The following is a 127,321-nucleotide window of genomic DNA, read 5'->3' as shown; positions in this document are numbered from 1 at the left end:
GCTAGGTATCCATTTACATCACCTGGGTTGATTGTGGCAATTGTAGATCAATGTCTTGCAAAGGACATTAGTGCCGCGGTGGGACTCAAACCGCGGACCTTGTGATCGACAGTCCGGTGCCATATCCACTCGATCACGACACCACGCTTTAGGTGTGAATAATACAAAAACCTTAATAATATGTATTGAAGACTGCTCAAGGATTATTGAAGGTCCTTATGCTAATAATACCGAGAATCAAGATTGTGTGGTTCTTTGCTCCCTCGGTGATGATTGGCGAGTACTAAAAGACGGAATGGAAATAGATTAAGGTATTTCATTCATGACACAGCAACCTAATTTCGGCCAATAATTTGTAACTGATTAAAACAACACACCAATCTTGAAATAATTGCATACTTTTCCTGACAACGCTGATGGTAGTTATGGACTTTTCCTGGCAGTTAAACTAAAAACTGATTAGCCCAGTAGAGTTAATGCAACTTTCTATCAGTAGTATATAAGTACCATTTCTTTAAGAAAATTATCATTCATGCATTAAATTATACATAAATGAGTTGTGTGAAATATTAAAAGCAGCTGAATAATTTTGTTTGTAAACAGCCCATATGATTAATGTCAAATGCAATGCCTATTCAATGCCTCTGGTCAGAAGTTAGTTTTGTTGCTATACAAAAAGTGAGATTATTCCAATGTTCACGATGCTAAGCAGTGTTGATGGTAATGATAATGAAGATATTGCCCAGTAGTGATGATGATAATAACAATGATGATGATGATGATGATGATGATAATGATGATGATAATTAAAAATTATTGATGATGATGATGGTAATGATGATGATAATGATAATGATAATTTAGATATTGATGAAGAGATGATGATAACAACAATGATGACGATGATGATAGTGGTAATGATGATGATGATGATGAGATGATGATAACAATGATATTAGTGATAATGATGGTGATATGATGATGATGATGATGATGATGGTGGTGGTGGTGGTGATGGGATGATGATGGTGACGATGATGGGATTGTGGTGATGATGAGGAGGAGGTGGATGGTAGTGATGTTGAGGGTGACGATAATGATTATGGCGATGTTGAGGGTGAGGAATGTAATGGTGGTAATGACAGTGACGATGAAACATCGCATCACATTGATTCCTTCAACGTCTGAGCTTTTATGTCGTTATCCAGTGGCAATCCGAGAGGGTGATTTAGATCAAGGGGGTGACACACACACACACACACGAGGAATGCGAGGAAAGGTCTTTTAGCAATTAAGTTGTATCTCTTGACTGTCTCTTCAACAATTCCTACAGTACTTCCCCATCCCCCCCCCCCCCTCTCTCTCTCTCTCTCTCTCTCTCTCTCTTTCTCTCTCTCGCTCTCCCCCTGTTTCTGTTTCTGTTTCTGTTTTACCACTGTATGCTTTGGGTGCAACGTTTGTGCTACACCACTGTCGTCATTATGAGGAAACCCCCAAAGTTTAAATACTGTATATCGGTGCATCAGACAGTCGGTCTGAGAACGATCTCACCAATGATTGTGTGCAACCTTGGTTATCTCAGCCAAAACAGTAACAATTACAATAAATATAGACTAAAGGGGGGTGGGGGTTTAGTCCGAAAAACGGTATGATTCACTTTGACAATGCATGCATGGGTGTTGATAAGGTCCGGATATGTGACACATCTCTGTAACTGAAGTCCATTATTATCAGAGGAACTGAGCCCGGGAAGATCGTCAGCTTCAATACCGGAACCAATCCAATGATTTCAGCTTATAGTTTCACCCGATACCAAAACATTTTTACACTCCGCATCACAAGCAGTTTATTCATAATAGCTAAATAAAGTTCAAAGACTGACTGACGGTAAAACGCGCGTTCATCAAACAATGTGGAAATATAGCTTAATGATAGGCCAGAAATAGCAGCGAACCGCTTGTCAATTATTGAATTGGAAGTGGATGTTGATGGTTGACTTGTGCTTATAGAGACGACTGCTTGAAGACTGCTTGGAAGATCACAATCACATAATACGTCGGCTTAGCATAAGAGGAAGTCAACTTTCGTACTTAACTTAATTTTACTGCTCTTAATGCGTCAATATTTCATACCGAGGAACAGAGTGTGAGAGACAACGAGAAAAATCTTTGAGCTTTACTCTCTTCCGAAATCACACACAGATTTAAAAGGAATACTAACGTTTACTCACGTGGACTGTGTTTTCCATAGAGCAAAGGATTTAAGAGGAATAGGCATTTGACAACTTCTTGTCGGTACCTGGTGGATTTTTTTCTATCAGACACAGTGGTAAGTAGATAATCATGAGAAATTATTTCGTATAATTATTTTTTAAGCATTGACATCTTAACTCACGCTTGTTGCATGGTTTTAAAGGCAAACGTAAATATGAAGTCGATTAGAAAGGAATTCAGTTACAGGTATTGGACGGGTGCGAATTTAATAAGGCAACATGATATCAATTGTTTCTCGTTATGATGATGTTGTCACCGTTTAACCGCTAAAATTTGATCTGTTTGGGCCAGTTTAGTATTTCCTCACGAAGAAATTGACACCATGGATACTATTGTTTCAACGTGTCTATTACTGTGAATCATGCATTCATTTCACAAAGCGACATGAATGACAAGAATTATTGTGAAAGGAAGTCTCTATTTAAGATTGTTATCATTTCGATGATGAGTCGAGTCTTGTTTTACGCAAAAAGTATTATTTATTTGTTTACACAAAAGTATTGTTTGAACCATTTCTCTGTAAAGCACTGAATTCTAATCATTATAATGACATATTAATGTGCGGTCCCCAATCGCTCAATTTTATATAGCGTGGCGAATAATTTCTTCCAAATGAAAATTAAATTTCCCCTACATGCTAGGGGGCACATTCGCTCAGTTGATACAAACCATAACATACAATTGAATAAAATAAACGTGTTCAATATTGATGCTTTTACATAAACATAATTAAACACAAACTTATTTGCAGTATAATATAACTTAGCAACAAAGTAAACGTATAAGTACCTAAACATAATATGTCAATTGTAAATATTATTCACTTATATATTACAACAACAAAAAACTTAAACAATTCTGGAGGTAATTTTACTAAAACAATCCTGCCCCCTCCCTGCCCCCTCCCTGCCCCCTCCATCACACAAACATACTCACCCTCTATCACACAAACAAACTCACCCACCCACATACATACTCACTCACCCACACCCATACTCACCTACCCACCCACCCCCCCCCCCCCACACACACACACACTACTCACTCAGTGGATGTCTGCCAACATTCCCAACTCAAGAAAAATATACTAAATAAGTTATCCAGGCCGCAAAATAGAGTTACGCTTTTAACAGGCTCACGGTGGAGAAGAAAACAAATCTTAATTAATCTTAAGCTGCTCCCACTTTAAGAAATGTGATCCCAGCTTTCCCATTTTAATTGCTATTTTCTTTTCCTCATCCCTATACTTAAACATGCTTTTTTTCATCTTTTCTAAAGTTAGTACTTGCCCCTCCGATCTAGACATAAATGTAACATACTTCACCATGAAAATGATAGTATTACACATTTTTATTCTATATGAACTACCTACCAACCCAACAAATATATCTCGCCATTCTAAATCTTGAATTTCATCTAACTCAAAAAGTTGTATTAAAGCCTGCCATATCCTTTGAACGCTCCCACAAGATAAAAATAAATGTTTGTATGTTTCTATTTCCTGCTTACAAAACGAACATAAATTATCACCAACAAAACCTGTATACATTATATACAAATATATTCATATCTAAAATAAAGTTTAGCCCTATACATAAGAAATTTAGTAATCGAGAATTCATCAAAAATGTTTAGTAATGTTCACGTTCTCATTAAAAACAACTGCAAATGGAAAGGGAAAAAAAGCAGTATCTAAGAAGGAAATTAATTATGTTGTCTGCTCGAGCCATCGTTACGCCCGCAAGTTATTAGTATGAAGGTCAATCATTTCAGACTAACTCAATGATATCCTGTCTGGTCAAGAGACCTTGTCTGTCATATTTTTGCATAAACTGCCTGTTTTAAATGGGGATAGTATCTTAATCAGGCAAAAACAGAAGCCTAATAGGGCAAAATATAATATAACTATGTGTATAACATATTATTATGCCTCTTATGAGAAGTATTTTTATATAAGTATTTTTAAATAAAGGTTGATAGAAATGAACGTTGGAGAAAACATTAAGCCACAGGTTATACGCATCCATTTTAAACTTAATTCATTTTGCATTGTTACTTAACTTAACTTTTGCAATCGTTTTACGTAACTTACATTCTACTGCTTGAGTTACTTCAATATCCTATATGGGTGAAACAAGAAAATAAACAAGAATTTGTCATTTTCGTTGTAAATGTAATAAGTTGAACAAAATATTTGAGGAAATTATGTAACAAACATTTCGCTTTAATGGTAGGCAAGGCAACCCCATAAATATCGGACATGATGTCCCAGTAACACTATCCCCGAGCTTGAGAGATTATGCGATTGTTAACTTCTTAGCCATCCCAAATCCCATTCTGATTCCTAATTTTGATTAGAGTTATCCATTGCCAAGGCAACAGATTGGGGATAAAGTCCAGTAGTAAACATTTGCATGTCATTACTGTAGTTATTTCCAGTCATTGTATAAAGCACATTCCTACGAGAGAGAGAGTGAAACATCACAACCACAGGGTACTTCTCCTACAAATTATTTTGTTTTTACAGAAATTATTCGATGATTTTGAACGCCTTCAAAGGAACAATTTTTGATATGTTTCGGTTTCGAGAAATCATAACTTCAATTGTGCTTTCTGCATGTTCGGGAATGGTATTGCTAATTCCCTACCCATTATGTTCACAGATAATTTGTAATCTACATTGTCTGATGTCGTGGATATTGTAGTTGCTTCGGTGCTAACTAGTCCTCAATCACCACGGAAAATATATGTTTTTATGAAATTATGATTGCTCTTCGATTACACTTAACGGTTGGTAACATTGCCCCCAAAGAGCACTTTGTTTCTAATTACTCAGGACTGTTGTTCATGTTGTTGTTTATCATAAATTGTTTTCATTCTCTTCACAGCCTCGACATTTGACACGATGCGACTGAAGAAATTATCCTGGCTTTTCATCGTTATACTTGCCTTCCTAACCATCGTGCGTGTGAGTGCCGATGAAGAGGAAGATGATGACGAAGAGGAAAGTCGGCATCACGTGGGGCACAGGATAACTCGACCACCTTCATCATCATCTGGAAGAGGAGATGGAGTCGGAGGAGCTACTGAAATCGGTCACCATGGTCACGGTGGGAGGAGACCTGGGAGAGGAAATAAAGATGATAGGGATGATGACGAAGAAGAGGAGAGCGAGGAAGATGATGACGATGAGTCTGGAGGTGGCAAAGGTCATCCAGGAAGAGGAGGAGGTGGTGGTGGAGCAGGGACAGGTGGAGGAACTGGAGGAGGAGGAGGAGGAGGCGCAGGTGGACAAGGAGGGGGAGGAAGGGGAAACGGAGGCGCTGGAGGAGGAAGTGGTGGTGGTGATGCAGGCGGAGGAGGAACTGGAGGTGGTGGTGGTGGTGGTGGTGGCGGCGGTGGTGGCGGTGGAGGTAGAGGTGAAGGGGGAGGTGGTGGTGGTGGGGTAGGTCCAGATGGAGGTACTGGAAATGGTGGAGGAGGTGGAGGCAATGGTGGATCTGGAGGAGGAGGAGCGGGGGCCGGAGGAGGTAGTGGCACAGAAAGTGGAGAAGCAGGGGGACATGGCGGAGGAACAGGAACGTGGGGAGGAGGGGCAGGAGGAGGAAATGGAGGCGGCGGTGGTGGAGGCGGAGGCACTGGGGATAGCGGCACTGGAGGAGGAGGAGGAGGAGGAGGAGCAGGAGGAGCAGGAGGAAATGGAGGCGGTGGTGGAGGCGGAGGCACTGGTGGAACTGGAGTTGGTGGAGGTGGTGCTGGTGGTAGTAGCGGAGGTGGCGGTGGTGGTGGTGGTGGTGATGGTGGTGGCGGTGCAGGTGGTGCAGGTGGTGCAAGTGGTGGTGGTGGTGGTGGTGGTGGTGGTGGTGGTACGGGTACTGGAACAGCAGGAGGATCTGGAGGCGGACAAGGAGGATCTGGTGGCACAGGCCCAGGACCATCAGGTAAATGTTGAATCTTTGTACTTCTATTTAAACCCTAATTTCAACCGGAGGTAAACAAGGTGCACAATCTCAATCAATATTTATGTGAGGACTATTTAGCAATACACATGCAAAAAATTGAGATGACAATCGACATTGAAATCGTATTTAGCCTATAAAATTTGTTGTGTTAAACCGCCTTCTTCAATATCATCGCTTTAAATATAGCTTTGCTAATTAATACCTTTAAACCAGTGTGCATTTTTGTTTCTTGTAAGGAATCATGTCAATATCACTCAATGTTTTAAATTCTCAACAGATCCAGGACCCACTGCTGGTCAAGCACCTGGAGGCCGGGTGACGACACCACCAATATCACACATCCCGAGATCGACTGCAGTCCCGACGATAGCGCCGTCGCCTACGACAACTTTCTGTCCGTCATCGTGCCCTGTCGTTCTCGACTTCATCTGCGGGTCCGATGGCCAGACCTACGCCAACGAGTGCGTGCTAAGCGTAGTCCGATGTACCACCGGCGACACCACCTTAGCAATCATGTACAAAGGCCAATGCCAGGTTCAACCTCTGACTTTCTCCGATCCTTTACACCCCTGGGGAAGCAGAGATACTGATTTACCAACGGATCATGAAATTCCTTTACCACTGTCGGCACCATCAACGTCATCGTCGTCCAAAATGAAACCCATCATGAATATCAAGGAAGCATTAAATTATTGGAGAGACACGAGGAGGTCAACTAGGTCGAGTTTTCAAGAAAATTCAACTCGTTGATGTTACTAGTAAATTGACTTCATGGCTGAAAGCAATTTCTGGTCATAACTGTGTAATGACATTGATTGATTGATTGAACCAAGTACTATTTCGTTTGATATTTTGAAATAATCTAAATATGGACATTTTTATAATAATACTGTTCCTAGTTTTAATCGACGAATCTCGTATATAACCCTTCGTTTCATCTGCCTGACCATCATACCCTCTCTTGTAAGCTGTATTGTACAAGCATTGCCGGTTTACTCACATTCAAAAATAAATTGCCTTCTTCAAGAGGAAAAATTATCTCGAAATCAACGCCCGCAACATAGTTACTATGAACTAAAAAACACAAATTTGCAAATAATATTGCCCGTAAAGGAATATAATAGTGCCCACACACGATTATGCACTTCCCCCTCTTGTCTTTGTATATCTATAAACGGGCGCTATTCTAATAAATTAAGTTAGCTTCTATGTTAACTGTCATGTAAAGTTCCAGAGTAAACATATTCTTAACATACCTCTAGTGAATCGGCATTCTGAAAACTATATTCAAGAGTATGTTATTTTCTTTTTTTAGGTTACGCCCATTTTTCATTGATTCTCTAATGAGATGCACTGTTAGAATGTACGCTCACTCTCAGGAAATCACGTTGTTTAATGTAATGTAATGTAATTATGCTACCCTTCGCCAAGATGTATTTTAATATTATGAAGTTTATTTATTGTCCATTCAGTGTAAGTAGATTAACTATAACAATTGGGAACATTCTATATCAGTTGTCATAGCAACATATTATTGTACATGTATATTATTTACCCTAATGTGTCTTTTGGAATATTTATTTGATTAGAGATTGAATACGCTAATGAACATGGCGTCTATGAGTTTCGATTTTGTAAAAATAATAGTCGATATGCACTTGAAATTTCGTTTACTTTGGAATACGGAGATAGTGGGAAGTTAAATTAATGTTTCACAATCCTTCATAGACGCAAGCTTTTTTTTAGAAGAGAATACTATATACTAATACTTCATTAAGTATTTTTAGGAAGGAGTCGTCATCTGCCACAAATAACACATAATAGTATAGCGAATGTTAAATCCCTTTCTGTAATATATGGTCTAAAACTGATATGTGCCTCACTCTAATAAGGGAAGACAACGTATATGGTAAAGTTTTTAGAAATATGTGACCATGCAAATAACTGTTAAAAGATACATTTAACGTGAATTCATGTGCTTTCACCATTGTGCTTTACCGATTTTCTGTTAGTGTGAGATACCATTGCATCTATGCAAAAATTGGTATATATATATATTATATAAATATTTGGCTAAAAGCTATGTTGATTATCATGAGTAGGCCTATGTGCCTACTACTACTCTTGGTTTTTCTCTCGATCACGTTTAATTTTATACGAAACGTCAAGTTAGAACTAAATGAACTGATTAAATTTAAAAGAAATTATTTTGAAAACAACTTTTATGTACAGGCGGCATAATCATATTATAAGCGTTTTTAGAATTACGATATCTTGTTAGCAATTAAAACTCCCACACAACGGCCCTGGTAAATATAGCAATGTATATGATTATCTAAATAATCTGGCAAGCGACTGAAAAAAGTACAGACCTATCGAAAAATGTTATTCCCAACCTGGAAATTAACTTTCTTTTGGTTATCAATTCAAGGCTGACATGTTGTTAAACACAGAAAATGTGATAGCAAAATACAGGAACATAGTATACACAGCCATGTATGATGCTAAGTGGAGGGGGTGGGAGAGAAAACTACCGTACTGTCAAAGCGTGATCGTAATGACAATTCTCTTCACTTACACCCACAATAAATCAAGGGCCTTTTAAAGTAATGTATTTGTTAGAGAAGAAAAAGTCGTGTATTATTGAAAAATATGTAAAATATATGTTAATTTAGAACACGCATAGCTTTCATTGGGTAGCTACCCAATGAACACAGGATTGAGTTATTAGCCATCATATGGCATTTTCCTCTTGCAAATACGTTGTATGTGGATGATCTTATTGTAATTCACATAATATTATGATTCTTTAATCAATGTTCTTTATAAAAAAATGAAAACGATAGATATTTATTGTGTCAAGAATTCATACGAAATTACAAGCAGTTTACTTGCGTACCTCATTATCACAATTTGGTTGTTGTCAGTTGATCAGAGAAAGACGGTTGGTTATGGGGAGGGGGGTATAAGGACGGTGCCAAAGAAAGGAAGTATAGAGAAGAGAGAAGGACTTAGATAAATGAAAGAAGTGAGACAGACGGAGAGGGGAAGGTAGCGGAGAAAGAGAGGGATAGAGAGAGAGAGAGAGAGAGAGAGAGGGGGAGAAGGGAAGAAGAAGAGAGAGGGTTAAGAGATGAAGAACGTGGAAAATAGGGAAGAAGAGAAGGAATGCGCGAAAACGAAATAAACGATGTATAGAGAGCATATAAAGAAAAAGAAATGTCATTTTACTAGACAAGATTCGCATTAGTGACAGAGTAACGAATACTCATCCCAGCTAGTGCACCCACCCCAAATCAATGATATCTCATGCTCCTGCTCGACAAATCTGCCTCTTTCTGATCCTACTGCTTAGTGATTGCATCCTAATCTTGTCATCACCTAATTCTCGGAGTGCTAGATTGGGATCACTGCATCCGGCAAAAACAAATTTCCACTGGAGAACTTCACGAGTAGTGACCTTGCATTTAAGTTTTTTCGTGCTAAAAATATTTATTTTGTTCTGAAATATGGGAAGCATGATTAGTTTAGGCATGTATAATTCATCTCTCGTGCTCATCTCCTCTCCTCGAATATTACATCCACGTGTCTTCAATTCCTAACGCAGAAAGGTAATATATTTCCATGTATCTTTGCAACAGCACAACATCATTATCTTCAATAACCTTTCATATACGTGGACATGTATTTTTCTCCATTTTTGTCAAGTTACATGAAAGAAAGCAGATCTCTTCATCGCATCCTCACTCCTATCTCCCTTTCTCCTCTCTTCTCTTCTATTTTTCCTGTGTAATGATTCTTAATTAATGTTCTCTCTTTGTCTTCTCCTCCCCCCCCCCTCTTTCTCTCTCTCTCTCTCTCTCTCTCTCTCTCTCTCTTCTTGTATCACCGCTCCGCCAAGTTTCTTTAGAGCCCTCTCTCCCTCTGTTCTCCACCTTTTTTATGTTTTCCTTCATTCTCTTGGTTTCTTTCGAGATTGTTGTTCCTTCTTTTCCAACCCTTCCTCAACAGTTATCTTGGCCTTGTGAAAGACTTCTTCACTACTTCTTGCATTAATGCTCAACTTGCATCTGCCATGATGAATCATACTCCAAAGATGTGAAATAGCGATTATTCAATTCAAAGTGTCTGAATTCACTTTCTTTAAAGCCCATCTGCACTAGTTTGGCCAGGGGGGATTAGACCTCCCTGCAAGGCCACTGACAGGTGGTCATATCTTATCAAATCAGCTCTCAATTATCATAAGAAAAAGGGGATCATGGGGGACCAACATACACCGATAAAGCATTGTTTGCTATATAGAGGGCGCAAGTAGCTAGAAGTAGTGCAATGGGGCTTTAAATGCACTGTTCATTTTGCACCATTGGAAACAAAGATTTTAGAACCAGTATTGTATTTGATGGGACGAATCACTGACTACATAATGATGAAGGAAGAGGCTCTTAAAGGGATCATTTAACAATGTGAAATCTGAGAAACATGCAAGGACCTACGTGCTATCAGTGTTTGTGATATGGTGTAAATTGAAGCCCTAAAAAAGTTGCGCTTCAAAATGTTTGGCAAACGGTTTGCAAAATTCGTAATTCCGATCATAAATATTTTGATAATCAGACAGGCGATCGGCTTGAAAAAGTCATGGGGTTCCTGACTGACCTAAAGGTTCATTATTATAATTGCAGCATGAGCTAAATCTAGAATTTTGTTTCAGAATCTGAGACAAAGTTACCGGATCCCTTTAAGAGAAAAAAAGAGCAAAATTCATAACCTGTAAAGATAAGAAGGTATCTGTAGTCAGTTCAGAAAACGGGAAGAGAGGGGAAATTCAATGAGCTGCATGCAACTGCAGATAGAGATTTGCGGGGTGGGTGGCCACCTTTCTACCAAAAATGAAGGAAAATAGGAACACAAAAACAACTAAATTAAATAGATTCCATTATCTAAAAAAAATTCTTCACTAGAATATCATTTGTTTTTCTTTTAATTTCTATCATTAGATATGGCATACACATCATGTTTAATCAGTGAAACAATCAGATTACTCAAAATGAAAACCACTTGGCAATAGACATCTGAAAACTCTTAAAATCTATAGTCAATAAGGAATAATTCTGACATTCATGTATATCACAATAATTGCATACATGCCTACATCCACAATCTAAAATTATTTGTTGTCTTTAGAATACAACAGTTTTCTTTTTCACTGATTTCATGAAAAATGTATTTCCATACCATGTACATATTTGAAGGATCAAGCTTTGTTGCAAAGGGTTGCATAATAGATTGTCTATATTTATTTTACTATCTATGTCAATAAGAGGTTGATATGGATTACAAACAATGCAGCAGTAACAGGCAAACATGTCATGTACAATGTAAAAGCCTCAGAATATGATTTCAGTATTGAATGAGCCTCAAACAAACTAGGTAAGGGTGAACCACATTGGCAAGATGGGAATAATCCGGATTGCACATGTTTATCAACGAGAAAGACAGGAACAATTTGGGATGAACATATTGCTTAAACCAGAAAAATAGGACATTTTGGATTGAATAAATTTATCAAATGAGAAAGTTAGGAGTAGTCTAAAGTGAATTATGTTGATCAAACCAAAAAAGCAAGAGTAATCTGGACTATGTTCTTCCTTGTAACTCGTTTGTATCTTCAAATTGTGTAAATTAAGGTAAGAGAGCATAAATGTTTCCTGAGAACATAAGCTGAATAGATTGAGGACATTTTACATGAGTGAAGTGAAAGGTACAATATAGTACTGATTAAAAAAATATATATATTTCAAATGATACAAACAAATATATTCCCAGCATCCCCCATTTGATGTGATTGGTACTCGAGAGATTATTTACTAGTCATAATCACCATTCCTTTCTTTGCTTCAAACTAGATATTCATTGTACATGTATATGAACTTAAATTCAATGACCACACTAGCATACAGGTGCATGTTCTTAATCTTGTACTCAACTCCAAATCAGAGAATAATATTAATATCTAGAAACTTGATTGACATCGAAAATCATGAACATACATTATAAAAGTAAGTAAGTATTCATTTAGAGGAGACAGTGCTATATACATATATTTTTGGGATACAAAGTATTTACATCATTTTGTCAACCTCATGATAGATTCCTTGGCACAAAATGGCTATCATTCATAATTAAGTACAGTGACAATGGTAGAAAGAACCTTAAAAAAGATTATACCTAGAAATGTAAGGCTTTGAGAAAGACTTGAATGCAATATCCATAGATTACTATACATGCATACATTCTATAAAGTAGAATTTTAACATCATAAAGAGGTAAGAGACAACAGGCACTGAAAACATGAATTTTGTGATAGAAATAACAGTATTTTTATCAATATACTTTAATTAAATTCAATCATTTTCAATATCATTGATACCATATAAAAAATATCCCTATTTCATTCAAAGACTAAAATGCAGAATTATGAAAATCATGGAAAGACAGGGAATGACTGCATGGCCATACTCTCAATACCACACTCATCGGTACCCCTTAGGATCCTGAAGTAACCCCCTTCACCCCATCCAGTACCCCAGCTGTTCTTCACAGTCCAGAAACTCATCCCCGATGCCTCATCCACCCCATACCCGACCACCAGCACGGCATGGTTGGTCAGCTCAAAGGGGTCAAACTTCAGCATGGAGTTCTTGACTCCAGTGTGGTGATACACGCCCCCTTTATAGCTCATGAAGTCCCCATAGACCTGAAAACCGACGGCGATTGGGCCGTTGTTGACCAGGGCGAGGCGCATGAGCTCTTCGTTGCAGGCCCCGTAGAAGCCCCCGATGTACTGGTAGTTGGTGGCATAGTATCTGCGGCATCCAGGCTGCTCCTTGCTGCAAGCCGAATCAACTCCTTGATAAGGGTAACACGATTCCTCCACCACACCAAAATCCTCTGCATACTTACCGGCTATTAGATAGGGAAACCCTCCTTCACATCCTATGGAGAAACCAAAGAAGTGATACCTCGATCAGTCACACTACCAAATCATCAATTCTAAAGATATACAAAGAGACCAATCCTTGGCCATTTTGCCCTGGATTCAGTCAGACTGGTATGATTGGGAAATAAATATGATTTTGGGAGCATATCACAACAGGACAAAGAATTTGAATTACCAAAAACATGAATCATCATGTAATTTTTAATTGGATTGATTGACTTGATTGAAAATTTCATGCAACAAACTTTAAATCCTATCATTCCAAGCTATATGAGACATGCACATCTCTCTAAGACTAGTTTGTGAAACCTGAGCCCTGTCTTACAAAGAGTTGAGATTGATCCAAATCAATCGTGAGTCCTCTAATCAATCTCAAGTTTGCAGTCTCCAATCTCTTATGTACATAGTTGCATTTGATATCAATCACAAATAAGTTGTGACTAATATTAACTCTTTGTAAGACAGGGTGAGGGTCCAGGCCTTACAAGTAGTGTGAAAAAATTTTAGCATGGCAAATTCACTTAAATTCATCTAATCACTCCTTTGTAACAAAGGCATATACCTAGAAAAACCTGGTAATGCCTATGAAATCTATATGTAGCTCATGGATGAAGCATAGGGGAATGAGAAAATTCAGCAGTCAGTATTTTAAGATTCCAACTTGGTACGGCCGGGAGCCGCACAAACAAACATACCCTGTGCATATTCACTGCAGTCCACCACATCCTGAGGTGCAAACACTTTCTGGACCGTGTTGTTGGTCGCTATGCGCAGTCTCGCTTCCAGCATCGCCAGGGCAGCAAAGGAGAAGCAACTTCCACACTGAGCCTGGTTTCTGACTGGTGATACAAAGTTCTGACCGTTGAGATCCCTCCAGTCAAAGGACTCCGGCAGTGAGAATGCTGCCTTTGATGCCTCTGCTGTGACAGGTGCAGGGTGAGGTCTATTGAAAAAGAAAGGAAAAAAGAGGAAAAATAATTAGAGACAAATTTTGTTGGTTGTAGATATATTTGATTACATAAAGCCATACCATTTAATACAGCACAAATCATTATACCTTGCTATATGGAAGTAGTGATTATGAATTCTATATGATCTGTTAAAGCCTATATTCTAATGTTTACATTCATATTCATTCAAAATATTAATTTTGAATTACATAATGTAGAGGCAGTGATTTTCTTAGCTTTCTACTCCTGCAGTATGTGCAATTTGTAGTGTGATAGATATTGACAGATGAAATTTAAAATGACACTAAAAAGTGACACTGTACCTCTATGGTTTAAGGATATAATGCCACGATAGCATCAGACAATCATCAAAGAAAGGGGTTTGCAGCTGGTTCACCATCCTTTCCGTCCACTGGTCAATCTATTCTCCTCCCTCCTCTCTCTTCATCTCTCTTTCACTATTTCCCTTTGTATTTCTGTTATACTGTAGCCTTTTCTCATTTAGCCCTGTATAGCATAAAACTCATCCAGGATTCATAAAGCCTGCTAGAAACGGATCAAAGAAGGAAGAATGTGACCCCAAAAGTGTGTATTAAAGTAAGTTGTTACAACTTATGTGGAAGACATTATTCTGCATTTATTTGTTTATTTCTTTTTGAAATGTATATACAGTACATGGGGAGTATTTCACAAAGACTAAGATCGACTTTAAGTTGGACTTAACTATGGCAGGCTGTTCATGCCACTAGTTGCTCTCACCATTGGTCTCTCAATTATGATCTTTAGATAATATTTTTTTCCTTCAATAATGAACTATCAAAAAAGGTAAATTCTGTAGATTTGTGACCATGATTTGTACGTCCCTTGAGAAATCAATGCTAGGAATGGTTAGAGGAACTAGTGGCATGAAAGGCCTGCCATATTAAGTTCAACTAAAAGTTGATCTTAGTCTTTGTGAAACGCTCCCCTGATCTTATTTGTCCAAGCATACAAAGCAATATACACACATTTTGGACACACAGTAAGTAATGTAATCAAGGTTGATTTATTATCATATAAAAATACACATACAAAAATGTTTATGCTTTGTCCAAATTGTATGAAAGAATCATCATGGTAATTCACCAACCAATACAAAACAAAGATAAGATGAGAAATGTCTGCAAACCATGCAAAATAGGCTGTACATGATACCACTCTTTATCCAGTATCTTTGTCATGTCATCTCTTTATTGGCATTTGTAATTAATCCTAAATTTTTTTTTCTTTAATACAATCATTTAACAAACCATTTTATCTTTATTTCAGTAAAGGACAGATTAAAAAACAAGACTATGGTACAATAGCATCTATCCAGCACTAAGCAGATAACAGCTGCTTCTTCTTCCGAAAGTGTTTCATTTTAAATCCATGGAAATAAATTTGAATCATAATCTGTTCTTTATATTCCAGCTATGTTCAGTTTGCTAGGCATTTCACAAATTAAGGCATCAATCATCCTGCATCTTATAAGGAAATCTATTTGAAGTATCATGTAGTGAACTTAGTTTCTTCTAAGAGACATTTACATCATGAAAAGGTTAAGCTGCAGAATTTAGACAACTGTATGTTATGAATAGACAGCCCCAGGTCAAATTGCAAACACAGATGACTAAAAAGTGCAACATCGGTACAAATGCTTGGCAGTCACTATAATGCAAAACATCAAAAATATATTCATTGGAAGTAATTGCGGCCAAATATACAATTAAAGTCCAACTCCAAGACTCCACAGATCAATCTTAATAATCACCTCTGTAATATCCAGTTGGTAAACAATTATGACTGTGAATCAAGAGTCAAGCCTTGTCAACTTGTCAGTCTCCTTGGCATAGTCATGTGCGCTAAGTCATCATATGGTAAGAACTTTCTTTTTTATGTACAAACATTCAACACTGCTTTAACGGAGGAGGAATCCTCAAAGACACCATACACCATGGGGTGATGTTTTGATTCACCTAAGATATCATACTTGATATATATGCATTGTTGCCCTCTGTTCACATTTTTAAATGAATGCTGCCACTATGTAAAGTAACTAGATGGATGGACAAAGTGAGAAGACATTTATCAACAGTGTACATGCATATGTAGTCTTCTATTCAGGTATCCCGGCCTCAGCTAATTCCCCAATCCCAAACCTGTATCATCATTTCATTATATCAATACATAAACACATACCAATACACAATGGGAGGTGTTAATCTATAATGCAACAAATGCAATCAAATAAAGTCATCATAGAAAAGCAAAAATCTAAATCACCTTGTTTTTTTTCAACACTGGCATGGTGGCACCAGTGGGATATCAACCACTGATAATCAAAATGACTGGAACATGGTTCAATATTGGCATGACATACAATATTTCATAACCTTAGACCCCCGGAATTGCTAAGACACGTTTAAGTTTATGATAACAGAAACATTGGTTATTATAGGAAGTGTTTAAATGGATCATAACCTTTGTAATTGAGGTCAATTTAGAATAATTCTTTCTACTACATTTTGAAGTACATGTGATAAAAGTCTAAGTAAGGGATTGAAAAATTACTCATAATCAAGATTGCACTTTGAATACATGTGAGAACCTCTTTTAGATATTTCAATCCGGCGATGTCTTTTTCTTATTTCATCAACATAATTAGGCATAATTACATTTACTAATACACATACAGTAACTTTTTTAAGATTTTCTATGGATAGATAGGAAAGGCCTCTACTGCAATACTCTCAATCGCACATTCATCTGTTCCCCTTCTAATCCTGAAATACCCCTCTTCACCCCAACCTTCACCCCAGCTGTTCTTCACAATCCAAAACTTCTCCCCTGATCCCGCCTCAACACCATAACCAACCACAAGCACAACATGATTTGTAATCTCAAATGGGTTGAATTTGAGGTTTTCATTCTTAACACCAGTATGGTGGTATATCCCACCACTATATGCCATAAAGTCATCATAAACCATGAAACTGACGGCCAAGGGGCCATTCTTGACAAGTTGTGTTCTCATCAGTTCCTCTTTGCATCCCCCGTAGAATCCACCGACGTAGTTGTAGTTGGTGGCGTAATATCTTCTGCATCCTGCTTTCTCTTTGGAGCACGAGATGTCCGTCCCCTCGTATGGATAGCAGGACTCCTCTACGACACCGAAGTCCTCGGCGTACTTGCCAGCAACAAGATATGGGAATCCCCCTTCACATCCTGCAAAATTTACAATAAATAGCAACTTTGATTTTATATTTTCATTATGATTGGATGCTCAGATTATTCATTCATTGATCGGCTGATAATTACTTTCATGAGCACATATCCAGTATTTCGTCTCTGTGTATTTCACAATTTGTTCTGCAATGACCATTATCTACTCATATGCTCAGACTACAACCGTGAACTGACTTATTGAAAGGTTATGTCACATGAACTAAAATTGCTAACAGATAACTATATATCAACAAAAATAGAAACTACAAAATATAATTATACTTTCTAACATGTATCTCATAGATAATCCATTTTAAACCACATCATTACAGTTGTCTCAGATGGTCAAATCAGAGAATCAGATTTTGTTTTACTAGAAATTAAGAAACATTTTCAAAACCAAGAATCCCAATACAAAGATCTTGTTCCATAACCAAGCTGTAGGTCTACACTGTCAAACTGCGTAAACCAGCTGTAAGGATCAAGTTATAGGGAACCAAATTTTATATTTTTATTTTAAGGATACCATAGATTGACGGGAGTCGTTGCACACATGTAGCTAGGCTTACCACATGGAAACCATAGATACCGGTATGATATATGTGGGCACGGATTCAAGGAAGGGAAACTTTGTTTTACCTACTTCTATTGCTTTGACCTTTTACTGTACCGTACAATCCGGTGTATGGAATTGATTGCAGTTCAGTTGAGTGTTAATAAACAAAGAACCATGAAATTACCACATTGTCTCAAGGATAGTACATGTATGTAGATATCTCTACACATACCTTGTGAGTACTCGCTGCATGATACCACATCTTGGGTCGAGAAGACTAGCTGGATGCTGTTATTGGTTGCAATGCGTAATCTAGACTCCAGCATGGCCAGAGAGCCAAATGCGTAGCAGCTGCCACAAGAGGCCTGATTGCGGACCGGAGACACAAAGTTCTGTCCGCCATTCACATTCCGCCAGTCAAACCCGGGTGGCAATGAGGATGCTGCCCTCTTTGCCTGATTGGTGACAATCGCCGGTGCTGGTCTGGTGCGAATACAGGAAGGTTATCTTGTCTTACTATGGATGTGCTTATTATGACGTTATTTTGGAAACTCTCTCATTTTTTGTTCCTATTATGTTATCTAAGTTTTACTGCAGGCATCCATTTTCTACACATTTTTAAACATAAGTAGTCTATATTTGATAATAACGGTTTAGCTCATGAAATATATAAGCAGATTTTAGCAGGGTCATTTGACAGCAACTCATTCACACACATTTTGCTTTGGATACCTAGGATGACCCTCAAATGTCCAAGAAATTCAAGTAATAAGTGACATATACATCAATCTTGAATTATGGGAGGAAGCAAAACTCGTTTACAAGAGTATAGCTAGATCATTTTGAAAGGGGAGGGATTGTTGGACCTAATTTGCTGATGGGTTTTCTAAAACTTCCCAAATGAATGAATGAAAGAAAGAAAAAGTTCTGTTAGCAAGTTGTGGACAAGACTACAAATCCCAAATTTACTGACAGAAGTTTTTGTAATGGATGTTGTCACCACTCCCACCAACAATTCTCTTTAGATATGCCCCTGCAGATTATGGGTCCAGGGGGTGTTTCACAAAGATTCTAATTTGAACTTATCTCTAAGTTGGACTGAACAATTATGGAAAGCCGTTAGCATTTATGAAAATATTTTGTATAACTTATTTTTAAAGGCATAAAATGTTGATTTAAATCATTCATATTTTTTTTATTATCAAGGAGATTTCTTGGTATTAATGTGGAATTTATAAAAAATTATAAATACTTGAATATTCACTATTGAAAATATTTTATTTTAAGGCTACAAATGACTCTCCATAATGTTTGAGTCCAACTTAAAATTAAGCTCGTCTTAGGATCTCTGTGAAACACCCCCCTGATGGACAGATAGATGTGGATTAATACCTGGAGGATCCTAAGCCATTCATGGCACCTGCTCTCCTCCGCATATCTTCCACAGTATACATCTCATGCTCGGGATAGATGGTTGCATTCCAGGATTTCTGAGCTCTGTTGATCTTCTCTACCATCTTCTTATCGTTTCTGTACATCATCTGGCTGAAATCTGGACGCCTGGAATTAGATGGAAATTTTAAACATTCAAATTGGCAAATCTTGCAGAAGTGTCAATTTCTTTTTGAGTGATTCTAATACCTCAAACCAGCACAAAGCAGGGTTGTTTTTTCTTCTCCATTTGCTGAAGACCTTTTTATGTATATTTAGTGTTTGGCATTCAAAATAAAAGGAAGAAACACAGAATAAAAGAGTGCAAATGTCATACCTAAAAGCTTGAGGGTGCATGTCTACAGATTTGTGTGGGAGGCTTTAGCTTGTGGCAACCACATGTTCACAAATAAATTTGGTAGTTAGTCCCTTAAACCTTTACTACATGTACGTTCCAAACTATATTACATTTCATGATTCTATGGAAAGTGTGGCCCTCCTTAATATCAAGAGAGCAGAATACTAATAACTTTAGGAGCTGCATACTCAAGGTAAAGTAGCATGTACAAGCACTCTTTGAACATGTTTCATGCAGATGGAAGATGGCAAATTGCGTCTGAACATCAAGACTTTTGTAGTCATATCTTTGATAAACTTTTATGTGTAGAATATTTGCCCACATAAACAAGGGTATTTGAATTACAACAATATGTTTACTATCTCGTCTTATCCATAAATACAAAGAAGTATATACCGGTATGCACATAATCAAAGGACAGTAAGTGATGATGAAACTCCATAGAAATTTAGCATCCTTGGCAATATTAAACAGATTGGACTTTGTACCAATATCAAATTTCAGAGGTGAGGTGGTACATGGGGAAACTATGTACAGTTGTACTTAAGTAAGGACTTTATCACCCAAACTTCATCATACAAACAGTTTACACATTAAATACCAAATACTTAAATTTAACCAAATGTCGGGGCGGAAGGGTATAGAGATAAAACATTTATAATGCCTACATAATTGTTGTTCAAATAGACTTATTTAAACAAATGAAGATGATCTGTCTTTCATTCCGCTGCCATTGTTTTGAGAGCATTAATATAGAACAAAATCTAGATATCTAAGCTACTTGATAATTTTATACTACATATAACCCATATAGTTAATCCGATGTACATGTATTTTAATGGCTCATTGAGCAAGGAAAAAAAAAATCTGATTGCAAATGATTTTTTACTTGTACATACATGTAGTTACTCTTCTTGAAGCTTTTTAGTCTTTTGACCTTAGCATTCTTTGAAAAACATAATTTGACAATACCGGTAATTGTTTTTTTTTTTTTTTTTTTTTTTTTAACATCTTGTAGTAATAATCATTTTGATTGAAATGTTACTCTATATTTCTTTAAGTACATGTACTTTAGCATAGTTTCATGCACAGTCCAAACCCTTTAATCTAACTTGTGATTACAATATATTTATATTTATGATGCTCTTTGTTATTGACAGTTCTCATTGGAAGCTTTTTTTAAAACCAAGTTTCCCCAAATCAAAATATTCCTCTTTGAAATAAAAACACCTTACCTTTCTTTCCTGACAGTGTGTACCTTTGATGGACCCACCTTGCTGCCTACATAGCAAGCCCAGTCAGACCCAATTACATTGTGTGACCAACCAGGGAGGGTCTGAGAGCAATTCATGGTAACCTGGGATCGAGAGAGAAAATAACAAAAAAATATGTCAAATAAAGCCTTGATGAAGAAATATCATTCACAATTTTACAGAAATACCCAGGCTGTTGCTGCAAAAAAACTGAACCACTTATCATTATGTTTAATATTATTGAACAGTTTTCTGCTCTCTAAAAGTCTATGATAAATGAAGAGAGGGAAGACAGAAATTGAGGTAAAAAGAACTCTGTGGTAAATGTAAGATTTAAAAATGGATCAAATAGATTAAAACAGAGATCTACTTTTTGCTGATTTGATCAAGTAAATTCCAGCGGCAGCTTTATTCAAATTTGTTCTCTATGTCTGCTGAGCACATATATCTAATCATAACAAATTACAGTCCACAGATTTACTACTTGCCACGGTTAAAATGAAAAAATTAAAGGAATGAAATGAATTCAAACATGTAGACAATAACCAAGAAAGATATATGATAAAGTTCTATCGATATCTGGTATAAAACAGACAGACCTAAGGGGCAAGATTTGGGGAGATTCCAGAGCCAACTTCAACTCACCTGGCTTCCTTGTTGAGTGTATTCTGAGAAAGCAAAGTACTTCCTATTGTTGAGCACAACCTCAAAACCCTGGTTGTAAATCAGAGTCCAGAATCCTTTGGTACCATACTGGACATCAACTGCCACATCTGGGAAAAGCAACTGCACATGCAACTTGTATGTCACAGGACCTGACAAATAAAATAAATAAATTTAAAAAAAAACATGCTTGTTTATTTAGTATTTTACGTTCTTGTAAAAAAGCCTTTGTCTAAACATAGTTGTAAATAAAGCCCTCAAAACGTTGCACTTCAAACTTCTATTAAATACTTCAGCCTTAAAATTAAAACTTTAAGTTGGAAAATCTCAAGCAGAACCCCTTCCCTTTTAAAAGAAATTTACAATAATCAAAGAGAAAAATTATATACTGTAGTCTCAATAATAATTACTTTACAAACTTTGCATAAGTATGAAGTAAGGAAAAACACAAATTAGTCAACTTTCTACACTGTAGATCTACACCCCTTTAAAACAACAGTTACATTTTTAAATGCAGCATGTGAATATACATTACTGAAATATTAAAGCTCATGTAGAGAATGTCAACTCCAACAATAAAAGTTAATTCTTTGTATAGCTATAATAGATGTTTTTAACAGAACTTTGAGCAAGTACATTAAGAAACAAAATTATAATTCTATGTGTGCTGTCATCTCTATGAAAAAACTATCTTCAACCTATTGCCAAATTGCTGACATGATTTAACTTTTTTTCAACATATCAATACAAGTGAAGTAGAATAATTTTTTCTCCTATAATCAAAAGTACAAAATGAATTACCGGTAATGCATTTATCAAAATGTTTAATTGATGGATCATGGTGCTATGACAAGCTGCTCACCAAATAATGATATCAAAATAAATCCTGTCAAATACAAAAGTAGAACTCTGCATGAATCTGAAGTTTTGTCTAACTGATTTGCTATCTTCATAAGATGACACATCATCACATATCAACATTTAATAGCTTTGAAGAGCTTGATTACTTAAATAGCCTAATAAGTGAATCAAACAATGTCAAAATTAACTTAGTTCATTAGGCATCTCTTTTCAACCATTACATCGTTAATAATTTCTTTTTCCAGTTTTAGTTTAATTGACCCAGTCTGGCCTATCCTGATGATCGATCTATCATGATCTAGATCTGGATCTACTTGAATGTAGACTGTGCATAGTCTGACTTTAGACGTTTTTAAATTCCTAAAACAAGTTCAACCATATATTAGCCTACATAAGACCTAAACAATTAAATAATTTTATCAAATTGATCAAAGAGAGAAAATGTACGTACCTGGCTTTGTGCAATCAATTTTGTTGTCACCGCCATAACCGCTGACCTCGAAAATCCATTCCCCGGCGACGTCTTCGTACGTGCAATTTGCCGGCGTATCACCGACCACAAAGGCAGGCACTACTGCCAACATGAATATCACAGCATAAACCCTCATGATTATGTCCTATCCTCTTCCTTTTTTAAACTTTCTTTATATTCTATCGGGAATTTCAGAAAGGCTGCTTTGCCGTATCACTGCCTTGTAGTTGTATACTGTATACTGCACTGCACATCACAGCGAGCATGCATAGCTGATCAGCTGCAAAAGTCACAAGACGCTGGTCAGGTGACATGATCATATGATACAATCCGGGGGAAACACTCCCATTAATTTACGGGGTCTTTAAAATATAATATTTGATCGATTCGGGTGTTCCGCCTTGCCAAAAGGAATAATCTTTGTAATGAAAAAACTCACAAATAAATTTCTCAAATGATCATCGATAACTTAGAGATTAAAGTATTACATTTAAAAATAATCATTTCAATGTACTTTTAAAATGACCTGTGCGTCAGGTCGTGATGAAAGCTCCTTCATTATGAATACAGAACACAGTACAATATTCTAATGCATGCATTGTGAATGCAAAATTGCGTTGTTGTCCGATAACATCTCTGATTGTGATTGTGACCGTGCTACACGCATGTAAACTCATCTAAGTTAGCGACAATTCGACAGTACATTTAATTAATTCATCTCTTTTCATACAAAAGGACTCGAAATGTTATCAGTTATCAACAAATTCCTGGACTGGCTGAAAAGCCTTTTCTGGAAGGAAGAAATGGAGCTTACTTTAGTCGGTCTTCAGTATTCTGGAAAAACTACATTCGTCAATGTGATTTCGGTACGTTATTCGTTAATGCAATCCACCCACATTACAGAATGTGTCTGTGACTGAGTGTACTTGAGTCATGTTGTTGAGTGACTGACTGTATGGTGAGGGTCCTACATGTCACTGTAGACTTACATGTAGACTATGTCTGCACACCAAACATTTCATTTGAAATTGAAAAGAATTTTCTGTCATATTTTTCAATGCAATGCTTGATCTCGTCTGTTTTTGTAGAGAGTAAAATGTGCCGAAATCTCATCAATATTTGGGTAAAAAAAGTGTCATTTGCATTGCAAAAAGAGAGGTGGCTGTTTAATTTTGATATCGCAAAAAACAAAGGTTCTCATGTCTGCGCACTCATTCAATTTAAACCTCCCAGAGTCCAATTTTTTTTCGATGTAACTTAAAGATGGCATTTTGAAATGTGAGGCTGGTGATGTGAATAAAGACTTTTCTCAATTTTTTTTAACTTTTGAGTTTTGTGTGTGTGTTTGCGTGTGCGCTGTGCATGACTCTAGATCTAAACTAGATCTAAGTCTAAATAATATGAAGAGTTCATGTTCGTTATCTTTTTTTCTTTTTTTAAGAATTGCGTATTTATTTAATTTAATTCAAGTTGTCAAAGTTAAAACTAAGAGGTGAAATAGCACTTAATCATAACTTTTAATGAACTTTTCACTTTATGTTGTTGTCTACTGGTATTTCAATAACTTTTACATGTGTACAGTACATGTATGACATGGATGGTATCTACATGTTAACTAGCATATTGCCACTTCAGTTTTACAGAGGGAAAAAAAAAACGTTGGTGCAGTACAGTTGAACCTGAATCTACAGACGCAACCGAAACAGAAACAGAAGGGCTTCAATGATAATATGACATGTACATCCAATATTGGCCTACGATACATGTGGGCTTACCATAAACTTTAAACTTTATTTATACTATCCAAATTCCAATTTATCCAATTGATTTTATGATTTCTTCATCCTAATCTATTTTTGTTGTTACCTGCAACTTTAAGAGAGGTATTCTTTTGTCTTCTCTGTGAAAGTTTTCTTTTCATTGCACATCCTTGTATTGGTTGTTATTCTTCAGTGTTACTTTACATGTATAGATTGTATCACTCTTCAAGTGTACATTTGTTAAATGTCTCAGAGAGGCGGGGAAGGGGGAGATGGAATCAGGAAAGTCAGAAAAGAATTAAAAAATCTAGAAAGACATTTAAAACATGTAATCAGTGATCAACAACTTTAGAGAGATGATTTATTGTGGGGGAAAATGAAAATTCACATATCACAATATAGAGAGTCGTCCCTCAAAAGTACACTATGCAAAAAAATACTTGTAAACAACCAAATTTACAGTAAGATTTCTGTATCTCCATAGTGATAAAAAAAAAGTCACCACTGTTTTGTTCTTTGTCTGATGACTCTGATCTTTTTAATACTTTTACTGATCTATTTGATTTATTGCTTCCACTCACGTAGAAACTTTCATTCTACTTACATGGAAGGATTTATTAATCCCCACCAGAAATGTGGATGTGACCATGATAATGATGCTACATGTCAATTATGGTTTTGTTGTGTGAGTACAGCGAGTAACGTCTACAAGCGCTGTTATTGTAGTGCTAGAGGTATTATCAATTAATCATAGTATGTAATATAACCATGAACTTCCTGTCTCAACTTCTCCCAACAGTCTGGACAATTTAATGAAGACATGATCCCCACAGTAGGTTTCAACATGAGGAAAGTTACGAAAGGAAATGTCACAATAAAGGTAAGTGTACCGGTACTTAAAGATTAAAACTGTCTTGATTTATTATAAATAAATAAAAGACAAGACAGCTATTGCTACGCCTGTACTTGAGTTAATTTTGTCCATATTATGAACATTTTGAGTGAGATTTTATCCTCAACGTTTAATTTTTCTAAGCTTTCACTTGTATTGGTTCATTAACTGTAATAATTAATAAATACCAAGTCATTAATTATTTCATAGACTGCAAGTATGATTCTTCATGCATTGCAAAACATTGATAATTTACGGATTTTTTTTTCTGTCGCAAATTAAATGATGGGTTTGTTATGATATTTGGCAAACTATAACTATGCAGTTTACCATTACATGGAATACCTGTAGATACATGTATATCTTTTGTAACACAATACCTACATGTAGTGTTACATGTAGTATCAGTTCCCTCTGTTTTTTTCTCACATTCTCTGTTATGTACATGAACATGTAAACAAGTGCAGTGTTATCTATTTTCTGTTGTTTCGAATTACTCCATAATGTATCAACGGTGAATTTTTGTGTTTTCTTTACTTCAGAAATTGCAGTCAGATTAAGATTTTATTTTAATTTCACTCTTAACCTTTATACATGTAGTTCGCCAAGTATGTAGCAATTTGCTGACTAGTATCATGTAGACATTTTGTCAAGTTATATACCTTTTTTTCTCAACATTTTGTAGTAAATAGAAAGCAGACTAATCAGGTACATGTTTAGCATCACATTGCTGCAGTAGGTTTCACTTTCATGTTCATTGGATCATGTACCTACTTCGCTCTATGATCAGATATTTGATAACATAGAAACTACTTTTTATTGTTCTTCTAGCTTTGGGACATTGGAGGTCAGCCTAGGTTTAGGAGTATGTGGGAGAGATACTGCAGAGGGGTCAATTGTATTGTGTAAGTTCTCCTCTCTTTCCTCAAGTTTTCTTTTCCCGTACATCTCTAGGCATTTATGTATCACATGATTCTTTTAATCCATTGCTTACTTGAACCGGGTGGTCCCTGTAGCAGACCTGCCAACCAGTACGATTTAGTCGTATTTAGTACTATTTTTAGAAGTAAATACGACAGTAGGATTTTCCTCAATAAAATACAATTTTCAAAAAACAATTTTTTTTTTTTTTTTTTTTAATTTTAAATAATTAATTTTGTGTGTGCCATTTACAATGGCCAAATGCCCACTCTGTCCTTTAAAGTATCCTACAAGCATCTCACATCTGCAATTTGGGGATGTTGATTGGTTCATCGAACACAGCAGTCGTGATGTAATCATGCATATTCAACCAATGATCCATAAAAAAATTCTTCCGGGTAACAGTCTGTGTTTATCTTTAAGAATACAACTTTTGTCAGTAAAATACAACTTTTGGGATTAAAGAATACAGTTTTTGAACTCCAGAGGTTGGCAGGTCTGCTGTAGTAAGCCTATGGGAAATGGAGAATTTAGTAACCACCAAATTAACATACATCATTACATGTATGTTACAGAGAGCAATGTAAAGAATCAGTGTCGATCTGATGAAGGGAAATGAGCTCAAATATATCTAGATATTTAGAATGACCAGTAGTCAAATGCAGATTTACATGCAGTCATTTGTGAAGTGGCGCTTGATCTTTAAAATGTTTTGCTTCCATTAAAGTCTGCATGTACCGGTACATGATGTACATGCATGTTTTTCTTCAAAAGAGGAAGTTATGGAGAAACATATTGTGGTACAGATTTGTTAATGGACATTGGGCACATACGGTTATGGCAAGTGTGATGATGTTGATATTAGAAGTATTTTATGATCTGTGTATTTTTAGGACAGAGGCAAGGCCATGTACTTTTTTGTTGGACAACCTTCAATAAATTTGCAAGGAAAATAAAAGCGGACTTGTAATACCATCAGAATGTTAAAAATCAACTTCAATGCGAATACATCCCCCAATTTTTTTTTTTTGTAAGCTATTTTGTAAATTAATATTTTCTACTGATAAAACGGATAAAAGAATATGGAGAGTTGATTTTGAGGGCTTACCTACATACAAGTACATGTATACTAGTCATGTTTTGACAAAGGAAATAAATATACTTTGGGTAGAATATTATTTTTTAGTTATTTGTTACCTTTTTTTTTTTGTGCAGGTATATGGTAGATGCAGCTGACCATGAAAAGTTAGAAGCTTCAAGGAATGAACTGCACAACTTACTGGACAAACCACAACTCCAAGGAATACCGGTAAGTAAAGAACATCTTCAAAACAAGTGCATTCATCATTTGTCTCAAAAATTCTCATATCAAGTCTTGATTTTGAGATTTATGGACAGGATGAATAGGAAAAGGAAAGTATTTTGAGAGATTAAAGTTCCAATACTATTTCATACATTAATTTAATATATCAAGTACAGTATGTGATGACTAAAACTAAAAAGAAATCAATGTATATGTGAATTCCAAAAACTGACATTTTGGGGCTATATTCTAGCCTCGTGCTGTTTGTAAGTGTAAAGTGCAAAGTATAGATAAATTAAGAAATGTAAATTTTCACCTCAGACTTATATCAACTTTGCATTACATTGTACATGTACTTCATTGTTTTGAGAAAGCAGTCATTTCTGACAATTCATAAAACAAGTTCATGTATTATGAAGATAGATGATGGCTAAAAAAAGCAAATCCTTACAGACTGATGAATAGCAATGAATGTATGTAATACACAATATACGTGTAAGGCATGATACAGTACATGTATGTACTGTAGTAATAGAAAATCCATTACAAGCGTTTTAAACATTGAGTAAGGTAATAGATCAAGCAAAATATTAGTTTTGGTATCCATATTTTCCCCCAGAAATCTTTGCCACAACATTTCCATCTTAACTACATGTAGATAAAAGTTAATCACCCCATATAATATTGAAGGACAATCCTGCAAGTAGAGAGTTCTGTCAACGCTTTTATTGCCGCTGATTCTTAAATTTGTGTTGCACCAAATTCAGCCCTTTCAAAACACGCATAAGAAGTCTTGTTTATATTTTCGTGAGTTCTAAAATTTGGGCTTGTCGATCTTAGCGCAAAATCCACGAAAATTAATGTACCGCGAATATTTCTACTTAAATTACAGTTTTTTCATTTGTTTCAAAGTTCCTTACAACCTTAGAGTCCTTCGATTGTCTGGTAGCTTTGGTTGCATTTTGGAATCAATCCTATCGTTGAGTAAATGTTCATGTGATTGAACACTTCCTTCCTCTTATTGGATTGTAGTAGACTGCAACAATAACACTGTCATATCCCCATACAGGATACCTTGAAGAAATGTCTAGTTTTCACACTAAGTTTGAAGTGATGTGTAATTTTGTTTGTCACAAGTATGATTTAAATACATAGCAAATTAGCAATGATTAAATGCTCCTAAACTTTTATTTGTTCCTTAAAAGGAATCCTCAATTTGCAGTACCAGTTTAAATAATTTTCTATTTCTGCTACATGTACATGGCACTTGAGAACTACATATACATATACGAGTACATTGATAGAAAATTCTAAGAAATTGAAAATGTCTGCAGGCCACTACATTTGTTGTGGACATAGTTAGTTTTGCATGTTACAAGCGTTTATTGTCCTTAACTAATACAACGTTTGGGGGAATTTTGAAAATTGGGTGGATAGTGATTCTTTACAATTTTGATATATTTGGATGCCCCTGTGGATGCATTATAAGCACTAGAAAATTTAACCCCTAAAACACTGCTGCTTTTCGAGAAAAATTGCTCCTGGTAAATTTTGATAAATTTCAAATAGCGCCTACGGCCGTACAATGGTAGCTGCGACCACGAAAATCTCAGAATATGTAGTTGTGATATATAATTTCCAAAGGGAAAAGCTAATCGGTCAATTTTAGTCAAGAAACATTGTTTAAAAGCTTATTTAATATCTTGACCTTGAGAGGGAGCTATACAACATAAAGAGTTTATTATTTACAATTTCATAACTTTAGACTTGATTTCAACCGCGACAACAATCACTGAATTTTGTAGGATCGCATATGCTTCCAATATGTTCATTTGAACAAAATTCATGACCATATACATGTACGAAAACTTTGTAGTACATGTACCTATATTGTATTTCCAATCACTCATGCCACAATTTCATAGATATTAATAATTTTGACACTGTTGTTGTGCCACAATAAACAGGTCTTTTGTCATCATCTTTATGTCGGTTGACAGAAGAAAGTCAAGCCATCATTGATATATACAGTGTAGCTCTCCTTTGTTAACAATTTGTTGTTGTTGTAATGGTATGCTAACACTTATGATGGAGAAGGTGAAATACGGTGTTGCATAGAGATCTACATATGAGGCCCTACATCTAATTCTTACTCTATATTGTCACAAGTCTGTGACTGTAACTACAGCTTCTCTGAGATCTGTGAACAGAAGTGGAATTCTTTCAGGAGTTTGTAGTTAAATTGGTTTGCTACATACATGTATCTTCTAATGTAGAAAACTGCACAGTAGACATAAACATGTATTCCTCATTGTATACAACCAGGCAAACCCCCAAAAGTTTTCCATTTGACTCATAAAAAGTGTATACAGTATTTAGGGCATCTTTGAATTGGCTACCGTAAATCTCTGTGGATAAGACGCACATGTGTATAAGACACACCCCCCTTTTTTTTTTGCTGACTCTGGCGGTAGCGAGCCAAGTCCGTGTTAAAAAACCCACGCAGGAAGGGCTTTTATTGTAGTGCGAGGTGCAGTTGAAGCCCCCATTTGTGCTTGCGAACTTGTCACACAAATAATAGTAACAATGTCAGGTGCTGCTTATAAGTATCGGCTTGCATGGTGATGTAGATATACAGTAGGCTTGTGGTTGCATCATGTGAGAGAGAGGGAGGATTGGGAAGTCCTGAAAAGGACTCTCGGTAATCTTTCTTTCTTGAGTGTGTGTAGTCCTGAAAAGGACTGTTGGTGTAGTCTTGAAAAAGACTGTTGGTTATCTTTTTTATCAAACTATAAGCTAAGAAAGATAACCAACAGTCTTTTTCAAGACTACACCAACAGTCCCTTTCAGGACTTCACACGCTCAAGAAAGAAAGATTATCGAGAGTCCTTTTCAGGACTTCCCAATCCTCCCTTTCTCTCACATGGTGCAACCGCAAGTCTACTGTATAGTAACAATGTCATTTTTAAAACTAAAGATGACAGACAAATTTCCCTCTAAGTCCAAACAGAATCCAGACAGATAGTGTTGTTCTAGTTTCCGAGTGGTGAGTCAACACACCGATTTCTGAGCTGGGAGACATTGCCAGGCATAGTGACAGATGGAGGGGAATAAATCGAAACTTTCAACAACAAAACAAAAATTTAATCTGTGTATAAGACGCAGCCCCGACTTTCTATTTTTTTTTTTTGCGGCAAAAAAGTGCGTCTTATACACTGAGATTTACGGTACTTGATATTGACGCTCTACAAATTCCCAGATCGTACTAGATTGGACAATTTGTTCCAAGTGCTTACCGGTACCCTGCTTGTAGTTTTGTTAATGTAGCACATCAATGATCTCAAGTTAGTTCCTGGTAAGTAAATTCTCATACGGTATAGGACACTTTTATGTACACACATAAGGCCTGCTTTCATCAGCTCAAGATTGCCAAGTAGCCCACTATTTCTGATTTGGGAAATACTCCAGAAGTTACAAATCACGTCTTCGTCAGCTCGAAACTCGAGCTCGAGAAAATAGCTTGAGATATTTTGCTCAGCGTAATTTTGGTAAAGACGCACCGGACAAATAGCGGGATATTTTGTAAACTAGCCCAAGATATCTTGGGATGATTATCTTGACCAAATATCCCGCTAATTGCAACTTTGAGCTGATGAAGACGCAAATTAAGTGGATAATTTGCGATCGGAACAGTTCAAATAGCATGATATTTGACAATCTCGAGCTGATGAAGACAGGCCTGTATTGAGAGATTACTTTAAGTGTAATCCATCTTACTTCTAACCTCCCTCAGGTTCTGGTACTGGGTAACAAGAGAGACATTCCTGTAGCATACGATGAGAAAGAACTCATAGAGAGGATGAACTTATCAGCGATTCAGGACCGAGAGATCTGCTGTTATTCCATCTCGTGCAAAGAGAAAGAAAATATCGGTAACTATCGCACAATATTCCCAGTTTTGTATGTTCTATTATTTATTGCCGATCTTTGAATTTTACAATTTAAGCTTTATGTAGCAGTGCTTGCATTATGGTTATCATTAATGATGATTTACTTGGTTCAGCATCTGAATGTAATTAGCCAGGTTTGTCATATGACAATTTTCACTGTTTTTTGAAATTTTGAAATAATGCTAATGCAGCAGTGCAAAGATATCCATGATTCAATATGAAGTAACAATTTCACTTTCATTAAGCTTGAGGTGCTGCCATCTTGATGTGACGCCAGTGCTAAAAAAAAATCAGTTCTTAAATTGTCTATTTCCCTATTTCCCCATTGCCAGATAAGTATCTAGTCACTTTGTTTCCTGCTTATTCTAGGGATGTTCATACAACTAAATGTATTTATTCTTCTCTTCTCTACTCTTTGCTTCACTAGATATCACATTGCAATGGCTGATACAGCATTCAAAGTCAGGGGGCAGCCGCTAGGGAGCTCGTTCTCCTTCTCTCAAACAGCTTCAATGGCGAGAAGACCAATATAAATATTCATAACATTATAATTATTGTCTATTGTGTATATTATGTTAGATAAATTGGGGGGAAAGATGGAAGAAATTTATAAGGAGAAAACAGGAGCAGATATGAATGGCCAGGTAATATATGACTGAAAAATTATCTTTGTGTTTTTTATGTAACTTTGCTTTTTTCTATATTTCAAGTTGTCCAGTTATACATGTTGCAAACTCCTTTTTTTGTTGTTAGCTGCTTCTCTTCAACCTGATTTCTATGAATTTGTAATTTTCTTGTCAAAATTTGGAGTAATCTTCAATAATTTTGATTAGATATACTGTATATCATGTTATCTTCAAAGGATTATTTATGCCTGTTGTTGCCATAAGTACATTCAGTCCAAGATGGTAAATACCTTTGTAGAGGTTAATATATTGCATGTTATATAGCATAACACTATGTCTACAGCAAATATGTCTTTTGACAGACTTACCATATCAAACTTTATTTTCTTGTCAGGGCAAAATTGTTTTCACGATGAGACAACCAGATGATTATATTAATGTCATGCTTTACTGATAGGGCGTATGTTGACAACTTAGGTATGCGTTTTACTTATGATGTAGTTTGTATTCTATGCAAGAGTCGAATATGAATGGGAGATAGCAGCATAATTTTCAGTCTCTTTGCCAGTCACAAGTTGATTTCTGAAGAAAATGATCAAACCAGTATGAAACGGTTTTCCTTGCATACATTATGTAGCATACCCCAATACTAATAGAAATAGCTGCAGAACTCTTTTTTTTTGGGGGGGGGGGGGGTTAAGTGATTCATGAAAACTGATAATGATCAAATGCATGTCAGTGAATTAGATGTCTTTATATGTCGGAATGAAATTTCTGCCCTGCTTAATATTCTTAAGTCTTTCCATCTCATTATGCTCCCCTTGTTTCATCTTGTACTGTGTATTCTAGACATTGTGTACAGTGATTGCTTGCTTATTAGTCTAGTTGAGACTGTAATTAGCAGTGGCTTTGATAATAAGTGCAATCTGAAGAAGAAAAAAAATTCTGGAAAGATCCCATTTGGAACGGGATATATATGTACATATAACCCACCCCAGCATAGCTAATACTGGTATGTGTTGTCATAGAGTTTTAGGTTTAAGAATATCAACAATGAAGACAGAAATGTACATTAGCGTGTAAATCAATCTTTGAAGAGCATTTAATCGTATATGAAGATTATTGTGTTTTCATCAATTACTGTATTCTACATCAAATATACTGGTTGAAGTGAATATATATTTGAAATGAAAGGAAATTTTTTCATGCATTGGACATACATGAGAACATCTCATATAAAAAGTATGTACCATCATTGAAATATGAACCATCTTGCAGAAAAGGTATCCATAAAGCACTAGTGATTTTATATACATGTATTTCATTTGATATACATGTACAGATATGATAAATATTTTGTTTATTTGACAGCAAAACTAGCTATTTTGTAGAAACATGTAGCTGCATAATCATCAGACAAATCATCTGCTTGGAGTCCGAGCCAGAAGGGCTTTAACTCGTGCACTTTAACACAGAGTTGCCGTAACGCCTTTCTGGCTTCGGACAGAAGATATTATTCATGTCTTCTTTATAAAAAGCAGGGTGGTCCCATATGTTTTTAATGTGGATGCCGGCTAGTGATGTGCATCCGGTCTGCCCAAAATACACCATTACTCATTTAAAATTAGTTTCTGTAGCTACCTGGTATAGAGGCAAATAGGCCTGATGTTATCAACAACTAAGACCCCGTTCTCACTCACTTCGTTGGAGCGCTCTGGAGCACTCTAACTAAGACCCGCTCCTCAGGAGCGGTTCTTAGGTGAGTGAGACCGCTCAAAGTGGTCCAGGAAGCGGACTTCTGGACCGCTCCAGAAGTCCACCTTCCGAGGTGGTCTTGAGGAGCGGGTCTTATTAAGAGCGCTCCAGAGCGCTCTAACGTGCAATGTGAACGGAAAGCGTACTTTGAGCGGAAGTGAGCTAGTGACGTTCCGTGCGAAACATGTAGTACGGTACATACGGTTTGTATTCCGCGCGCGAAAAAATTGACCCGCCTACCTGAGCTGCCATAGCAACAAGACCACTTTGACTCGTGGAGCGGTTTGAGCCATAAAACCTGCTCGGAGTGTGAACGCTCGCAAACCGTTCCTCGAGACCCGTTCCTCTGGAGCGGTCTGGAGCGGTCTAACTAAGACCACTTTCAAAGTGAGTGAGAACGGGGTCTTAAGCACATCAACTTTTTTCTTGATCATAACTGTCCAAGAGCAATGCATGGATAATTGAAAATGTTAGGAGTTGGTTTATAAGATGCACTTTCGTGTAATTGTTGTTCTCAAGGACCATCATGTGATTATAAAACAAGCAAAATCGATGCTTTAGTGCTGTTGAAATGTAACGTGGTCTTTGTCATTGCTCAAATAAAATGAATTTTAATTATTCCTGGTCATCACTGAATAGATTCTGTATGCAGTCTTACATTAGATGATTAGTGCATTGTAACTTTTTTTAAATCACCTACACTCTTTATGTACATTTATACCAGGCAGCTTTTTAAAATATATTTATGTTGAGTATAAGAACAGTAAGCTAAAAAAGTTATTTCACCAAAATTCACCAAAATTTAGTACACACAATAATACTTCTCTATAGAATAGTGTTTCTGTTCTTTTTTTGTATACATTTTGGTACAACAGTTAAACCATTTTAATTTTCTTTTTTATTATTTTAAACAACCATTTTCTTAGATATTGGCATGGTTAATATTGATGATATTTCTTATTTGATTACTTTATTTTGTAAAGACCTTCCCGCCCCCCCCCCCCAAAAAAAAAAACCCTGTTAAAATTGTTAAGCATTTAAATGATATTGACAATTTAGCTTTAAGTCTTGTCATGTAACATTGTACAAATCATATAATTTATAATGAAAACCTGCAATTTATTATGTAACAACAAAGTGATTACATGTTTGTGGTCGACTAGTTATTTCAGTTTTACCTGGACTTTCTTTTTGTATGTTCATGTACAGTATATGTTAAATCTATTGTATTTCAGACTAGACTTTATCGATTGTGATTGTGTTTTCTATGAAATTGATCAATGTTGTTTAATAATCTTTATTTGTTATGATGCATATATAACACCTGAACCCTAACCAATGCTTAGAAGAAAAAAAAGGAGTATGATTCTTCCTACTATAGAAAGCATATTATTGAATACTCCAGTGTGATGATTTGTGGTTACATGTAGGTATATTAAACAGAAGTAAATAGATGACCACAGTTATTATATTTAGCTGCACTACAATATTACCAAGGAAAATACTTTCTGTTGGTGTATTTATACGGATTCACTGCATTTATCTTTGGAAAATTGCATAGAACTTGCTTGCTTGCGATTTAATTACAAAGAAAAATCAGTTTAGCTCCAAAAAGTGATATGCATGAATGTAAAGCACAGCAACACTTGCCTACCGGAAATTTAAAACCAACCATTGTTTTAAAAAGCAAACGGTTTCTTGATGCATGAAAAGTTCTCATGTATGACTTAATCATACTTGACGTTATTAACGGTATGTGAAAATATATTTATGAAACAGATTAAATACTCCCACCTTCAACTCTCATTTTATTGCCATTTAAAGAGGCAAAATTTATGTTTGAAAGGTCAATTCTGTTCCATATAGGCAGGCATGGGCTGCCTTTATGCCAACTTAAAATCATCGATATTGGAGTCATTATATTTGGTCGATTTTGCCAGCAAATTTGTAACCGAATTGTAGGAGCTGCTATTCATTCTTTAATAAATGTTATTTAACAGGGGCCTGGAGACATGAAATCAAGGAAAATTTTTCCACTTTCCTTATTATAACTAGTGATCGACCAGGTTTTGTCTAATTTTTTTTGTGGTCTTTTCTTTTCTTCACAAATTATATTATCTAAAAAAAAAATGGGCAGTTTGAAAAATTGTACCCTGCCATCAAATGGGCATTACTAACATGCACCAAAGCTCTATAGCCATTTGTTAAACTGCTTGTAAAGTGGTCATTAATTCCTTTTTTGTAAGCAGTAGGATATGATTTGCTCAAGCTTGTAATATTTTAGAATTTGCTTAATTATACCTTGGCTTTGTGTGACATTGTAAAATTATTTATACTCTTTTAATCGGTAAGGCACACTCACACTCTTAGATGGTAGCAATCACAACACTTGTGTATTAAAATGATCAGTTGAAAATAAATGACTGGTACAACATGTATATGTACTAAAACAGTTTGCAAGTCTTTTTATTTGTTGTGTCCATGCTGTATTAAAGGAAACCAAAACCTTCATACTAAGTTACTTTTATTGTAAAGTTTAAAAGATTTGAATAAAATCAGTGAAAATTTGAACAAAATCGGGCAAGGAATAAGGAAGTAAGAGCTTTTTGAAATGACTAGTCACTAGAGGGCGGTATTCAATTTGATGACATCATCTGTGAACAACTCTCCATGCCTTTTGAACATAAAATTTCACAATTTTTTTGTTTTCTTCGTATTTATTTTTGTTCTTGATCCGACTTCATAACATGTGAAGTAGAATATCATTTTGCATTCTATATCTTGCTTTCGGGGGAGTACATTATCTCAATCACAAGAAAGAAGGAAAAACATGAAATTTGATGTACAAAAGGCATGGAGAGTTGTCCACAGATGATGTCATCAAATTGAATACTGCCCTCTAGTGACTAGTCATTTCAAAAAGCTCTTACTTCCTTATTCCTTGCCCGATTTTGATCAAATTTTCACTGATATTTTTCAAATATCTTAAACTTTACAATAAAAGTAACTTAGTATGAAGGTTTTGGTTTCCTTTAATGTGATATATGCAACAGTATGAAGTTTACAGACTTTCAACGAAGGGATGAAAACCCCAGAATATACACAAAATCTATCTTAAAATCAAACAGAAATAGTATATCAGCAGAAAATTGGTATGAAATGGATTTTCAATCCTTTTATTTTCAAAGACATGATTATAAAACAATTATCTTTTTAATCGAGTCATCTTTCCTGCGGACACTTCAGGATTAACTGGTTTCACTGTAAACTGTCTTTAACTTGCAGAAATACAAGAATTCATTTCTCACTGCCCACAAAGCTACATGAACATTATCGAGGGGTTAGTGACACAAAGGCCTAACTCCATTTTGAGAAAAAGGGGTTCATGTGTCACTGAGCACTTGGGCCTTAAGGAGTTAAGTCTATGTTGCACTAGCCATCGACTTCAATGGGGTGTTGGGTTGACTGGAGTCTTTGTGTTTCCTGGAAAGCCCACATTTTTCTGAACATTTTGATATTAAATACTTATTTTGGCAAAATATGGAGTTACGTCTTTGTGTCACTGAACCCTTGATATGTATACAAAAAAAAATCAACCCGACATTCTTTATCAATACTATGGTAGCATAGCAATTCTCACAGATCTTACAACATTGAGTATAAACAGTTGCTCAAGTTAATCTGTGATAATCAAAATCTTTTTTCCAAGACAAGATTATTTAACATGAGATGATGAGAACAATATCAAAGGATCATGTTTGCAGATTACATATGCATCAATAAAAGGCAATAGAGATACGCAGCCACTCAACAGGATCACAAAGCATCTTTATTAAAGCAACATCTTCAAAATTAATTAAACTATGACAATGGTTGTGTGAAAACAGTAAATGGTTCTATGTCTTTCATACTACCCAATAAATATTATAGTAGGCACAAGAGGTAATTAGTTAATTGGGAATGCACCACATTACAACAACAAAAGAAGAGCGATGAGAAGGGAACCCATTGTGTAGCACCAATAAAGCATGTAATAAGCTTAAAGATAAACTTAAGTTCTGGTACCGGTATATAAAATTTTAAAAATTCTCACAAAATCTGACGAAACTTGCACTGAATGTTGAAGATTACAAATACATAACATGTGCCAAACAATTTTGGTAGAAAATGTATAGTTGCCGAGAAATGAGCATAGAAAGATAAGGAAATCCAGGTAATTAAGTTAGGCCAGGCACCATGTGCTTATTAAACACAGGTCACTACATGCAAATGGGAGTTATGGTTTTTATCGAAGGTGATGCCCAGTAAGTTGTGCCTTTGTTTTTGTTTCACTGGTACAGACAACCAATCTACTGCAGGATAAACAACAATGAATAAATCAGAGCAATTATCTCTCAAAATACGATTCCCATACCATAGAGCTCAAGATTAGCTCAAATCAGCTATGCCGATGTGCAAGTGCTCAATACTTGAATATCCACATACATGTATGTTCACATGTCACATAATCCATTCACCTTTTCATACATTTTTTCTTTTTAATCAAAATGTGGCTATCAAATACAAGCCCATCAAAATGCACTTACAATTAATAACACACCAATCATTCCAAGTAACTCTGATGCTTCTAGTCTTGGACCATTTCATCAATTCATTAAAAACATCTTTTAATGCTTAAAAGTACAGCTATATTTTGTTTAAAGGGATCCGGTAACTTTGTCTCAGATTCTGAAAACAAAATTCTGGATTTAGCTCATGATGCAATGATAATTATAAACCTTTAGGTCAGTCAGGAGCCCCATGACTTTAACAAGCCGATCGCCTGTCTGATTATCAAGATATTTATGATTGGAATTACAAATTTTGAAAACACTTCGCCTGACGGTTTTCATAACACTACAGTCTATTGGGGAAAACGAGTATGGTAAAACCGGTCACTCAAAGATTTTTACTTTTTTGAGGCACTTCTTGATCATTTTGAAGCGCAATTTTTTTAGGGCTTCAATATTACACCATATCACAGACACTGATAACACTTAGGGCCGTGTATCTCAGATTTAACATTGTTAAACGATCCCTTTAAGACACTCGTGGTATTGAAAATACAATATAATGAGCCATATTTGGATAAAAAAATGTACAAAAGTTTTTAAAAATTCACTACATGTATTAAAGGTAAAAAAACAAATGTAATAAATAACATACCGGTAAGCTGTCAGTTGTACATGAGTAAAAAATTCATGGAAGTTATCCATACAAATATGTTGGTCCTAAGCACATCACATATATGACCGAGTTGAAATAATACTTAATATTTGGAGGTCCAATAAAGTCACTTGGAATGCTTGGTTTATTTCTCAAAGGTGTAAACTTGGTATAATAAAAAAAATCTCACTAAAACAACTCACTGAAAGAGATCCTACATGTATATCTATATTCTTATATTTACATTTACATTCATCTACATTTCTATTAATTCTGAGAGCATTTTGTACGAGAGCACCTTAAGCATAAAGCTGGCATCTGACGTTACTTTACTGATCCAATGTTTTTGGTAGAACTTGATGGAAGACATTACACCTTCAGGGTTTCAGCTGGTGAGGAACGCTTCTTTCTGCTGAAACTGAGCAGAAAAAACAACAATAACAATTAAATCAGTTAGAAATCATACAGAAAGAGACCCCCCCCCCCCCCCAAAAAAAAAAAAAAAAAGTGACAGGCTTATTGTAAACCCTAAAATTTCAAACCCATCCTTGATTTAATCGGATAAAAATATTAAAACCGAATAAAAATATTAAAACCTGATTAAAATGTACATGAGTATTTAAACATTTCAATTTGTTTAATGCCTAGTATCAATACATGTCAAACAGTCAGAATAAAAGATGAATACTTAATTATTAGAGGTTTTCTCAATAGAATATTTAATGAATGAAGAATAAGGGACATATTTCTCATCAAAAAATTGGGGGGGGGGGGGGACATCAAAGATTCTCATCGTGTGAACGAGCTTACCTCACAAGGTCTACATTATCCAGTGCCCACTGATCTTGGTTCACCCCGTCATGTCTTGGCTGCCACCACCTGAACCGGACTCCAAGCCCCCTAGCCTCCTGGGGTAGGTCATACAGCACCCTGGTGGGTTCGCTGTAGTCTCCAGGGGCGTGGCTCTGTATCAGATACCAGTGGATGCCGTTGTCAAGGGTGTACTGGAGGAGGACGGCTTTGCTCCTGATGGTGGGGGAGGAGTAGTTGATGTGGCAGGCGGTGTTGTTGGGATCTCGGCTGCCGATCTGCAACACAAAGCCAATCTCCCTGGTGAGATGAAGAAAGAGGAAATGTGAAGTTACAGAGAAGAGAAGGTATTATACACTTTACAATGTTTCCAAATTATTTTTCAATATGGGAGTAGACAATATAATTTTGTGAAACAGGTATGCCATGACAATGTGGGCAGGAAGGAAATTCTCATGAAATATTATATTTTAAAAAGGCATTTTTAGTTACCATGTTCTGTAATCTTCATTATCTGATTATATATTTCAATCACACTGGGATAGGTAAAACTCAGAATCTATTCCATTTTTGAATGTATAAATACATTCAAGCACTTGGAAACCACTTAATAGCATATTTTTCCAAAGTAATAGGTCTGAAGAAATTAAGCCTGGGTGATACATGAAAGGGAAAGTGTATTTTATATCCATCCGATTATGTTTAGTTATTCTATAAACAAAACAAAACATTATCTTCTTACACAATGAGTCTTGTATCCAGCTCTACTGTCACTGTCTGTCTGAGGCCGCACCCGCTGAAATACAGGGCCATGCCATGAGCATGGGGTGTCAGAGGACCACATCCATGACCTTCACCCCCTCCGTTGACCTTACTCCAAGGATCCATGGATGGGATGAGACCACGATCAACGCCGTAGCGGAAGTATGTTGGTAGTGGCAAGGACGGGGTACACGAGTCTCCTAAAAATAGAGAATATACAGAAAAGTGAGCATCACAAATCTTTTACAAGAATTCAAAATCAGCTTTAGTGATATTAACTACCATTTTTTTTCCTATATGATGAGCGTGCAGGTGTCTATCATCAGAGCATATATTGGGGGTTAGCTAGAAATGGATTCCAATTAGACTTGAATGACCAATACTGTCTTGAATGATGTCAATGCCAAAACAAACATCTAATATCTCAGTCATACTACCAAACCAACTCCATACAGGCTTTAAACCAATCCTTGCCATTTTGTGTAATCGGAGTAACTGGTGTAAAGTAATTTTCTGTTTGATCCATCGCGATCTGAATTGTCTATATTGTCAGTATGACTGGGGTATCATCCTGGGACCCATTTCACAAAGCCTCTTTTCAATGACAAATGACAAAAATCAGTGATATATCTGCTGATAACCAATCAGAAGCAAGGATTTCAGTAGCTTATAACAAAAACTGTAATTTGTCACTGATGACAAGTTCTGTGAAATGCCCCCCTGGATAATAGATTCAATTTGGGGGATGCACTTACCATGATTGGATAGACTAAGATTCTATTGTGTACAATCCAATAGATTTTTATAATAAAGTGACTTTTACTGATTGATAAAATTACGAAAAAGAAGAAAAAGCGATTAGAAACTTTGATATGGAACTAAAATAATACTATCTGAGAACTCAATATTTAAAAAACTAGAGATTTTCAAACCATCTGTTAAGTCTGTCACTGACCTTCATAGCCTTGATCACATACGCACGATGGGCCCTCTACGCACTGCCCATGTCCGCTGCACATGTTTGGACACTTCTCTCCAATGTACACATCATCCACAGCCCATGAGGGCGCCAGACTGGAGGCATCTTGCTGGATCCAACGGAACTGTGTGGAGCTGGAGATGAAGGGGTGAAAATGAGTACCGGTGAGTACTTAGTACATGACCGCACTGCTCATAAATCTGGAAAGCACAGGTACATGTATATCAAGTTGAAGTGACGTCCTTCATGATACTCGGGAGAGTGATGGAATAAAATCATAAGCTACCTCCAACAAGGGGAACAGTACAGCACCATCAACTACTATCTACTATCAACCCATTGCCATTCAGAGATGGGTTGTAACTGTATTAAGCCTATGGGAATAGAGGAATGGGGTGGTCAACATGCAGGCTCTAAATAAGTTTTGATCAAAGAGGCATATAGTACATGCAGCACTTAATCAGTACACTATGCCTTTATGGGTACCCTAGCTGCACTCCACCCTTGGTTTTCTCTGACCAAGGAGACCTTCTCTTGGTCGCAAAACTATGTTTAGAGCTTACAAAGGAACAGCTATAGGGAGGCACAGGGAAATCATCAGTAAACCCACTCACCCAGACACTGTATCTCTTGGAAGCTCCATTGTGACAGTCTGCCACTGATGATACCCATTCTCTGAGTAAGAGCTGCTGTCATGGTAACCAAACGGATCGCATCTCACATCCTCTTCGTCTCCAGGGAGACAGGCTGGTTTGAGGACCGTCCAATGGTCTTGGTGAGGATCAGCGGTGTACTCTAGGATGATAGGATAATCCAAGTTGCACGATGGGGTGCTCTGACATCCAACTACGATCTGGATTGAAGAAAAATAAATGAATGATAGTCGGTCAAATATTAAACTGTGGAATCAACTTGGGGGCAAAATAATCAGATAAAAGAAAATGACAGTTCCAAAATTATATATCTGAGATATATCTACATCTCGTATCAAGGGAGAACTAAAATATAATTTAAAAAGGGTGTAGAAGGATCTCATGCAAACATATGCTAATATTTCTTTGCAATAAGTAATCTTCTAATTCAGCATGCCTTTAATTTAAATATTTCTAGTTGAAAAGTTGAAAAAAGAAAAGAATAAGGAGACATGTGCAAAAATCAAAAATATTCAGGATTTTTTCTTTCTTCCTCATCTGCTTGACTACAGATAATTATAGTGCGCTATAAATGAGAGCATTAAGTCATAACAATATCAATTTCTGTACTTACCTTAAATTGTATCATGTAATTCTTGTCCACTATGAGCTGTCGAGTGATGGCTGCACTGTCGAAAGCGCCATTCCTCTCGTTCGCCCAGAAGAGGGCGGTAGTGCGCTGATGACAAACCTCTTGCTGCCTCTGTCCGTAAGGGTAAAACTCCCAAATCATGCTTTGCTGGTGTCCGTGCTCGAATGATTCTGATAATGTACTTGGGTTGATCTCAGAGCCACCTGATTGTGATGAAAAAACACATTAAACTTGAACAAAGGATAGCCAACTAATGTTAAATTCATTCAATTCAATTCGTTTTATTCATTTCCATTTTCAATTAAAAAACAAAACAAAGATATATACAATGATAAGCATTTGCAATATGTAAGAAAATGAAAATGGGCGACTAAAAAATAAGGCCAAATGGCCTTGTGGAGGCATAGTTCCCCAAACAGTAGTTAAGAGATTTTACATATACTGTTACAAACAAAACTAAAAAAGAAACATACATGACAAAACATGACAGGGACATCGTTCATGGCAGGTAATACAAACGGAAATTATCATTACAAAATCAAAAGTTTGAAAACAGTTATAGGTAATGTTGTATAATATGAATATTGGAACAAGAATTAATGATATTTAGATAAAAGATGCTGCTTCAATTTTCTTTTAAATAATGTTAAAGACTTGCATGAGGATATTTCAGGAGGAATAGAGTTCCAAATAACAGGAAAATGATGACGATTGTGATGATGATGATGATGATGACGATGATGACAATGATGGTGCCGCTGGTGCTCCAGATGGTAAATGGTGAAGGTAAAAAAAGAAGATGATAATGGTAATAAGAATGATACTGCTGCGTGCTGATGACGATGATAAAGCTAATGAAAGCCAGTGAACATGACGGTGAGGAATATTAGAATTGAACCACTATCACTGTGAACAACACTTACCTATAAAAATATTATCAAGAGCCCATTGAGCCTGAGCAAGATGTTGCCACCATCTGAACAGAGTAGCATGTGTCCTGGCCTTAATGGGAAGGGATATATATTCCAGTTTGGGTGTTTGGTACTGCTGATAATACAATTCTTTGAGCAAGGTCCAGCTGATTCCTAAAAGTGACAAAAAAGCAATACATTAAACTCTAAACATCCTAATTCTATACATAACATGTGTGGCAAGATGCAGGATATACATTATAACAATATATGTGAAGGAAAATAATTTAATGTACATTTAACTGTCCAACTGTCCTGTCTTAAAGGTAAACGGGACAATCACTTAGTTGCAGGGCCACTCAAACTACTTTCATCTTTTCAATTACTTTTATGTGTTTGTCTCATATTAAAGGTAAAGACCGGTAGTGGTAACAATGCGGTTCAAGGGTTTTGGGTGCAAAATATCCATTCAATATTGTTTAGATATTGCCTTCAGAAGTTTAGATGGCAATACTTCAACCTAAATTTGCAAAAAAGCAGAAATATATGCCCAAATGTTCAATGTTGAAGTGCATTCGCGATATCTATCCAGGCCAGATGGCTATGATAACGTACCAAATATATCAATTGCTAGGCGGTTTCCCGGCAAAATTTTTATCACCACGTATTAGTCAAAACATATTCTTTCACATGATTGGTAATAAGAGATTCCATTTCATTTCTTGAGAGGGGGGGGGGGGGGGCGTTTCCAAAACTGGTCTATACCTTTAATGTTTTAAATGGACAGAGATACCATGGTTAGGCATTTTCTGTAGGCTTTAATTGAATTCCCAGCCCTCTCAGTCTCTCCCTACACCCAAAAGTAATGAAACATCAACAACACCAGGGGGGTGTTTCACATATTTTCTATTGTCGAGGAGATTTCATGTGCTTGGTGTGGATTTTATAAAAAGTCTAAAATACTTGAATTTTAGCTTTTGAATATATCATATTTTAAGGCTACAGATGGCTCTCCATAACTTTTAAGTCCAACTTAGAGTTAAGTTCAACTTAGTGAAACACCCCTCCCCCCCCCCCCCAGCATTTAGCAGACCTGTACTCACCTCCATCGGTGGAGTACTGGAGTATGACAGACTCAAGTCGACTTGTCGCTGTCAAACAATGCTCTGCATTACTCTGGCTTCCAATTACAATGTAGAACTGGATGAATCTATAGGCAATTGAAAGGTACGATGGAGATTTGAAACAGAATTGGCGTATTTCGAACAACTACTTGTAACCACATATCATATTTATAATCATTCTTCATCTATTGACAACACTATATATTGATCTGGGCCATCTTGCCTAAAAGTCAAGTTGCGATTGAACTATCATACGCAACTTGCAATCAAACACAACTGCGCATTGCATAAAGAGAGTTGCGATTGATCAATCAAATGCAAGTTTGCATTTGGTCATAATTTATCTATCATAAAGTTGCATTTGATCTGGAAAGTTGCGCTTGAAAGTTGCTCTTTATGCAATGGAATTGCAATCAAACACAAAGTTACTTTTGATTTTTAGGACTTGCGTTTGATTTTTAGAGTTGCGTTTAAAATTCAACTCTCTATGCAAGAGGGCCCAGAAGTCTATGATGAATGCTCCAAAGTCAGCTGTATTCCCACGTTAGATGCCGTACCTACTACACAAAAACACTTTGAAAGAACATGACCACATAAAATAGTGATATCCGATTGCTCTTGATTTTTCACCAAGGGAATATGTATGTACCTTGCATCTCTGATATCTAGTGATGTGGTCATAGCTAGCCTTGCACCACTCCCGCTGAAGTACACTGATCTTGCCTCTCTTATGACCCCACATGTCCTCTCACTGCTCCCCTTGGTGATGACCCCACCCTGGATGAGAGGCCAGTTGCTAGGAGACATCTTACTGCCAACAACCTCCTCCTTCAGGAAAGTCTGAAAGTGAAAGAAAAGAACATGGATTTATTGATTTATAGTAAAAGTGTTGTCCAGTGGTAGCAGATTCAATCCCGCTCATATTAACGGACTATAGCAAAGAATAAATTTCAATAAGGCACCCTATTACTCCACAAATAAGGCATCTTAGCAAAAAACAAATTGTTGAATTAGAATATCTAGCCAGTAACAATCCGCTTTCCCCGATCTTATCTTGATAGCCATGGCAGGCATGCACCAGAAGAAAGATTTTAAATGCTGATTCGTGCCTGCCTCAGCTGGCTAGAACTTGATATACCTCTTGTTACACCATTTACAATAAAAAAATTGATTGATTCTTTTACCATCTCTGGTTTATCTTCCAATTGCATTCCCTTTCTGTTCTCATTCTGTTCTCAATGATTAAAGTTTATCACTTGATGTCAAGCTTTCCGAGTACACATACAAATTGAATGTACATAGAAAACTTAGTTCCTGATGATGATCATGCTGAAAAGTCACAAATTTTAACTTAACATGACACTCATGAATTTTCTTCCTTGCTTTAAAGCGTCAAATAATTCAATAAGGAGATGCAAGTAGGTTGATATCATATCATTACCGGTAATCCGGAGCTCCTCTCACATGAATCACCATGGAAACCAGGATCGCAAACACATGTTGGATAGTCACATGATCCATGCCCACTACACATGAGAGTACAGGGCGGTCCTATCCTGATATCATCTAGAGCCCATCGCTGGTAGGCGGGGTGGGGAGCGGAAGTAGCCCCCTGGTACCATCGGAATCGTATCGGTCTGATGGGGAGAAAGAAAAAATGGAGAGAAATGTGATGGTGAAGAGAAGATGGATAAAAATCATACTATACAAATTATTGTCCACATATATATAAACACACCTACAAAAACGAAAATGGCAAATTTTGAGGTTGCTTTGGGGAAAATAAGGAATGCCAATTTGTGATACCAAAGCATGTATACAAAATATTAAACAGCATATCAAACCTGGCAGACTGGATTTGTATACCTTCATGTACACCTGAAGAAAACACAAAAAGCAAGATTTTATACAGCCATATTGGGTTCTTCTCCCCCTGGCACTCAGACATTTATATTTTGATAAAGATTGCATCACATACAGCAGGTGTAGCTTTCACAAAGCTAAGGAAAATATCAAGCCTACAGAATCAATGGCTTTCAAAGACATTTCTTGATTTCTTGAATATAGGAAATTTGGTCTACCTTACATCCATTTTAGTATTGGATTCATCAAGGGTATAAAGACTATAAGGTAGAAGTGTTGTGGTCGAGTGGATACGTCGCCGGAATGTCGATCACAAGGTCCACGGTTCAAGTCCCGCCGCGGCACCAATGTCCTTTGGCAAGACATTGATCTACATTTGCCACACTCCACCCAGGTGAAGTAAATGGGTAGTAAATGGTAGGAATTTATTCCTTGAAACGCAGCACGCGTAACAGCTGCACTGCTAAAGCCAGGGTGATTATGCTGCATTATTGTAGAGCGCTTAGAGACTTCTGATAAAGTAAGTGTAAGGCGCTATATAAGCAATTATAATTATTATTAAAGGATTTTCTTACCTTCCTGTCATCTTGTCTGTCAGGGGTATGACCAGCCTCCTCCATCCATTGAACAGAAAGAGGACGCTGGGAAGGGTCACATCACCTCCGCAGCTCGGGTCAGAGGGCAAACAGGATTGAGTGACCAGTGACCAGGTCAATCCATGGTCAACAGAGTAGACTAACTGGATAGGCTGGATTGGACTATCCCAAGATGAGTTACAACCGATGCTAATCTGCATAATAATAATAATACAAACAATTTATATAGCGCTGTACACAAATCAAGATTACTTCAAGAAAAATCAAATTTACTAATGGAATTAACATTACTTAAATTACCAAGAACACAAAATATTACTAGCATAACTTAAAAAAATTAGCATTACTTAAATTACCAAGAAGATCGAACATTATTTACATTACTAAAGAAATTAACATAACATGTAAATTCCTTGGAAAGTCAACATATTATATCATTATATTAATAATAGCAACGATTTAAAAAGACATAATGTAGGCATTGTAATACTAATTTAAACTTATTTTTTAGTTATTATTTTTTTTTTTTAATAGATGAGTTTTTAGATTCTTTTTGAAAAAGTCAATGGTGGGTGAGTCCTGGATATAGGCGGGGAGAGTGTTCCAAAGAGTGGGGGCACAGACTGAGAAGGCCCTGTCACCATATAGGTTGTGGGTGCGAGGACCAAGTGCGAGCTGGGGTCTGGATGATGACCCCATAGAAAATAAGAAAAGGACCAGATAAGTTTAGAATACGTTTGACAAAGAAAGTAAGTCTAGCTTGTTCTATTAAAGTTGCTGGGTCTGTAAATGATGGGTGCATAAAACAACAAAATAAATTGTGGTCCAGACAGTTCTATACAAAATATTCACCTGTATGAATATGCACATAGAACAAGAAAATACAGCTTAGAGAATTGTTTCAGGCTGTTTGTGATACAAAATGCAAGCAACTCCACTAAAAGCGATTTGAATTTTACAATGATCCTTCAGGATTGTACAAATAACTTTAAGTACAATACAAATCCATATTGTCCAATTGCAACACAATCATTTGTGACATGCAAAAATATAATACCACTTCTAAATAATCAACATATTTCCAAGTTAAATTTGGTCAGTAGATGCAGCAGACATAGTACCTTGAACTCTAGTACATCTCCCTTCTTTAGTATCATGTCATGTGTCGTCAAGGAAGAACTCTCGATTGAGTCAATTCCTCCAATCCAGGATACCCCAGCATCCCTCGTAGGCTGCATCCCTGTATCACCGAGCCCGGCATTACGGCTACAAAACTCTCCTAGGGCTGCATTATCTGAGAAGAGCCAGTGGTCTTGGATATTTTCTGTCAAGAAAGAGTCCCTCAGGAGGTGAGGTAGGGTAGCTGATCCCCCTATGAAGACATTGTCGATGGCCCAGTCTGCAGTGTCAGGGCCTGAGTGAGATGGCTGCCACCATTTCAGACGGGTGCCGTTGTGGCGTGCATCAGGAGGGAGGGCTAGTGACACGAATCTGTGGTGAAAAGCACAATCATTTAAAAGCTTGAAAGAATTTGATGATGCTTGCTTAATATCAAAAGTAGATTTATCTTAACAATTTCCTTTTGGGGTCTTTATCTCAAAGAAATATTTCATGATTCCATTATTAAAGCATATTACTCAATCACTCTCTGCTACTTAGAAAAAGAAATCTGCTGCTATTATATCCTAAGATAATTCAAGATCAATAGTGAATGACGCCTGGCTGGAATGCTCCCCAGGGAGTGGAGAATGTGCATACATTGTGTGCGGATAAGCCTGAATCCGATGACCGGGTTAATAATATGATCGCAGGGCCCTCAGGGAGAACAGTATGAATACTGATGAGGCTACCCTGGGTAAAAAAGACACATTATTATTATTATTATTAATGACCAATCCCCCAAAAATATGTATTGAGCGTTAATGAATATGCCATGCCTCAGCAAGCACAACCGTGTCTTAAGGGATTTCATGAGACAAGCGATACACTTATAGAATTACAAAAGTCTTACATTTCTCTGCCGTTCTGGTGGTGGTATAACTCCAACAGGAGGGTCCATGTTATGCCCCCATCTAATGAGTACTCCAGGAGGACTCCTTCATCCCGATGCTGAGGGGGATTCAGGCAACCAAAGCGGTAGTAGAACTGGACGTAGTCTGCATGGGTCAGGTCAAAGTCTGAGGTCACCAGCTGTCTGCTGCAGGACTGGTTTGGACAGGAAACAGACAAGATGATCAATCATATAGTTTTTCTAACTCTAACTACCTCCTTCTTTCGTTAACGAAAGTCATGATTCTAGTCTAAATCATTCAAATTTAGTCTTCGTTCTTCTTAAGAGTCGTTGATACTAGAAAAAAAGGGCCTTTCACATGTAGTGTAAAGATAATTTTATCGATGACATAGAAGCATTCAATATATTAGCATATTAATCGTTCAGTCAACTGCAAATGTTGTAACATACCAATGCAAAATGCATCCATCACAGCTCTCAACGCAAAATTTAGAGCTTAAAAGCTTCAGCGTATATAACCATGTCTTTGAACAATTGTCATTAAAATCAAGCTTCAACCTTCACAATAATTGTATCTCTAAAATTTTAAAGAAGAAAATGTAGCCACTCTTATGCCTATTTCATGATATCAAGAAATGATTTTCTGTTGTAAAGCAATGGTAATTCTTGATATTAAGAAATAGGAATATATGTTAGAACAACTTGCCATAAATACGCATCAATATGCAAGCCAAATACACAAAGGTGTGACTGAGGCATTAGGCTAAACACATTCTCAAAAGCTTACATTTTTTAGGAGGATCTGATGACTAAGACAAACAAGGATTTATTACAGTAAAATAAAAGTATGACAAAAAATCAGGTCTAAATAAGTCAGTATAAAGGAATATACATCATATATGTCTTCTTCTTTACTGACAGTACGTCATTTGTTCCCTGTTTCATAAAACTTGATATCAATAACAATTAAGTTACAAGCTACTGTTATAAGCTACTGAATTCAAGGCATCTGATTGGCCGAGAGTAAATTTATCTTAGAAATTAAGTACTTGTTATAGATAAAAAAGTTTTATGAAACTGGCCCCTGTTCCCTGGCTCCCCTAGCTGTCCTACCTTTGTGAAATGAAGATAAGTCCCAGATGCCACTGGTCCACAGGATGCTGATGCTCTTGCACCAACAACCTTTGACCAATGACCCTGTCCACTAACAGGCTGATCAGAGAATGTGTCACGTAGAGATTGAGGAAGACGTACAGAGGGTCGCTGGCAGGAGGGACCAGTCCATCCCTGATCACATCTTTTAGGAGAAAACATTTAATCTCCACTTTATATCAGTAAATTCAGCTGCTAATAAGAATGTCTGTATTAATTCTATGTTGACTGCATAAATACCATATTCAGATATTATGAAGATAAGGTATATGGTATTTCATAAGGAAATTTATTCACTTTTTCAGCAAACTTGGAAAGGTTCATGGAAGTTCATTCCTCTCAAACACATAAGCAACAGAACACAGACTAGGCTTCACAGCATGGATCCAACTACTGCTGTAACACTTGCGGTGCTACAATTCATGAAATTGTATCAAAATTAATTTTAAGACACTAGCTTTTGTTACGATTACTTTTTTATTGTTCATCTTACCACAAAGTATACTCCAGGCTATCACATTTTACAATTCACAAGCCTGTCTTATATACTAGGAGGGCTACTTCTTCCAAGTCTAAGCCTATACTGGATTCAATATCTCACTTTCAGCATAATACTATCTATGGTAGTCATAGGGTCAACGGATAAGAAATACTGTACATTACTTTAATAGCAACTCGAGGAGAATAAGAAGTTTTTTTCTTACATGCATATTCCAGAGCTGCATTGCCCATGACCATGGCACATGTCACTGCACTCTGCTCCAATGTAAACATTGCTCAGAGCCCACTCGTGACCCGGGTCAAAGCGAGGTGGCTGGCTCCAACGGAAACGGGTACTCTTGGATCTGAAAACAATACAACAATCAAAACAGATATTCAGGTTAGTAGACGATTCTTTTGCTTCAAACATTAAAAGAAGACATAAAAGGCATGCATATATCTGAAAACAATACAACAATCAAAACAGATATTCAGGTAAGTAGATATTTCATTTACTTTGATCATCAAAAGAAGAAATAAAAGGTATGCATATCTGAAAAAAATGCAACAATCAAAAAAGATATTCAGGTAAGTAGATATTTTTGTTTGCTTTGAGCATCAAAAGAAGACATAAAAGGTATGCATATCTAAAAACAATACAACAATCAAAACAGATATTCCGGTTAGTAGATATTTCATTAACTTTGATCATCAAAAGAAGACATAAAAGGTATACATATCTGAAAACAATACAACAATCTAAACAGATATTCCGGTTAGTAGATATTTCATTAACTTTGATCATCAAAAGAAGACATAAAAGGTATACATATCTGAAAACAATACAACAATCTAAACAGATATTCAGGTTAGTAGATATTTCATTTACTTTGATCATCAAAAGAAGACATAAAAGGTATACATATCTGAAAACAATACAACAATCAAAACAGATATTCAGGTAAGTAGACATTTCATTTACTTTGATCATCAAAAGAAGAAATAAAAGGTATGCATATCAACATAAAAGTTCATTGTTTATATAAACAAATCTACTTTTTTCATTTGACATGAGGGTGCCGTGAAAATGTGTTCTTTAATAACATTGTATAAATTATCAAGGATGAGTGATTCAAAATTAGAGATCATTGGAACAAAGGGTCAAACTACTGGAAAGCTTTAAAGTTAAGCACCCTTTTGTAAAAGATATAGTGTAAGGTTGAGGGTGTGGTTTTGAGTTTGGTGTAGCATCGCGCCCATGGATGAATTTAACATGTCACAGAGCATGTGTAATACAATAAGTGAAACTGCTGCTTGGTTGTTGTTTAAATTTGAAATCTTAAAGGTGTTTAAAGATAGATATTGTCACTTTTTCAGTGTTACAACTTATTACCTTGTGTAGTGTGGAAGAGGCAGCGTCACTCTGTTCCAGCCATAGTAGATATCAGCCAGATAAACACTCCTCATATGATAGCTGGTGCATTCTACTTGAGATGGGAAGCATTCAGTGAGGAGGGGGTCCCAGGTCTTACCCATATCAAGGGAGTATTCCAAGAGTATACCTGTAAAAAAATGATGAAAGAAGATTATTAAAAAAATTATCCTTACTGGAGAAGCCTTCTTATAATGGGTATTTCCTAGGGTTGGAAAAATTAAATGATGATTTATTTGATTTAAATCCAAGGTGATTCAAATCGTGCCAACCCTGGTATGCCTAAAAACTAAAATCAGATTTGTCTCTGGCAGAAGAAAGCAAAGAAACATGAAACTTTCCAATACCATGTTTACAGGAAAGCGAGGTATGAAACATGGACAGAAGAGAACAGAAAATAATGTTTTGAGGAACAAATAGAAATTAGTGTTAGAAAGAGGAAGATAGCATGAGAGGAACGCAAAGAAAATAATAGTAATTTTAGATATCAACCAGATGAAGACGGGAGGTTAAGAGACTGAAGAAGACAAAAAGATATGAGTGAATTAAATTCCTGCCATAGGAAACCAGGAACATGATAACAATAACAAACCTTTCATGATGAGTTATATTTTTACAATGTTTATACAGAAGAGGGATACATTTGAAGATGGAGGGAGAGAGAAATGAAAGAAAGAAAGAAGAATTGGAAATTACAAAGTGAAATGCGTTAGAACTCACCATAACATGTCTCCTGCGCAGTGCACCCCAGAGCGATATCAAACTGCAGGAAGGTGTGGTCTGTTACCATGACATCAGAGGTGATGGTGTATCTCATCTGTTCATTGCTGGCAAAGTGTAGAGCATTATGAGCAACACCACACACCTGAAAGTTGGAATACAAACACTTGGTTATCAATCCCTTGCTCGAAAGCTGGCAAATCTACAAATCACTATACTATTTGCATCAATTAGCAGCCATTCCCAACTAAGAAAATATTAATGCTCAAAATATCATACAGATTTAATATATACTAGTACATATAGTATATGCTAAGCATCTCCAGTAAACATGAGAGTTGGCAAATAGCATGAAATTGTTAATCTAGTAACGAGGGAAACCAACTGGTCGTCTTTGTATTGGGCCTACCAGAATGAGAAAATTCAGGGTTCAAAACTCAAAGTTATGTTAGGGTAAGGATATGACTATGTATTAGACAAACTTGGTTCATAGAAAGAGAGGCAACAAACTTCTTCCTTTTTCCTCCAACATTGCTGGCGATTCTACCAAGTCAGCTATAATGGGATGGCTACAGAAAGGGCAGTTTTGGGTGACAATCTTGCTTGGTGTGTTTTAAAGCGGGACTGCACTACTTGTAGCTACTTGTGCCCCCTACACAGTCAACAATGCCTAAGCAGTACCCATTGATCCTCTATGGTCCCCTTTTTTCTTATTTTAATTGAGAGCTGATTTGATGAGATGACCAGCTGCCAGTGACCATGCAGGGAGGTCTAATCCCTCCTGGCCAAACTAGTGCAGATAGGCTTTAAAGGAACAACAACATGTGTTTCCAGCCAATGAACAATGTGACATAGATAAGGAGAATTCAAGGGTTCAGTGACACAAAGACGTAACTCTGTTTTGGCCATTTTGAGAAAAAGTGGTTTATGTGTCACTGAGCACTAGGGCCTTAAGGAGTCTATGTTTCACTAGCCATTGACTTCAATGGGGTGTTAATTATTTGTGTTTACTGGAAAGCCCACATTTTTCTGAACAATTTGATATCAAATACTAATTTTGGCAAAATATGGAGTTACGTCTTTGTGTTACTGAACCCTCAAATTGATCCTCAAGTATTTTCTTACCTGGCCCATTGTACTACCAGGAGAGATGAGCCAATTCTGATCATGAAGAGAGAAGTTCTGATCATCGTCATTCTGGAGCGATGTGGTGAAATCATCTTCAAGGACCATCTGACCATGGATGTAGCCACCGATAAAAATCTGTCAGCAAGAACAGTTCATATAGTTATTCATACATATGCATAATGCTTCATTTGAATACATGTATATCTGTTTTAAGCTATCAATATTTCTCTTTTTTCATGAGAGAGGACAGTGTGATGACACATGTGATGAGGGGGGGTGTTTTGGGTGTTCCATTCATGCCACTGTTTGCTCTCGATATTTACTGGCTGTATGGGTCTCTCAAGGGACGTACAAATCATGGTCATAAATCTACAGAATTTATATTTGTTGATAATTCATTATTGAAGGGAAAAATATTATCTAAAGATCACAATGGTGAGAGCAAACAGTGGCATGAACGGCCTGCCATAGTTCAGTCCAACTTAAAGTCGATTTAATCTTTGTGAAACACTACCCTGATGCTGTAACACTTTTATTCCTGTAAATTAATGTAAAAATTAGTTCTATAAACCTGTAGATCAGTGGATAGTGTATTTTTCAAATATAACACCTTGAGTGCTTGAATAACATCTGGCAGCTCTCCAGTTTTCCTTGCCACAATCATTTCAAACTGTATAAAAATGATATTCTTCTTTCAAAGAATTACTATCCTGGGAGACTTTCAAATAACTGCTATGACATAAATCAAAATTTGGAACAAGAATGATGCTGTACATATTTAACATCATTATGAAACATTCAATGAATAAAATACAGTCAAACCTGCTTCAGTGACCACCTGTCTACAAAGACCACATTTTTTGTTTTCCTTGAAAATGGTTTCTCATTGAAGCATGTACTAAATGAACCTGTCTACAAAGACCACATTTTGTGTTTCCCTTGGGTGGTTGCAATTGACAGGTTTGACTGTATAACAGAAGATATAGCTTGGGAGCCAAAAGGGCATTGACTCGTTGTCAAGAAATAAGAATCAACTTCCTAATGGCTGAAAATAACAGACAATATTAGAATATCAATGCAAAAATTTGGCGGTGGAGGCATAACAACTGAGGCTCTGACCAACCTGATCAATGGCCCACTCATCCATGTAAGCCCCGTCCCTGGATGGTTGCCACCATCTGATCCTGGTAGCATTGGAGTGTGACCCAGCAGGAAGCTGAAGGGCTACATACATAGGGTCATTGCTCTGGGGGTCAAAGGTCATTTCCTGGATGGTATCCCATGTGATGCCACCGTTGGACGAGGACTGGAGGATGATGGGTAGATTCAGTTGAGACGGAGGACGCTGGGAGCAACCAAGCCGGATGTAGAAGCTGATGATACTGTGAGAGGAGATCAAATTGAAATCTATATAAACCTGGTGACTTTCTTGAGCATGTTTCATGTAAAAAAAAAAAGGATGATATCTATTCCCTTATTTTCTGTTCAATGACTTTGGAGAAAAACAGATCATTAAGGTACCAGGTCAGAGATGGTCAAAGGCTCGGCCAGAGTTCAAACTTAAGTGATACAGAGGAAGCAATCAGGAAGAAAAATGTACAGTACCTTTCAAACGTAAAAAGTAAATTATCAACTTGGCATATCAAGCCCACAAGAGCTGGAATTGTTACTTACTATTGTTGTCACATGGGCAAATAAGGGAGTCAGGGAAAAGAGACAAGAGAGAGAGAAGGGGAGATGAGGAGGAGGGGCTGGGAGAGAGAGAGGGGGGAGAGAGAGAGAGAGAAGAAAAAAAAGAGAGAAAGAAAAAGAGAGAGAGAAAGAAAAAGAGAGAGAGAAAGAAAAAGAGAGAAAGAAAAAGAGAGAGAGAAAGAAAAAGAGAGAGAGAAAGAGAGAGAGAAAGAGAGGGAGAGAGAGAGAGAGACATTTCATTTTCATTTCATTTCGTTTATTTCCATTTCCAACAAAATAAATAAAGTACATGGGATTGCATTGTACATACAGGGGTAGTAAAACAATGAAACTTTAATTGGTCCACAGTGTACAACAGGCATATAAAACAGGTTGGTCATGGAGGGGACTGCTGAAAAGCTGGGCTTGTAGATCGCAGCCCCCTATAACTTATAGTTGCAAAAATAGTATATCAATAATAAAGGAATGCACAAATACATAAACCAAACATGCTTACCTTGCCATAGTCAGATCCATATCAACCGTTGTAAGCATTCTTCTCCCAGATCCAGTGAAATGAAGACTCTTTCCTGTGATCAAGGTTCCACACTTCTGAGTTACCTCTGCACCACTCCACTGTGAGAACTTTTTCCGGTCTAAAGATCCAGAATCTAGTCAAGTGGCAGAGAATTCATAATGCTTTCTGTTAAAATATGTTCATATTACTGTTAAAAATCAGTATGAAACTAAATTTTCTATTTTTCAAAGGATTATCTAATTATATATTCTATAATTGTAATGATCAATTGGCATTACATAATATTGTCAAAGTTATGGGATTCAAATTAATGTCAAGCTTGCAATCTATTGGTGTTATATTAAATACTTCCTCACACACGATGTCTTAATAAACAGTTAACGACTTAATTATTGATACACCTTATAAGTTAGTTTGTGTTTTTTGTACATCAATAATGAAAGATGGACTGGTTGAATTAGGGCTTTTGTGGAATACTTTTAAATGTAAACTTTAATATGTCACTTTCTCAAGAAATGTTAATTGGGACAGATTAATTTTTCCCATCCTTAAAAAATTACATCAGTTGGCAAGGGTATGAATAATTCAGTTGTTAAATGTACATGTAGGAACATTGGCTGAACCCATACAAGATAAAGAGAAGACAAACTGGCTGTTGAGAGCCGTGACAGACAAGCATTACTTCAGTGTAAGAGATATATAACACCCTTTTGCCTCTCAGCAAACAAAACAAAATATTCTTTACTTTGAAAGGATTCCTTGAGGAAGAAAGGGTTTGGTAGTAGGGCGTGGCACATCTGTCCTCCATAACCCGGGTCACAGTGGCACATGAATCCATTGGCACAGGATCCATGTCCGTTACAGTTGAGAGGACAGCCTGGTCCAATGTAGATCCCATCTATGGCCCACTGCTTGGGGTTCTCCTGAGCTGTGAAGAAGCCCTGGTACCAACGGAATCGTACAGTTCTGAGACATAAAAATTACACCATTACTTCAAGGACGTTGCCACGTTTGATTTGAACAGCATTTGAGAAAGATTTTGATGATAAGAATGTGGGTCAAAGGTACTTTTCGTTCAAATCTGACTATGGAAGATAGGGCCTACAAATAAACAAATTATTACTATTTAAAATTGCAGATACCCGACTTGGGAAGCCTGTATATAATATTCTGTCACCTCAGGGGATATATGATAGTGTAGTAAGATATGAAATGTCAATTGGCTTAATATCACCTACATCTTATCTCACAATCATCTTTTTTAGTTCTTTGGAAACATGTTTCTACAAAATCTCTACTCACCCACAAACATGAAGTCTTGAGAGGAGAATGGTATACCGAACCCATCTCTCGTTCTCTCCACTGTAGTAGACTGTGGGAGTGGTGAGATGCTCAGAGCATGAGAGACACGTAGACTGGTTGGAGAAGCAGTCTGGTGAGAGTAGACTCCAGGAGGAACCGTAGTCTCTGGATACCTCCAGCCTGACTGGATGGGTAGCACTCGACTGATTGGTGCATCCCACATTGATCTGGGAAAGAAGAACACAAGAATGATGTCAGTGTCTCTTGTTAGCTCACTGATGATTGACAGATGTCACAAGATGAATGAGATCTGGAGCTTTTTTTTAGGGTGGAGCTTAGCAGGTCTGAGAATTTTTTTTAAAATATTTAAAAATCTATGAAATAAATTTAGATGTTTGAATAACAAAATATGAGTTGTATGCAGCCCTGCAAATCAACAGGAATCAACTTATATTTGGATGTCACCAAACATTTAATGTTGAGAAATCTAGACATAAGTGTGAAATTATGATTTGTATTTTATATGTAAGGCAACTTTATTCATAAAGCTTTTAAAATGATTATATTTCTAAATAGACAACATGTGTAAGTTTACTTAAAAGTGTATTTCATATGTCAACATTGCCTGATCGATATGTAAACACTAAACAACCTCTTGAACAAACATGTATGGAATATCTTACCTCAAACTGAAGGATGCTACTTTCATCGATATCAATATCTCTGGTTGTCACAGAGTGTTCTCCAATACTGTGAGGAAACACCAATGATGGATGATTCCCAATTTGATAGCTGTAAAAAATATATGTATAAAAATAGATGATTCAATTTCAGTAATAACCCACACTCACAAGTATCTTTTACCTAATAGACTACAATTTTAATTGATCAAACCAATTTCTTAGTCGTATATATTGGAATTGGAGCACTACAAAAATGGACACATAGAATAAATTTCTAGTAGTTTTAATTTTTTCCTTGAAATTTGTGTCATTTGGTATACTATTCTTCTTGCATTTTTACATAAATTTGATCTCAGCTAAGATTAAGATAATACAGACATGCTTTTGTAAAAAATTAGATATAATATTTCTGAAGGGATAACATAGGTCAAGGTACATCTCTGATAAAATGATCCCAAAAGAAGCAGGCTTAAGACATGGGGAATGGAAAAACATGTACCTTGGACATAAACACAAACACAAAATGGCTGTCTTAAGACATTACATAAAAAGATGATCTTACCTCAATCCGTTCCCTCTTGAAAGCTCATACGGACTTGGTGGTAGATACGACACACCCTGCCTCTGATGTTGAGGGCAGTGCTCAGTCAGTGTTGTCGCCCCTGGATAGAACAACCAGTCATTGTTATTGATGCGGCCGAGTTCAAAGGTCTCCTGGAGCGGTCCTCGGGTCATGAAGTTACCCCCGATGACGAGGTTATCCAGGGCCCATGCATTGCCTTGAAGGGAGTGCTGGGGCTGCCAGAACCTGAAGCGGGTGGAGTTGGTCTTGGACAACATTGGAAGCTGTATCCATCCAATTAAAGAATTGAAAGTATTGCTTGATCAATTCACTTTTTACGATGTTACATGCCATATTTAGAATATTAAGACATTTGAAGAGCCATGCTTTTCAGGGAACTTTTTTAATCTGATGTTCTTCCACACTTGCATACCGGTATATAATACTCACAAATTATTTTTCACCTCTTCCCAGAACTCAACCTTCTCTTTAAGTGGAACTAAGAACCAGACTCTTTGAAACATGAGTGTGAACAAAGCAGCCAGGAATAGAGAACACAAAATCCAAAAATCACAACTGGGAGCATGTTCTCAATTTTGATGATCTATTAAAGCAATTTCATTTTAAGTGTCTTGATTAATCAAGAAACAGTCACAACCCAATGACACTGGTATTTTTACCACACAGAGAATTTCATGCAAGCACTGTTACTTGAAATTAACATTGCAAACAGCATAATCACATCATTTAAAATGCCATATTATGCAGTATCGCTGAAAAAAGAGAATTTTAACAGTTCTATAATGATCTTCTGGTTCATCATAACATTTCAAAGTAAGCCAATATTGCCACCAAGTTTAAACTAATCAAAAAGTGTGGAAACATTTCTAAAAAATTAAACATGTACCTTGATATTGAAGAATGTTGCCGGAAGGGGAGTAAAGGGAAGTTCTTGCAACAGTTCCCACGTAATACCACCATTGATGGAATACTGAAGTAGAACCGCAGATGATCGACTAGATGACGGATCGTCATAGCAACTGTACTTGAACGTAAACTGGACATACTCCATCATAGTAGCATCCACATCTTGGGATACTAACATCCTCACACCGGGCTAGAAACATCAGAAAACAAAAAAGTGGATCAGTGATAAAGAGTAACTATGTTATGCACAAAGATCTACATGGGCAATAAACAATATCTCTGAACCATTAATGGCAATGATGCTGTAAATAATTTTTCTTTGACAACTTATCCTTATATAAATCAGATATCATATAACCACCTGTAATTACCATCTTTCATCCCCCTCCTACTCTTTCGCATTCAGAAGCACATCCCTTGATGAATACGAAGGTTACATGTACATGTATGTGACTAATACATCAAATGTGAAGAGTATGTATACTTAAGATAGAAAACATGACTGCTTTGCCATAAAATCTCTACCCTTCTCATACAGATGTAAAATAAATGATATTGTGTTGACAAAGAAGAGATAAACAATATACATGTTCTTACTTCAGGTAAATATATATATTCCCCAATTATGCAATGACAGTAGAAACACATGTTCTTACCAATCAATAAACCACAAACATTTTTTCAAACCTGCGGGTGTTTCACAAAGACTAAGATTGACTTTAAGTTGGACTTAACTATGGCAGGCCATTCATGCCACTAGTTGCTCTCACCATTATGATCTTTAGATAATATTTTTTTCCTTCAATAATGAATTATAAAAAAATGTAAATTCTGTAGATCTGAGACCATGATTTGTACGTCCCTTGAGAGATTCAAAGGTCCAAGGACCAAAACTGTTCATGTTTACAAATTATACAATACGGTTATAAATAAAGTAAATATACAATAGTGAGCCAAACGAAAGGTATGACAAGTACAATACGAAATAAAGATGACAAACAGTAACAAACAGTAAAACAAATGTAATATGTACAGCTCAAAAAAAAATCTACCAGGGCCGCAGCTCAACAGCGCCCTCAGTAAATGGTGAGAGCAAACAGTGGCATGAACGGCCTGCCATAGTATAGTCCAACTTAAATTTGATCTTAATCTTTGTGAAACACTCCCCTGGTCATACCTGATTAAATATTGCAGCATTGCCAGACACCAATACCCCATCACATTGGGTGCTGCCCCGGATTCTGCCATACTTGTAGAGCCATCGAGTCGAGTCCAACCTGGGTGGTCCATCAAAGCTGTCCTTGAGCTGCTTGGGTAATGGGATACTTGGTACACAGTAGCTTCCTGCATAGCCTGGGTCACATCTGAATGATTTTGAATTCATGCATGGGAGGAGGAGAATCTGTGATAATTACTCACGTCACCAACACATGTACAATTTGAAGTAAAAATCCATTGGATATTTAAAAACTATAATTTCCACACCAGACATTACCCTGCTAAATGCATGTGTAAGGTATGAGATAACTTGAGCTGGTGTCATAAGAAAATTTGATAGCAATGTCAAACTGCATCAAAGTGATTACGGTAAGCCACTTCAGTAACCTCAAAATACTTCTAGGGATCAAGGAATAAATGAAACGGAGCACTGAAATATGAACATTTCCTAACTACTTCTTAAATAAATTCTGTTAGCTCTTTTAGGACATACCACTGCGGATCGAAATAATTTCACATGCATACGAAACCTTTGCAAGTATCGGGAATGGTCCACTTTTTCATAGGTTACTATCAACAAATTTTCTGGCTGTACTGAATTTTTTAATAATGATATTTTCCCCAAACTATTAAAAAACCAAAAGAACTTACACACAATATCCTCTATCACAACGTCCATGTCCAGAACACATCCAAGGGCAACTGTTGCCAAGGTAAATATTATCTATGGCCCAGACATCGCGGTTGTTTCGGAAATCGGGCTGATGCCATCGGAACCTGGTGGACGTGGATCTAAAAGAAGAGGAATATGGATAATGAAAGGCTAAGCATAACTATGAATACTTAAACAAAACGTTTTGAACTTTGAACTATGTTTCCAATGGATGGATCATATCCCATTTAGCTGGTGAATGCCGGATATTTCAAAAACACTCCACTTCCTTTTCTCTTTCATTTTCCTTTCATTCAAACTGTACACTGTAATACAACATCATAGTGTGATATTGGAAAAGTCCTCGATGCCATGGGATAATACAGCAAACTCTTTGTGAGTAATATCTTGCATTTGTAATATGAAATATTTGTAATCATTTTTACACAAAATTTGAGGCACATAGCCATAGGACGCTAGATAAGTAATGGTTGTCTTCTCTGTTGGTTGAATTTAAAACAAGGAATTTATGGGTTTGATTGGGACACGATGTAATACGAATGTCAATGTCATTATCAAAGTGAATAATAGTTACATCATGATGACATTATTCGCATGAACAAGTATAAATATGTCAGTCATAATGTACTGAGCGAATACTAGGCGTTGTGGCGTGCGCCTGTAATCCAGCTAAAAAGTGGAAGTTACAAACTGATTCAGCCGAGGACGCAGGTTCGAAACTGAGTCACGTCTTTCGGATGGTGATGTTTAAAGGTCGGTCCCAGACGTAAATAATCATATCTGATTGATACATGTCTGTAAAAACCCAATACACACACACTGACGAGCAATAGGAGTAGAAGACAGAATAATAAAGAAAATGTTTGATATTCTATTCTATGTTTCTGCTTTCCTACTTGATTTTCCTCCTACCCATGTACATGACTTTGTCTGTCTCTTTTTATTTCTTGATCCGCTTCTCTAATTCTTCTCCCAACAAAATTTCTCTAATTTTATTTGTATTATTGTTCACAGTGCAGGTTACTTCCAACCATTTTGCTTCTCATCATGGCGTCCAAGTTCCCAGGAGAGAGAGACGATAAGGTCAAGCTACACACTAGAAAAGGTCATGACATGACATGGTCATGTGACAAACATGGGGAGCCAATCAAATTTTACTGCAAAGAACACAAAATCCCTGTTTGTCATCCATGCGCTACGAAAGATCATAAACCGTGTGAGCTAGACGACATCGAGGATGTCATCTTGGAGAGGAGGAAGAAATTGCATGACAAGCAGCAAGAGATAGAGGAAATGAAGAAACAACTGAAAGCGCTTGACTCTAAAGTGGATTCCATTGTAACCTCTGCAAGTAAACATTTTCAATCAGTCAACGATGAACTTAAGTTGGCATTCAAAGAGCATTTAAAGATTGTGAAAGACAAGGAGAAAAGATCGATTCGTTCGATCGACGAGGAGACGGATGAAGAAATAAAAATCATTAACGAAAAGAGGGAAAAACGGATCAAATCATGTCACGAAGAAGCAGAACAACAACAACTAACCATCAAAGAAAGCCAAGCAAAAGTCGAATCAGAGACAGAGGCAATCAGCGAGGTGGTTGCTAAAAAGATAATAGATCTCACAAGTAAGAATCAGCATGCAATCAGCAATATGGATAATATTGACGCCAAGATCAAACGAATTAACAAAGATGACAAAACAATAGTGAATGAAGCTCCTCAAGTACTTGCATCCCTAGATAACAATATAAGTTCAAATGTTCATCAAAATATTAGCGACTGTCTTGACCGGATACAGCGTGAAGTTCAGAGAGTGAAGTTTGTCGAGGGTGAAGTAGGTGGGGAACACTATGGGAGAATTGATGGCTATATCGGTAAATGGGAGCTTGTCAAGTCAATCCACATTCCACCGATTGTTAATTACCCACGGGTGTGTGGTTCGATCAGTGATGATGAGATATGTGTGCGGGACGTAAAGAACAATACGACGTATGTTACAAATATCAACACTGAACACACACAGAACGTCATTGAAGGAGGAAGTAGCATGTACATGTATATTACATCATGCGCCCCCATAGACGGCAACATTATAGTATGTGGTAAGGGGAGAATAGGCTTCATGAGCGACAGCTTGGATGGATGCATCACTCTCTATGACAAACAATGGAAGGTGATTAGAGACATCAGCATACCGAGGAATAACCGCTCTATTAATACTAGTATGCAGGTTGATGTTGACAGGGATGGGATGATCGTCGCTGCTCAGTTCAATCAGCCTAATATCTACGTCATCAACCCTGCTGATGGTAAGATAGTAAACACTATTACGATGCAGTGTAAGAAGGTGTGGGGTAAGATACAAGCCTTGTCATCAGGTGATATCGCTGTGAAGACAGATGATAATGGATTCACTGTCATCTCACGATCAGGAGAAGAGAAGGCTGTCATACACTCTGATGAGTGGCGCGTGTCATGGTGTCGCGTTGACAAACTGACAGACACACTCTACATCACACACTGGGATAGAGAGCGTAATATCTACGCAGTTGATACGGTGTCATGTGATGGTATCATCCAGGCAAGGAGGATCGTGGAATACGAGGAATCAGACCGGAACATCTATAAGTCCACTAACCCATGCCTCGTAATTCCTTCTGGTAACCTTGTAGCTTGTGACGGAGACAAACTTTATGTGTACAGAAAGCGATTTATTGCATAAGTCAACAGAATGTATATGATACAATTCCTCATAATGCAGGCCTAATTTGCCTCAACGGAATATTGGAATATCTAATTGTTCTTACAACCCAGTTGAAGTTATAACATCTCTATTTCTTACCAAGAATGTTTACAAATATATATTACTAACAGATTTTTTTAATGTTTTTATATACTTTATATCACTTTGAAATCTCAGTGACTTTTTATTTAGAAGTTGTTATAATCATACCTGGAATAAAGCAATTCCATCTTTCAATAGTTACATAAGATCTCATTTCTATATAATAATGGATATTAGAATTACGATAAATTGAAAATTTCTGTAATAATTGAACAACACGTTTTGGGAAGTATATCTGGGGTAGAGAATGTGTGAAGGAAACTGGATGAACCTGAATATCTTACGTATGCAGGGGGGTGTTTCATAAAGAGTTCGTAAAGTTACGCATGACTTTACGAACGACTTGTATATGAAGTTCCAGATAGGATGCCCAAATTTTGTTCTGATATTTCCAATATCCTCAATTAAATTATGGCAAAAAAATATACTTTGCATTAAAAATGTTTATAATAAGAATGTTAATCTACATCTGCACAGTTCAACTTAATAAATAAAAATCAATAATGATTGAGCATCCCATTTGGCTTTTCATATACAATTCGTTCGTAAAGTCATGCGTAACTTTACGAACAGCTTTATAAAACACCCCCCTGGTAATCCCTATTTTTGATTTGGCTTAGAGTTCAATAAAATTATTTTCAAGTTTTCACATGGACCAGAATTCAAATGGATTCAGTAGAATATAATGAAGATGGATTGGGAATTGACTTCGCATTCTAAAAGAAAAAGAGAACCTGACTATAAGATTCAGGGAATATTCATTATTTTTTGTGTAATTACCATGATATTTCAAGAAGGATTTTGGAGGGACATACATGTATGTTGCTCCAATTCGTTTGCAGTTCAAAGCATGTTGTATCAATATAATGTCGGTAATGTGTAAAGGTAGCTGGAACATGCAGGGTTCTGACCCAATCTTTTGAAGTTGTATGGAAAATTTCATGAACCGCAAATTTTGATTTATTATTTATCTATATCAATTAGTTATAATTTTTAGTGTGATATTATTGTATATGGTAGAATTGAAGAGGAAAAAAATACAACAGCAATTGTTTAAAGTCGTATGGGCAATTTCATGATCCGAGGCAGTGAATTCATCATATTGACTTTTATTGACTTATCATCATAATCGTGAACTTCAGGTGGCGCGCTGCTGTGGCCTTCACGAGAGCACGCCATGCAACTCTTTCAGCTGCCATTTGTGTTGCACCTTTCATTCCTTGTCCAGACACTTTCTTGATTTCATCAGTCCAAGATATTGGTGGACGACCTCTACCTCGTTTTCCTTCGACTGCTCCTTGCAGTATTTGCGTCTCAATACCTTCAGATCTCCTAACAATGTGCCCAAAATAGTTAAGTTTTCTTTCCATGATTCCCCTTCTGATGGTCAAGTCTGTTCCAATCTTTTCCAGGACCCACACATTTGTCTTTTTATCTTTCCATGACACCTGCAACAGCCTCCTGTAGCACCACATTTCAAAGGCATCAACTCTCTTTCTGTCATTTTTGTCATGGCCCAGGACTCACTTCCGTAAGTAGCAATAGAGAAAGAAGTTGCTTGAAGCAGACAAACCTTCAGACTGAGAGATAGGCCTCTGCTCTTCCAGATGTGGGACATATTCTGTACTGTCGATCTTGCCATTGCCATCCTTCTTCTTATCTCTGTGGTGCTCTCTCCTTTGTTAGTGATAATTGAGCCCAAGTACTCAAACCGATTTACTACTTCAATCTTATTTCCAGCTACGGTGAAGTCAGTGTTATCATAATCTCTATTGACAACCATTATTTTTGTCTTTTTGGTGTTTAGAAGAAGGTCTTTCTCTTCACTTGCCTGTTTGATGCTATTCAATAAATCAATCAGCTCCTCTCTGCTGCTGCAAACGAGAGTGGTGTCATCAGCATACCTTAGGTTCGTGATCTTTTTACCTCCAAACTTAACTCCCCCTTGAATCCTTCCAGAGCATTTCTCATAATGTCCTCAGAGTAAATATTAAAAAGGTTAGGAGACAGTATACAGCCTTGACATACTCCCCTGCCAATTCCAAACCACTCAGTGTTGCCGTTACTGGTTCTCACTGTTGCTTCTTGGTCATGATAGAGGTTTTTGATCAGTTCGATGATGTGAATTGGGAACCCCATCTTTGCCATTGTATTCCACAAATGAGAGTGGCTCACACAGTCAAATGCTTTGCTATAGTCTATAAAGCACAAATAGAGGGGATGTTTGTGTTCTCTGCATTTCTCTAATATGTTTCGAATGTTGACAATCTGTTCTCTTGTCCCTCTACCTTCACGGAACCCTGCTTGCTCATCTGAGATCTCGGCTTGCAGTTTGAATTTCATTCTTCTGCTAATCACCTTCAGAAGTATTTTGCTTGCATGACTAATCAAGCTGATCGTTCAGTGATTTGCACATTCTTTCAGATCTCCCTTCTTTGGCAATGGTATAAAAACGGCTCTACACCAGTCATTGGGCCACTCCCTACTATTCCAGATATTGCAACAGATACGCCACATCAGGTCAGTACCTTCTTCACCTGTAGCCTTCCACATCTCGGAAGTCAAGTTGTCAAAGCCAGGGGACTTGCCATCCTTCAGTTGTTTCATTGCAAGCTCCACTTCTGATCTTAATGGAGGGGGCTCCATTTCATCACTTTCCTCCCACTGAGTGCCAACTTGTTCCTGTGCAGCAAACAGCTTGGTACTATACTGCACCCATCTTTCCTCGATGTCTTCATTCTCTGTCAGTGTTTTGCCATTTTCATCATTAATTACATCCAGTCTTGGGATTCTTTTCTTTGTGATTTCTTTCACAATTGCAAATGCTGCCTTAGAGTTGTTCTTGTGACGCTCTAGGTCTTCACACTTCTCCTCGATGTATTTCTTTTTGTCCTCCTTCACACTACTTGTTGCCGCCTTATTGAGTCTCGTCCGTTCTCCTCTATTGCGTTTTACTTTTGCCCTCTTCCTGTCATCAGCAATGTCAAAAGTCTGATTTGAGATCCATTATATATAATTTTATTGTGATATCTTTGTTAATGCATGTAAATTCTATTTATTTTTTTAAATGATGTGTGGAATATATCATGAAATGAGACATTGAATTCATCATATTGATTATTATTAATTTATACTTTTATACTCCATACTTTGAATTCAATATCATTGTAAATGCATGTGAATTCATGGCACATTGCTATGTAATAAAACAAAAGATAAATGTACTTACGATTCATTAAACCTTATGATATCTTGCAACTATATAAAATCACAACTAAGTATGAATGTGTTATGTTATTTGTTTGCCTACAGCTGTCACAAATCTTTCTAAACTGTAAAATGTCTATCTCTAACCAGTCAAACTGAAAACTTCTCATGTCCTGTATGAATGTCATCAGTTCTGTAGATTTTGTTTTAAATTATTTATGTTGTCTTAATTGCTTTTTTTTCAACAATGGTAGCATCTTTGCCCAGGAAAAATCTCATATTTGTGGCTATACCTATAACTCAAACCTGCTCTAAAATGATTACATGCCCTCATAAAGGTTTATAAGTTAGAGTGGTTGTTTGTATTGTCATGTAGATTGACCTACGTTTAGGCCTACATCGTCTTCTTTCAAAACGGTAATCTTCGGGAGTAGTTACTTCTTAAAATTTGTTTGTTCCTCTTATTGTGGGATCCGGTCCAGGCAGCTGAGAGAAGCGTTTCATAAAAGAGGAGGTCCATACATGAATGATTCACTAAATTGGTCAAGTTGATAACATGAAAAGCGTATTGTCAGAGTTGGTAACTGGTAACAAAAGATAAATGTACTTACGATTCATTAAACCTTATGATATCTTACAACTATATAAAATCACAACTAAGTATGAATGTGTTATGTTATTTGTTTGCCTACAGCTGTTACAAATCTTTCTAAACTGTAAAATGTCTATCTCAAACCAGCCAAACTGAAAACTTCTCATGTTCTGTATGAATGTCATCAGTTCTGTAGATTTTGTTTTAAAATATTTATCTCCTCTCCGTTTTTTTCTTTTTTCTTCTACATTAATCCATCAATAAGTTTTACATACCAGTAAACTTTCCATTTTACTTAACCCTTTGAAAGCGAGCCCGCGCAAGGCGATTGTTTCCCCTGTGACGGATCGATTTCGGTTACATCGCCAGTAATGGAAAAATTGGTGGTACTTTCTACTTTCAATGCTCATTGCGCCCCATTCAGTCATTTTTGTGATTTTTTGTAAATGTAAAAATGAAAGATCAGACTTTTTTCTTTCTAAAAATATAAGTTTTGTTCATCAATACGAAAAATAAGGTCTGTTATTTTTGAGGGAAATTGCCGTCTTATTTTGTTGAAGCTTCATGTCTTTCCTTTTCAATACACTCACAATACAAATTGCGTAAGCACCACTGCACACGCAAATCGGTCGATACCTACATTCATTCCCCCATTGTCAATGATTGTCGTCTGCTAAAGCTCGGCCGATTATCAACCGAGCCATAAATAATAGGCCTAAGCCTTTGTTGTACATGGGTTTTCGACACATTTTATTACTATATTCATACCAACATTATGCCATGATCTACGCTAAATGCCCTTTCTTTTAAATATGCAAATCAAATATAGGACTATTTGGGAAATGAATTTTGAGATGAACATTGTTTTATTCTCGAAAATAAAAATAATATTTACTTTGAATGCTTTCGACTTTGTTTCTCATAATTTGATATATTCATTTTGCCATCTAAAAAAAGCTGTTGTGTGCCTTATCATATTACAATCTTACCACTAGTGCCTAAATGTATTTTATGGAATAAAACTAGATGGAATTCGACTGCACGCAGTCGAAAATGATGCCTCCGTCATAGAGCAATATTACAAACCAAAACAGAACACATTTTTCGAATTCAAGTTCAATTGTAATCCATTAACAGGTTCTCAGAATATCGTGATTACAAGCAATTTCTCATATACATATATGAACCTTTGATCTTTGACCTCATGACCCTAAAATCTACTCAGTTCATTGGCTCTGCAAGATGTCCTGAGTTAAATAGTAATCCATCTGTCAGTTCTAATGAGAATGTGTTCACAAGCTATTTCTGCATACATAATGAGCCCATGACCTTTGACCTTATGAACCAAGAATCTACTCAGTTCATTGGCTCTGCAAGTAACATACATGACCTAATTTTGGCAGGAATCTATCAATCAGTTCTTGAGAACGCGATCACGAGCTGTTTTTGCATACATAATGTGCGTTGTGGCCTTTGACCTTTGACCTCGTGACCCCAAAATCTAATCAGTTCATCTGCTCTGCAAGTAACATACATGACCTAAGTTTAGCAGCAATCGATCAATCGGTTCTTGAGATAACGCAATCACGAGCTGTTTTTGCATACAAAATGTGCGATGTGGCCTTTGACCTTTGACCTCGTGACCCCAAAATCTAATCACTTCATCGGTTCTGCAAGTAACATACATGACCTAAGTTTGGCAGCAATCCATCACTCGGTTCTTAAGATAACGCGATCACGAGCTGTTTTTGCATACATAATGAGCCCTGTGACCTTTGACCTTTAACCTCATGACCCCAAAATCTAATCAGTTCTTCGACTCTGCAAGATACATACATGACCAAAGTTTGTCAGGAATCCATCAATCGGTTCTTCAGATAACGCGATCACAAGCTGTTTTTGCATACATAATGAGCCCTGTGACCTTTGACCTTTGACCTCGTAACCCCAAAATCTAATCAGTTCATCGGCTTTGCAAGATACATACATGACCAAAGTTTGGCAGGAATCCATCAATCGGTTCTTCAGATAACGCGATCACGAGAACGGGACGTACGTACGTATGTACGTACAGACGTATGTACGTACAGACGGACGGACGGACGGACAACCCGAAAACATAATGCCTCCGGCTACTTCGTAACGGAGGCATAATGACACACAAATCCCATTTACCAGGATAACCATCGAACAGCTAGACTGGTTTTGGTTATCCCTCGTGAGAATTCAATTTATTTGTCTTCGTCTCCATCTGTATTCTCGTTCAACCTATTGTGTCAATAAAACTTTGTTAATCCTCGTTTCATGATCAGTTCTGTAGATGGCATGTACATGTATACATGAAATAAGGATGATGATGATGGTGATGATGATGCTTACAATATTGTAATAGAATAGTAATGATCATAGAAATTATTTCCTTCATCTTGCACTCGCTTTTCTTCATTGCCAGAAAAACTTGTTTATGTTGCCTTGCTTTTTTTCTTCAACAATGGTAGCATCTTTGCCCAGGAAAAATCTCATATTCGTGGCTATACATATAACTCAAACCTGCTCTTAAATGATTACATGCCCTCATAAAGGTTTATAAGTTAGAGTGGTTGTTTGTATTGTCATGTAGATTGACCTTCGTTTAGGCCTCCATCCTCTTCTTTCAAAACAGTAATCTTCCAGAGTAGTTACTTCTTTACATTCGTTTGTTCCTCTTATTGCGGGATGCGGTCCAGGCAGCTGAGATAAGCATTTCATAAAAGAGGAGGTCCATACATGAATGATTCGCTAAATTGGTCAAGTTGATAACATGAAAAGCGTATTGCCAGAGTTCCGACACTGGTAATTACAGGGGAGAAGAATTACCAAGTCCTTTTATCAATGCATACTTTTATACTTACACAGTTGAGAGTAAGGTCGGTTATGTGTAGCCAAGTGAAACGCGGCATACAAATTGCAAATTTTATTTGAAAGGAATAATCCTAGGTCTTTATGAATAAGCCTACTATAGGCCTAATAATATTATTATATGAATAACTACAATACATCTATGGAAATGTGAGGAAAACAACGCCCTCTCATATTGCCCAGCAAAAATCATCCAATCACCGATGGAAAATCGCCATGTAATCATCTTCATCAACAAAACCAATAATCCAAAGCCTTGAATCATAAATAATAAAATGCAATAGTATAAGCTGTCTCATGATGCCATTTTTTTCTTCGCATTATAGACCTGCCAATGTTTGAATAACTCTTTTTGTGTTTCATATTCTACTTTCTAACTATACATCTAAATCAGTTATGTAATTACAATAACGTCGTCAAGCAAGACTCCTGGCAAGAATATAGAATGGACGCACACGTAAGCATCCGTCTCCAGCTGTACGGGTATTTCGAGGGCTTTTTTCGATCCGAACACTAACTTAGGGTAAAGTTGAAATGATAGCTCTTTTTCTTGATTTTTTTCCACGTAACTTCATTATTTTTTTAATAGATGAGATGGATGGATATATCGAAATAATACTTCAAAGAACTTTAGCACATAATAGCTAATAAAAAGCTGGAAAACTTTGTCAAAATATTAGGGATACATCTCGGCTTCTGTAGAAGCCCGTCGGCACAGACTTAACAACTCGCTCAGGTTCTGTAGAAGCCCGTCGTCTCCAAAGTGCTAATATCATCATTTCATCATCATATGCTATCTTCTATAAAGAGAGTGTTGAGAGCCCTTCCTACTCCTTGCAAATTTGGAACCACCAACATTGTTTTGTACAACCCATTACTTACTAGCAAAAATACACAATAGCCAGCAAACTTCTCTAGTACTTTTTTCCTTAAATTTCTTCTCATAAATAGTGTTCACTGGAATTGTTATGTGCCAAAAAAAACTTGTTCAATGCATAAATTTAAAACAGACTGAGAAATAATGAGCTCAAGATGTATTTCCTGGGAGACGGAATCGGTCTAGTCTGTCTTTCATTACAGGATTCTCTGCTCTATTGATTCTCTTGTTAGCTTTAAATCATCTTCTTTCCTCTCCCTTGCACTCACATAGCAGCTACAGGCAGATAGACCGTGACCCTTGTCCAATCCTGATGCATCTGAGACAGGTAGACCGTGCTCATCCCGTATCGACCACACCCCATGTCTGGAGGACTGCATTCTTCCGCCACCAGGTGCCACGTCTGTCCCATGTCCAAGGAGTACTCTAGCAGAACAGCATAGGCTGGGAGGGATGGTGTGCCCCCTGCACAACCCATGGTCAGTTCAAACTGCAGGAAGGCAGTCATGGTGACATGGAAGTCCCAGGTCTCAGTGTAGCGAGGTACCCCTGTAATATAGCAACAGCATTCGATTAGAAAGTACATGTATGTTATTGTATGTACCAGTAGCCCATCTACAGAAAAGCAGTAAAGCTACTTGTAAAATATAAAACTGTGTGCTCCTCAACAGGGAGACCCAAATGGAGACCTTACTGAGAAATGTCTGAAGATTTGTTATGAATGTCTCCTTCTATGCCATCTTGATCCAAGATCTCCTGAGACCATGATAAGCAAATCGATGCATCGATCTTGATCTTTAAACCAGTTTCATAATAATTAGGTTTAGTACAGAGAAGTAACCAATCAAGAAGATGCCTTCGAAAATACTCAAAGTAATATAACTCTCAGCGCTGTTTTCAACCAAAATGCATTTCTCAATACATTTGTCCAAATACCAAATGAGACAATCAACAACAAGATTTACAATTCAAGTGATGTCATGGTGTCAAATTCAAGATCTATCCTTTATCTACGTTGACAAATCTTGATGAAAGATCATTCATACCTATAGTGGAATCAAAGACCAGCGCATCTTGGGCCCCACAGAATGGCTTAGCCTGTCCTCCCATCGTCATATACCAGCTATCACTAGCACCACCAGTGAAGGTATCCTCAAAGCCATACAGTCGGGTCTCGTTGGCACCGATCACTATGTTATCCAATGCCCACTGTGCCCTTGGTATACCTGTATTCATTGTGCAAAGTAGAAAATGTACATCATTAGAATATTACATAGTATTTAAATGTTTTACACTTTGTTTTTATTGAGTCAATTTTGCATCATAAAAAATTTATTAGGATGATGACAAAATTTGTATACAGGACAATTCTACTTAATTAGATCAGGGTTAATAGGGATATACGGGTGAATTAATGATATTCATATTCTTGCTTGTTGAAAATCCAGATAATTCTAGTAAATTTTTCACCATGGAATGCTTGTAAATGTCTACTTTTCAAAATCAACAATTTCACACAAAATACAAATTAAGTTCATGAACATAATGTATGTCAAAGTGAACCTTTGGGGAAAAACCTTTAATGCAAAAAGATTATTTATCAAAAATTGGTATATGTATGTCAACAATGAATATCAACTCATTTTTTAAATTAATTTTGTCACAATTAATTTGCAATCATTGCTATCAGACCATTGACTTTACATCACTAATAAACCATATTTTTCCAAATTTACACTTAGCCATTAACTTACCAAGAGACACAAAAGGCTGCCACCATCTGAACACAGTATCCGGTGTCTTAGCCCCAGAGGGCAAACTTATGGTGACCTGCGTTGACCTTTCACCTAGTTGAGTGGGGTCAAGAACCTTCAGTGTATGCCATGTGATGCCAGAATTATTGGAATACTGGACAATGATGGCCTCACTGCGATCCATGGCTGGCATGCATTGGTCACCTTGGTCCATGCTGCCTATCTGGACATAGAACTGGACGATTCTGAATTAAAATAATGGTATAAAATCAGAATAAATATTATTAAATTACATATTGACATTACATTTATGAAAAGATAATTGTCCATGGAAGCCAGATGACTACATCTGCAACAGGTACTTTGGATTCAGAGCAAAAATTGCAACTGCCACTGTACTATTTACATACTTGTAAAATCATAACAATATGTCATTGATATGAACAGCAAAGATGTATTATTCAAACAATGAAAGCACATTGTCTCTGTATGAAATAAGTATATTGTCTCAATTAATTATTTCAGAGTTCATCCAAGCCTGTTCCTATAAAATAATATCCTTAAGCATGAAGTGCCAATATAACTCACTTGATGGAAGTAGTATTGACAGGCTCTGTCTGAGCTTCTCTTGGTCCTGTGGAGCTGAAGTAGAGAGAGTTGTCCATCTTGATGACCCCACACCCTTGACCCACGTCAGCACCCAAGGTATGAGACCACTGACCATCACTCTGGGGTCTCATCGTATCAAAGCCATCGATGAAACTCTGTGGATTGGACCCCTTGGGTGTACAGGATGTACCTACAACAGAATAATTAGAGATAATAGAAAATGAAATGAGTTGAGTCCATCTTGATGACCCCACACCCTTGACCCACGTCGGCACCCAAGGTATGAGACGACTGACCATCTGGGGTCTCATCGTATCAAAGCCATCAATAAAACTAATAGAGTCAGAGCCATCAATAACATTCTGTGGGTTGGAGCCCTCAGGTGAACATGAAGCACCCATAGGATGACTTTTTTATTCATATTTTGTTGAGACTATCATTGCAGACATTCGGCTGATTTTAAAAATCTAATAAATCACCTACATAAAAATGTTAATTTGATTACACTTTGACTAATCTAAGCTAGTTTTGTTTCAATAGTCGAGTGGACAATCAAAGATAAATCTACCGATGTGAGCTAATACTTAAAAATGTCCCTAATTCCATTTTCCACCCATCTTGATTGCAAGAAAGTTTATTATAGGACAGGGGCAAATCCAAGATTTTCCAAAAGGAGGAGGCATGAGTACAAAATTGCGTGCGAAATGTACAAAGCCCTTATGGTGTGGTGTCCAGGGCCCGCTGAAGGGCCCAGGAAAATTTTGAAACTTAAGATGCTCTATGGTACATTCTGATTGCGTAAACTTAACTTTTTTTTTGGGGGGGGAAGGGAAAAAAAGGGGTCAGGCGTCAATTTATTCCAAAAAGTTTACTATAGGATGCCAAATGTACACTGTACTGTTGCACAATAATATCCACACATTATCAATTTTCTCACTTCTATCTGAAGTAATCACTAAAATCACAATATATTAGACTACATCTATACCTACCATGATATCCCGAGTCACATTCACAGTCTCCATTCCTACAAACCCCATGTCCACTGCAGTGACCAGGGCAAGACTGACCGATGTACACATCATCCAACCCAAAGGCTGGAGCAAGGGGATCACCAGCCTGCCACCAACGAAACTGGACGTTGCTGAAATGAAGGCAGAAAGGGATTTCAAGGTAGCTGTCATATGTGTATCAAGTTTTGTATCTTGTTTTATTCATGAAGATTTTAAGGCTTCAGATTTTCCTCCACCTACTGAACTTTGTGATCTATGACCAAGAGCAATAAAACAATTTTTGTTGTTGTTAAAGTTCCAACTAAACATTAGAGTTGCTTACCTGCACTGCAAAACTATCATCCCCCTTGGATATAAGATATAAATGAAATGCACACGATACATATTCTGCAAGTAATATCAAGAGCACCAAAACGTTAAACGTAATTCACAAACATATGGCACAGCACCCAACTTGATAATTGCTTTAAAGATTACATAGATTTTTTTGTTAAAGCCATAACATTCAGTGCTTAGCATCAAAGAGTAATTAATCATTATGTATGTATTTACCTGTGGGTCATATCACTTTGAACAGGAATGACTATCAATCCCCAGTCATTGTACCTTCCAGAGTGGTAGATGCTCCCATCTCTCAGCTCTCCTCCCTGTCCATCACACTGTACCTCTCCCTCTGAGAAGGGATAGCAAGGAGTAGTTACCAGCTCCCAGTGGAGCCCTCCATCGGTGGATCTCTCCAGGTAGACAGGAGCAAAGTGGGAGAACTCTTCTTGGCATCCAACCACGACCTACAACAAGTTTTCAAGGAATTTTCATCAGCAAGTGATTTGCTCCCTAAAACCAGAACAGACTGAATGACAACATGCTACATCATCCTTTCACAACAGGGGGGTGTATCACAAAGACTAAGATCTGGCAGGCCGTTCATGCCACTATTTGCTCTCGCCATTATGATCTTTAGATAATATTTTGCCTTCAATAATGCACAATAAAAAAATGTAAATTCTGTAGATTTGTGACCATGATTTCTACATCCCTTATGAGACCAATGCCAGTAAATGGTGAGAGAAAACCTGCCATAGTTTAGTCCAACTTAAAAGTCAATCTTATTCTTTGTAAAACACCCCCAGAAGTACTACTACTAGGTGTTGCTCCATGCAACTGGCTCTATTCTGCATGATCCTTTGGAGTTCCTAATTTTCTTAATTATTTTCTTTGAATTCAATACTGAGATAACATGTGTACATCTATTTTTGCAAATGTTTTACCAAGTGGTGCTCAGAAGACTCTTTCTCGGTTTGTGTAAATGGTCATTTCTTTTCATTTTAGTACACATATTACCACACTCAACAGTCTATAGTCCACCTACAGCCACAAGGGCATTAACTCAATTTTTACATAGAAATAGCACCTTTCCGGTTAAAGCTGGGGCCCCTGTTTCATAAAACTTGTTATCAATAACAAAAGCCACAGATGTACTACAAATCTGCTCACAGCCAGGATTTCATTAGCTTATAACAATTATTGTATCTTGTTATTGATAACATTTTTTATAAAAACAGGACCAAGATGTTTCCTACAGACAGGATGCTACTCTAGCAACAAGAAGAGGAAAGAAAACTTATAAGAAAAAGCGATTCCCATTTACCTTGAACTGCACAACATCCCTTGTGGTGAGCTGCATTGATCTGGTGACAGCGAATCTATCCTCACCAACAGCATCAAAGTAGAGGGCCGGACCCCTTGACCCGCAGAATGTACCCATCTGACCACTGCTGGTGGACATCCAGATGTCTGGGTGTGGACTGTCATTCTGTATGAAGGAAAGCAATATGTCTTCAAAGAGATGGCCCCCAAAATGAATTACATAGAGGATTTTCATATGATCCCCTAAATCATCCTATATCAGCTTTGTATATGCTTTACAGCTGCAGTCTGAAAAATGCAAGATTAAAGATTTTGATTTAAATAGAGAAGAGTTTCACACCATCTTCCTCTTAGTGTGGTTATTTCATAGCGACTATGAGGTGTGATGTTCCGAAGCAATATATCACTACCATTTTTTCCCCAAAGTCAGGTTGAGCCGGGAAGGTTATTTAACAATCAAGTTCAAAATGAGACCAAAAAACTTCTCAGTCATTAGAGTAATTGCTTTATTTCCATTTTCATAGAAAGACATTAGATACTATATTCAAAGCTTTGGTAAAACTCATAAACTCTTTAGACTCCACCTCAAATCATCTCAGGCTCAGTGTTCCACATGTTAAGAAAGTACAAAGATATTTTAGGTATCACACAATTTAAAAGCATAAGTCAATTTTACAAAGCGGATACCACTCAAAGTCACATTACCATTTACATCAATTCTTATATCTTTATTACCACAAATGAGGCTTCCAATGACTGAAGTCTGAAGTCATTGCCAATGAAGATATCATCTACAGCCCATTGGCTATTGAAAGCTCCTGCATGATGAGGCTGTCTCCAGCGGAAACGGGTTGCAGGAGATTGAGCTCCTGCTGGCAGCTCTTTACGAACAAATCTAAGGATACAAAAGAATCAAGCAGGAATTTGTTCTTGATCAAGAAATAATACTGTCTCTAAACTAAAGGTTAGGCTATTTCTCCCACCATTTAAAACTGCATACCATAGGAACCTATTACTTCTTCGTCTTTTATAGCTGTATTCCTTTTTTTTTTGGCTACATTTTGCCATTTAATTCAAATGTGGTAACAAGTACATTATTGGAGAATCGCGTTGAAAAGAGCCATACTTAAGCTTTTCGTCTTGTACTCATGAGTGCAAGACGAAAAGCTTAAGTATGGCTCTTTTCAACGCCTTTCTCCAATCATCTTTTCAAGTACATGATTCTACATTTTGTACATTAACATTCTTTGATTACATAATATAAAGAAGGAAAAAAATGTTCTCTTTTTTTTATAATTGACATAAATAAATAAATAAATCTTAATTCTGATGCATTTGTTCCTGAAGTGGTAACTATGTTGACAAGGATACACCCACAAATTGAAAAGGCTCTAAATTTAGGATGTTTTGTAATGATAATTATATTCCATTCTTTCATTCGTAAGACCTTACCTTGGCATAGTATAATCCTGGTAGTATAACTCCAGCAGGTGCGCCCATGAGATACCACCATCTATAGAGTACTGGAGTAGGACACCCTCTGCCCTCTCTGTGGCCCTGCTACATGCACTCCTCTCCTCATCACTACCGATCCGGATGTAGAACTGGATATAGCTGGGTTCCACTGTACTCATATCATGGCTGACAAGCTGTCTTACACCAGGCTGTGGAAGGGGGAGGGGAAGGAGGAATACAAGGTTAATAGGGACAGAATGCTTTTTTAAAAAACTAGCACATGATGCCAGTATCATTTACAAAGGATAATGAAAGCTCAGAGTAAGATAGGTACAGCTAGAGCCCATGGGTCTCTAATTATGTGATGTTTTTAAAACTGAATACACAGATGATAAAGGAGATGGATTGAAGACTAAGTGATGAATGCTCTATCTTCTTATAAAGGATAAAGCACAAATACTCGGCACTGAGATTATATTTTCCCCCTTTTTAATAGTTCTTTATCAATATCACAACTTAAAACAAAGAATAAACTTCATATTTTTTACGTACATGTTGAAATAACAAAAATGAGAAAACAGATGTAGAGTAAATAGCAATACTATGAATACACTGGTAATAGCACAGCAATCTTTTTTTTCAAAACATTTTAATGCCTTTACACCATACTTGCAAAGATTGGACATTTTGATGGAAAGGTTTGCAACAATGGCAGCACAGCTAAAGCCGGGGTAATAATCTCCAAGTTTGGAAGCACTTAGTGAGTCTAATAAGCGCTATATAAAAACTGAGTATTATTATTATTATTATTATATGTTATAAACACATTCTACTCTGCACACTTACACCATGGAAGTAGAGAGAACAGCCTGAGGATATGGTGCCACATCCATGTCCTGTGCACTTGATGGTTGCACCCTGAATGGTGGACCAATCAGCATTGATCGTAGCTGCCTCCTCAAAGTTGGATTGTATAGCGTTCAGTCTAGGGTTATCTGGCAGACAAGTCACTCCACTGTACCCTCTGTCACATCTGAAAAAGCAATCAATACAAAGAAATTGTAATTGTCACGGATAATCAATTTTCTTTATTCAGATTACAATGAATTCAAGTGGAAGACATGAAGACACTTCATCAAAAAATTGGGGTTTCTTTCTCTCCGTAAGACATTACAATACTATGAAATAGTTAAAAGACTTGTAGCAAGAGTATTTCCTGTTTCATATATTACTAATTGCATAATCAAATGAACTATAATGATGCACAAAAAATAGAAATATGTTTACTATATCATTTTTTTTATCATCATCAATATAATCATCACTACCATCATCATCATCATCATCATCATCACCACCATCACCATCAATCACTATGAACATGACTGACAAAGAAAGCGGACAAAATATACAGTTCCTCAGTTAGACAAAGGAACATCCCTTCACTGCTATTATGTAAAAAGGTGAATATGCATGTGACATCTGTTCTACACATTTGTACATAATAGCAGTAAAGGGATGTTCCTTTGTCTACCTGAGGAACTGTATATTTTGTCCGCTTTCTTTGTCAGTCATGTTCATAGTGAATATCATCGTCATCTTCATCAAGATCATGATCATTACTATTTGTATCAACCGTCATTACCTGCAGAGTCCTTCCTGGCAAACACCATGCCCACGACACATATCAGGACACTGCTCCCCTACATACAGATGTCTAATGGCCCATGTCGCTCCATCGGCATGATGGGATTGGCGTAGCCTGAACCTAGTCACTGCAAACCTGAGATATATCAAGCATAGCGAAAGTTCATTAAAGGAATAAGAAGGAGCACTGTTCAACTTCTTCTATTGCAACTCTATATCCCACATAAAAAGAGGTGGTTTTACTAGTTTCTGTCCTCTCACTTCTTGAATGCTCCTAAACATTTTCTATTACAGCATATCACCTTTTCCCATTCTTTACAAATTATCTTCCAATCATTTCTTCAATTACTATCATAAAACAACATTATTTATTTATTGATATGCATATCACAGAAGCCTATTCAAACGAAGTCTTGCAATCGAAACATATTTGGGTCGAACATAAAATGGCAATTCCATAACTAGAATCGATTCTCTCCACAACATCAAACTACATTAACTACCATGAACATATGATTCTCCAAAAGATTTGTGAGAGAAATCCGTATTTACCTAATAGAAGATAGAATAATAAGCCATACAATCTAAACAAACTCCTGCTAACAAAATCATTCCACTCATTCAAAACATGAAAAATCATCAAAACTGGGTTAGAAGCAGGAAATACAATGTTTAGTAAAATGTCTGACCTAAGTCTTGCGGGTAAAGGCAGACTAATCCTAGTCCATTCAGTGTATTCTGTAGAGTGATACTGAGATCCTTGGCTGTATGATGTACATCCTACATCACCAGGCATACAGGGTGGTACTACATCATGCCACGTCAAACCATGGTCGGTAGAATACTCCAGCTTAATGGAGTAATCATGTCCTGCAAGTAGAAGAGAAGATATGATTCAGACTAAAGTATAAGCAAGCTCACGGTTGCAGTCTGAGCATGAGCAGATAAAGGTCATTGCAGAACAAATTTTGAAATACACGGAGACAAAATACTGGATACGTGCTCATGAAAGTTATGTAACATTATTCATTCATGCACATTCAGTGCACTCCATGATACACAGGTGGAAGTATTCTTCGAAAAGGAACAAAGGCTATTTATATAGCACCTCCATGTAGGAGTGATTATTTCAAAATGTACAAAGTGGGACCTCTTCATGTTTTGAAGATCTGTGGATATTCGGGGCCATTGCAGTAAGGTGCTAACCGTGAACTGGTGTATACTGTAAAACAATATTATTACAACCTGAGATATATCAAGTATAGTGAAAGTTCATTAAAGAAATTTATGTACCGGAGATGTTGTACTCAACAGTTTTCAACGTGACCTTCTCATAAAATTCCACATGAACTAGCATTTCTCACAGATAGAATAGGATTTAGTTCATGATAAACTTGTAGTATTCTAATTTTTAACATTCTTGTTTGCTGTTAAAGTGATGCTGCTGGGTGACTGTACTGTGAGAAAAAAACAAATTATTCTTCAAGAAATCTGCCAGTTGGTCTGTTCATTCAGTCTGAAGTTGATTATTCAGAACGAGAGTCTAGCTGTGGTATTAGAAAACAAATGATTCAATTAGAAGGACCAGAATTTATCAGCTCTTTCCACAATTAATGCTTTTACATGTAGTAGTATTCTTTTCAAGGAACTAGTGTGCAACTTTCTTATATACTAGAAGGTCTGAAATTAATATATATTTTTTAAATCCTAGTAGAGACATCATGAAAGGTATTATGTCCACTCGAAGGACTTACCTAGTCTCCTCTGCTGTCCACAGCCAACAGCCAGATAGAACTGGATCATGTAGGAAGCCCCAACCTGAAGAGAGTGAGTCTCTAGGATTGATGCACCGCTGGAATGGGACTGGCCTGGCAATCTGTGAAATACAATGACAAAGTTGCCTGACACATTATTTATCATACCATACTTTATTTGCTCCAGGCTTATATTTATAAGATACAGGATTATGTCAATTTCCACAGTTTCACAATCAAAAAGTTTGTTCTACCTGTGGGACTTCAACCTACTTGTTGCTAGCAGGCATCATCAGACTGATGTTTTTAACCTATCATCACTGTACATTCCTATTCTCTGAAACTGATGATGCATGCAGCAATGAGTAGGCTCACAGGTAAAACAACCTTTTTGATTGTAACACTGTGGAAATTCAATTTATGGAATTACTCCCAATCAGATAAACCTCTTCAAAGATACAGGATTATGGCTTTGGTTGTGATTGGGTTTGAGTGTAGGTTTATGCTTAGTGTCAGGGTCATGGTTAGGTGAAGAGATGGGTCTAGATTTGAAGTTAAGAATGCAGTTCACATTAGAAATTAATCCCATACCTATCTTCCCAAGCTCATATGTCATGAATTCAGTTACGAGGTGTCATTCTATCATTTATTCCATCCATAGATATGGAATTGAGCATTAAAAGCATCATATTTCTTCTAAAAACACCCTTCTTGTCACGAAACATCATTTTGCTTAAGAATATTTGACAAAACTTTAGACAACTGAAACTAACTCACATGAGTGCAGGACTGATATTGCATGCCTCGCCAATCTGACCAGTGTGGAATGTGAGAGCTCTCCGCACCTCCCTATGGTCACTGAAGTCCAGATTGATGTTGTTCCTGAGTTTTGTTGTCATGGAGATATCATCCAAAGCCCAAACTGCTTGGTTCTCTCCTCCACTTGAAGGCTGCCACCATCTTATCATACACGCATCATTCTGGGCCTCAGGGCTCAGATGGATAAGAACAGTTCTATGACATAGATCAAAAATAAAAAATTAAGGTCATAAAGATCGGTGAAACAATATTGTCAGAGTGATGTGAAGGCCAAGACACATGATTTCTTGATAATGCAATAACAAAAAATATTCACATACTACACCATTTTATGAAGCTTCTAAATTTCATTCTAAAAAAAGTTTAATAACTCCCTTTAGAAGTATCAATTGCAGCATAAAAGAACTTTGACATCTTTTCTGTTTTATATTTTCATTCTTTTATGACTAGTCAAAAGCTTCAAGAATGCTCTAAATGGGACCTTCTAATTCTTACCTAGCCGTCTTGTAAGCATCATACTCTAGCACTTTGATGAGATTCCAGTGGATACCATTATCACAGGACGACATGACGAGAACAGATTCAGAGGCGTTGAGTGCTGGAGGACACGTGCCTGATGATGATCCATGGCTGCCTATCCGAACTGTGAACTGCAAATATCTGGGGAAATGGCATGGGATTACAGACTCAATTTTCTATCCATATCCAACACATAATACTTCATCATAGAACTTCTAATTTCCCAATCTGCAAATTTTAAAGGCTCTTGGTCATGCGAATAAATATAGTATGAAGAATGTTCACACTCCACAACATTTCATGAAATAGCCATTATACAAAGAACTTGAAAACTGCCTTTGCTGCAGAGCGATTTGGATCTGCATAGTTTGTATATCAGAAGGCTTTGCAAATGCCAATACTACCGTTATCAAAGATAATGTTGAGTTCTATGCATGGTCATGTGATTGCATTGTGAAAGAAACGTTGTGGAATTGATCAGAAAAGGTTGATCATCTAGCATACATGTATAAGTATTAGTGTATACCACAAGGTTCTGAAATCATCAAAATGATAAGAAATTTGGCCCAGTCTTGGTAGAGTTACAAGCACTGTACACAGAAAGATGTATATGGGACTACACAAACATGTGGTATAAAAATCTGTCCCGATTTTTATAGTGTTATATGACAATTTAGAATATTAAGGTATTTGAAGAGCAATGCTTTTCAGGGAACATTTTTTATCTGATTGATCTTCCACACTTGCATTTATAACAATGATAACGCTCACAAATTATTTTTCACCTCTTCCCAGATCTCAACCTTCCCTTTAAAACCCACACTATTCAGTCAAAAAATAAAATGTCTGAAAAATTACCTAAACAAGTTAGTGAGCAAAATGAAGTACACCTTCAAGATGAAGATTTACCTGATATTTGTTGTGTTGATCTCCTGTGTGATGAGCTCCCTTTGTCCCTTCTGATTGAACACCAAAGCTTTGCTTGATGCTAAGACTCCACATCCATACCCAGTAGATCCTCCTTGGATGACACTGAACTTCTCATTCTCATCAAAATCTGAAGTAAACATCTCAAAGTTCTCTGTCATGTTACCTGGCAAGAAGCCAACAGAGATCTGACAGGCGACTCCCGAGTACCCCTGATCGCACCTGAAAGTTGAAAACCCATAATAAATTACTGGATGAATAGATCTAATTCAAGTTCCATTGTATCAAACAAGTCTAGTAAACAGTATAAATATATTAAAATGGCAAGGCAGTAACCAGAATAAAATGTGGCTGCTTTGAGTGATCTTCAGAATATAATTTGTTTTCCAATCAATTCTGATCAGAACAGCTAAATGTCATTTTGCCAGTAGCAACCAGCACAGTGAAATTAAAATGCATATGGAATACATAACATGTCCCAACAAATACTATGTAACTTAGCTATAAATTGTATCCAAACCTGTAACATCATTGTCAGTGTCTACAGACATCCACCACATGAGAAACACACATTGAAGTTACATTAAACCAAGGTCTTTCACTAGAACACTAGTATTGCTTATTACAGACCAACTTCAACAATTACTTGGCTACAAATATTGATTTATATCTCACCTGCATCCCAAGTGTGTGCATCTTCCATGTCCATTACACATTAAGGGTCCACAGGCATCACCAACATAAACTGTATTGATGAAACAATGAAATAAATACCAAGTGCAATATGTAAAGTATATCTAGAATCCATGGTAGAACTTTACAAAAATTGGTATAAAAACTATTCAACTTTGCAATGCCTTTCAATATGATTACATTGGTATATGAAGAGGATGAGGTTTCCCTCTGTGGGTTTGTAGACTATGAATTAGCTTTTCAAGATTTAACTAAGGAAAGGATCCCCAACTTTGGCAATTCACTTTGCTGGTATCATAACACTGGTAGCTTTGGTTACAATGTCAAAATCACTGATAAAATGTAAAATCTCTGTTTAATTACTTAACATCTAAACAAGACCATTCTTGCAATGGCTAGAATAGTCAGACTCTTACCCCAAAATAAGGAGGATAAATATTCGAATAAGAATACTAAAACTTTGTGAATATTATTATTTTGCGGAGTAGTAATTCTATAACATTCTTATCTGCACACTCTGTCACCTATATCACTTTCATTGATTTACTTAGGAATCTCACCATTATCGACAGCCCATTTAGTATTTGAGGAATCATGAACACTTTGACGCCATCTGAACCTGGTATGCTTCATCAATGCAGCTGTAGGAAGCGGAATGGTGATCCTTCTCCATCTATACAAACAAAAGATACAAAATGGTAAGGTGAAGATTTGATACTTTTGATAAATTGGGTGACATTATATATTCCAAGTGAGCTAAGTATGTATGATTCTAACTGATTGCAAAATTTTACGAAACACTTCTAAACGATGAAAGAAATTATCATCATTTCATTGAGAATCAATGCTATTCACCAGTGAGAGTAGTGGCATGTTACAAAAATACCATCGCCAGTGGCATAGCATAAACATTTTTAATTCTATAACGATGTATTTTTTATCATGGCATCAGCTAAACCAGTGCTGATTTGTGACTGGAATATCTTGTACTCATTTGTTCCATTCAAGACATTCCATATTCAAACGTATACAAATTTTGCATAGCAGGAAAACTCTACCAAGTTCACATCTTCAGCAGATCTTTGTGTTACAATGGTTGTTGAAAAGATAACCATGAAAAGTACAATGATTTCATTGCTACTCGGATTAACTGATATTAGATAATATTGTATGTTGAAAAAGAGAAAGAGAGAATTTCATGTGTAAGTATTCAATAGGAACAAAATATTCTTTCAATTTAATTTAATTCTTTCAATTCAATTTTTTGTGATCCCTTTTAATAACAATACCTCCTGTCCTAATCTAATACTACTTTGTTGTAATGCTATGTAAAAGAGTCATTTTGATGCAATATTTTCTATTTAGAGTTAGATATTAGGGAACCTTCAAAGCTAACCTTCCAGAAAAGTCTCCCGTTGTATACACACTATCCTCAGGTGTCATCACACCATCACACACACCGGGTAGACATTCCTGACGAACGAGGGACCACGATCGTCCCATGTCTGTTGAAAACTCCACCCTGACCTCTGTATCATCTGCTTCCGATCCGCAACGCAGGTTCAGGCCGAACTGCAGATGCATCGTGGGATACGATGGCTGGATCGGCAGAAGGAGGAGGTCGTCGATGGCCCACACGTTGCGATTCAAGCCATTGTGACGGGGTTGAGAGAGGCAAAACTTGGTAGACGAAGACTGGATCGTGGGTGGGAGGGCTACTGACACAAGCTGTGGTTTCTAAACATCACAGGAAATGACAAATTGAAGAAAAACTAGATGGAATTTTGACTGCGCGCAGTCGAAAATGATGCCTCCGCCATAGAGCAATTTAAACAAGTTTGGAGTTTAAATCTCCAGTGGTTCTTGAGATATCATGATAACAATCTCAATGTATGGAATTTCATAAGTTGACCTCTGTGACCCTTGACCTTTGACCTACGTGCTCCAAAATCTAATCAGATTGTCTTCCTATGGTGATACACACTATCATTAAGTTTGAAGTTTAAATCTCCAGTGGTTCTTGAGATATTATGATATGGTGATACATACTATCATTAAGTTTGAAGTGAAAATTCTCCAGTGGTTCTTGAGATATCGCGATAACGATCTCAATGTATGGAATTTCATAAGTTGACCTCTGTGACCCTTGACCTTTGACCTACGTGCTCCAAAATCTAATCAGATTGTCTTCCTATGGTGATACACACTATCATTAAGTTTGAAGTTTAAATCTCCAGTGGTTCTTGAGATATTATGATAACAATCTCAATGTATGGCATTTCATAAGTTGACCTCTGTGACCCTTGACCTTTGACCTACGTGCTCCAAAATCTAATCAGATCGTCTTCCTATGGTGATACATACTATCCTTAAGTTTGAAGTTTTTACATCTCCAGTGGTTCTTGAGATATCATGATAACAATCTCAATGTATGGAATTTCATAAGTCGACCTCTGTGACCCTTGACCTTTGACCTACGTGCTCCAAAATCTAATCAGATTGTCTTCCTATGGTGATACACACTATCATTAAGTTTGAAGTTTAAATCTCCAGTGGTTCTTGAGATATTATGATATGGTGATACATACTATCATTAAGTTTGAAGTGAAAATTCTCCAGTGGTTCTTGAGATATCGCGATAACGATCTAAATGTATGGAATTTCATAAGTTGACCTCTGTGACCCTTGACCTTTGACCTACGTGCTCCAAAATCTAATCAGATTGTCTTCCTATGGTGATACACACTATCATTAAGTTTGAAGTTTAAATCTCCAGTGGTTCTTGAGATATTATGATAACAATCTCAATGTATGGCATTTCATAAGTTGACCTCTGTGACCCTTGACCTTTGACCTACGTGCTCCAAAATCTAATCAGATCGTCTTCCTATGGTGATACATACTATCCTTAAGTTTGAAGTTTTTACATCTCCAGTGGTTCTTGAGATATCATGATAACAATCTCAACGTATGGAATTTCATAAGTTGACCTCTATGACCTTTGACCTACGTGCTCCAAAATGTAATCAGATTGTTTTCCTATAGTGATACACACTATCACTAAGTTTGAAGTTTAAATCTCCAGTGGTTCTTGAGATATCATGATAACAATCTCAATGTATGGAATTTCATAAGTTGACCTCTGTGACCCTTGACCTTTGACATACGTGCTCCAAAATCTAATCAGATCGTCTTCCTATGGTGATACATACTATCCTTAAGTTTGAAGTTTAAATCTCAAATGGTTCTTGAGATATCGCGCTAACAAACTCAATACAAGGAATTTCATAAGTTGACCTCTGTGACCTGTGACCTTTGACCTACGTACTCCAAACTCTAATCAGATCGTCTTCCTATGGTGATAAATACTATTCCCGAGTCTTAAGTTCAAATCTTAAATGGTTCTTGAGATATTGTGATAACGGTCAAACGGGACGGACGTACGGACGGACGTACGGACGTACGGACGGACAACCCGAAAACATGATGCCTCCGGCACCACCTTCGGTGGCGGAGGCATAAAAATTAGTTTAATTGAAACGAGAATATATCTTAAATTACAAGCATATCTATTTACTTACAATAATTTGAAGATATAGAATTCTTTAACAAATTTTAACAGAATTGCCATTTGTAAGGCTACATGTATGTGCTGTGAATGTAAGTGCTTTGAATTCGTTTTTTTTTTAAAATCAATTTTGTGTAAAACGTAGGTTCCGTTAGATATAACCCTCTTCCATTTTAGAGACATTGTATTAAGCGCTATATAAATGCAGAATATTATTAATAGGTCTACATAAAGTTCAACTGCACTATCAGCTTACCTTGTGTGAATCATGGGGTAAGATGTGTAGCAGCACCGGTGCATCATTGCCAGACACCTGGGCATACACAGAGACCTGGACTAGCTCAGAGTCTGCTGGGTCACATGATCCACCACCTGACATGGATGGTGTGACGGAGAGTGAGAGTGAGAGTGAGAGAGAGAGAGAGAGAGAAAGCAAAAGAGACTCTGTATGAATTGTTAAGTGTTAATTATCTTTAATGTCTCTTCTTCTTCTTCTTCAAGATAATCTGCCTCCTTCAATACTGAAGATTCTTGCAGATGTCTATATAGTATACTCAGCCTGATTGGGGTGTGCAGGTGGACAACTACACCGGGGTTTCCCCCTACTACTCTTATACGAATAGTGCAGTGGGTTCTTAACGTGCAAGGGTGGTGACTCTCCTGTACACGGAGCCTCCATTTAACATCCTATCTGAGGGACGGATGAACAAATTACATAAAAATGTTGAAATTGCAGAAAAAGCACTCAAGGTCACTAAAAAAGATATTCCATTGAAGTAGGAAAAGCTCATGTTAGAATGTAAAAAACTTCGACAAATACAGAAACTGTTCTTACCCATAATGTAGTAAAAGCGAAGGTTGCCCATGTTGGTTGTATTGAGGTATGGAGTGCAGACTAGTCTCTCGTCTAAGCCATTCATGACGAGTGAGTTGTTAGAGTGTACTACATCACACATCTGGCTGGCCTCTGCACCGCTCACTTCCCAACTGTATAACACAAGGAAAATAAAATCGTACAGGTCTGTAATTATTGGATTCCAAAAAAGGCCAGAGCAATACATATAATTCTTTGTAGAGAAGTTGTGGCTTTTACTTCTGGATAATGGAAACACTTTCATCAAGAATTTGAGGATTTGAAGTATTGTTGATCTGGAATATGCATACAGATAGAGATGAAGAAATGGTTTCAAGAAGACATTCCCTAATGGCAACCCAAGGGTAGATGATGATGATGATGATGATGATGATGATGATGATGATGATGATGATGATGATGGTGATGATGATGATGATGGTGATGAAGATGATAATGATGATCTAACAAACTTGTTTGAGAAATGGAATGGCAATCAACCTCACAACTGGCAATCACACAATTCAAAGAAGCTTTATTGCAAAAATAAAATGATGAATATCTAGCACACATTTATCACTAGTCTCTGTGTAAAGAGTAGGTTATATTCAGATGGTGTGAAAATAAACTATTTCTTCAATATCTTAAGTTTCAAGTTTCTGTTTTCAAAAATCCCATCAACTCTACAGAGAGTAGAAAGACAAATAAGTGCGAATGACAGAGAATTTTAAACTGTAAATGAAAACCCCTTGCAAATACCTGCAACAATATTTGATACGTTATTTGTTATGTTTGTTTGTTTGTTATGTTTGTTATATTTGATATGTTATACTTACTCATTTAGATCCTCGATGGACTCGAATCTCTCAGAAAAGCCTGGATGACCAATATCTTGCCACAGGTTGAGGTCTTGAGAAGTGACAAACTGGTATTCATCGGTCTCTGTTTCTTCATCACCATGGAAACAAAGGGCATTCCCACTGGACTGACAATACTCCTGATGGAGGGAGAGGAGAAATAACATTTTTTGAATTGTATATTTGTTCATGATTTCAAAACAATAAAATCTGTTGTATTCTAAGAAAATTGCTTGTGAATGACACTGCCTCTTGTAGGAAACAGGGGAGACAGAGACAGAGAGAGAGAAATAGAATAGAGAGAAGAGAGGAGCAAAGGAGATAAGAGAAAGACATAATAGAAAGAGAAAAAAGAAAAGAGAGCAGAGAAAAGAGAGAATAGAAAAAAGAGAAATGAGAAGAAAAGGAGATAAGTGAAAGAGATAAGTGAAAGAGAGAAGAGACAGAAGAGAAGAAAAAGGAGATAAGAGACAAAAGAGACAGAGAATATATAAGTAACAAGAGGAGAGGAGGATAAATGGAGATAATACCAAAAAAATGATGATATACCTAACTTAGATGGGAATCTCTGCAAAACAGTAACAAGAAAGCTGCAATAAACAACCATAAATGAGGAAAACATGGGCATAAAAACTAACTTGACATAACAAAAATACAGATATGGAGCCTAGTCACACTCTGGAACTTTACAGTACAGTAAAAGTGGCATAACATCCTATATACTACCTCTATATGACATGCAGCAAACTTACTTATTCGACATATATGGCTCTTGTAGAATTAACTAACAAAATATCTCTAGTATTCGAGGAAAAGAAATTTCTTATTGGTATATTTTTAGATTTATCGAAAGCATTCGACAGCATTAATCACAAAATACTTTTAAACAAAATGGAACGCTATGGTATAAGAGGTACACCCCTAAAATGGTTTTGGAGTTATGTCAGTGATCGTAAACAATATACATTTATAGACAACCACAAATCTGATTTATGTAATATATCTGTTGGTGTGCCCCAGGGATCCGTTTTGGGGCCCCTATTATTTCTATTGTTCATAAATGATCTTCAATTTACTAGTGATGTATTATACTCAATTATCTTTGCCGATGACACAAGTCTCTTTATTTCAGGTAATGATGTAGCAGAAGTTAATAATGTATTGAACGTAGAAATGAAAAATGTTACCAAGTGGTTCTCTGCTAATCGATTGGCTGTAAATATTGATAAAACTTGTTACATGATATTCAAACCTAAGAATAAGTTCATTAATGAAGACTTAATACAAATATTTATTGGAGATTGCTTAATACAACATGTTAAACAAACAAATTTTTTAGGAATTACAATTGATGATAAAATAACATGGAAATTACATATTGATGACATTTGTTCAAAAATTTCTCAAGCCGTAGGGGTAATGCATAGATTAAGAACTGTTGTTCCAATGAGGATTCTTTTAACCCTGTATTACACAATGATTTTACCTTATTTATCATATTGCAATATTGTATGGGGTAACAGTGCACTGTATCTTAGAAATAGAATTGGAGTACTCCAGAAGCGTGCAATACGTGTTATTTGCAATTCACAACCTCTTGCCCACACAACCCCTTTATTTCAGCAGTTGAGTATTTTAAAAGTGGATCAAATGTGTAATTTGCAAATTGCAATTTTTATGTACTCCTATTTTAAGAACATTTTACCAGATAGTTTTAATAATTATTTCACTTCAAATTGTACAATTCATAGCCATAGTACCAGAAATTCAAATCACTTAAGATTACCGTTATATAAATATAGTTTCTCTCAAACAACAATTTCTTACACTGGTGTAAAATCCTGGAATTCAATACCAGAAGAGATTAAGAACAGTCCGACACTTTCTAATTTTAAACGTAAATTTAAACTGTATATTTTACATAAAAACAACTCACAAACTTATAGTGGTACAATATAATTTTTTTGTTTGCCTGTTTAATTTGCCAACTTAATTTTGTTTTATCATGTACTTTACATCGCTATTGTTTGTGGGTTTTTGGTTTGTTTTTGTTTTTTATTTGTTTTTATATATAAAATATCCAAAATATCTAATATTCTTCTGGGGATTGGCCTCGACAGGACAGGACCCTGGCCTTTGTTGGTCCCCCCACATGTTTTTTATATCTACATGTATTTAGTTGTTCTTAGATTTTGTTCGCTATTTGTTTCTCTTAATATTATTGTTTGTTAATTGTGTATTTTTTATACGTCTGAACATGTATGTATACTTGTTGTTTTTTATGAACCACATGTGGAAATAAAACTTGAACTTGAACTTGAACTTGAACTTACTCGAATGGCACCGTTTGGGAAGAAGAGCCAACTGGTTGGGTCTACTGGATCAAAGTCCTCCTGAAGTGAAGTCGGTCTATGAGCCATGTTTGTAATGAGGACATTGTCCAACGCCCAGCAGCCTCTGTAATGGTGGGCATCCATGGCAAGGTCCTGATGGAAGCGAAGGGAGACCTCTTCAGTCCTCGCTGCTACAGGCAGGTGGACGATGTGGATGCTGGTACTGCCATCAGAGGGCGCTCTGGGATACAACACGAGGAGGAGGAGGAGGCGGTTACGTTTTTTTTTTCAATGATTAAAGAGATAAATTGTAGGGGATAGAGCAGTCTGATGGACTAAAAACATAAAACATTGAAGAACGATTAAATAATAATTATAATCTTTTTAAAGTCCACTCCAAATTTTATTAAGTTGAACCGAAAATGGAAATTCTTTTTGCCCAATTGATCGTGAGCCCAGCAGCCACTGAGCAGCACCAGATCGACGTTGCTCTATCCCTTATTGTTGAACGCCAAACAAGGTAGCAGCAACTCCCGTTTTTTAACGGATAAAGCAAGGCCTAAACTCTCATAGACTTTTTCTTGTTTTTGAAATACAATACTTCAAAAAATAGAAATGAAACATCTCTGAATCATTACAAAGAAATTTAAATAACCAATAAAATATGTCTCATAATAACAGAATGACTTCCTTGTGACTACCTACCTATATATATATATAAAGGACAGTAAAAGGGCAATTACCTTTCTCTATCAAAAAGTGTAGCACATGTAAATGATGCTTTTAATGTTGTTATTGATCTATTTACATATCTCAAACAACTGACTTATAAATGTAACTATTTCAAGATTATTTTTCTTTGCATTCTAAGACAAATCTGTTGTCAGAAAATAAAAGTATGAAAAGTATCTCTCACCTGATTTTATCAATGATATGCCAATCAACCTTGGTATTAACGGCAAAGGAAACAGTGATACTGTAATCATCAGTTCCTGGTTTACAGTGACCTGAGCCTGGAAATAGAACATTTAAAAAATGAATCATATTACTCATCGAATGCTCATCATGTTTTTCATTGTCTAGTTGGGTCTGGGATTGCTCATGTTAGAATGTTCTTCTCTCTGTATGATTGACATTAAATTTAAAAATATTTATGAGTACATATTTGGTTTGAAAATAATGACACTGGATGTACTCAATCATCCAAATGGAGACAGATGTCATGAAAATGATTCTCTACACACTACTACATAAAATATTCTGAAAAAAATAATATGAATGATTTGAAAATGTGTTTTTATCTTAATCACTACTACATGTATTGCAGATTAGCAATGACCTAAAAACCAAAAATATATCATTGTCTAGTTAGGTCTGGGACTGCTCATGTTAGAATGTTCTTCTCTCTGTCTGATTGACATTAAATTTTAAAATATTGATGAGTACATGTATGGACTGAAAACAATGGCACTGGATGTACTCAATTATCTAAAAAGAGACAGATGTCATGAAAAATGATTCTCTACACACTACCACATAACATATTTCTAAATAAAATGATATGAATGATTTGAAAATATATATTTTCTTAATCACTACATATTGCAGATTAGCAATGACCTAAAAACCAAAAATAAATCAAATTAAACGGATACTAGTCCATAAACAATAACTTCCTTTCACTAAAACCATTCACATGCATGTGTGTTTCTAAGTTCTTCACAATGAATAATAATAATAATAATAATACATTTTAGAGCGCAGAAACTATCAAACATTAAGTATATATTCTACTGTGCTACAAGAGCTCCTGATATGCTTAGATTTACAGTTAATTAAAAAGATGTGTTTTCAGTTTTGATTTAAAGACATTTACCGATGGTGATTTCCTGACTTCAAATGGCAGGTTATTCCACAGTTTTGGGGCTGCACAAGCAAATGCTCGACCACCTAGCGTTATTTTTGTTTTGAAAGATGGGATCTGCAGCAACAAAGTATCTCGGGAACTGCGCAAGTTGCGATTGTGTTGATTAAGTTTGAAATTCAACAGTTCTTTGATATAAGCTTGACCAAGAAGTCAAGCATACTGGTAACCCATGTAGATTTCTTAAAAATTGGGGTGATCCGTGCGAATTTGGAGAAATAAAATTGAAATAATATGAGATGACTAGATTCTCACTGATGGCAAATTGGAGAGCTGAAGCAGTAGTCGTATTAAGATGAACGGTGTTGAGCTCTCGCTGTCCAAAGGAATCACAAAATAGGGCGGAGTTGCCGTGAAGGACAGCCCCACACGCATCACTGATGTTACCTCCATATATCTCTGACCTATGTCATTGAATAACAAGGGACAAATTTATATAATAATCCATAGAGGAAGTCAAAAGATAACAAATAAACATAAAGAGGGATAGTTAAAATAGATTTTTGGAAATATATATATAGTTACAGAGATGAATAGTGACACAGACATACAGGGATACACACAAAGATAGGCAGCAGGGAAGACAGAGTTTAACAAGAAAAATGGAAAGATGACTTTGGAACAAATTTACTGTAGAATGATTCAAGAAAGAAAGGATGGAGTACAACGATTATGCAACTAACAAAAATAACTAACAAGTGAAGATATATGGTGCAGATATAAAAACAAACTAAAATAAAAAAGAAAATGAGGGGAAGATAAGATCATGATTTCAAACATATCTTTACTTCTACTGGTATCCTTACCATATTGTGTAGTCCAGTTCAGGTGAAGAATCAAAGTCATCTCTGAGAATCACCCCATCACTGTGTATCATTGCTAGAAAATGTAATGAAAAGAAAATGAGGAATGAAAAGAAGGAGAGGAAGAAAATGAGCTACTTAACCTTAAAATAAAAGTTGAACATTCTAAGCGAAATATCATAAGTACACCTGTAAATGTACATAATTTAACAAATTCATGACATCATGAATGATATATATATATATATATATATATATATATTATATTTTTTTGTATTCACGCAACTACAGCATTTACTGCATATCATACAAATATTGACTGCTTTGAGGGTCGCACTTAAAACTATTGCCCAAGGTGATCTCGTAACTGAACTATGCCCTCTTGGTATGTGGTATATGAAATGTAATATGATAACTATATCTTTCTTACCTAGTTGTGGTCTGAAGGGAGATGGAGTAGGCATGCCTGCCTCACAGAGCTGCAGGGCCATCACATCCTTGAAAAGAAGATGTTGGTAGGACACTGCTGTCACCCTGAGGACAGCAGAAAAGGAGAGAGAAAGAGAGCGAGAGAGAGAGAGAGATGGAGAGAGAGAGAGTGAGTGAGTGAGAGAAAGAGAGAGAGATGAGAGTTAGAAAAGATATTGAGTTATACTGCATGTCATATACAAAAAGGGAGACAAGTTGTGGGACAAAATTACAAAGCAAAAAGTACAGAGAAGTAAGAAGGGAGTCAATGGAGGCGACAGCAGAGGGAGAGAGAGAGGGAGAGAGAGGGAGAGAGAGAGAGAGAGAGAGAGAGAGAGAGAGGGGGTAGGATAGTATAGAAACAGAAAATAGATCATTGAAATAAATTGACCAAGTCAATTATCTTACAAGAGTACAAAAAATGAGGTACATAGATTAAGATTCAAACTAAGAAAAAAATATGAATTATGAGGTGGATGCAAAGAAGATAAGATTAGATGTTAAAAGAAATAAAAACTTGAATGACTTATTAAATGACAAAGATCAAAAGAGAAAGTCAAAGAAAAAAAGTAACAAATAGAAAGATGGAGACATTTTTAAAGACAATTTTCATACTTTCTCTATGGAGCAAATAGATTTTTTTTTCAAATCTTGCTAACGCAACAATCTTGGTCTTGCCTTGAAACCTGCAAATGATCTCAAATAAATACAAAATATCAACAACAAAAAACCCCAACACCTCAAAATAACCATTAAGAGCTCGAAACATCTGGAAGTCGTCTGGATCAAACAATGAAGGTCAAAGATGAGCTAAAAGATATCATCCTAAATCGTTATTTCGTCTGAGATTTCTAGGGTAAAGACAGAAAAATAAAAAGGAAGAGAATGCCGGCTGCCAACATTTGAGAGAATTCTGTGTACATAAATGTCAGGGGCAACATAAATATCCTTGGGGTACCGAGAAGCTATGAAAAAGATCAAACATAAAACAACCTTGATAAATGTCAATCACTTTTTAATGTTTCCACTTTTTTACGCCTTGCAATTCAGTTACAAAACAATCATTTCATGTGTAATGAAAAACAGTGACTTGATGTCAGAGACATGCATTCCTTTGGGACCTCGTTATGGACAATGTTAGAAATAATTGGCTATTTTTTACCTAACATGATATTTATCACACTGTTTTAAAGGTGAACATGAACATTCGCTAAAGTGGAATGACAAAAATGACACAAAAGTGAAAGATGTTGAGTCATTCTTAACTCCAAAAATCACATGCAATTCAACTAAATGAGATTTTTCTTTTTTTGGTAAGAAACAGCCCTAGAGCATTTAAAGATGAAGTTGAGTTCTGGTCATGCAATTGCATTGTAATAGAAACGGTGTGGAATCAATCAGAAAAGGTTGATCATCTAGCAGATAAGTGTTCGTGTGTATTGCAAGGTTCTGGAATCATCAAAATGATAAGATTTTTGGCCAAGTCTTGGTAAAGTGACAAGCTCTGTACACAGAAAGATGTATATGGGACTACACGAACACGTGGCGTAAAAATCCGTCCCGATTTTTACGATGTTACATGCCATATTTAGAATATGAATGCATTTGAAGAGCCATGCTTGTCAAGGAACATGATTTATCTGATGTTCTTCCACACTTGCATAATAACACTGATAACGCTCACAAATTATTTTTCACCTCTTCCCAGAACTCAACCTTATCTTTAAATCTTTTTGGGAAATAACAGATCTCCTTCTTTTTAAAGATTTCAATGTGACCTTGTCTATTACTCATTGGCCAATACATTATGTTTGTCTTACTGGACACCGCAGACTGTAACAGATGCAGAGGAAATCAGTTTGACCATGCTAGAGACACCTGAAATGGACTGGCAAATTAATAAGGAAGGATTTCTGCAAAACAAAAAGTATCTTATTTTAATCTAGCTCAAAGTTCAGATGACAAGCAAGGTCGGATACAAGGTGGTTAGTTCTACTGTATACAATTAGGAAGGGAGGTGACTTGATCTTTTTCTTCAATTTTTTTGTTGTTCTTTCTTTTTTGGTGATTTTTTTTTTTTTTGAGAGAGAGAGATAGAGCTTTTAAGTACCAAAAGGTCATCCCTTCTAATGTAAAAAATCACTTCCAAGATAGCTGCCAATTGTGTATGAAGAATTTGGTTACAGTTTCAATAGACTTGAATCATGAGGTTTATAAGTAGAACTGAACAAAAAAATAAGAATTTTGTAAATAGATGTTAATTTTGTCCGATAATGAGCTCCTTGCAAAGAATTCTATATTTAAATAGATGGAAAGATCAGCTTAATTACAGACTTTAAAAAAATGAAAGTCATTCACCAGGAAACTACAAAATTTGATCTACTTTTTGATTTTTTATTTAAATGAAGCAGAAAAGCACTACCAAAACTTGACCATAAGGTTATACATGTATTACAGGTCCATTTCTTGGAAAGAAGAATATTACACACTTCTTTTCCTCCCCCTTAAAACTATTCACTTGGAGATCTTGCTAAGAAAAGAAAAAAAAGCAATTTAAAAAAATTGTCTTCCGCTTTTATATATCTTTTCATATGCAGCACGAAGGTTTTAAAATACACGTATTTAAGATTTTTTGTTCTCTCCTCAAAAAAATCAAATTAGAAAGAAAACCCTTTCTGCTCCAGTACTTTTTATTTAAACAGCCCAGAACAAAACAATTGGACAGGAAACAGTATTTACCACAGCTCTTGGCTAAGTTAGCAAACACCCAGGAGCCTGCAAAACCACAATTGTTTGGGGTGATTGCTCCTCACAAATCAGAGGAAATTATCGTGACAGGAAGGTGGGAAGATGGATTGGAGAGAGAACTATATGGCAGAAAAAGGAAACTTTTATATAACTGAAGAAAGAATGGAAGCACTGTTTACAGGTTGCTGCAAACCTGCTTTATGTGGAATTTGAGTGAGAAAGCAAGAGAGTGTCATGAATTTCTAAAGAGGTTTTCTAGATGGTTAACCCGTTGACTACTGAATTATGTAGTTCCCATAGGCTTAAAGGAGCTACACAAAGAAAATTCACTAACAACTCATAATTAGAACAAATTTATGGATGGAAAGATTTTCTCTTGAAAAACACGAACAATTTGCTGAGAAATCATATAGATATCATGGAAAGGCGTAGAATGCAATTTTTCAAGACCCTCCTTAGACCCCCGAACGCCCCTGAACGTAAGTCAAACACACAAGCATAGCGAGCTCTAAATAGTGACGTCACACACTGGACGAACAGCTCAGTGCCGTGTAGCAGTATGCAGCTAGCCAGCCGTGTCCCGTATGTGACGTCACAAATATTGACGCTCTACAAAGGACCGCTGAAGGCAGAAAATCTGGATCTCAAAACTAACATTTTTGAGAGTTGATTTCTGCGGGCCCCAAACATATTTTGAAGAGAAGAGTTGTTGTATTTGATCGGCAAGGCTTCCCCTTTGCAATGATATGAGTTTGGCATCAATTCAAAACACTTTTGATTCTTCATGTGGTTACTTTAATACAGGGACCACCCGGTTCCAGTAGGCAATGGGTTAAGTGAGTTGTCATACTTTTCTCTCATCTTAGTATGACCCAGTATTTAGTCTTGCATTGTGAACTGTAATGTAGTTAAATTTTAAAAATGGGAAGAAAGGGGAAAATCTAGCTGAAAAAAAGGGAAAGTAATTAGAATTAGGGAATGGGGATATAGAAAAAAATGTGCGGCAATAAATAGTTTAAAACACAAGTGTTGTATACTAAAGTTGCTCCAAGGAAATAAACAAGGTATTATTCCAGGTCATGGGTTTCTACTTTTATCTGTGCTGTCCATTAAAGGGATTGGGTAACTTTGTCTCAGATTCTGAAACAAACTCCTGGATTTAGCTCATGCTGCAATCATAATGATAAACCTTTAGGTCATACATGAATCCCATGATTTTTACAAGCAATCACCTGTTTGATTATCAAGATATCTATGATTGGAATTAGAAATTTCAGAATTTGTTTTCCTAACAGTTTTTATAACACTACAGTCTATTGGCAAAAATGAGTATGGTAAAGATTTTTAACTTTTTTGAGGCACTTCATGATATTTGAAGAGCATTTCTTTTTTTAGGGCTTTAATATTACACCATATCACAGACACTGATAACACATACGGCCATCCATCTTGGATTTAACATTGTTAAAGCTTATCTGCCATAGTTTACAGGACGGATTAGACCGCCCTACAAGGTCACTGGACAGGTGGTTTTCTCATCAACTCAGCTCTCAGTTAACATAAAAAAAAGAGGATCATGGGGGACCAATGGTCACCGATTAGGCATTGTTTGTTGTATAGAGGGCGCAAGTAGCTACAAGTAGTGCAGTGCAGGCGCGTAGCCAGGGGGGGGCGGTGGGGGCGGTCGCCCCCCCCAAAACGCCGGCCAAAAAAAAAAAAGAGAGAGAAAGAGGAGAAAAAAAAGAAAGAGGACGTAGGAAGAAAAAGGGAAAAGGAGTCGAGAACGGTACAATGAATCGTCAAAGCTTCCGCGCTTCGCGCGGGAAGGGGGAAACTGAATTTCAAATGAAGAAATATGAGTCGGGAAAGGTACAACGAATCGTCTTCTTTCTCTAATAATTTAATGAAACGTCAAAGCTTCGCGCGAGAGGGGGGGGGGGAAGAATTCAGACAAGGATTAAGAGTCGAGAAAGGTACAACGAATTGTCTTCTTTCTCTAATAATTTAATGAAACGCCAAAGCTTCGTGTGAGAGAGGGGAGGGACTGAATACAGATAAGGATTAAGAGTCGAGAGAGGTACAACGAATCGTCTTCTTTCTCTAATAATTTAATGAAACGTCAAAGCTTCGCGCGAGAGAGGGGAGGGACTGAATTCAGACAAGGATTATGAGTCGAGAAAGGTACAACGAATCGTCTTCTTTCAAAGCTTCCGCGCTTCGCGCGGGAGGGGGGAAACTCCCCCCTCCCTGCACCCACCCCCCTAGGGAGCGCGCTTTGCGCGCTCTTTAAGTGATTCGCACGCTTCGCGTGCTCACTACCGCCCCCCCTAAAATGAAATCCTGGCTACGCGCTTGGTGCAGTGGGCCTTTAAATGATGCCTTTAATCTTGAAGTGGGAATGAAATCAAACGTAAACTCACATGAAATTGATGCAGCCTGTACCAGCAGGAGGTGCTATCCACAGGAAGGTGCTGTGTCTCTGAGCCGACAGACTATGGTACTGATGGATCATGGTACAGACTGAGGATGCAGGACTTAGGAGACCAAAGCTTGATAGTTGTGGCAGGGCTTGGGCCGTAGACGATTCATAGAGACCGATCACTTGCACTTGGGTAAAGTCGCTGCTGCTGGAAAGTGTGACTGAAAGATATGAACGAATGTTTGCTCTTTATTTATCAATCATCTCTAAGCTGAAAACTATGATATTGATGGATCATGATACGGACTAATGTTGCAGGACTCAAGAGACCATAACTTGAAATTTGCAGTGTTTGAGTCGTATAGGACTAATAGACACCGACAACTTGTACCTGGGTAAAGTCATTATTGCTAGAAAGTGTCACCGAATGAATTGAAAGAACACTATGAAACATTATGAAAGAAACTCTGATCTGACAAACTTTGAGACTGACAGATGATGCAGGACTTAGAAGACCAAACTTGATAGTTGTGGTAGTGTTTGGGTTGTAGATGGTTCGTAGAGACTGATCACTTGCACCTAGGTGAAGTCACTACTATAGTACTACTTGAAAGTGTCACTGATAGATATGAGAAATGGGTAGTTGCTTCTTTTTTTTTTATCATTCAAGAATAAGTTAAATTTTTAGTATATTTCTTTCCCTGCACCTAGAGGTCAATTTTTTTTTTTAAACAGTAGATGAAAGATTTATACAAAAAAAGTAATTTAACAGACTTTATCAACATGATGAATAATGGACATTAACAATAATATTTCAAAAATAGCTGTTCAACATTAGAACCATGGAAATTAGGACTACATGTACTTGCAAAGTTTCTAGCCAAACAATTCTTATCTAACTTCTGTTCATGCACTCTTCCTCTTGCACTTCACTTTACTCTTGAAATGACCTTTATTTATAGGCCTTTTAACATCGGATACACCATGTATGAAAAGTCAGAAAGACACTCCGCTTTGCATGCTATCTGTTCTTTGTGAGGTCATAGTTGTAGTACTGACTAACCACAAAGATATGCTGCAATGTGAATATACTCACTGTGAACTCTGAAAATATGTCATGATATGAATGAACCTGAGAAGTTTTGATGAAAGAATGGTGCCAGTTTATAATCCCTCAGCCTATTACTACCATCAGCCCTACTCCAGTTAAAACTATTCTCATCGCATAACAACTAATCCACCTGCCTAAATTCTTTACATCAATGTATTTCACATGAAATGTCTTGGTTCACGTCTCAAATTCATATATCATGTGCAAAGTGCCTGCCTAAAAATGGATTACGGGAAATGTAAGGTACAACATGATCTAGTGAGTAGTGGAGGGAGAAAAACATGGGTGGCAGGAGGGTTAAGTTATTTCAATTGCTCCAAATCTTCTTTCTCAGAAATAAGCTCTTATATAATGTTTTGTTTGTATCTTAAACATTTACATAAGGTCCAAACTGAAATTGAAATTTATCAGTCTGATAATACATGCAGGGCCCTGTCTCATAAAAATGTTTATAAAAAAAACAAGTGTTATATTTCTCTACAAAAATGTGATCCCAAACAATAAAATGCAATAATTTCAGTAGCCTAGAGAAGCTATTGAAGCTGGTTATTGATAATACATTTTATGAAACAGGACCCTGGTTCCACATAGGAGACGGACAACACATGCAGGCCAAGCAAATAAAATGACATTAACCCAAATGGCCAAGATCCGACAGTTTGGAGTTGGTGTGGCAGTGTGACTGTGACTGTGAGTGACTGGGGTATGACTATTTTGTGTTTATCAGAAGATATCATTGATGGCAAAGAAAACATTTCAATAAACTTTCATGTAAATCTCTCTATACATTTACTCACCAAACACCCAGGCTGTGGTTAATACACCCATTAGTTAAATGTTCAAATACTCCACAGAGTTTATCGCTTGTCAGAGATAGCAGGTGACAGCTATGTTGACCTTTGACCTGAAAACTCTCATCCAATCAGTCTTCACCTCCTTCAAACTGTTTACATTCATAGAGCTGAAAAGCGCATCTAATAGCTTTCACTCTGATAACCCTAGACACCCGAGAGTTTGTGGAAAAACCCAGATAATCCCTGGAAAAAATGTGTTGTACCAACTGACATTTGCTGGGCTAAAATACTTACCGGTATAGGGAAAACCAAAATGCAGTTTTCATGTACATCATACAGTTAACAACTAAATTATTCATACTCAATACCAAGTTGTGTAATTTCTCAAGTACCGGGTATGTAACAAATTTGTCCCGATTTATGTTTCTTGAGAATGTGACATATTAAAGCTTATAAATATCGAAAAGTATTCAAGAATTAAAGGCCCCGATTCAACCAGTCCACACTGAGTTACAAAAAGAACATCGAATGTACAATGGGTATGAATAATTGAGTAATAGCTATTAATCCAAAGAGAGAAAAATACCCTATGTACAGTTTGTAGCAATAAAAAATGTAATAACATAACCTCAGATTGCTACATCAAGTGACAGTGGAATTTTAAGCCATCTAAAACTTAAAATTAGCTTGCTGATATTTCATTTTGATTAGCTACGCTTCTTCTCAATCTAGAAACTGCAGTATAAATAAATGCAAACTTAAAGTTTGCAAAGTTTACTCTGAATGATTTCCATATTTGACAATGTTGTTGAAGTCACCTTTAACACACCATATATGTAGACCCTAAATACCTACATTTAAACAAATAATGATTATATCAGTATTATACAACACTTAAAGAACTAACTCAATGACATTGTTCAAGCAGGGTGACAGGAGAGTATATAAAGTGTACTTTAAAGCGTACTTTACACCTTAGCTACGTTGAAACCAACATGCAGGTACACAAATCATAAGGTGGAGCACAACATAATTTTGCAAATGAGCATTAAGCAGCGTTAACCATATTTATTCAACCAACTAATGGTATGTCACCTAGCAAACATGATAATCAGTCCATGCCACCCAGGAAACCACATTGTTTGATTTTACCGATTAAAGCAACAAAACCGCTTGACAAACAGGTGAACTGTCTGTGGTGGGGGAAAGTCCACTGAAATTGATGAGTTCCTCTTTTTAGAACTGTTGAAACTATTGGGGGTTAGTCACAATGATACGGTTTCCTGAGTATCTGGAAACATGCAATATCTTGAGACTTACCTGGATCAGACGTAAAAATCCCCAACTGTAATATTATATGCTAATTCACTTACTACATAAAGAGGGCACTGCCCTACCCAGTACAACCTGTATCACGCATGAGGTTCATGCAGTCGTATTGTTATGAAGTATCCGATTTCCATTCCTTTAAAGTTACTTATTATACTTTAGGTAGTTGAACATAATACAAAAAAGATGTAATTATATCATAACGATTTGAAAATGAGGTTTTACCAACACATTTTTATAATAATCATCAAACATTTGCAAGCAGAAAACTCCAAAACATTTCATCAAAGATATGTTTAGCTGCCAAAAACCCCCTTAGTTTCCTTGCCTCCCCCATATAAGAGAAATTGGCTTTATTACATTTTATTTTTTGTTATCAGATTATACTTTGTCATTAACATATCTTATACACTCAAATCTCTTTTCAATCACATTCATGAAAGATAAAATCATTCCTTTTCCTTTTTATTTACATGTATATTTTTCTTCACCGTAGAATTTTGTTTCATTCATATAACGAGAAGCACCTTACCTTGGTATATATCTTGAGGAACGTAGTGACTGGGGTTGCCATGGATACTGATGGAAAGTGCTACTTCTCCTTCCTCATCTCCACCCTCATCCGATGCACTGCTGTATGAACAGGGGAAGGTGAATGGCATCAATTGGGCCGTGGCAAGGCTCAAGAGGACCAGCAGCTCAAGCCCGAAGACGAAAAGTCTCCTAGTCCCACCCATAGCGGTAGATGTTCTGCTATTCTTGCTCAGCATCGACGACGAGTCACAGGACGTCGACTTCAGTCTAGGGGTTTTAAAATGGTGCAATAATTAGGAACACCTCACGTATTTCATATTGTCTTCCTATGTTTGTTTATGATTCCATTCCATCGACTTCAGTCTTGGTTTTAAAATGGTGCAAGAATTAGGAACACCTCACACATTTCATATTCTCTTCCTATGTTTGTTTATGGTTCCATTTACGATCGATCAGGCCGAGACAGACTCCCAGGGCAACCAGAGACACATCAAACGTAATCCTCAAGCATTCCTTTTCCTTCCTTTGTGGAGCTCATTTCCTGAAGAAGAAATAAAAAGAAACATTACCAATGTCATAAACTGGTGCATATATATATACCTGATTTAAACATTCATAAAAGTTTTAAAACACAGTGCATGTTCAATTTGCATAATTCACAAGCAGGATGAAAACGTGATGTGATAATAGCAATGCTTAGAAAAAAAAGAATGGAAGATATACTCTACAAAATGTTCATATACATCACCAACATCGACTGACTTGCTAAACAAGAAAAATTTTCTATCCTATTTCACAAGACAGTTTGCAGGTCATAAAAATGTGTACAAAATGCCTGCTGACCTGGTAATATTATTCAATAAATAAAAGTCTTTTATTTTGAACAATCATAAGTTAATAAGATTGAAAAGTTATTCAACTCTACATTTTTTTTTCCAGGCCATGAAAGACGGAGTGTTCCCTTTCAACTGAAAAAAACCAAACATTTATGTGATGATCAAAAGAGCATGAAGTTATCACTCAATGTACTAATCAACATACCTTAATGTAAATAATCCTTTGCGTCCTTCAGACATGCGTCATTTCCCATAAAGCAAATTAGGAATAACCTCCAAAGATTTGAGACAGGACTTTAACGAGCTCCAGAATGAGATTGACAGGTCCTTGCCTCTGGATTCAGCTCTCCGCACAAGTAGATGACACCTTATATCCAAGCAAAGGATCTATGTCTCGAAATGTTCTGATTTTGGTCGACCCAGTCACCATGCGCTCAGCTTCCAAAATGATCCATCTACCTCAGCTACAAACCCTGGTCTAATCTAGATGAAGCCTAGACCCAATTTCTGTAGCTAGCTATAACCTCAACCGTTCAGACAGATTAGCTCATTCTATGTAGAGGGGGAGACAGAATTGCACCAGGGTGATAGATAGTAGATACCAATTTTGCGCATGATTGGGTGTCATCTGTCTAGCCTGTATTTTTATGCCACCATTAAACAACCTGATTGCATTTCCCCCATCCTGAATGTCAATCAACTGTCAATGCTAGTTGACAAAAAGAAATCAATTGTACTCAAAAGAATAAGAAATTGTCCCAGTAGGTTGCTCAATTTGTTTAGTACTGTGGTTTAACGACCCTCTTTCACTACTTCTGGTAGCTCTATTATCTGGTCTTCCCTTTGTTATCTTTGACCCGATCCACCCTGCAACCTTCGTTTTTAATCTCTCTTCACCTTGCTTAGACTTCATTATCAAAGTCCCCCTCTTCAGTTACCCTCTCTCTGCCCCACTTCCTCTCGTATCCCTTTTGTTTCTTTTTTAATCTGCCTTCTCTTAAAGCCCAAATGCACTACTTATAGCTACTAGCGCCCTCTATATAGCAAACAATGCCTAATCGGTGACCGTTGGTCCCCCATGGTCCCCTTTTTCTTATGTTAATTGAGAGCTGATTTGATGAGATAACCAACTGCCAGTGACCATGCAGGGAGGTCTAATCCCTCCTGGCCAAACTAGTGCAGATAGGCTTTAAACTCTTGACTTTCATCTCTCTTCTAATTCCCATGTCACATCTCTGATCTCGATTTTTCCCACCTCTCTCTTTCTATTTCTCTTTTCCCCTCTCCCTCTCTCTCTCTTTCTATCTCTCCCTCTCTTTCTATCTCTCCCTTTCTTTTCCCCTCTCTCTCTCTCTCTCTCTTCCTCTCCTTTTCTCATTTCTGTCACTCCTTTTCATTCTATTCTAAGCATTTCCATCATCGAGCTATAAGGAGCATCACATGAGCAAGGTCACACTTTCCTCTAAAATAATGTGACAGCACTGTACGTATCACCCCTCCAAAAGACAATGGATCAAACCATTCCTGAAGGATGGACTTTCCACCAATCACATTCTTAGGCATGACTCACTCAATAGATCACCTGTGACATGGACTGTGATTGGCTATGCACAATCTCCAAATTCTATTTCAGGAATTACTGAAATTGCTTTGAAGCTTGTGATGGTTTGTACTCTTCTTTCAATTGTTCAATTCTTTCAAATATATAATTCTTTGAAAGTGATTTAATTGAGCATGAAGCTAAATCTACAGCCATCTTAAAATGCTTGAAAGTTTTGTTATATAGTTCTGTTTCCGCAAATGTTTTCTCCATTCATTCTGCAACTGCACAATAGCAAAAACACAATTGGCCATAATCTTTACCTATTTTACAATTCAAAGGAAATGTCTAATTTTTAGTAAGTGATTTTTTCCAGATTATCTTCTTGTACAATTCATTAAAGCACCACCCCATTATATAAATTGCTATTGTATCGCCAAGAATGTACATATGCATTTTTGTAATAATGATTTCTCCTAGCTGCGTGGAAATGCAATGCTGTAATGGTACAAATTTATACTTTGATGCCTTTTAGAGGCGGGAGGAAGAGAGGAAATGGGCAGGGAAGAAGAGTAGAAGAGGGCAAATGAAGTTAACAGCCTGTCTCTGTCTGAGACAGTCATTAAGACCAAAACAAGACATTGAAACATACAATTACAAACAAGACAAAAACATGGCTAGCGAGAGAGAAAAAAAGAAATCTGACGGAGACTGCTTGACGGAAAGAGTGAGAGAGGTGCTATTTCCTTTTCCTGTTGGCACTGTGCATGAGCAGCCAAGAGGAAAATTAAATTGCTTGTTCATTTGAAGGCTTCTTTTCTTTCTAAACAAACAACCTGTACCATAAAACTTTTTGTGTTATTCATGTAAGCATTAGGCTACAGTAACAGGTAGAAAATATGACAAGAGTGACAGGAAAAATGTTATGATCTTTTTATTGAGGATATTAGGTGCAAAACCACATGTTCTGGTTTTCCTGTGGTTCATTTAAATGTTTGATGTATATATGTAAAAGTTCACTCGTACACAAAAACATATTTGATTGACATGTTCTTTTTATGTGACTTAAATCATACACAAAGACAATAAGTCTAATTTTCCTGATGAGTAAATGAATGCCTTAATCTTGATTAAAAAGCATTGCAATCTTTCAGTTTACAGGCCTTATATACACCTTATTTCTTGGTTTGTGCTGCTGCTCCTCTTTCTCTCTCTCTCTCTCTCTCTCTCTCTCTCTCTCTCTCTCTCTCTCTCTCTCTCTCTCTCTCTCTCTCTCTGTATCACAAAGTCACATTCAAAGGAAATCAAACTCTCAAAATATAAAAACATTTCCTCAAGCACAAGTAGATGCCTCAGGATCCCCTTATTCCCTACATATTAGTATGAGACATTAGGATACCCTAGGTTAAGTGGGGGACATTTTACAGGCAGATTCAATAACTATGAATTCAACAACAAAAAAATTGGATGAAAACAGTTCCTGTGAAACATTTTATATATTTAAAAGCATTTAGTAGAGAGTGCTATCCCTCAGAAACTTTACATAATAGCCTAGGCCTCTGTTTCAAACATTTTCAAAATAACTCATTAAGAATTGTAGGGAAAAAAACAGATATGCTAGTAGCCTAGAGAACCATTTATTAATGTTTCAGTATGTTTGTTGCCTAAATTATTGATTTTGCTTAGTTGTCAATCTTATCTGTAGGGACTGTCAAAATAATCTGTATGTTTGTATTAAAGTTAATCAACTTTTAGCATCAAACAATGACAAAATGCAACAGTATTATGATAGGTGCAATAAAAGTAGTCTTTATGTTTATAAATCAGAATAGAAATTGTTTGTTAACAGTTGTCCATAAATACAGAAATGCATTAATACGGATGTTAATGAAAACTTACATGTACACATGCAGCTGTTGGAAAATGAGGCGGCAAGTCCAAATGCATAAAACAAAACTAATGGATAGAATGAGCTCTCAGGTGATAAAGCTTGCATTAGCTAGGGTCCAAATATTCCTCTCCGAAGAGACACCACTGTTTTCATATTGATGAGAGAATAAAGACCTTTGTCCTACTAGAACCTACAGCAGTGAGTCACCAAGCCAGTTCATTCATACAATTCCCAAATGCAATCAAGACTTTTTATTCAATTCCACAACGTGTTGACTTGATCTGAGAGCAAACAAACTTAAGGTCTGACTTCTTTACTGCACAGGGGCGCGAGTGTCAAATCTCATCTCTGTAATTCAGTTTTTTCTCAGAGGAGAAAGAGGGATAATTCTTGATGAAAAGAAATTTGAAACCCTTGGGAGTATTGAACAGCCCTTTCTTCCAATGGGTCAACACAATGGTTCATTTAAACTTTGTGTCTGGATTACAAAAATCAGAGTTTTCTCCCTTTTAACATTACTGATCGGATTAGGTGAAAAACAGAATGGTTCTTTTCAAATTTCAACATATCTTTTATCCCAACTGACAAATGAATCTAGAGAACTATATGTACTATGCACCATGCATTTCAATTCTTTCTTTTTTAGCTCTTTCTATTTTAGCTCTTTCTGTTTTGCTCTTTCTTTCTTTTCTTTCATTTCTTTTTTTCTTGCTTTTTAGCAGTTAGGAAACATTCATCCAGGAGTTTCATTAGGCTTTAAAACATTTATATTGTCTTCTTAATAGGTAGTTTAATTTTAGAATGTGCCCTCCATAGTGTCTACACTCCAATTATCTACCAGGGCTGTGCCTATGGTTTATCAGTTTTATAACAGAAACAATATTGATTGTATGATTATCTTCTACCTTTTGGCATTTAATTAGTATTCTACATTTAAAAAATTAACAAAAATACAGAACACTGAATTGAATGTAATAAAAAGGACATAACATGATATTCAAATGAATAAATTTCTTTAAAATATTTATTTTAAATGTAAATAGAGCATGAGGAACTTTAAAGGTAATACAAAGTTTTGGTATGGGGTCATAAATTTGGTTCAAATGAACATAGTGGAAGCATGCAATCCTACAATATTCAGTGATCTTTGTCCTGTTGAAACAGAGTCTAAAGTTATGAAATTGTAAATAATAAACTCTTTATGTTGTATAGCTCCCTCTCAAGCATATTAATTAAGCTATCAAATAATGTTTCTTGACTAAAATCGACCGATTAGCTATTCCCGTTTGGAAATTATATATCACAACTACATATTCTGAGATTTTCATGGTCGCAGCTACCATTGTACGGCTGTAGGGGCTAATTGAAATTCATCAAAATTTACAAGGAGCACCAGTAAATTTTTATATTCAATTTTTCTCAAAAGCAGAAGTGTTTTAGGAGCTAAATTTTCTAGTGCATATAAAACATCCACAGGGGCATCCAAATATAACTAAATTGTAAAGAATCACTATCCACCCAATTTTCATAATCATGTGAGATAGTGTCACATTAACATGTGTAAATTACTCCATCCTCGACTACTGATCACCTTCAGCTCTAACTAAAGCAAGCTAAATAGCGCTCTTCATTAATATAATTGTCCTAAACAAATCCTAACTATTTAAGTGCAATTTAACAAACATTATTCACACTTAATACACATAAAACACAATTAACAAAAACCAGACGCTGGTGTAGTTAATATTACTTGAAAAATTCACTTCCTTTTATTTTCAATTCGCAAAGAAAGAGGTTACAAAATCAGTACAATTCATTGCAGTTGTTAGATTCATAAACAGAAATTTCTTTGACACAATAATAGGCTTTAGATCTTCATGACATTGTGATATTGTCTTTACAGAGACAGTGTTATAACCCTGAGAAAATTACTAAAGACCTGTTAGTGATGTGGAATGAATTGTTATGTAAGGACTTTTATTAAGGCCAGGAAATACCAATTCCAGTTGCAGAAAACAAGGATATTTCATTAAGGGTTTTGAATGTTTAATGTCCGTATCCTACTTTTTTTTTTTTACTTATCACTATTATTTCTGTATCCTCCTCTTTCTCTTCCCTTCTCTCTCAATTTTTCATCCTATATTTAACCTCTCCCCTGTTCTTCACTATAAGGGGAAAAAAAAACTGAAATGTAACCTACATCATAGGGTAAAGGACATTTATAATCACATTTTCATACAGATGGGTATAAATATTCACTAAAGTATCCAAAGATGGTTACCGTCTGCTATAAATCAGATAATTTCAGAAATGTATGTGTGTTTTTGTGTGTGTAGAGTGCCGTATATTAGCTCCTGCATACTATCGGCAACTGGAAATTCAACTAAACAAATTCACATTTTTATATTGGATATTTTGCAACAATGGCCGAACAGAATAAGAATAAATATCCTTCAGCAATAGATTACATGTTGTGAGAGGTTAAAGGCAGAATTGCATACCCAAAATCAAGATAGATCAACTATAGTCCTTGGATATCATAGAAAGACTAAATGTAGTTCACAAATAGAACTAGATGTACAAATACCTATGTACGGCTGGCTGAAGAATGTAGCTATAGACGCATAGGCCAGTCATTTTTAGTAAATTATTGTTCACATTATTTTTAAATTACGATATACAAGGTACACATGATAGCCAACATCGTGGGATTCAAGGGTGGATATATGTAGCATAACCTGTCAATGAAAACTTTTTAACTGCAGTCATATTTAAGTGATATGTGCATATAAGAGTGATATATGTCACGAAAGTGGCAACAGGGCTGTCTCTTAGTGTTATGTAAGGAAAATTGTAGCACAGCTGCCTCAAAGTGTTACATTGGCTGTACGTGATGAAAATGGCAACAGGGCTGTCTCGTATTATGTTTTATTGGATTTATTCAATGTACATGTAAATGGTATCAGAGCTGCCTCATAATGTTATATTGTTATGTAATGAAAATGGGAACATGGCTGTCTCCTAAAGTTATATTGGCTGTACTTCATGGAAATGGCAAAACAGCTCCGAACTGTTTCATGGTGTTATATTGTTATGTAATGAAAAAAGTAACACTGCTATCTCGTAATGTTATATTGTTATGTAATGAAAAAAGCAGCATGGCTATCTCGTAATGTTATATTGGCTGTAGGTCAAGAAGACGTTCTCATATCCCTGGTAATGCAGAGTTGCAATCTTCAATCTACAAGACTCTTGTGTCTCCTGGAGGAGGCACATCGGATTTCATGGAGGATGAGACAACACAAAGGTTTGGAGAGTATTTTGCTTTGTATGCTGAAAGGAAGCCTCAGTGGGCTGTTTGTTTCAGGAAGGGTTCCATCACACCTTGGGAGTATATCTACATGAAGGGCTTTACCAATCGCAGGGTTGATAAATGCATCAGTCTTCTCACCCAGTTTGTCCACGATTGTTTGTTTGACAGGTTGATAAAGCTGGAGAAAGCTAAGAAGTCTCATCGGATCAATGATATAGATAGGAGGCATAGAGCTAGTCACCTTCTCAGTCCCGATGCAGTTTTGGTGATCAGGGATTCCAAGAGGAATGTTAAATCTTCAGACGGGCACTGTTCAAACCTTGTTGAAAGTAGGACAGCTTTGTGTTTGTCAGTTTGCCAACTCTCATGTAAGGCATGTGGAGTGTGTGTCCATGAATTTTCATGCTTTGTATTGATGGAACTGTCAGGGGTACTCTTTGCAAACATGTCCCCTTGGTCTGTAGGTCTATAGTAAGATAGGCTATAGTAGGGATGTCAGACGCTCGCGCTGCAATCCTGAAATCGAGCCATCAATGTGCGTACGAGCCAACGGTGATTGTAGTCGAAATAAAAACATGCAATCTTTAAAAATTCATTAAAAATCAAAATTAGCAGGAAAGAACTAATTGATTAAGAATTACTGTAGATTAAAGTTGTATTCCAATATTGGAAGCATTTTTTTCACAAGTAGAATCGTAGAATCAATCAAAATATGGCAGTAAAGATGAGCTCTAATTCGCCCATTGGCCCTTTGCAAGCGTTTGAAAGGCATTGCAGCAGCCATGGCACTGCTTTTCTGTGACTCTCTGAAAAACTGCGCATGTTTACATCGAAATCTGGAGGTGATCCCGGGGTCACACAATGCCCAAATTTGGACATGCCATTCATGAAACTTAGAAAAGTTGACCATGCGCGTTGACTTTTTTGCCTACCCCATACTTTTAATATATTTGAGCAGTAAAAAAAAGTTCCAATTTATAGCGATCTTTTTCTTATAAAAATGAACTTTTTGCAAAAGTCAATGTTAGTATATTTATAAGTGATATCCAAGCTATCTTTGAGCCAAAAATCTAAGGGAAATTCCTTCAGGATCATCTACAGATAATCACAAACTTCAGATGTATACTACCCAAGACTGAACAACCGTAAGTCTTGACACTCGCCCTCAACCCCTGGTGATTCTGTGCTGAACACGTACGGACCGAACGAAATATTTGCAGCTAGAAACTACTTTCCATGGATAAATTGAGAATTTTGATCGACTACAAACGTTGAATATAAGTTTTTCATAATTAAAGACTCCATTATTAAAGCAAAAACTCAGTATTTATTATAGAAAAAGAAGTTGAAATGTTGAATGCGTGTACGAGTGAAATGCCGGGAGGAAGTATAAATGAAAGAAAAGCGTGATGTTATCATCAAGCCGCAATGGCCACGTGCGCGCACGTGGAAATTTCCATTGTAAGCGCCAGCATGTGGCTCTTCTTCTAAGTGTACAAACTCCCTCTTTAAAAAAGATAAAATACAAGAAATTATTAAAACAATGTTTCAAGGGAAACTAAACACTGTTTCGAGGGAAATTACGTAGAAATGAGCAATTCTAGTGACTCAGCTGTAATTGTAAATATACAGGTATTATTCTCCTGATACATTTGTAACATTACAAGAGGTTTTCTGGACATTTACCATATTTGTTTTTCTTTATCAAAAAGCAATTTTACATGTACTTGGAATTGATATATTTTTCCACCATGACTGCCAGAATTTTAATCCAAGTTTACATTGAAATATCATCTTATATTTGTATCGCTGATTATTTGAAAATCTTTACTTGAAAATCAGCGATCCTCCAGATCCTCAAATCGATCCTCAAATTTTATCAGGAAACATTTTTCCTGTGATATTTTTTTTTTTTTTTAAATCTTCATTTTTCTTTGTTTTTCTTTGTTTGTTGCCATGGCAACCTTATATTTTATTTTTTTAAATGTTGTGGAAAGATGTCCCTGCCATTATCTTGGAATGCAAAGTGTTTTGAGTAGCAATTTCATCTGGAAAGTAAATACCGGTATATTACTTTTTAAATATTTTCTTATTTTCTTTGTTTTGTTTCCATGGCAACAATATATTTAATTTCAAGTTTTCTCTTAAAAATGTTGATAAAAAGAATATAATGAAGAAAAGTTCTGTTGAAATTTCAATGAGAAACAAGATATATTTTTTGAGATGTGGCACATCAAACAATGCTTGCAATGTTGAGGTATGTACTCTTTACTATGTGCTTAAATTACACTCGGTGCCATGCTTACATTGTAATTTCCTATATGCAAAAACTTCAGGAAATACCCCTAAATAAAAATATTAAAAAATTAATATCTCGAGAATCGATTTATATTTTGACTCCATTTTTTTTCCATATTGAATGATAAATTGTGTTCTCCAAATACAGTGCAAACTTGTCATGATTTAATGGACTTCAATTTTTAGTCTAACATCCCTAGCTATAGTAAGTATCTCTGTAGTCCACCTAGCAGGCTGCCACATTGTTTTGAGACTTGTTTTTGACTTTTTTGTTCTGTTCATGTGCATTTCTGGGATTGATTTCTGTGTTGGCTTGTCAAGTGCTTCTGATTCTTTTGAGTCTACTACTGGATCTGGTTACACTTTCATATTGATATCTATGATGATTTTTTTTTTCTTCTCAAGTTCTGTATTTTTATTTGAGTCTATATACAGCAGGAAACATTTTAGCTCCTGCCTAGTCAACTAGTAGACCAGGGGGTGTTTCATAAAGCTGTTCGTAAAGTTATGCATGACTTTACGAATGACTTATATATGAAAAGCCAAATGGGATGCTCAATCATTTTTAACTGCATCAACTAAAGTTGAACTGTGCAGATGTAGATTAACATTCTTATTTAAAAAAAAACATTTATGATGCAAAGTATACTTTTTGCCATAATTTAATAAAGGTTATTGGATATATAGTCACACTTTGTTAAAAAAATCAAGAAAAACTTTTGGCATCCTATCTGGCACTTCATATTCAAGTCGTTCGTCAAGTAATGCGTATCTTTACGAACAGCTTTATGAAACACCCCCGATTTGAATTACAAAGGATCCATTCAATTTGATTAGATTGGAGATTCCAAGTGGATTCTTTCTTTATTGGAGACAATGTTTTCCATCAGCTGATTGGAGTGAGGAATGTTTTCAGAAGGGGGACTGCAGAACAGCTGCTGGTTTGAGTGAATGTGCTGTACAACAATGGAAGCAAAGAGGTTTTACCTGCTCTCTCTCTCTCTCTCTCATACCATTGCTAGCACATCTATCTGTATGTATACCAAGTTGTTCATTAACATATATGACATAGGCCTTCATGTAAAGTATCTATGCACTAGAGCTACTGGGTTGCATCCATGTTTTCCCACAGGGAAACAAATGCATCACAAATTATTCACAATAAATATCTTGGGTCGATGGCAGCATATTACTCAAATTCTTGCCTTACATGTATATGCGACTTTGAGTTATGCAGTGTTATCTGTAGTGCAATTTTGATTTTTGTTTGTCATGTGGGTAAAAGGAGGGACCTATCAACTGGGTCGGCGACCACACCTGCACCAACCAACTCCAGAGGAGCTTCACAGAGTCAGGATGAGGAAGCAGGTCAAACGGCTGACCACCAGACATCCTCTGAAGTCAGGAACAGCCATAGCGGAGGATGTGATGCTCACCCAACGTGCACTTCAGCATGCACCGAAGCTGGAGAGCATGACGAGGATGGCAAACAGGAAAAGGGATAAGCAAAGACCGAAAGAACCAACCAGGCTGCAGTTCACCCTTTCAACAAGGGCCGCAACTACACCTGCACCAACCAACTCCAGGGGAGCTTCACAGAGTCGGGATGAGGAAGCAGGTCAAACGACTGACCAACAGACATCCTCTGAAGTCAGGAACAGCCATAAAGGAGGTTGTTATGCTGACTCAACGTGCACTTCAGCATGCACCGAAGCTGGAGAGCATGGCGAGGATAGCAAACAGGAAAAGAGAGCAGCAACGACCGAAAGAACCAACCAGTCTGCAGTTCAACCTACAAGAAAACTTTGTCCCTGATATTGTTTTTATTACAATTATATACACCTCATTTAATTATATGCCATTGTTGCTTTTGCTTAATACAAGATCATTCTCAACTCGCTGACTCAAAATGTAATTTGATATATTATATTGTGCCTTCTCATGTTTATTTCCTTTCTAACGTGCATTTCTTTTTCCTTATCATCTTCTTCTCAAGCCCACATGCAGCTCATCATTTTGTATTATTTTCTGTACCCTCAATTTCTCACTTCTTTTTGTCATTGTCTACTCCTTGTATTATGACCGTGTTCTTCTATCTTTGTCGTGTAAAGCATCGTCTTGTCCCTTTCTCCTCTCTGTTGGCATCCCCCTTTTTCTTTCCCCTATATTGTAGTTCCTTTTGTAGTTACAGATTAGTTCATTTAATTACTCATTATTCCTAAGTGTCATTTGAGGTTTTCACACTTGTACAAGCATTGCTTTTTAGTGGACCCCTTTGTTTTCAACATGTATTTCTTACATTTGTTTTAAATGCTTATAATTGATTTGTAATGTTTTGTTGGAAACATGAATAAATTTGAAATTTGAATTTGAAATATATGGTTTTGACTTGGCATTGAATACAAATGCACCATGTACAGGCTATACAAACTGTACTTATTGATCTCATCCATCATTGTTGAGATAACATTACATCTTGGTTGTGCCTCTGAAGGGGCGGAAATGGCAATCACAAATATTCAAGATAAATGAAAAGTTAAAATTGATCATTGTAAGATTATGCAATCATAGGTAGAAAATGTTCAACTATTATGCAATTTCCATATTTTCTTGTTGCAGACCTGCACAGGAATCATAAGAGGACAATTGTAATGGCTACGTCAGAGCAGCTGCAGCTACTTGCAAGGGCCAAGACTTGGTATATCGGCGGGAACATTCAAGGTAAATAAGATAATTTTTATATCAAATTACACCAACATACAAGTGAACATGCCATTAGCATCTTTTGGCAAAGAAATGTTCCAAGGCAAGTTCATGATTTTCCATTCTAAAAATAAATAAATGCAACTATGTATGTATTGATTGATTCCAATATTGAGCCTGTCATGTTTCTGAATTAATGTGTATACCAGTAGTAATTGAAATAGTCAAAGTTAAATATACATCCCCTTTTGTGAATTATCCACTATTCTGGGGAATACTTCTAGAACGGTTGTAATTCTGAAAACGATCGCAAAGATAAAAACAAGATCTGATTAAAAATTTAGAATATTGTGACAAAAAATTTAACAATGCAAGAGTGCAAGTACATGTATAGGTAATGATTGCTGTGAGAATAATTTTTTAAAATCTAAAATACACATATCTTGTGACCTGATAAAATCAGACAGCTGTATTGTTTTAAAAGGCTAATAAGGATATTATAACAGTACATACATGTACTCTTCCATTTTTCAATTTTCTCTTCAGGTGGTAAGAGATCCCTTCTACCAGCTTGTATCAATCCATGCCTTTGCCAAGAATGAAGACTTTTCTCTTCAGGTGGTAAGAGATCCCTTCTACCAGCTTGTGTCAATCCATGCCTTTGCAAAGAATGGGGATTACCAGAATCAAGTACCACTGGGATACCTGCTCCTCTCAGGAAAGAGGACTGCAGATTACAAGCCGGTCTTGAAGGCTCTCGGAGACGCTCTGCCAACCCAGGCCAATGTCGAAGGAATCATGATGGATTTCGAGAAGGGACTTTGGAAGACTGTCCGACTAGTGTTTCCAGAATCCAGAGGTAATTATTTTTTGGACAAGGGCAACACTCTGTACCTTCACAAAGACAACATTTAAAGTATAGTGTTCATCAGAAGCTGAAAAAACATGATTTGTTATGTGCCAGTAGTTTGTGCATTGCATTAATTACGGTCTACAGGCATATAGATGCAGCAGTGCTGCTTTTGAAAGGTTCACATGCTACTCCTCAGCTCAGTCCTTTTCTCTAGTTGTTGTAAATGTGCTACCACAGCAGCATCAGTACAGATCTACAAAGAAACCATGCAACTCTTCTAGTCCCACTAGCTAAGCCTACCTGAGAAGAGAAAGAGCAGATTGTACACATGATTGTGGAGCAAGACATTGTGATCTCTACAGGTGATGAATATTCATATACCAGACAGAATGTTTCTGTACCTGGTAGTGTGGTTGCAATGTCTCGAAAGCAGATAAAGCAGCTCAGATATTTTGTCAATGCACATTGCATTGCTCGGGTTAAAGTCAAGGAGATTGATGTTGAGGAAGTTCCTAGCAATGTTAAGGATGCTGTGATCGATATCACTAAAGATGAATTGTCTCAACTGAAGCTGTTTGAGGAGGACAAAGCTTGGCACTACTGCACCGAGAGTCAGCAGTGGTGGACCTAACCGTATGTCTAGTCAACCTTCGAAAACTGACAAGGAGACAGAAACGCAAGGTAGCGACAGCACAGGAGGCGAGTCTTTAGACTGTGGGCCCAATACGAGGATGGAGCAAAGACACCAGAGGAGCTCCTGAGGGCCTGCTCCCACATCAATGGAAATGTTCCAGGTCAATAATTTCAACAAAGAATCAATCGATATTACCAAGGATGAATTGTCTCAACTGAAGCAGTTTATGGAGGAAAAAGCTTGGCACTGCTGCACCGAGAGTCAGCAGTGGTGGACATCACTGTACGTCTAGTCAACCTTCAAAAAATGACAAGGAGACAGAAACGGAAGGTAGCAACAGCACAGGGGCGAGTCTTCAGACTGTGGGCCCAATATGAGGATGGAGCAAAGACACCAGAGAAGCTCTTGAGGGCCTGTACCCACATCCATGGAAATGTAGATGTTCCAGTTCAGTAAGTTCAACAAAGAATCAATCAATATTACCAAGGATGAATTGTCTCAACTGAAGCTGTTTGAGGAGGACAAAGCTTGGCACTGCTGCACCGAGAGTCAGCAGTGGTGGACCCAACCGTACATCTTGTCAACCTTCGGAAACTGACCAGGAGACAGAAACGCAATATAGGGACAGCACAGGGGCGAGTCTTCAGACTGTGGGCATAGTACGAAGATGGAGCCAAGACAGCAGAGGAGCTCTTGAGGGCCTGTACCCACATCCATGGAAATGTTCCAGGTCAATAATTTCCGCCCGACCCAGACAATCCTTGCCCGCCCGATCCAGACCACACCTGCTCAACCTGCCCAGACCACATCTCCGAGCACCTCATCCCGATTACCATGTGCCCAATGCATCATATATAAGGCAAAGATTGCGGAATTGGAGCGACGTTCAGAACTTGCCATTGAAAGTGAGTGTTTATCATTCATTCATAAACATGCGCAGAATGATAATCTTTTTTTTTCATGTCCAGGTTACATGTATAGTAGCAGAATTAACATGTGCACATTCATGATCATTCCTTCTTTTTTTTAAAAATAATTTCCAGGTAGTGCCTGTCCAAAGTCTGGAAAAATGTCAAGAAGCATGGCAGCAGAGCATAATGTAAGTAATTCCACTAGGCAATCTTCCTTCTGACTCTAATACAATACCCTACTACTCACCCAACAAGTTGGCGCAATTGCGCTTTGGCCCAATGCTGGCGCTGTCTGTCCATTCATCTGTTAATGCTTCTTGTTACAATAACTTTAGGACCACTGGAGGTAAAGTGATGAAACACATGACCAACAAGTTCAACTATTTTGGGGGGAGGGGGAGAGTGCTCAGGGCAAAGATCAAGGGTAACAGGTCAACTACATTTTTTAACATAGCATCAAATAAAATTTGGAAGAAATCTGTCAAAATAGTTTTCAGATTTAACACTGATCATAAATCAAATGAATTGGCCTAGATCTAAGAAGGCATGTTTTCATTTTTATCATCAACCTGGATAGTTCATTTTTACGTATATATGTAGGTAATTGAAACTAAAACTCAAAACATGCAGGCTACGTTTAATGCACATGGACAAGCAGTATGTGTTGCAAACGCACTCGGCTGCGCTTTTTGCATTTTATATGCACTATCATAAGTACCCTCTTGAGATGCATTTGCCCTAAAACACACTCACACCTGTGTATTATTTGTAAGTTAACCTGTTACAGACTGTTTGATTATGTTATAACATGCATTTCCCAAAGACTCCAGTCCAAGATATATCTTGGGACTGGTTTTGAATGATTAGACAATCTATACATTAATTTGATAATGTAAGGTAATGTGAAACTTCATAACAAAAATTTGATTTCTTACAAATTATGTTACACATTGCAGGTACGACACAGGAACTGGCAAAAAGAGAAAATTCATACTCCTCAGCGAATTCGTGAAGACGAACCGGCCGAAGCTCTACGGCAAGGCACATCAATGTTCATCCAGAGTATGGACTCTTCTGAATTTGTTTTATTTTTCTTATCAGTAGTGCTCCATTTTGTATGCATGTCCCCATCCTCTCTTGTCCACTAAATTCATTAAGCTGTGTCGTCCAATTCTCTTAAATTTGATTTCCTTAAAATATGAATAATAGCCCTTTACTTTAAATACTTTTGATATTACTTCTTTGATAAAAATCCTTTTCTCATTTTATATGTTTTGTTTGTTTGACTGGCTATTTGTAATGTATATTAAGGGATCATTCCAGAGGATGCATGGTGATGAGGCAACAGTATCACAGTCATCCGTTTGTAGAATCATTAAAGATGTTTCAGAAGCTATTGCAAGAAGGAAGAGGCAAATCTTATTGGTAGGTTGTTTGGGATCATGCTGGGAAAATAACAAGTATCGTGGCAAGATGGCCAGGCAATCGATATTACCAAGGACGAATTGTCTCAACTGAAACAGACTGAGGACAAAGCTTGGCTATTAGTGTTACAAGTAATGGATGTCAAATAGGTGCAAAGGATATGCATTGTTGAACTACTATATCAATTGCAGGAACCTTGTACTCTCTTGTCCACTAAGTTCATTTAGCTCTGTCATCCAATTATCTTAAATTTGATTTCCTTAAAATATGAATAATAGCTTTTCTTTTATTTAGTTACTTTCGATATTACTTCTCTGATAAAGATCCTTTTCTCATATATATATATTTTTTTTGTTTGACTGGCTGGCCATTTGTAATGAAATTTGTGGTGAGAATGGATTTATTAAATTTCCTATGAATTTTATTAAATTTATAAAAAATGAAAATGAGGAGAAGGAAAAAATACCAACAAAAAATGTATGTGTACAGTACTTTTCATGTTTGATTTTTGGTCGAGAAGAGGAAATAAAAGGCGTGGGTGAAGGCGACGGCTGTATTAAATTCGAACGGATTTACGCGGTCCCCCAAGCAGACGAGCAAAAAGTGGAGTGACCTAAAAATCTGTGCCAACAGATACGAGGGCCAAAAGAAATTGACAGGTATGTTTTATTTCATATTCTTCATGTATACTACTCTCACTTTTGACTTCTGGAAGCTTGGTTCTCAATTTTTGATTGAACGTCAACTCTGCAGGTGTTACATCTGTTGTTCTATGCGGAGCTGTATGATTATGCAAATACGTGTGATCGCACCTACTTTTTCCAATCTCTACCTTCAGCATGTGCAATTCCAATGCGTTTCAGATGTGAAAGATTTTGTCTCTACTTCATTTGCAGCTGGATGCAACTTCAAATTATCAAGAGTAAGGGGGGGGGGGGGGGGGGTTGGAAGCCAATAACCAGCTCTAAGAACTCACAAAATACCCTGATATAGGGTATGGGAAATCAATCTTACAAAAGAGTAGGAAAGATGGCTATATAATGAAAATCATTTTTTAATTAAATATTTCAAATCATTAAACTACATCTATCTTTTGCACACAGATACCTCAGCCGAGACCTAATCGAGGTCTGAGAGATGCAAAAAATCCACTTGAATTTTACGAGGATGAAGCGTTTCAAGTGCAATACCGTTTCTCAAAGGAGACGGTAATCTACCTCATCAACATGCTTGAAGGGGACTTGAAAAGGAACACAGAGAGGAATAATCCACTACCTGTTCATCTACAGGTTTTGACAGCTCTTTGCTTTGCCGCTGGTGATTTTTTTTTTTTTTACACTGAACTTGTGTATTAACGTACACTGTTTTTAAAGGGTTCTAACAGGTCATTGAAGGATATACTGTACTAGAACATGTGCAAATGCATAGCAAAAAACATTCTAAATCTTGTAAAAAGGGGCGCAAAGAATGTCGCTTTAAGAATACAAAGAATATTTGTAGTTAGACCCAAACCTGATAAAGACTCATTTGTTATGGCTAAAGCTAGGGATCTAGTATCATCAGTGAAAGACAAATTGAGGGATGCTACAAGTGAATACAATGGTATAGAAGAATTGTTTGAAGAGCTTAATACATCACAGGAGGAATTTGAAAAGGCATATTGTATGGTTGCAGAAAGGGTATCTATTGTACATAGTCGAAATTTAAAATCTGTATGGGTATATCAATATAATAAACATTAACATGTATTGCGTGCTTGGAATGCTAATTGTGATATACAGTTTGTATATGCTGTGTTCAGTATATAATGGCCTACATTTCTAAATCAGAACGTGAATTGGGCAAGGTTTTGCAAGCCGTTCATGATGAAATATCAACTGGTAATAACGATACTAAAAAGTGTATGAAGGAACTTGGCCATGCTTTTATTAAAAATAAAGAAGTTTCCGCTCAAGAAGCTGTGTATAGAGTGTGTGGTCTCAGTTTAAAGGAATTTTCACGAAAAATAGAATTCATATCGGTGGGTGAAAATCCAAGATTTTTTTTTCTTTTTTTTTTCCTCATGTTTATTCGCCTGTACTTGTACTTGGAACTAGTGGGGGGAAAAAACGTACAAAATATAACCACCAGCTCCATATTACACTCTTAAGTTGACCTCATACAATCTTATTACAATGTAGGCAATTTTTTTTTAAACATTACCAAACAAGATTAAGTTTGCCACTATCAGTCATTAAGTCAAAATCAGATGATGATGATAATATTTGGGCCAAGAACAAGGTAGACAGGTACAAGAATCGTCCTTATAATGAAGTGTTTGAATTTATGTATATGGCAACTTTCTGTTCTGAATACAGGGTTTTGTATGGTAAGCACAGAAAACAACGGAAGAATATTCATAAATTGTTGAATGGACATGGTTTTGTGCAGAAAAGAACAAAGAAAAATGCTATCATTAGATATCCAAGATTTGAGACAAATACTGAAAGGTTTGATCAAAGTATGCTTCAACTTTTCTTACCTTATAGAACAAATGATGAACTAAAGCCATCAGAGTTAAGTGTTATCAACAGTTCTTTTTTCTTGGAAGTGTGTAACTCAATTATAAAGCTTTCTATGAAAAAGATGCAGAATCATTTGATAAAGCAAAGGAATTTCTTGAGAATATGCCAGAAGATATTGATACTTGGTCAACCTTGTGTCCAGAATCAGAGAAAGTAGGCTTGAGGAAGAAAATGACAAAGACTCTGTTACATATGAGAGTGATAGCGAAAACTCGACACTACCAATGGCCAGTAAATTTTAGAAAAATGTGATACTGGTACGTACGATCAAGTAAAATGTTTGCTCTTTCATCAAAATTTTTAAAGAAAATTGTAAACCAAAGTTTTTGTTGGGGTTGCAGGGTTTACTGGTACATGTTTCTATGTTTTTATGGGTATAAATAAATTTAAAAAAAATTATCAAGATAGTTCCTCGTTGCAAGCAGTTCCTTACGAGGTGAAGACACAGATGGTGGATCTGTGGGTATTAATCCACAGGTACAGGGGAGAACAGCTACATTTAGAGATGAAGAGTGTCTTGACATACTTTAAGGAAACGATTGTATCGTTAGAGGAGAAATGTCAGATGGTTCCTCGTCGCAAGCAGGTCCATTCGAGGTGAAGAACAGATAATGGATCTGTGGGTATTAACCCACAGGTACAGGGAAGAAGAGACACAGTTACATTTAGAGATGAAGAGTGTCTTGACATACTTTCAGGAAAAGATTGTTTCGTTAGAGGAGAAATATCAAATGGTTCCTCATCGCAAGCAGTTCCTTACGAGGTGAAAAAACAGATGGTGGATCTGTGGGTATTAACCCACAGGTACAGGGAAGAATAGAAACAGCTCCGCACAGAGATGATAGGTGCTATCGATGGGACTCATGTCTACATCAGGAGTCCTGATGGGGATCAAGCCCTGTACTTCATTTCAATTATAGGATCATCCCAGAGGATGCATGGTGACGAGGAAACAGTATCACAGTCCTCTGTTTGTAGAAACATTAAAGATGTTTCAGAAGCTATTGCAAGAAGGAAGAGGCAAATCGGTAGGTTGTTTGGGATCATGCTGGGAAAATAACAAGTATCGTGGCAAGATGGCCAGGCAATCGATATCACAGTCATCTGTTTGTAGAATCATTAAAGATGTTTCAGAAGCTATTGCAAGAAGGAAGAGGCAAATCTTATTGATGGGTTGTTTGGGATCATGCTGGGAAAATAACAAGAATTGTGGCAAGAAAATACTTTCAGACAAGACATTCTTCTATCAACTTCATTCCAGAAGATGCATGGTGATGAGGCAACAGTATCACAGTTACCTGTTTGTAGAATCATTATTGGTAGGTTGTTTGGGATCATGCTGGGAAAATATCAAGTATCGTGGTAAGATGGCCTGGCAGCACTCACGATTCTCTGATTTTTTCGGAGTGCACATTGAAGGAGCAGCTACAGGCAAGGGCAGATGGTGCTGACTGCTGAGTGGCTACTTGGAGATAGTGGGTACGTGGATTGGTTTTTATGGTAATCCCATTGTAATCATAAATGCAGACATGCAGTACATTTAAAAGTTCTTTCAAGGATAACGATACCGTTTAATTAAAATTTACATTCCCTTGCTTTCTTGAATTACCAAATGCATGCTTCTTATTTTGACTAAGCAATAACGCAACCATTTCCTATTATAAAGAGGGGATCGGAAATTGAGACATTTGGATAGATTTGGACATTGTCTTGCAGGCATTAATAAGAAACAGATCAGATCATTATTTTACTTTGTACTGAAAAGCACTTCCAATTTAAATGACATTTTAAGAAAAAGACAATTTTCTCACACAGCCAATGCAGACAGTTTATTTTTAAATGCCAGATTGATGTTGTAGATTAGTTTCTTCCACAATTATATCATTATGATGTAAATTAAAGAACCTAATTGTAGGTAAATTCAGCTGGCCTCTTTTTTTCAAATCGAGTGGTCCAACCCTGGAACAGCTTACCTAACAACATAGTGTCTGCACCTACTGTGGCTACTTTTAAGAGAAAACTGAGAGCCCTTCCCATAGGACAAGAGGGCTAATCAACCAAGTATACCAAGTAAGTATACCAAGTAATATCTCTAGTACTTATAATTTCCTAAAGGAAGGAATAACAACGAGTAAAGATGTGTATTTTTGGTCTTGAAATCTTCAAATTTCAGGTATCCGTGCCTCCCCTACGTCCTTGAGGGCGGCCAAATGTGCGCTACAATACTGCCCACAAAAGAGGGCGGTGTGTTATTCAGCAGACCTTTGGCCTAAAGAAGAAGAGGTTCCCTTGCTTCAATGATCTGTGCGCGAAGGTGGGCACTAAATTCACGATTACAGTGGCTTGCTTTGTCCTGTGGAATATCTCTTGACCTTTGTGAATTCGGGCCAATGAGTCCAACTCCCTGGAAATATGGGGTACACACATATCAGAGATTATGAACAAGAATTTGTGCTACATGTAGGAGTCCAAGCTGAAGAGAAGGAGGAATACACATAAGGCTCGGATTAGAATTTTGGAAAGATGTGGAACACACTGTAAAATCAGTACACATTCAATACCATAATGAGAAAAGGCAGTGCCAAAAAATTAGAATAAGAATAATAGACCACAATTCCGATGGCTCTCCAAGCCTAGCTTTGCCCGTGATACACCAGAAGCCATCATTGAATACATGGATTCCAAACTCCTGGAAAATATGGTGTGAAAACATCAGGAAAAAATACAGGGGGCAGAGGGCGACTTTGCCACAGAAATACCAAAAAGAGCCCCCCAGATAGGCAAAAAATGCGTCTGCAAAATTTTTTTTTTTTGTTATCCCAACTTCCGTAGAGCTGCCTCTCCAAAATTCAACCATCCTCGAAAACTCTCCACTCCAATGAAGAGTAGACACTCAACCTTACTTGCGCCATCAACGACTCAGCAGATGACCCATGGATTATCAACCAAGATGAGCAGTCTCTCCACTCCGATGAAGAGTAGCCACTCAACCTTACTTGCGCCATCAACGACTCAGCAGATGACTCATCGATCATCGACCAAGATGAGCAGTCTCTCCACTCAGATGAAGAGTAGCCACTCAACCTTACTTGCG

The 127,321-nt window shown here is 36.7% G+C and overlaps 4 protein-coding genes across 5 annotated transcripts; 2 read left to right on the top strand and 2 right to left on the bottom strand.

Moving 5' to 3' along the window:
* Nucleotides 1-5,425: 5,425 nt before the first annotated feature.
* Nucleotides 5,426-9,117, top strand: LOC115929859 (glycine-rich cell wall structural protein 1.0-like). The gene is made up of 3 exons (XM_030999935.1): nucleotides 5,426-5,465; nucleotides 5,498-6,214; nucleotides 6,513-9,117. Exons 1-3 carry the CDS (start codon nucleotides 5,426-5,428, stop codon nucleotides 6,983-6,985), a joined length of 1,230 nt encoding a protein of 409 aa, XP_030855795.1. The 3' UTR covers nucleotides 6,986-9,117.
* A 2,080-nt stretch (nucleotides 9,118-11,197) lies between these two features.
* On the bottom strand, nucleotides 11,198-23,271 carry LOC764711 (dipeptidyl peptidase 1). 2 transcript variants are annotated; one of them, XM_001201161.4, is made up of 6 exons: nucleotides 23,002-23,271; nucleotides 21,672-21,841; nucleotides 21,009-21,130; nucleotides 19,377-19,544; nucleotides 13,928-14,175; nucleotides 11,198-13,228 (listed from the first exon to the last, which is right to left on the bottom strand). In XM_001201161.4, the coding sequence occupies exons 1-6, from the start codon at nucleotides 23,156-23,158 to the stop codon at nucleotides 12,717-12,719; spliced, it is 1,377 nt and encodes a 458-aa protein (XP_001201161.2). In that variant the 5' UTR covers nucleotides 23,159-23,271; the 3' UTR covers nucleotides 11,198-12,716. The 2 variants fall into 2 exon arrangements, with proteins under 2 accessions (XP_001201161.2, XP_011676840.1); XM_011678538.2 differs by lacking the exons at nucleotides 11,198-13,228; nucleotides 13,928-14,175 and adding exons at nucleotides 16,716-17,428; nucleotides 18,217-18,467.
* A 326-nt stretch (nucleotides 23,272-23,597) lies between these two features.
* On the top strand, nucleotides 23,598-33,408 carry LOC764718 (ADP-ribosylation factor-like protein 8B-A). The gene is made up of 6 exons (XM_001201172.4): nucleotides 23,598-23,888; nucleotides 25,582-25,662; nucleotides 26,506-26,579; nucleotides 27,811-27,904; nucleotides 31,692-31,830; nucleotides 32,276-33,408. The coding sequence occupies exons 1-6, from the start codon at nucleotides 23,766-23,768 to the stop codon at nucleotides 32,326-32,328; spliced, it is 564 nt and encodes a 187-aa protein (XP_001201172.2). The 5' UTR covers nucleotides 23,598-23,765; the 3' UTR covers nucleotides 32,329-33,408.
* A 6,382-nt stretch (nucleotides 33,409-39,790) lies between these two features.
* LOC583613 (reelin) lies at nucleotides 39,791-106,922 on the bottom strand. Its single transcript, XM_031000304.1, has 57 exons — nucleotides 106,301-106,922; nucleotides 105,258-105,800; nucleotides 101,493-101,712; nucleotides 96,287-96,390; nucleotides 95,860-95,932; nucleotides 95,309-95,457; nucleotides 94,046-94,142; nucleotides 93,130-93,370; nucleotides 90,776-90,936; nucleotides 89,922-90,073; nucleotides 89,343-89,458; nucleotides 86,915-87,255; nucleotides 86,079-86,191; nucleotides 85,501-85,570; nucleotides 84,808-85,047; nucleotides 83,875-84,039; nucleotides 83,338-83,574; nucleotides 82,561-82,682; nucleotides 81,496-81,676; nucleotides 80,805-80,942; nucleotides 80,006-80,192; nucleotides 79,157-79,368; nucleotides 78,440-78,599; nucleotides 77,706-77,870; nucleotides 76,610-76,845; nucleotides 76,037-76,188; nucleotides 75,024-75,234; nucleotides 74,436-74,680; nucleotides 73,728-73,907; nucleotides 72,951-73,230; nucleotides 62,239-62,379; nucleotides 61,547-61,733; nucleotides 60,350-60,559; nucleotides 59,443-59,726; nucleotides 58,881-58,989; nucleotides 58,198-58,424; nucleotides 57,641-57,861; nucleotides 56,875-57,028; nucleotides 55,810-56,068; nucleotides 54,684-54,821; nucleotides 53,559-53,703; nucleotides 52,800-52,968; nucleotides 51,631-51,771; nucleotides 50,888-51,071; nucleotides 49,775-49,968; nucleotides 48,885-49,254; nucleotides 47,743-47,957; nucleotides 46,746-46,941; nucleotides 45,954-46,144; nucleotides 45,284-45,390; nucleotides 44,193-44,354; nucleotides 43,252-43,472; nucleotides 42,600-42,838; nucleotides 41,962-42,119; nucleotides 40,987-41,206; nucleotides 40,245-40,544; nucleotides 39,791-39,852 (listed from the first exon to the last, which is right to left on the bottom strand). Exons 2-57 carry the CDS (start codon nucleotides 105,493-105,495, stop codon nucleotides 39,804-39,806), a joined length of 10,377 nt encoding a protein of 3,458 aa, XP_030856164.1. The 5' UTR covers nucleotides 105,496-105,800; nucleotides 106,301-106,922; the 3' UTR covers nucleotides 39,791-39,803.
* Between the last annotated feature and the right edge of the window lie 20,399 nt (nucleotides 106,923-127,321).

The sequence above is a fragment of the Strongylocentrotus purpuratus genome, unplaced genomic scaffold, assembly GCF_000002235.5.
Source record: "Strongylocentrotus purpuratus isolate Spur 01 unplaced genomic scaffold, Spur_5.0 spur5_scaffold_6, whole genome shotgun sequence".
In the NCBI taxonomy this organism is placed as follows: domain Eukaryota; kingdom Metazoa; phylum Echinodermata; class Echinoidea; order Camarodonta; family Strongylocentrotidae; genus Strongylocentrotus; species Strongylocentrotus purpuratus.
Note: the sequence above shows the minus strand (reverse complement) of the source record. Positions and strands in the feature narration are given on the sequence as shown.

Bases quoted from the DNA above. Each gene is read 5' to 3' on its own strand.
- LOC115929859 (XM_030999935.1), top strand. From the start codon at position 5,426: ATGACGAAGAAGAGGAGAGCGAGGAAGATGATGACGATGA. The intron at 5,466-5,497 runs GTCTGGAGGTGG...ATCCAGGAAGAG, and splicing joins GAGGAAGATGATGACGATGA to GAGGAGGTGGTGGTGGAGCA. The intron at 6,215-6,512 runs GTAAATGTTGAA...AATTCTCAACAG, and splicing joins CACAGGCCCAGGACCATCAG to ATCCAGGACCCACTGCTGGT.
- LOC764711 (XM_011678538.2), bottom strand. From the start codon at position 23,158: ATGAGGGTTTATGCTGTGATATTCATGTTGGCAGTAGTGCCTGCCTTT. The intron at 18,468-19,376 runs GTATTAATCCAC...TATTCGCACCAG, and splicing joins AATGGCTTAGGATCCTCCAG to ACCAGCACCGGCGATTGTCA. The intron at 17,429-18,216 runs GTATGTGTAGAG...TAAATTTTGCAG, and splicing joins ATGCAGCGAGTACTCACAAG to GATGTGAAGGGGGATTCCCA.
- LOC764718 (XM_001201172.4), top strand. From the start codon at position 23,766: ATGTTATCAGTTATCAACAAATTCCTGGACTGGCTGAAAAGCCTTTTC. The intron at 26,580-27,810 runs GTAAGTTCTCCT...TTTTTTGTGCAG, and splicing joins AGAGGGGTCAATTGTATTGT to GTATATGGTAGATGCAGCTG. The intron at 27,905-31,691 runs GTAAGTAAAGAA...AACCTCCCTCAG, and splicing joins CACAACTCCAAGGAATACCG to GTTCTGGTACTGGGTAACAA.
- LOC583613 (XM_031000304.1), bottom strand. From the start codon at position 105,495: ATGCTGAGCAAGAATAGCAGAACATCTACCGCTATGGGTGGGACTAGG. The intron at 49,255-49,774 runs GTAAGACTTTTG...TTTTCACCACAG, and splicing joins CACCAGAACGGCAGAGAAAT to ATTCGTGTCACTAGCCCTCC. The intron at 39,853-40,244 runs GTAAGCTCGTTC...TTTTCTGCTCAG, and splicing joins GATAATGTAGACCTTGTGAG to TTTCAGCAGAAAGAAGCGTT.